The sequence below is a fragment of the Akebia trifoliata genome, chromosome 16 (assembly GCF_017979445.1).
Source record: "Akebia trifoliata isolate Shusen 1 chromosome 16, ASM1797944v1, whole genome shotgun sequence".
NCBI classification, from domain to species: Eukaryota; Viridiplantae; Streptophyta; class Magnoliopsida; order Ranunculales; family Lardizabalaceae; genus Akebia; species Akebia trifoliata.
The window spans coordinates 577,423-699,318 of NC_141390.1; the positions used below are offsets into that span (position 1 = coordinate 577,423).

General features: G+C 35.1%; 3 protein-coding genes and 1 pseudogene across 4 annotated transcripts; 3 read left to right on the forward strand and 1 right to left on the reverse strand.

Moving 5' to 3' along the window:
• The first annotated feature begins 6,193 nt into the window (after positions 1-6,193).
• On the forward strand, positions 6,194-7,952 carry LOC147382138 (mogroside I-E synthase-like; annotated as a pseudogene). The gene is made up of 2 exons (XR_015173577.1): positions 6,194-6,899; positions 7,166-7,952. The product of XR_015173577.1 is annotated as a mogroside I-E synthase-like (transcript).
• Positions 7,953-50,416: 42,464 nt separating this feature from the next.
• On the forward strand, positions 50,417-57,299 carry BT3 (BTB and TAZ domain protein 3). The gene is made up of 6 exons (XM_086428617.1): positions 50,417-50,578; positions 52,300-52,687; positions 53,458-53,588; positions 55,135-55,441; positions 56,211-56,524; positions 56,982-57,299. The coding sequence occupies exons 2-6, from the start codon at positions 52,340-52,342 to the stop codon at positions 57,109-57,111; spliced, it is 1,230 nt and encodes a 409-aa protein (XP_086284743.1). The 5' UTR covers positions 50,417-50,578; positions 52,300-52,339; the 3' UTR covers positions 57,112-57,299.
• Positions 57,300-65,470: 8,171 nt separating this feature from the next.
• Positions 65,471-97,827, forward strand: SYN4 (sister chromatid cohesion 1 protein 4). Its single transcript, XM_086428081.1, is given in 16 exon segments — positions 65,471-66,203; positions 81,334-81,595; positions 82,156-82,253; positions 82,374-82,423; positions 83,151-83,212; positions 88,779-88,974; positions 88,977-89,916; positions 90,223-90,600; positions 90,603-90,671; positions 91,278-91,416; positions 92,011-92,147; positions 93,179-94,212; positions 96,313-96,346; positions 96,680-96,791; positions 97,224-97,353; positions 97,471-97,827. Coding segments are annotated over 16 exon segments (3,864 nt in total). The 5' UTR covers positions 65,471-66,079; the 3' UTR covers positions 97,570-97,827.
• Positions 97,828-99,727: 1,900 nt separating this feature from the next.
• Positions 99,728-106,056, reverse strand: LOC147382141 (formin-like protein 1). The gene is given in 6 exon segments (XM_086427581.1): positions 99,728-100,799; positions 100,801-100,866; positions 102,334-102,578; positions 103,689-103,888; positions 103,983-104,809; positions 104,812-106,056. Coding segments are annotated over 6 exon segments (2,892 nt in total). The 5' UTR covers positions 105,634-106,056; the 3' UTR covers positions 99,728-100,067.
• Between the last annotated feature and the right edge of the window lie 15,840 nt (positions 106,057-121,896).

The following is a 121,896-nucleotide window of genomic DNA, read 5'->3' on the forward strand; positions in this document are numbered from 1 at the left end:
ATTTTCGTTATTTCTTGGCTCTAACGACCTACTAATGGAGGAACTGGATACTCTTGATCAGCGATGCCCTCTTTTTTCTCTTCTATTGATCATTCTTCCTCAAATCAAGTAAATTTTTCATCAACAATAGCATATTTTCTAATAAAATTATGTAATACCATATAGGCAATAATAATATTCGTTGTTTGTCCAAATTATATAAACGCATTAACTTTAATATTATCCATTTTTCCTTCAAAATCTTAAAGGTTCACTCGATCACATTCCAAAGTGAAGACTGTAAATGATTGAATAGTTGTTTTCGACCATTTGTCGTGATCTCCTATACTTTTGTATATGTTATCGAGCACCTTAATAAGGTGTAAGATAACCATCCATGAGTGGGTACCCAACATCTACTAGGTAATATTTACCTATTATAAATATATATATATAGGGTCGGGTTCTGTAGACCCCCATTACGACCCCCATTGCGACACACCATTTTGTCTTATATGGGCAAAAATGTTTGGAATAGGCTGATTTTTTGTGAGGATGATCTCTATGGTGAGGAGATCATCCTTGCCAAAAATCAGCTCATTATGAAACCTCTAGCCCCATGTTTACAAGTTGAAAAATTTTAGACCGTCCAATTTTTGTAAATCAATTTTGATGGGGTTAGAAGTTTTGGAATGGGATGATTTTTTGCCAGGATGATCTCCTCATCACAGAGATCATCCTCACAAAAAATCAGCCCATTCCAAACATTTTTGCCCATATAAGACAAATGGTAAGTCGTAATGGGGGTCGTAATAACGCCATCCATATATATATATATATATATATGGGAAATGTTCAACAACAAACATTTTGACAAACATTTTGGCAAAACATTTTTCAAAACATGGGTTAGAGGTTTTGGAATGGGCTGATTTTTGGTGATGATGATCTCTACGGTGAGGAGATCATCCTCACCAAAAATCAGCCCATTCCAAAACTTCTAGCCCCAGTTTCCAAGTTGAAAAATCGTGGATCGTCCATTTCTTGTAAATCATTTTTGATGGCGTTAGAAATTTTGTAATGGGCTGATTTTTGGTGATGATGATCTCCTCACCGTAGAGATCATCCTCACCAAAAATCAGCCTATTCCAAGACCTCTAACCCATGTTTTGCCAAAATGTTTGTCAAAATGTTTGTTGTTGAACATCTCCCTATATATATATATATATATATATAATTGACAAACTTTTACATACAGGCTTAGTGGAGGATATGAAAATTTTAAATTAAGAGTATTCATTGTATTAAGGAAGATACGTGAATCATTAGTCGATCATTACCAACCAACCACCAAATGAGTGAACAACATGTCAAACGAACATATTGTCATTATATTTTGTGTAAGGCCCTTATGTCCTCAATATCGCATTTGTTCTTCTATTGGTACAAGTACACTAACGTATGTCACATTTATCGCTCCAATATAATCCTACATATATTTCAATATTTTAATCTATAAATATTAATAAAAATAAATATTTTTAAAGTATATATATTACCATAAAATAATGCAAAAAACGATGATTGCTACAGATGTGCAGGAAAACTTATTGAGGTCGAAATGTACAATTAAGGACATTGACAAGTTTACAGTAACCAAAAGAATTATGTTAAAATACTTGCTAACCGTTTGAATTTAATAATCAAAATGATTTGTAATTATTCTTTGTCATTGATTATCATATTATTAATAAGAACATCGCTATTTGTTCTTGAATAGTAACGTATTATTCCATTTTTAGTAGACCACATTCGTCCAAAATGGTATACAGATTCAAAAAGATTTGTCTTTCTATTCTAAATGGTGTGTGGCACATCATAGGATTACCATTTACTTTAGCCTGCGCAAAGTCAATCCCTGTGTACTAACTATTACTATATGGCTACCTACCTAAGAAATTCTCATAATAAAATAAGAAATCTAGGACGACTTATATCGTGACTATATTTAAAATACATGACTCGAAAATATTAGTAATATCACTATTTGAATCGATGGTATTAGTCGTATCATCATCTAAATCGATAATATGTATGGTATCAACATCTGAATCCATATGACCATTATTTGAATCCAAATTAAATTGAATACAACCAACTTACAATACACAATATAAACAACACAACTAAATGATATCCACCACATACAACAAAACTCATCATCCATAATATTAATCACAATATCCATCCAACAAAAAATAAAATATCCATCCAACATAGTATATTGCACCATATTAGTACAAAAACTAAATAAAGTAACCAAAGAATATTGCACCCTATAAATGTATCATAAAACCAACATAAATATATATATATATATATATATATATATATATATATATATATATATATATATATATATATATATATATGTAATAATGAAAAATGCCTAAAAATCCTTTCCAACCAGAAAATCAGTCATCTCGTCTTTCAACCACCCAAGACGCATAGTTGTTGATCGTAACCCACAAAAATCTCTCTGAATTGCTTGCTCTTCATAAACATCTTCAATATAAAATGAAAGAAATCATTGTTGGGGGTTATATCTATTAGCTGGTCTAAGAAGTCGATGGACTCTTGAGTATAAGTTTTCTTAACTAATTCATAACATAACTCGACACAAACTTCACGTTGTTTGGATGTCCAATTTACTTTCGCACCTTGTGAATTCTTATCCTCCATCTAACAATGGTAAAAAAATGAATGACTTCCATTTGTGTTTACAAACCGAAGTAAATATACATCAACCAAAAAACCTATGAAAATTTTAGACATCAAAAGCTATATAAATACAAAACCCATGAAAATTTTATCCTCCAACTGACAACTATCAAAAAAATTACATCATTTCAGTTGATGGGTTTAGCACAATATTATATGTACCAGTAAATTTTTAACACAAATTTTAAGAAGTAGTTCCTAACATGTCTCTAATTTTGATTATGGAGGAATCCTTTTTATAATCCAAACTAAATGTAACATTGGAGTTTAGAATCTGGACCAAATGCCACAAGGAGGGAAGCTCAAATAATCTAATTTGAGTCACTTTTTGAAGTAAGACTATCAAATTTAGATTCACAAAGAAACATATCCACTAAGATCTTCATTTGTAGCTTTGTAAACCAGCAATAGAAAACAAATATTGGAATAACTTGGGTTTATAAAGATAAACATGGATAAAGATAGACATGAATGTTACAAACTACATCAAAATTCGAATTCGATTAGATTATTGAATACCCGATTATATTCGATTCTATTCAAGCTACATTAGGATTTCGATTTTTTTTTTTCCAATTCGAATTTGAAATCCAACAGATGTTACAAGCTACATAAAAATTCAAATTCGATTAGATTATCGAATACCCGATAATATTTGATTCTATTCAAGCTACATTAGGATTTTGATTTTTTTTCCAATTCGAATTTGAAATCCAGCAGATGTTACAAACTACATCAAAATTTAAATTCGATTAGATTATCAAATACCAAATAATATTCGATTTGATTCAAACTACATTAGGATTTCGATATTTTTTTTTCCAATTTGAAATCCAATAGATGTTAGAAACTACATCAAAATTCAAATTTGATTAGATTATCGAATACCTGCTAATATTCAATTTGATTCAAGCTACATTAGGATTTTGATTTTTTTTTTTCAATTCGAATTTAAAATCCAATAGATCTTACAAACTACATCAAACTTTGAATTCAATTAAATTATCGAATACCCGATAATTTTCGATTCGATTATGAGTTCTTTACAAACTTGAACACATCTTCCCTGTTCAAGGTGTATAAAAAATTTGTAAAACCTCAACCAAAACCCTTGATTTTGAAGATGAAAAATCAGTCATTTTTACAAATCGATGACTTCTTTGGCTCAAGTTGAAGAGGGAAAAAGAGAGGATAACTGAACGATTGACGTAGAAGAAGATGGTGTTAAGATCTGCTACTGTTGAAGGTGGGTTATTTGAGGGTTAGGGTTGTGTGACGTTTTGTCGAGAACAAGAGAGTAAAAATTGGATCTGAGGGTTAGGACTCTGTGGGGTTTTGTCGAGAAAAAGATCTAGAGGGTCGTGTTGTATGAGGTTCTATCAAGAAGAAGATCTAGAGGGTTGTATGAGGTTCTGTCGACAAGAACAACTGCGTGCTGTGTGAGGTTCTATCGAGAAGAAGAGTATGACTGTGTGAGGTTCTGTTGAGAAGAAGAGTAGTGTGAGGTTTTGTCGAGAGGAATAGCATGTTGTATGAGGTTCTGTCGAGAAAGAGAAGAAGAGTTGTGTTGTGTGAGGTTCTGTCGACAGAAAAGAACAAAGTAAAAATTACTTTGGGCGAATTTCAGTCATTTCGCAGAAACCGTTTTCTCGATGTTTGCTTCTCCCGCAAATGTGAATAATAAAAGCGACCTTCATCTGCTTTTCATATTTCCTTTTAAAAATGCAATTTTTTTATCAAACGGTGATTACCAATGAAAAAGAAGATTGAAAATGCAAACGCTAAAAAAAAGCACTTTTAAAAGCGTTATCAAACACCACCTAAGTTAGTAGGGGTTTCGCCTTTACTAAGGGTCCTTGGGATCACTTTAATTTGTGACATAAAAACATGATCCAATCCTTCAAGTTGGTAGAGGACACAAAACTCTATAAATATTTTTTAAAAATCCATTGAATTTTAATTTTAAATTGTAAAGTTAGGTGGAATTTTTTTTTTTTTTTTTTTCAAATCTGGTCTAAATCATGATCATAGATAACTAATGTGTTAGTTTTTATTTTTCAACTTGGCCTCTGTAGTATTGGAAGAGTATTATAGGGAATTTTAGGAATGAACGATTTACCACCCAGGTGCGTTGACACCCCTACTCCAAATTTAAAATTATTAATTTTCCTCATATTTTAACACGGAATCACTTTATCTATATGGAAGTTTCCTAGGATGATATATGAGTTAGACAAACTATTCTTGTTCAAATTTTATTGATTGTGTCTCAAGTTTTCTTAGTTGGACACTATTGACACCCCTACTCCAAATTTAAAAATAGGAAAAATGATTAGTAACATTAAAAGTAACATTGATTCTCACATTGCTGATGCAATAAATCATAGATACTTTTTATCAAGATACGAGTAAAAAGCATCTTTGACTATATGCATCTCCACATCAGCAATGTGAGAATCTATGTCAATTCCAAAATATTAATTTTCCTCATATTTTTACATGGAGTTACTCTATCTTTATGAAAGTTTCCTAGGATGACACATGAGTTAGTCTACAAACTATTCTTGTTCAAATCATATTGATTGTGGCTCAAGTTTTCTTAGTTGGACACTATTGACACCCCTACTTCAAATTTAAAAATAGGAAAAATGATGAAGTATCATTAAAATTAACATCTATCCTCACATTGCTGACCTATATATATATATATATATGCACGAAACCATAAATGCTTTTTATCGAGATACGATTAAAAAGCATCTATGACTATATATGCACCTCCACGTCAACAATGTGAGAATCCATGTCAATTTCAAAATATTAATTTTCCTCATATTTTTAAACGGAGTTACTTTATCTTTGTGGAAGTTTCCTAAGATGATACATGAGTCAGACAAACTGTTATTGTTCAAATCTTGTAGATTGTGGCTCAAGTTTTCTTAGTTAGACACTATTGACACTCCTACCCCAAATTTTAAAATAGGAAAAATGATAAATTTTCATTAAAATTGACATCGATTCTCACATTGCCGACATGTATATATGCACTAAACCATAAATGCTTTTCATCGAGATATTAGTGAAAAGCATCTATGACTATATATGCACCTCCACATCATCAATGTGAGAATCTATGTCAATTCCAAAATATTAATTTTCCTCATATTTTTACACGGAGTCGATTTATCTATTTCGAATTTTCCTAAGGTGATACATGGGTTGGTCAAACTTGTGGCCCAAGTTTGATTGACTGTGACTCTAGTTTTCATAATATGTCAGTGTCCAACGTCAATTTTGACCACAAAGTCTTCTTATTTTTCACTAAACTTTGTGACCTCTTTTTTGTGTTATATTGAATTGTGACTAGTTATCCATCCATTCATTCAATTCATCAAGATTTTTTTAATCTTAATATGTTTCCACCTTATCTATAAATACAACTCCATTCTGTACCCTACAAAGAAAGGGAGAAATAAAGAGGTGAGAAAGAAATGGAGAAAGAAGAAAAAAACTTTAGAGCCCATGTTGTAGTCTTCCCTTTTCCAGCCCAAGGCCACATAAACCCAATGCTCCAATTCTCAAAACGCTTAGCCTCCAAAGGACTCAAAGTCACACTAGCCACCACGTACTACATCACCAAGTCCGCCCAAACCAAAGCTGGTTCAGTCATAATTGAACCCTTTTCGGATGGCTGTGATGAGGGTGGTATAGAGCAAGCAGGGAGCATCGACGCCTATGCCGAGCACCTTCAAACGATAGGTTCAAGAAACTTGGCTACCCTCATTGAGAAACATAGCAGCTCTAAGTACCCAGTCAAGTGCCTTATATATGACTCCATTGTGCCGTGGGCTTTGGACATCGCCAAAAGGCTTGGCCTAATTGGAGCTTCATTTTGGAGTCAACCATGTGCCGTTAATGCCATTTACTACTATGTGCACCATAAGCTGATGAGTACACCTGTTCAAGGGCAAACCGTATCAATGCCTGGATTGCCACTACTTCAAACTCGCGATTTGCCTTCATTTGTTTATGACATGGGATCATACCCGTCTATGCTACCCTATATTTTGAAACACTTTTCGAACATCGACGAAGCTGATTGGTTCCTTATAAACTCATTTGAAAAATTAGAGGATGAGGTGGGTATTGTAATTCCTCTTAGTTTTGGAAATTATTAACATGGGTTCATTATCATTATCGTCATAGCCTTATCAAGAAGTTGTGGGGTCAGCTTAGTAAATCATGTTCTTTTATTCAATTATATCTAAATTCATGTCTTCTCTTAGTTCAAGACTGTTTATACCCACTCTCACTATCTCAACTCACATTCTTTCAACTCAACTTAGGTTATATTTATTTAGTTGTAGGTTATGTAACTGACAGTTATCTAATTGAATTCTTACAGGTTTTAAACTGTATGGTGAAGCAATGGCCGATGAAGACGATAATGGTTGGACCAACCGTGCCAAGTATGTACTTGGACAAGCGGGTGGAAGGTGACACAGATTATGGTCTAAATCTATTCAAGTCCGATTCTCACACCTCCATAAAATGGCTAGATACGAAGGAAACGGGGTCAGTCGTATATGTGTCATTTGGGAGCCTGGCTAATTTAGGAGAAGATCAAATGGAGGAACTGGCAAGGGGTCTCATTAGGAGCAAAAAATTCTTCTTGTGGGTAGTGAGAGCTTCAGAAGAGCACAAGCTTCCAAGCAATTTCATAGATGAAACATTGGAGAAAGGGTTGGTAGTGGCATGGTGTCCCCAGTTGGAGGTATTAGCCCACCAGCGGTGGGATGTTTTATAACTCATTGTGGATGGAACTCAACACTAGAGTCATTGAGCTTGGGTGTACCGATGGTGGGGATGCCGCAATGGACAGATCAACCCACTAATGCGAAGTTTATGGAAGATGTGTGGAAGGTGGGAGTAAGAGCTAGAGTGGATGAGAAGGGGATTGTTAGAAAAGAAGAAATAGAGATTTGTATAATGGAAGTTATGGAGAGAGATAGAGGGGTAGAGATAAAAAGGAATACCGAAAGGTGGAAGGAATTTGCTAGGGAGGCAGTGGATGAAGGTGGAAGCGCAGACAAGAATATTGAGGAATTTATAGCGAGCGTTGTAAGTAACTGCCCCTAGTGGTAACCTATGTAATGGCTTTAAGACATCTCCAGAAATGCTATTTACAATAAAGAGTATATTTTACAATAAAGAGTATTTTGAGTATGCCACTTGGGGGAGTCATATTATCATGACTCTTTTAAGGATAACACCATCATTGATTCAAAGATGATTCTGCATTGCAGTTTTAAATCAATAGAAATCAATAAATAAGATCTTGGAATCATGCTATAATCGAATTCTATAGAAATAAATAATTCAAACGTAAATTGTGTATATATATATTTAAAAGAATAATTAATGTATAGATAGGGAGCATGCCCTCTCATTTACAGAACCCAGAAGGCTGAGAGATCCATTAAATCAACAAATAAAGCTCTTCTAACAAATCTTCTTAAAATTATAAACTTCCAATATATTGGATTGGATTGCACAAGAAGCTAAATTGTGTACACCATCGTTAAATCCTTCATTTTTATTTAGTTTTTTGCATTTTTCAATCCTTCATTTTTATTATCTTGTCTCGCCTTCTCTCAATTACAAAAAGGTTGTGTATTGTTGATGGGGATGAATGAAATAATAACCTTCGTTTCTAAGGTGAGAAAGAGGACCCAAAATTTATTGTTAAGAAAGCCTTGAGAGGAGACCTTTTGGATCTTCCAAATATTTGTTACTTGTAATCAGATTCGCCCATTTATAATCAATACCAACTTTCTTATTTTGAAAAAAAAAAAAAAAGTGGGATTGGAATTACTATTATGAGAATCCCGATAATTTTTGAAACACCATACGTAGGAACATGATAGAAGGTAATTTTGAGCGTGCCAAATCTACAAAGAGAAGCTTTGAGGGTCCCATATTTTGACATGTGGACCCCATTTTTTAATAGACAAGTGGAGGTCAGGAGGTATTTTTCAAGGATTCAATAATTGCAGTCACTTGAAAGGATTCACTTAAAAGACATTATTTTTACGTATATATTATACATAATGATTTGAAGTTGTTGTAGTTGACTCTTAATAGAATTAAAATCATTCATTTTAAAGGTCAAGAATCTACCGATAACGAATTTCTTTTTTCGACATCTTTTCTCTAATGTTTTTTGTCCAATGATTCCCATAGTTCTTTTGTACTTACCATTGGACTGTACACGTTATCCAGTCCATTAAGAATATAATTCTTATAGAAATTCAGAATGTTTCTATGCTTCAATTGCAATTGTGTCTGATTCGTTCTCTTTGATCTTTGAGAACAAAAGGGTCCTTTAAGAGGAATTTCACCTAAGTTCTATAAAGAATGTCTCTTGGGTTGTAATCTCTTAGAGGAATTTCGCCAAGCTCTGTAGAGAATATCTCTTGGGTTGTAACGCCACTTGTGTATTTTAGAAACAAACTCATTGAGTTCAACTCAATAGATAAATTAAATTAACTTTCACGCGAGGCTTAAATTCGAAGATTTGTACCTCCCCTCTGTGCGTATTATATACGCACACACGCACTAAGGTTTTTCGAACCAATGGGTCCAAATTTCTTTTAAAACCCATGAGTCCTCATGTGCGTGTGGGCTTTTCCCATATCTCTCTCACTTGCTACACTATGTGAGAGATTCTATATAAAAGTTACACTCTTTAGATCTTTATATCCGATGTGGGACTATAATATTACACCCCAACTTAAAAATAAACCACTTAACTCTTACTTTAACACTCACTTTCACTTTTACTTTTACTTTCATTCAAACATTAGGATAAATCTCACATTTATCCAACAAACATAATCCCTGTGGATCAACCTCGAACTCCCAAGTATTTTATTACTTTGTTACAACACTACATTTGAGGATTTAAATCTACACTATTTCAATAGTAGCATACATCATAGAGAAACATGATTCATTTAGCCAACCCAAATTTGAGGGATAAGGCTTAGTTCTTTTTGTTATTGTTATTGTTATTTATATGTGGATAGCCTAGTCTCATTTACAAATTCTAAGTATTCATTTGGACCTTCTCATTATTTGCAATTACTATTAAATAAGATCTTGGAATCATCGGATAATCAAAATAAAAAAGACAAATAATTCAAACGTACATTGTATACGATTATTTTTTTTTTATTTTGTCTAATCAAGCAAGGGTATAAGATTAAAATATAAAATAATTACAGTAGAGATGGCAGCATACTTCCTCATTTAAATAATTCAGAAGGTCGAGAAATCTATTAAATCACCAACTAAAGCTCTGCTAATGATTTTCCATCATGGGCATTAAAGAATACCTGTGAGCTATGTTTTTTCACCAACATTGTTTAATATTTTTCAAATTTAGATGATGTCCTGGGGATCTTAATTTGGCAAGCCTCTGGTGCAGAAATGGGAGTTTTTGTTTTGAGACATTATTAGGGCTATCATGTTAGACATAATTCAATTTAAATGTTTGAAACAATAAGGGTTATTAGTAAAGCTTACTTCATTTCGGTTTATGTTATTTAATCTCTAATATTAGACTTTGTTATGGATGGTATGAATGCAAATCTTCTATGAGACCATTATTTATCAATGTAAATGGAGGTCTGTGAAGTGTTGGATCATATAAAGGACTTCAACTTGGGTAGGTCGCCCGAGCTCAACCTGATTGATAGGCGAGCCTAGGCCGAGTTATGTAGAACAAGAGTTGATCCTGGGCTAAAATAACTTAACCCGACCTTAATTTAGGTTGAGCTCAAGTTGGGGACTCAAACAACCAAACTCAACCTGAACCCAAGACTACACAATAATTTGTAGATATTTTTATATTAATTATATATTTTTAAATTATTTTAATCATAAAATTCTAGGTATGTTAAATAAATCATTAAAATTTGTGGGACCTCTACTAACTCCTCATGGTATATCTAGAAAAAATTTCAGGCCTTGAAAAAATCAGTGATTATTTATATTAATCAAATTTGACCATTGTAAATTTCAGACCTTCAAATTTGACCTGCAGCCACTGTAAATTTCGGTTTCCATCCTTTCTTTCAATAAAAAATTTAGTATAAATTATGATGTATATTATTTTCTAAGAATAATAATAAAAATGACCTTTCTGACCCAAATTTATTTTTCTTTTTTATATTTTTTTGATAACTAGGTATCGCTGTAGACAGCAAACTGAGATCGTATCTAGGCGTTGCCCAGTCCATAGACCATGGTCTTGTCCAAGGACTAGTCCCGGCACCTCCCACACATCACACACACCAAGTAAGTGAGGATGCGCCCTCGCAGGTGGCCCTTGAGGAATTAATGCTCATATTGGGTATTGAACTCACGACCTATAGGCATTAATCGCATATCAGTCCGAAATTGGCATTGAGCCAACCTCTCGGGGTTAAATAAATAAATTTACTAAAAAGTAGGAGGGGTGCAACACAAGGAGTACTTCCCAAGAGATCACCCATCCGAGTAATAGTTTCGCCCAAGCACTTTAATTGCAGAGTTCTGATGGAAATCTCTTTTATATTTTGTTTACTGGAAAAAAAAAAATTGGGTAAATCTATGTTTGTTGTGCTTAATGAGTACATATCAGTTAGTCCCAAATGTTTGAATGATTTCAATTTAAAATTTGTTTTCTAGGCAAACATGAAATTCTGGCTGAGAGAAAGAAGAAAATTCATTTTCTCATCCAAGATCCTAACCTATTAGACCTTTAAGAGGGCTAAATCAACCTTAAGAGGGAAAAATCAACATAAACCTTTAACATCTTGAACAAAATCAACCATGTAGGTAGCCAACCCACACAAAGAAGGGACATCTTATGGTTGTTGTTGGCACACTTGAATACATCACTTCCATTAATGATGATTTAATCAAAAGCATTGATTCAAAAAAAAAAAAGTTATAAAGAGTAAAACTACTTATTATCAATTTTTAATGAGTCCTGGTATTTTAAATCTTTGTCTTAGAAAAGAGATCGATATTAAAGATTGGACCAATTTGGATAACGAAGATAATTACACGAGTTAAAATACTAAGGAGCTGTTAGATTCAGCTTTCAAACCGAACTTTTGCACTTTTTGACGATTCAAAACGTATTTTTACATTGTGATTTGTGTTTATTACAACAACAAAAAAAAACGCTTTTAATTTCTGCATTTTAAAACACGGTTTGGTCAAGTGTGTCTTAAGAGCTTTCAAAATATGCGTTTGTGAGAGAAGCACACACACCGTAAAAATAGTTCATATAAATGAACAAAAATAACCTTCAACAATTTGAGAAATTACATTGGGTATCCCACGATCTAATATCCCCCTCTTCAATCTAACCCATTCCTCATCTCTTTTCATCGAAACCCTACTTTCGATCAATGGCAATGACCATTTTCATCTCCGATTAACTGTTGAACTACAAGTAACACATATCTCAACTATATTTGAAGAACTCTAACTGTATTTTCCAAATTCATGTGTATGAAACCAGCTGATATGTAGATTTGAAGAACCTAATATATATATATATATATATATATATATGGGAAATGTTCAGCACCCTAAGTTTTACCACACACTTTAACAAACGTTTTTTGTCCTACATGGGTTAGAAGTTTTGGAATGGGCTGATTTTTGGTGAGGATGATCTCTATGATTAGAAGATCATCTTCCCCAAAAATCAGCCCATTCCGAAATGTTTAGCCCCATGTTTACACGTTGAAAAATCGTGGACCGTCCATTTTTTGTAAACCATTTTTGATGGGGTTAGAAGTTTTGGAATGAGCTGATTTTTGGTGAGGATGATCTCCTCACCATAGAGATCATCCTCACCAAAAATCAGCCCATTCCAAAACTTCTAACCCATGTAAGACAAAACACGTTTGTTAAAGTGTGTGGTAAAACTTAGGGTGCTGAACGGGACCCTATATATATATATATGGGTCCCTATCCGTGGCCAACAGTTTGGCAAACATTTTGGCAAACACTTTTTCAAAACATGGGTTAGAGGTCTTGGAATGGGCTGATTTTTGGTGAGGATGATCTCTACGGTGAGGAGATCATCCTCACCAAAAATCAGCTCATTCCAAAACTTCTAGCCCCATTTTACAAGTTGAAAAATCGTGAACCGTCCATTTTTTGTAAACCATTTTTGATGAGGTTAGAAGTTTTGGAATGAGCTGATTTTTGGTGAGGATGATCTCCTCACCGTAGAGATCATCCTCACCAAAAATCAGCCCATTCCAAGACCTCTAACCCATGTTTTGAAAAATGTGTTTGCCAAAATGTTTGCCAAACTGTTGGCCATGGATCGCTACCCTATATATATATATATATATATATATATATATGGGAAATGTTCAACACCCTAAGCTTTACCCTACACTTTAACAAGCGTGTTTTGTCCTACATGGTTAGAAGTTTGGAATGGGCTGATTTTTGGTGAGGATGATCTCTATGATTAGAAGATCATCCTCACCAAAAATCAGCCCATTCCGAAATTTTTAGCCCCATGTTTACAAGTTGAAAAATCATGGACCGTCCATTTTTTGTAAATAATTTTTGATGGGGTTAGAAGTTTTGGAATGAGCTGATTTTTGGTCAGGATGATCTCCTCACCATAGAGATCATCCTCACCAAAAATCAGCCTATTCCAAAACTTCTAACCCATGTAGGACAAAACACGTTTGTTAAAGTGTAGGGTAAAGCTTAGGGTGGGGAATGGGACCCTCTCTCTCTCTCTCTCTCTCTCTCTCTCTATATATATATATATATATATGGGTCCCGTTCGGCACCCTAAGTTTTACCACACACTTTAACAAACGCATTTTGTCCTACATGGGTTAGAAGTTTCGGAATGAGCTGATTTTTGGTGAGGATGATCTCTATGGTGAGGAGATCATCCTCACCAAAAATCAGTTCATTCCAAAACTTCTTACCCCATCAAAAATGGTTTACAAAAAATGGACGGTCCACGATTTTTCAACGTGTAAACATGGGATTAAACATTTCGGAATGGGCTGATTTTTTGGGAGGATGATCTTCTAATCATAGAGATCATCCTCACCAAAAATCAGCCCATTCCAAAACTTCTAACCCATGTAAGACAAAAAACGTTTGTTAAAGTGTGTGGTAAAACTTAGGGTGCTGAACATTTCCCTATATATATATATGGGAAATGTTCAGCACCCTAAGTTTTACCACACACTTTAACAAACGTTTTTTGTCCTACATGGGTTAGAAGTTTTGGAATAAGTTGATTTTTGGTGAGGATGATCTCTATGATTAGAAGATCATCCTCCCCAAAAATCAGCCCATTCCGAAATGTTTAGCCCCATGTTTACACGTTGAAAAATCGTGGACCGTCCATTTTTTGTAAATCAATTTTGATGGGGTTAGAAGTTTTGGAATGAGCTGATTTTTGGTGAGGATGATCTCCTCACCATAGAGATCATCCTCACCAAAAATCAGCTCATTCCGAAACTTCTAACCCATGTAAGACAAAACGCGTTTGTTAAAGTGTGTGGTAAAACTAAGGGTGGCGAACGGGACCCTATATATATATATATATATATATTTATATATTCTTCAAAAGTGGATAAGAGATAGTCCCACATCACATGGGTATCATGACCTTGAGTTGTATATAAACTTGGGGCAATCCTCACCTTACAAGCCGGTTTTGTGAGGATGAGTTAGGCCCATGGGCTTCTACATGGTATCAGAGTAGGTAATCACAGGGATGTAGGAGACACGTTAAACGTGAGGAGGAGGGTATGAGATAGTCCCACATCACCTAGGTATCATGACCTTGCACTATATATAAACTTGGGGCAATCCTCACCTCACAAGTCCATTTTGTGAGGATGAGTTAGGCCCATGGGCTTCTATAGTGGATCTTAGATCATATTTCTCATTCAATTCTTACCAATTGACATTAGGTAATTCATTTTTATTTGATTTGTACTAATCTTGGTTCGATTGTAACACAAGTGATGGGTTTATTTGGTTTCTTGTGTATGAAATTCGATGATTTGTTGGTTTATTTTTGTTTGATTGATGAAAATATCTAAAGTCCGGTTATGTGCATGAAATATGGTGGATTTGCAAACAAAACTGAAATTTGGTGGTTATTTTAGTTTGATTGATGAAAAAATTTGAAATTTAGATTTTTCATGATTCATGTTTAGCATCAAAGTAGCTTTGATCTTTATTGATTTTTTGGTCCGAGTTCATATTTACCATCACTGTGATCAAATTGGGTGTTTAATTTGGCACTGAATTCATGTTTATAATTCCCATGTTGTATAGTTTTGGATTCAGCTTGGATTTCATGTTAAACATCATTGTGGTTTTGATTTCTGTTGGAATTGGTTTTGAGTCATGTTTATCATCATCCCTGTGATTTTATTTCTAGTAGATTTTGATGTGGGTTCATGTTTATCATCATTGTGGTTTCGATGTCGGTTAGATTTGATTATGAATTCATGTCTGATCATCACTATGATTTTGATTTATGTTTTTGGCTCTGAGACATGTTTATCATCACTGTACTTACTATTTTTGTTAGATTTTTTGCTATGGATTCATGTCTAATAATCACTGTGGCTTCGATTTGTGTTAGATTTGACTTGGAGTTCATGTTTGATCATCACTGACTCTAGTTTCATCATGGGAACTCAACAAGTTAAGAATTTTGTAAACGTTCCATGAAATTTTGTACTTTGATCGAAATTTACCAAAAGGGTTTATTATTTTTTAAACTATGTGGATGCCATGTAATACATGTTTGAACTTTGATTTTTATGTCTAATTTATATTTCTTTTTTGAATTGTTCTTGTTAATTAAATGGATTTCGATGGTGGGATTTTTTTAAGTAGGATAACTAAGGGGATATTTTTGTCGGACTAGCATCCAACCATATTTATGGTGGTGGGGTCAATGACAATGAGTTTTAAAGGTTCATATTTTGTTATTATTGTCAAATGGAGGATAACAATGAAAAGGGTCAGAAAGCCAATTGGACACCCATACAACATTTGGGTCTACATATGATACGAGTAAGTTAAGAAGGGAAGGATACTACATAAGTCCTCGATAAGGATACTACATAAGTGAGGGAGTTTTCAAATAAATAAAAAAAAGGAAGTGGTGTTGAATAGAATAGAGGTAAAATGAAAAATAAGTTGGTAGAATAAAGGACATTTGGGGGACATTGAAATAAGATTTACATAAATATTGACATTGCTTATGATCCTAACACTGACAAGTTAGATACATCTGAGCAGTGGTGAGATGAGTGGATAGAGGTATATAATTGTTAGATTTATTTTTTTAAAGATTTTGTGTCTTTTTATATATAATTTAGGGTTGATTATTATAGAAGTATTTGTCTTAATCCATGATTTGTATAGATTTTCCTATAAATTTTTCATTTCTAGTATAAATTGAAAACATTGAAGACGAGTTGGGAAGTCCAAATCTTGAAGAACTTGTTAAAGTTCTATTTATTAGAGCTAAAGCTAAAGAAGAATGAAGGACTGGTCTAAATCAACACAAGCTGAAAATCCAAAAAGGTAAGAATGTGTGTGAGTGTTCTTAGTACGTCAACTGAACCAAAACTCTTATACCTCCTCTTCTTTGAACACTCGGGTGACTGAGTCCTTTTGATAAGCTCTTGAGATTTTCTTTATCATTTTCTTCTCTTCTGGTCTATTTTAGTAATATTTTGAGTTAGAGAGAGTGGTTCTCTTTTTAACTTGAGTTTTTATAGAGATTTCTTGTTAAGAGATCTCGAAACAACTCGGATGAAAGTCTTAGGCATAGTGTCACGACGATGTGCTCGTTTTTCTTTGTAAGTAATCATAATCCGAAAATATTGAATAAAAAAACATCAACTCAAGTTACTGAACTTTCTGAGAGTAGAGTAGGGACCGAAGTTGTCGAATCACTATAAATTTGTGTCTCATTAGATGATTTGATTTTCTCTAAACTCTTACTTTGCATTTTATTCTTGAGAATCTGATTGTATGTGTGTGATATTTGCTTGAGATCAAAATTGATAGTTTAATATCAAAAAGTTTGATAAAAACCTATTCACCCCTCTATAGGGTGTTCATTATAGTTATTTTAATGATATTTTTTATGGCATCATTTGAAATATGCAATATTTCATTGGAAACCTTTGGAGTTTGCCAAGAAACCGGATCTCATCATTGGAGGCACACATGGTAATGGTGATGAAATTTTGATACTTGCATCTCGTAGCATGTCACCTAATAATACATCTATATCTCAAGAAGAGGAGGACCCAAACACCTTTGGACATGACTCCTAATGATGTTGACGAGATAAAGGATGATGCTACCCCTACTATTCCCACAAACACTTGACTTGTGTGTCTTAGAAGTGGAGTTACTCCAAAACCACAAACTCGTAGATAGTAAATGATTACTGATTTGTGATTTGGTCATACATCGGATAGACTCATTGATGTGGTTTAAACTAGACATCTACTATAAACAAGCTAGCTAAAACATCCAATATTCAAGATTTCATCAACCTCTTGGACTAACTCACTAATAGATCGAACCCCCAACAATGATCTCTATCACTCTGTGCTTAAGATGTTTATGAGGAGCAAAGAATTTATGGATGTCTTATGTGGGTTGTGAACAATAGTTATTTTTCGTGAATGGTTGGTAGGCGAGATAGTTAATTTTTTGGTTGAGCAGTAATGTTCTTTTTTATTTTTGTATGGACATGTCAGAAGAATTAATTTGTTTGTTTAGCACCTATAGGATGCAGCATATTGTGATTTCATTATGCATTTATGGGGTGCAGTATACTCAGGCTACATTGTACAACAATAGGGTGTAGTTTTGCTTTGATATTATTATATATATGTTTTCTATTTTCGATTTATAGACACCCCAATTTTTACAAACCTACCTCGAAAGTGAATTTTAAGCCAAAAATCGACTAAGGGTCCAAATACTCGACAATACCACATTTTTCTCTAATAAAATGGTTGAAAGCCTTTATTTGACCCATGGGTTCAAAAACAACTCATTTTTCATTACACCCACTTCTAAGCCCATCATACCTAAATCACTTCTAAAACCACAATCACTCTTTCAAATCCTACCGAAGCCTATCCCTAATCCTTAGCTAATTCCAATCCCTTAACTATTTCCTAACCTAAACCATAGTCAATTTCTAAACCTCAATCTAATTCTAAGCTTAATCCCAAACCTTTGTCAAAACTACATCCTACACCCCCTCACTTCAAGGCTCACCTCACTTCAAAGTGCCCTATAAAATTGGAATATACACATTTTGTTCATCTTCTCTTGTAGAAGATGAATGAATCATATATGGTATATATAGATTACAGATTTAACAAGATTTGAAGAAATCATCTAGACGTGGAAGATAAACAATATTAAATAATTAATCATAGATTTTTAACTAGAAATAATGATTTATGATAGGGAAAGAATAATTAAAAAGTGTGTTACTTCAACTAAAGAAGGATTTGTTGGAGTCTTCAACGTAATTGAGGATTTGTAGGAGAATGGAGGATTTGTAGGAAAATCTCAACATGTCTTCTAATCTCAATGTATCTAGAAGATATGAATCCTAACACCCCTCCTCAAGTTGGAGTGGAGTTGGTGATGTCGACCATACCTAACTTGTTAGTGAGTCGTTGACATGCCTTTGCACCAAGTGGCTTTGTAAATAAATCTGCAAGTTGATTATGAGAGCGAATGAAGCGAAGTTGAATGAAGTTTGCGATGATCTTCTCTCGAACGAAGTGGCACTCAATTTCGATATGCTTAGTTCATTTATGAAAAAATTGATATAGATGGCGGTTTGGTTGTCACAAAATACAAAAATAGGTGCTGGCTGAAAAATACTAAATTCCTACAGGTGGATTTAAGCCATTGTAATTCACACAAAACATTTGCCAATGCTCGATATCCAACTTCAGTAGAAGAGTGTGAAACAGTCGATTGTTTCTTAGTTTTCTAAGAGATACGACTGGAGCCTAGCATTGTAAAATATCTAATTGTGGATCTCCGTGTTGTTGGGAAGCTTGCCCAATCAGAATTAGGGAAACCTCAAAGAGATAGATCGCTTGAGGAGGACAAGAAAATTCCTTTACCAATGGATCCTTTTAGATAACAAAGGATGCAATTTGCAGCATCAAAATGATGAGTATGCAGTTGTTGCATAAATTGACTAAGAGTATTTATGGCATATTGGATGTTTCGCTATGTAATAGTGAGGTATAAGAAACGTCTTATGAATCTTCTATATGGTGTTGGGTCGAAAGAGATGCTCCTTAAAGATAAACTCCTCCAACGCTCGATGTACTCATCCTTCCTTTGTTTGACAGCAACAAGCTCTACCATACTTATCATTCTTCCAGTGCTATACAAGCGACCAAGAAATACTCTTCCAAGTTGATTCCAACTTTCTATTGAATTAGGTTCTAAATTAGTGTATCAATCGAATGCATTGTCGTGGAAGGAATGAACGAATTATTTCACCATGAAGTCGCCGAATGTATCGGCGTTGTTGCAAATTTTGATGAAGTGGGTAATATGTTACTTTAGATTAATATCCTGCCAGAAGATGCATTTGTTCAATGCGTTGAGTGTAGGGATTAGAGTAGACCAATGAGGACTATGGCATGCCCCTCATACCAAACATGAATGGTGTTAGTGATCATTGTTGTAGTTGTTGAACAAAAGCAAGGCAACATATCCCTGTGGTGGGTTTCTCGTAGCATTTCACGAGCGAGAATAGTCTCCTCATTACTCTTCTTCGCGCGGAGCCATGTATACTTCAAGAATGAATCTTGGAAGATGCGAGAGTCCAACACTCAATTCATTTTCCCTGTCTTTCTGCTCTAAACGACTGATAAGGGTTATAATTTGAATGTCTTTTTCTTTCATTGCCTTTACAACGTGTTGATGGTGTCCGCCATCTGGGCAGCTTGTTCCTCTATTGTTAGTGCTCCAGCTGTCATCACTACTCCGATAGAGGTGTGAGTTTGTGATAGAGAAGTGATTGATAAAGATCTAGACAATCCCTTTCTTGACTTCGAATTGGATCGAGAATCTGACAAGTTGTCTTCTACAACGTCCGCCCACGATGTCATTGTTCTAAGTACCATTTTTTTAGCATGTTTCTTAGAGTGGTGCTGGAGAGGCTTCACCAATTTTCATCATTATTTGCATTACATGATAATCGCGACTGATAACCTAAGCAGATTCAAGATTGGAAGAAAGGATTTTCTTACCTTTATCAACTACGGCAGATACGATAGCATTGTCGTTTCGAGATGCCATTTAAATGTTGGTTAATGTTTTTGTAGTTGACTGAAAGATGAGAGGATAAGATCATCCCACCGAGTGTGCAAGAAATTTGTCGACAATAAATTTTAATAAATCTACCTTGAGATTCGTGAAATAAGATCGCAAATAATTTTATTGATTTTTTATAAAAATGAGAGTACAAATCTCAATGTTTTCCTCTGATTAACAGTCAAATACAAAAAAATGACGTTTGTAACATTTTTTCTCTTTGGACTTCGCGCTTTATCTATTGAAAAAGTTGATTTGACAATGGCTTTGATTGTGCTAAATCTTTTGTAGAGGCTTCTATAGATTTTCTTCTCTTCAAGCTTTGCGTTTTATCGATTGAGAAGGATTTTTTAGTTTCTAGAACAGTGCTTGATACTTGATTTTCTCTTTAAATAGAGTTCGGATCTCTGAAAAACTTTTACTTTGTCTCTAAAGGGGGACTTGAGAGCTTTCTTTTCTAGATGAAGAGCTTATTTCTTTTGAGAGAAAGTGATCCAAATCCATTTCACATGAGCGAGGTCTTGTATTTAATTTAACTTTACAATTATGCCCTGACTTAAAAAGCTTTGATTGGTTCATCTAAAGTCTAAATTTGTCTAAATCCAATTTTAGGGATTCTATGGATTGTTGATGGGCCAAACTCATTTCTTTGGATGTAGGGCCTGATACTTATGTAGATCACTTGGATTTATTAGGTCATAGGCTTTATCTGAAATACTCAAAACCCAAATTATGAGAGGTTCATTCCCAATCAACCAATGGACTTAACTTAGATGTGTGGCTCATTTATAACTTTTAAGGTCTTTCTTGTGATTTGTGAAAGATGTAGGGACCTTATCAAAATTTTGACGCTTATAAGCGTAATCGTTGTTTCCTGTGATGATAATGTCATCAACATAAACAAGAGCAAACAATGAAATGGACCCCTCAATTCGAGTAAGTAAGCTATAGTCCGAGATGGATTGTTTGAAACCTTGTTAGATTAAGGTGGTCGAGAATTTGGAAAACCATTGTCGTGAGACTTGTTTTAGGCCATATTATGATTTGTTAAGTTTACAAACTCGAGTCTCCCCCTTATGAGAGAAGCTCCATGTAAACTTCTTCATCAAAAAAGCCTTGTAAAAAAAATATTATTAACATCCAGCTGGTGTAAGGCCCATCCCTTAACTGCGACAAGAAAGAAAAAGACTTCGAACAATGACAAGCATTGCAACTGGGGCAAAGTTATCATGATAGTTAATGCCTTCAACTTAATTGAAACCTTTAACCACCATAAGAGTTTTTTATCGTTCAATTGAGTCGTTGGAGTGGTATTTTATTGTAAATCCATTTGCAACCAATTTGATGTTTTCCATTAGGCAACAGAGTGAGGGTTCATGTGTTATTGACCTTAAGCGCGTTTATTTCTTTTTCCATGGCAACACGCCAAACCAAAAATTTCATAGTTTGGGGGAAAAGTGACAGTTCATTGTGAGTTTGAATTTAGTGACGCTTTATGGGGCATGGAAAGTTTAATAAAGCGTAAGTAATGGGAGATGAGAAACTTTATAGTAATAGAAGCAGATGAGCAAATGAAATCTTTTAAATGAGCTGAGAGACGTCAATCTCGATTAAGATAAGATATAGAAGGATTGTCATTGGAAGGTGACATAGTTGGATTTATGGAGGCATCTAGTATTGTAACCACTAGGTTAGCACCGTTGGGAATAGAGTCCATAGGCGTAACCTGAGTTGACACAGCATTAGAAAGTATGTCCATAAGTGGCAATGATGTTTTATGGTGTTGGATCTAATGTTGTTGATTGTGTGGGTTGATCCTCAATAAAATGAAAGAAGATTTATCATGTAGAGGCATGATGTAAACTTTGTCGTTGACCAAGGGCAAAGAAATATTATGATATGGAAACGAGATTTCATGGAAAATGACGTGAGATGTGTATATTTTTTTAATTTCAAAATCAAATACACAATAACCCTTTTGATCGTAAGGGTGTCCGATGAAAATGTCAGGTTTGGCCCGTTGATCGAATTTATTTTGTAAATTCATATTTTTGGCATAACAGAGACACCCAAAAACTCAAGGGATGAATTAAGATGTCGAATGCCATGAAGAATTTCATGTGGTGATTTGCAGCCCAAAATTGGTGTGGGCATTTTATTTATTAAATAAGTAACAGTGAGAATGCATTCACCCCAAAAAGTGAGGGGAATATGTGCTTGAAAGGTAAAGCACAAGCTACATTAAGAAGATGGCGATGTTTGCATTCAACAATGCCATTTTGTTGTGATGTGGCAACACAACTATGTTAATGGATAATTCCATTTTCAAGAAATCCTAATTGTATAGGTTTAGATAAAAAATTCAATTTCATTATCGGAACGAAAATGTTGGAGTTGGGGTAAGAATATATCACCATTCCCAGAATGAATATTATTGATTTTGGTATAAAATTGACGATATATTAAGTTAAAAATAAATAAATTAAAATTTTGGAAGTTTTGGTTTTAGCATTCATTGAGTAGATCCATGTACACCGCGAGATGTCTTCTAAAATAGAAAGAAAAAAAATATGATCCATTATAAAAGAGTAAAGAGTAAAGTCGCCAAATGTCGCAATGAATTAATTCAAAAGGCTTACTGCTAAAATTAGTAATTTTATTAAATAACAATTGTTACGTCCTTAATGTGCACACTCAAAAATGATTAAGGAAATGCAAGAATGTATTCCTTGTACATGTAAAATGTATGCAACTAAAGATCCATAGACATCAATGTGTAAAATAACAAAGTAGAGTGCACTTAAGGATTGTTGTAGCCAAGTTCTAAAACTAGGGAGTCCCTAGGTTGAACATAAGGATTGGGGTGGTGGATAAGATTAAGATTATTACAAATGAAAAATAAAAAAAGAATTGATGTATGTGATTCACGAAATAAAAGATGAAAAATAGTTGCAAGTGACTAACTAGTATGCAATATTGTTTATGCCACTAATGGTGGACAAGATTGATGTAAGATCAAGAAGAGAAGGGCTAAGGCATCAAGAGTAACCTATCCCTTCTCATTTGTTTATTAGTAAATGCAATCCAATGAAAGGCAATATAACTAATAAGTTGTTCTCCCACTTAAGATATAATAATAAATATTCTCAATTAATTCTAATAAAGATAAGGTTTATCTCTACCAAGGTATTTTGACATGAGAAATCAAACAACACAATAAAACTCATAAAAGATTAATAATACATATTTACTTCATTAATCCTAAAAATGGTCCAACAATGGAGTATATATGACATACACCATGAAAGATACAACATAAGACACAAAAGTGGTGAAGGATAAATCTCAACAATAATCCCCAAAATATATTACATGTGTGTACTCTCTAAGTCACAACATGAGAGAGGGAATGAACATCCTCTCTAACCCTAGCAAGTGTCTTAGTTTAGCATGGTAAAGCCAAGGCAAGACATAAAAAATAAATATAAAATAAAATAGAAGAAAAAGAGAAATCTCCCAAGCTCCTAGCTCCAAATGAATTTAAACCAAGTCAAAAAATGAAAAATGATAGAGGGTCAAAGGTTTAAGTATAGAAAATAAAGTGATGAGCCGGATGGTAAGGTAACTAATGGATAGGTGAAGAACAATATGGAAGAATATGATCTCCAAGTAGTCAAAAAGAATCTTGGTTCTTGGTAAATGTATGCATGGCATAATGATTGGAAAACCAATAAAAATGGGTGTGGAATCCAAAAAAGAGATAGCAAATGGGGGTGGCTGAGTTGTGTATGCATGCACAAGACAAGGATTGGCTCTGTCTTACCACTTTTGACTTGTGTAAACACCCTAATTTGCACAAACCCATTAGAAATTTTTGAAAATTTCAAGTTGATTTTGATTAAAAGTCAAAAACCATTCAATGGGCCCACGTTGCATAAATTTGCCACTTGGTACATTTCTTTATGCATACATGCATCATGTCATATAGTTTTGCATGCTCAAACCTTGTCCAACATAATTTCATACCCACTCCCATAATCCAATCCTAATCTTAATCTACATCCTCGCTTCATTAACCGATCCATCACCCATACCCTAATACCCAAAGTAATCCAAACCCATATCCATTTTAAACCCAATACCAAGTTTATTCTAAGTTCATTCCCTTACAACCTCTCAAAATATGACACATGTTGATCTTTCATTAGCCTCAATGCATAATACTCTAATCCAATTGAAGAGTCAACTCCCCCCTTATGAAAATCTAATAATACCCTTCTCAAAAAGTGTAATCAAACCAAAAAAATACTTTGATCTTTGGTAAAAATCCTTAAAATTGAGAGAGCTTTCAATCTATTCTTAAAAGATAGGAATCTTTAAGTACATACATAGAGCTTTCCCATTAATCCATTTCAAAAATATACATTCATCATTACTTTATGAGTTATTTACAAATAAACTAAGGTCTACTTTTCACCTACCATTTCACATTTACACGTGCCACTCTCCTACTCACCCTCCCAAAAGTGATTTTGTTCTTTCACCTCTATTTACCAAAATAGAGGTGAAAGAAATAACCTAAACTTTGTGTCAATTCTCTTTACCCTCATATAAATGAAAATTTCAAAAAGAAATAACCTAAATTTTATGTCTATTCTCTTTATTTTTAGGATGGGACCACTTTATCCCTAAAAGTTCTCTAAAAATTATATAAATATCCTCATTTTCTATGAATAATTCATGTTTTCAAGCCTCCATTTCTCAACCTAAAATTCTACCAAAATCCCTACTCACTCTCTCATCTTCCAACTTTCAACTCAACAGCTCTCACCTTTTACCCTCAATTAAATCACTCAACCTTCAAGTTCATCTCTCAAAGCTCAAGTTCATTCAAAACTATCAAGAGATAATGTGGGTTAGGATCTAGTTTCTTTTTAAGCTTGCATCTTCTTCTTCTATCCCCCTCTTTTTTCTTTTTAGAAATTTTTAGGATGTAATGGAGAACTCTCATTTATCCCGAGTAGATTAAACCTCAAACTTGGGCATATAATGTTTGAGGCGGTTTGATCGAAAGATTGGAGGTTGAAACCCATTTTTAACTCATTTTCTCTCATGCATCATGATGTATATTAAGCACATACACCACACATGCTTGGCTATGATGAAGAAATGTGTAACTCTCTCAATAAGGTTAAAATACTAAGTTTCTAGTCAAGTATGTATGCATCAAGGTTATGGATCTAAGAGAATTCCATCTATGGAATTTCTTTAAAATCCTAAACTAACATTTCAACTCATATAAAATGTCATGACTCCATGGGATGTCCACTTCCATAGAATACTCCTCATGTCAACATTTACATTAAACCCTCTTCCAAAGAGGTACATATCCTCCATGTGCACACACCAACTTCATGCATTTTGTTGTTTTGTTAACTTTTCAAAATGGCCAAGTTTAAAAGGTAATCACCTTAGGTAGAGAGAATGGGATGTCTAACACCTTCCCCATTCTCTAATTGAATCCCCTTACCTAGATCTAAAGTAGATCATACTTTTTTTTATAAATGAGAGTCTCTAAAATGTTATGAAAAATGACATTTCTAAAAAATTGTTTCGGGTGCCCAATCATATCCATTTTTAAAAAAGAATGGTGGCGACTATAAACAACGTAGCATTGAGGTTCAAAGATAAACATTCTCATGTCTGCAACTTGCTTTTGACTTCATTTTGAATGTCCCAAGGTGGTGAGATATTAACTTGTGATAGCTCCAAGATCAATGGTGTAGATGCATTCTTTTTGTATTGATAAAAATGGTGTATTCGAGAAAGATCTAATGGTTTTTTATAATTTTTGAAGAAGAATGAGCTCAACATCTAAACGAGGTCTTTAAGTAGGTTTGAGTGGCCCATCTAGTACTATGACCCATTTCCAATTAGATGGTGACAAAGTGTAGACACCCCATGTTTGCACTCGCCTGATTAATCAACTCGTCAACCCGATCGCAACGGTTCCCAATGATGGATGTCTATTCCAATGCTTTATTTTGTTACCAGATATGTTTCACAAATCCGGATGAGGTATCTCAAACTTACAAAACTTAAAAACTATGCTACGCTAGGAAAATACGATCCCAAAAACATAGAAATCATCATCTTGCAGATAAAAAGAAGCTTCACGATAAAAATCACTAAAAATGACCAAATTACCAAAATACCCCTAATATCAAAACCACCCTAGAGCCTACGTTACGATTAGGAAAACTCATTCAAACACATAAAATAACAAATCGAAATCAAATAAATCATTCCACCAATTTTCACAAAATTTGACAAAATTACGAAAATGCCCCTCATAAAGTTCACGACCATTTCATACAAAAAACTTCATAAATGAAAAAAACCAACATTCTCATCGAATTCCTTACGAATAACCGATTTCAAAACATCCTGGAACATTGAAAAACGATTTAAAACGTAAAAAATTCTCTTTGAGGGCAAAACGATAATTTTACAATTTTAATAATTAAAATTTTTGAAATTAATAAATAAATCATTAAATAATGTAAAGTGAAACATTAATAAAATTAATTTAAAAATTTTAACCAAAAAATCGACTAATCAGGCTTTCAAGCAAAACTGTTGATGGTTGCCAAGATATTTATTCAAGAACCCCTCTATCTGGGGCCCAAAGAATTAAAGACATAATAAAAGGGGGTTCTCCAAAAATTAAATTCAATCAAGTAAGACTAAAGTCAAGATATTAAAATCCAACCAAGAAAGACTAAAGTCAAAGTATTAAAGTCAATCTTATAAGACTAAAGTCAAAACCCTAAATCAAAACCCTAATCTAAACTAATTAAGTCAATCTCATATGACTAAAGTCAAAACCTTAAATCAAAACCCTAATCCAAACTAATCAAGTCAATCTCATAAGACTTAAGTCAAAACCCTAAATTAAAATCCTAAAGACTAAGTAAATCTTAGAATACCAAAGTCAAAACCCTAATTAAAACTCTAAAAGAAACCCTAATCAAACCCAATGCTTCTAAAAAAATTTTATAAATAGGAGCCTCCACACCCTATTTTCGTATCAAAGAAAAAATCCTAAAAAAAATAGGTGAAGAAGCCTCCACAACCTCTCCAAAATCATAATTTTGGAGTCCCAACTCCTTACCTAACACTCTTACTTCGATTTTAGCCTGAAAAACACCTAGAAACCTTTTAAAAACACCCCAAAATCCACAACAAATTCAAAGTACCCAGATCCAAGAAGGAGATACCTTACCTCGGAGATCAGAAATCAGATCCGGAGACAGAACGAAGTAAGGAGTACGGTACAAGGAACTGTTTCACCAGATTTGAGGGAATAACACCTTTGCAGATCGAAGGTAAGATTTTCGTTATTTTTTATCTAGGTTTTTGTCATTAGCGATGTAGTTTTATTTGGGATAAGTAGAGACCGGCATTGGCCAAGCGGGGTTGGTGCCTAACACCTTCCAAACCCGTAATATGATCCCCGGATTCAATTTTTCTGTAGTAGATTAGTTTTTTTATCCGTTTTAGAGTCAGTTTGGTTCCTAGACCATAATAACTAGGTGGCGACTCCCAAACTTCAAGGGTCAAAAGCGGATCCGCGCACCCCCGGATCGAGGGCGCTTTCAGTGGCGACTCCACTGGGGACATTGAGGATCAGACTTGAAAAACCCCCGAGTATGAGAACATTGCCAATGACCTAGTTTCTTATTTGCTTTTATTTAATGTTTAGTTAGTTTTTTTTTGTTTGTTATTCATTTTTTTATATATTTGTGGGTCTAATTTCGATTCAATTTTGGGTATGTTAATCTGGCATATTGTTATTTTTATATAGTTCAATCGAGAGTCATTTAGGGTGACTTTAAATAATATCAAATTCCCAAAAGACAATTTTGGTGAGGATGAAATAATGATCATTGAGGATGGAATAATGAAGTGAAAATGATTTTTTTTTAAAAATCATTCTTCCTTTTAAGGTATGTTGATCCATTTTTTTTTTTATTACAAAAGTTTTTTTTTTTTTTAAGAAAAGGGAAGCATGTTGATTGATAACGTTTTGTTAAAAAAAAAGTGAATTTTCTTTTGTTGGTTTTGTTTTTATTAGTTGTTTCTCGTTTATTAATTTGGTTTTTTTTATATATATACATGCTGCCCATGGACAGCACATAAAAATAAGTAGAAAATTTTTTTTGTTTTTGACGTTCTGTCAACAACATTAACTTGTTGATTGTGTGGGGTACCGTGAGTAGCATTATTTTTCTTCTGTTTCACACCATCTTAAGCAGCAATGTTGAGGGATGAGTGGTGTTTTATGAATCAAATCTGTACATTTATTATTGCCACACCATCTTCTCCAATGGTTTAAGACTCAAGTTCATCGTCTTCATCAGGCTGAAAATCCAACACAACCCGATCAGCCTCAATCCATAAAGCTGATCGATTCAAGATTTTAGGGCAACAAAAAAAATCAGATCTTGATGATGGAAAAGTTTTCTTTTAAAAATTCCTATCGATTATAAACAAAATCTGCGTTTTTTTTTGTTTCAAACTCGGACCAAGAAATACTCTACTTCATTTCTAATTGAATCTGATTTGGGAGACCTCGTGGTCATTAAATCAAATGTGGAGGAAGCCGTGGCCAGTAGAGTTTGTGGATACTTGTTCCACTTCGATCTTGAGCTTTAACAAACCGTTAATGGCAGCGGTTTAATGAATTTAATTCGGATTTGAAATCACAGGAGATCAGTGATAAATAAAGGATTTTAAATCGACCAAATTGATCTTAGCTGATCGGATTGAGAAGTTAGATCATTCTCTGTTTTTCTTAAAAGAGAAAAAATGATGAACATGGCTGAATCGATTGAGAAGATGGTGTGAGGGTTAGACAGAATTTCGATTTTACTAAGGACACCCTCTTTTATTGAAAACGATGATTAATTGTTATGGCTAACCAAATTGTCTCTTGATTTATTTCTTGTTTTAATAGTTTTTTTTTTAAATGTGTTTCTTTTAAGTTTGTGTATAAAAATAAAAAAAATCTATTTGTTTTTTAAAATGCCTCATTTTTTTTATTCTTTTTGTCTCTCTCAATTTGTTTAAAAATCATCATAACTTCTCATCCCGACGATTGTTATGTCGTTCTTAATCCAATATCCTCAAAAATATTAATTTGATTAGGGTCACCCCAAAATGACCCTTGATTAGACTAAAAAAATTACAAAAATGGCGCCTATTGCAATGATCGGATCTAGTTGATTATCATATGTCATATTCATTGATTAATTTTCCATGATTGATGTATGAAGGTGATGTGCATGTTTAAATTTTAAATAGGACCATATGAACATGTTTCTGATCGATGTATGCTTGTACCTGTTTGGTTTAATACGTTTGCTCGTACAGTTTAATTGAGCCCTTGGGCCTATATGTTTGAAAAAGGCCCCGGGCACACCCCACCCTGTGTTGCACACCCACATACACGTTTACTGTTTTGAGCACTTACACGTCCCATATAGCCAACGTGGCACTAGTGTGTGGCCCGGTCTCTTCGGAGATGCGACGTCATTCATGAAAATCACAACTTCAGTCACGTAGCTTAGGGTATATCAAACTGGGGTATTAATACCATCTGATCAAGTGATTCTGTGAGGTATATTGATGCACCCAGGCTGGAGCGACCTGAGCCTTTGACCTATTGTGAGCCACACAGTCACATGTCCCGATTGCCAACATAGTACTAGTACGTGGTCAGTCCCCTCGTGGGATGCCAAACCATTTATGAAAGCTACAACTCTTGACTCGTACCCGTAAGTATAAAAGATAATCCAAGTATATCAATTGCACTTTTTGGTCAAAATCGGTGCCTAAGCGAGATCTTGCCCCGTTGTACCCTACTGTACGAGGGGGACAGACTACGTCTATTCTAGACGAGAGGTATTTAAGTAGGCCCTTGCTCAGCATTGTGCGCCACCTCTCAACTAGAAATCAAACTGGCTGTTTTTAGCTTCAGAGAAGTTAGTTGAGATTTTAGATTATCACCTATACGATATATCAAACCAAGTCACCACGTATCGAGAGGTATATAGGTGTGCTTGGGCAAGGGTGGCCAGATAAAAATGCATTGTACGTAGTAAGTTTAGAGTCTAGAAACCTTCCCTGTAGGTCACGACTCGAACTTATCGTGGGTGTTCCCGGGTTGTTCATTGAATGGAACCATATGAGATTTTGTGATTGATATGAATGATGATATCAGAGTGTATGATTGTCCTCAAGATCAAAAATGTTGTTTTGAAAATTAAAATGGGTGCACCGACCCAATAAAGAATCCATTCTTTTACAATAATGACCCAGTTCATCCTGATCCAACAATCATGGTGGGTCAGGCCATTTAAATTGAAATAGAAATCAAATTTGCAAGGAAAAATAGTTTATAAAAAGAAAATATTTTCCAGAGAAGGATGTTTTCCAAAAGAAGCATTCTTTAGAAAAAATGTCTTCCAAGAAAAAACGTTTTCCAGAAAATATTTTTCCATAAAAACAAGATTTTCCAAAAGAAAATAAAAAATTGATCTTTTACATGACTTTGGAAGAGTACTAAAATACCCTTTTGTGTCAAACTAGGATGCTAGTCGTAGGCGATAATTCAATCGATCAATTAGTCAAAACAACCGTCATAGGAATGCACCCTGTAGAGAAGATCAATTTTGAGAGATTCATGTTGAGGAGTACTCTCTACTTCCACGAGTTTGAGATAGACTGGAACATCTTACGTGCTATGGCTAAGCGATGGAACCCCGATCTTCATATATTCCATATGGGGTATATGCATTTGTGCCCTACTCATGAGGATTTTTGTGGCATCATGGGGATATCCACTTCAGGACCTCTAGTTAGGCCCTCATTGAAGATCGGATATTCTGGTGACCTCGCACAGGACTGAACATTTCTAAGGAAAAAGCTAAGGCCTTAGTCCATAACAGAAGATTGGACTTAATACCTTTACTGGGCCCGTATCGCTCCCGCAGTCACCCTATCAATGTAAAACCTGAAGCCTAGCAAACCACTAGAGATTATCGATTGGGCCTAGGAATCCTAGCCCAATACATACTGACCTCCAATAGTGATGGCCAAACTATCCCTGAATCTTTCATAGATATAGCCTCTCAACTCTCAAGGAAAGCCAACCCAATACCTCTCATCCTAGCTGAAACTTTCTCAGGTTTAGATGCCATAAAAAATGGTGAGCAGGAAAGCTTCAAAAGAAGCCCCTACTTACTCTATATGTGGCTTTGTGATCATCTCAAAATTGTAGATGTTCCATCAAACCTCGAATATGGGCCAGAACACTTTTCCAAAAGAAACATGTTAATGCGTCACAACTCAGTCAAAGCTTGGAGCAAATGATTAGATTCTCGCCTTGCCCGTCATATCAGTTTTAGGTACCCTTGGTGGATGTCTGATCCCCCTGTTCTGGGAACCAAAGGATCCTACTATGTCCGTCTGATCGGTTTAGAAGAAACAACTTTTTACCATCCTAATCTGATCCCAGAACAGTACGACGTACCTATAGAGTTATCTTTACCTCAGCACAACGCTTTCTTTCCCCCCGAGCCTTTAACTGAAAAGTTAGTACACCTCATTGAGAAAGCTTGGAACAAGCGCACCTTAGGGTATTCAGACGGACCAGCAGAACTCAAAGAACCAGTTGTTAGAGCCAAAAGGGTCAAGCCTGACAGCAATCCTGATGACCGTCAAGACAAAACCAAGCGTCCATGTAAAAATAGATCAAGTCAAATTTGTTAAAAGATGTATTTAATAAGAACATTTATTTGTCAATCATTTTCAATAAAGCTATTTTTCTTTCAAATAAATATTGATTTCTACTTTGAATGTTCATTATGTGAATGGATTAATTAATGGATTGGTGCACAAACCTCAATGAAATAATTCCTTAAAATGTTATCAAGAGGGTAATACTGAAATTGACTAAATTTACCTTTGATGGGGTCATGAAGGATTATCATTGCGCCCAAACTCAAGCGTCCACCTCCTAGTTGGAGTCGTAAGTCCAGTCGGTTAGAACGAGCTACAGTACCAAGTCAACAAGTAGAGATGGCTTCAGAGTCTGAACTTACAGAGATCCGTAAGATCTTGGCAGCCTTTGCCAATGATATCAACAGTATAAAAGGAAAAATGGAAGTGTTAGAACAGACCTCGGAATCAACGAGCAATCCCCTAAATGATCCAAAAGGAAAGAGGTAGAAGAGAGACGTCCACGTAAAGTCTTCGAACTCGACGGAGATGAAGAATATGTTGATGAAAATCCAATGTTGACTAACAAAATGTCTCAATTAGAGTCGGTTATAAAAAGTATAAAAGACATCGATGAAATTACAGTAGGTATTGAAGCTCTGAACCGCATCCCTAGAATTCATTTGCCTGAGAAGTTTGTGATGCCGGAAATGGACCAGTTTAGTGGTATAGGGTGTGCAAAAAACACATCTTAAGGTGTATGTTACTAACATGCGCACTATGGGACTCAGCGACGAACATATGACGTTGTTGTTTCAGATAACTTTATCAGGATCAGCACTACGCTGGCTAATGTCTCAAGATCCAGTTACTGTAGGCACCTGGGAGATCATGTCAAAAGCCTTCTGGCATCAGTATAAGTACAATACCGAGATTGAGACTTCAAGAAGAGATTTGGAGGCAATAAGCAGAAAAATGGGGAAACATTTACTGACTTCATCGGTCGTTGAGGGCCAAGGCTGTACAAATGTGGGATAGACCTTCAGAGAAAGAACAAGTGGCTATCATCCTAAAATATCTCTCGCAAGGGTGTGCCCGACATCTAGTCTCCCAATACCTTCCTACATTCAAGTCTTTATTGCAAGCTGGTAGCCAATTGGAAGATGCATTCGCTTCCGGAATTCTTTCCAATCTTCTAACAACAATTTCAAAAAGCATTTCACCAATTCCAAGTCTAGCGCTGATCACGCCTATGTAGCCAATACGTCTACTACATCCGTCCAAACTACTATCCTGCCTAGTAACCAAGTTAACCCTAATCAACCTTGACCACGTAGGAAATTCACCAATCTTGGTATGTCGTTGAGCATTATCTTTCAAAAACTATTAAGTAAAGGGCTCATTGCGCCTCTCCGACCTTGACCTTTACCAAATCCACTCCCTACTTCTCACAATCCCAACCTATTTTGTGAGTTTCACCAAAATTCCGGTCATCTTACTGATCGTTGCGTCGCTCTTCGTCATACAGTTCAAGACCTCATTGACGCCAAAAAAGTTACTGTCCCTATCCCCGAGCAGCCAAATGTTGCTACCAACCCTCTACCCATTTACCAACCTCCTCAGACTTTGAACATGGTATCAAATACTCAACTTTCTTTTGACCCAATCCTTCTTATCCAATCAGTCGATCATAAATCTCTTACCCCTCTTTTACCAAAATGACGGTCCCGAATGAGGTTTTCACTACCAAATGCAGTCTTGGCCAAAAGAGAAGAAGTAAGTCTGAAGAATGTAAAGAAGCTGAAGAAGAAAACTCAGTCCAACCGCTCGGAAATAGTTTCTCGAGTTCTCAGTCTGTAATCAAGCCCGTTGGGGATAATTGTCTTTAGTTGTTTATGAGTCTTGAGTCTAGTTCTTTTTATCAATTCAGTAATCAAGTCTGTCTTTTTATTTCTTATGTTGTTCTAGTCAAGTTAGTTCTGCAACGGTGTCAGTCGCCCTATCTAAATTTAATTGAATAAAGACAATTTTTGAATACTTTAGCGCATTAACGAATTAACTACTAATCTGGCTTCAAGGATAGATTTATTTCTTAAACAAGAAGATAAGGTTTAGGCTCAACTTTTAATTGACCTCGGAACATAAAATAATTCCTAAAGAGATTCAAATAGAAATCATCATATCTCTAGAGGAACACGAAGGGATAATGAACTTACTCAGAAATTTCAAAAGACTTGTTCACGTGGTCTGATGAGGATATGTTAGGTGCAAGCTTGGGTGTTGTTCGACATGGAATAGATACTTGCTCGATGAACTGAAAACACCAACGAGATCAAAGAAGATGTTACAAAACGTTTCAATGTTGTCCTCACTGCAGCTATCATAAGTCAATACAGGATACCTTTGGGATTGATATCTGATAACGGGTCACACTTCAAAGTCAAGGATTACTTTGTGTTCAAAGTTCAAGATCCGACATCATCTCCCTATCGTCCTCAGATTAATAGAGTGGTTGAAGCAAATAGCTAATAAAAATCTCAAGACAATCATCGTGAAAATGTGTCAATCAAACATCACACAGGGATTGGCCAGAGAAGTTACCATTCGCGTTATGGACATATTACACTTCAATACAGTCTTCCACTGGAGTCATTCCCTATTCTCTAGTGTATGATATTGAAGCAGTCTCACCAGTTGAAATGGAGATCCCGTATATCAAAGACTTGATGGAAAATCAATTGTTAAAAACAAACTGAGTCCGACCTTAGTACAAAGAATTGAACCTGACTGAAGAAAATAACCTAAAAGATTTGTACCATGTGCAGGCTTATCAAAGAAGATTCGTCAGTACGTTTGACAAAAAGATCAAGGCCCGTCACTTACAAGTCGGAGATTTGGTACTCAAAGAGAATCAGACACTTATTTTTGACCCTAGAGGGAAGTTCAAACCTAACTGGGGAAATCTGTTCATCATAAAAAAATATTACCTGGAAAAGCTGTCAGACTTCAAGACCATGATGAAATCGAACTATCAGAGTCAACCAACTTTGACCAGATCAAGCGGTACTACATTTAAGGAGCTCATCTTTGGTCGAATCAATTTTTCTACTACCCAGTTCAATATCTCATTACTCAGCCCTTTACAACCTTTTTCAAAAAATATATATACATTTTTTCTTTCTCAGCCCGATCACCTAACCCAGGGGAGGGAAAAATTCGAACTACGTCTTGGTCTGATCCCAAAATTCTGGAGTATGTAGGTAACCTGAGAAGTTACTTCAGGCCCGACCACATCAAAATAAAAAAATAGATTCTTTGACAAAAAAAATCTAAAAAGAAAAATAAATATTGTCAGAGTGGGGAAGAAAATTCAAGGAAAAAGAAAATAATTTAAAAGAAAATGCCACACATAGAAGTCCTCCTAAGTACTGTGCGAAAAAGTTAAGGAATGTAGTAAAGCTGATCAGACAGTAACTCCAGAAGTTTAGAATGAAAAAAAAAAGTAAAAAGTCTGCTAAGTTGAAAATCCAAAAATGACGGCTTAGGCAAAAATTAAAACAAGCTCGCAAGGTTGAAAATCTGAAAGGACGACCTTGACAACAATCAGAGCAAAGAAAAGAGAAAAAATTGTAAGTTCGCTAGATCAAAACCTAAAAAGGTGATCTAGGCAAAAGTTAGAGCATGCTCGCTAAATTGAAAACCTGAAAAGGCAATCTAGGCAAAACTTAGAGCAACGAAAAAATAAAAGAAAATCTCCGTTGAGTTGAGAATCTGAAAAGGCAGTCCGAACCGAAACATCAGAAGTCCGAATGATCAAGTTTCAATACCCAGTTTGAATCAAATATAGACTCAGTGGATACAAGTATCTCGTCTATGATTGATCTGAAGAGTTTCATTTCCCTAAGCGAACCGACGGGGAGAAAGAACAAATTATATGATGAATTTCAGAAAGAAATATTTTGTTCCAATTTCTTTGAGCCTGACTCAAAATCTTCAATATAAAAAGTCAAACCTTTATTGCGCTTGCGGTAATCAAGGATTTCAAATTTTCATAACAAGGGCACTTCCTTTTCTAAAGAGTACAATTTCCCCCTTATACTAGAGCATTCGTTTTCAAATTATGTTCAATTATCCCCAGTGCAATATTCCCTTTCAAACTAGGGGCATTTTGGTTCTAAAACCTAGTCAATTCCAACCCCAAAGGATAAGGTAAACTCTGAATTAAAAGGTTACCATCTTGATAGCAATTTGTTGAAAACCCCAGAGGTTCAAAAGTAAGTTAAAATGTTGACCGGACCTTCATAAAATCCAACTCTTTATTTTTTTTCAAAAGAAATAATCAAATGCGGTGTTAATTCCCCGTTCGTTTTCAAAAAAAAAAAAAAATTTAGTTCATTACTCTTTCACCCTGCATAGGTAGAGTAGGACTCTCAGAAAATTAGTTCAATACTCTTTCACCCCGATCAGGTAGAGTAGGACTCCCAGAAAATTAGTTCATTACTCTTTCACTCCGAGTAGGTAGAGTAGAACTCCCAAAAAATTAGTTCATTACTCTTTCACTTCGAGTAGGTAGAGTAGAAATTTCCAAAAAATTAGTTCATTACTCTTTCACTCTGAGTAGGTAGAGTAGAACTTCCCAAAAAAAATTAGTTTATTACTCTTTCACCCTGGGCAGGTAGAGTAGGACTCTAAAAAAGATTAGTTCATTACTCTTTCACTCCGAGTAGGTAGAGTAGAACTTCCAAAAAAAAAAAATAGTTCATTACTCTTTCACCCTGGGCAGGTAGAGTAGGACTCTCAAAAAGATTAGTTCATTACTCTTTCATTCCAAGTAGGTAGAGTAGAATTTCCAAAAAAAAAATTAGTTCATTACTCTTTCACCCTGGGCAGGTAGAGTAGGATTCTCAAAAAGATTAGTTCATTACTCTTTCACTCCGAGTAGGTAGAGTAGAACTTCCAAAAATATATATATATATATATATATATATATATATATAGTTTATTACTCTTTCACCCTGGGCAGGTAGAGTAGGACTCTAAAAAAGATTAGTTCATTACTCTTTCATTCCGAGTAGGTAGAGTAAAACTCCCAAAAATTAGTTTATTACTCTTTCACCCCGAGTAGGTATTGTAGAATTTCCCAAAAAATTAGTTCATTACTCTTTCACTCCGAGTAGGTAGAGTAGAACTTCCCAAAAAAAATTAGTTCATTACTCTTTCACCCTGGGCAGGTAGAGTAGGACTCTCAAAAAGATTAGTTCATTACTCTTTCACTCCGAGTAGGTAGAGTAGAACTTCCCAAAAAAAAAGTTAGTTCATTACTCTTTCACCCTGGGCAGGTAAAGTAGGATTCTCAAAAAGATTAGTTCATTACTCTTTCACTCCGAGTAGGTAGAGTAGAACTTCCAAAAAAAAATTAGTTCATTACTCTTTCACCCTGGGCAGGTAGAGTATGACTTTCAAAAAGATTAGTTCATTACTCTTTCACTCTGAGTAGGTAGAGTAGAACTTCCCAATATATATATATATATAGTTCATTACTCTTTCACCCTGGACAGGTAGAGTAGGACTCTCAAAAAGATTAGTTCATTACTCTTTCACTCCGAGTAGGTAGAGTAGAACTCCCAAAAAAATAGTTCATTACTCTTTCACCTCAAGTAGGTAGAGTAGAACTTCCCAAAAAATTAGTTCATTACTCTTTCACTCCGAGTAGGTAGAGTAGAACTTCCCAAAATAAATTAGTTCATTACTCTTTCACCCTTGGCAGGTAGAGTAGGACTCTCAAAAATATAGTTCATTACTCTTTCACTCCGGGTAGGTAGAGTAGAACTTCCTAAAAAAAATTAATGCATTACTCTTTCACTCCAAGTAGGTAGAGTAAGACTCTCAAAAAAATATAAATTCATTACTCTTTCACCTAGAGTAGGTAGAGTAGGACATTCAACTTTCTCCAACTTTTGCTCAGATTTGTTCAAATATCATTCAAATTTTCTCGAGTTTTATTTTACTCAGTTTCACACAATGCACACATTTGCACATTTGTTTCATTAGTCAAGGAGAATTTTCTAAAATTCAAGGATCTGACACTGTCAGTGAGAGCTCTAGCTCAAGGACCTAACAATTTTTTAGTTCGAAGAAAGTTTTACCCTCAAGGATCCGAACACCCCGACGAATTGCTAAATTAGGCTGCAAAATGAACTGTTACTAGCTTTGGCATTCGGATATCGCACTATCTACCAAAATAGATTTACTATCTAGTTTGCTTCAACCCTCTGCCAAAGAGGGGCATCTGTAGACACCTCATTTTTGCACTCGCCTGATTAATCAACTCGTCAACCCGATCGCAACGGTTCCCAATGATGGATGTCTATTCCAATGCTTTATTTTGTTACCAGATATGTTTTGGAAATCTGGATGAGGTATCTCGAACTGAAAAAACTTAGAAACCAAGCTACGCTAAGAAAATACGATCCCAGAAACATAGAAATCATCATCTTGTAGACAAAAAGAAGCTTCACGATAAAAATCACTAAAAATGACCAAATTACCAAAATACCCCTAACATCAAAACCACCCAGAGCCTACGTTACGATTAGGAAAACTCATTCAAACACATAAAATAACAAATCGAAACCAAATAAATCATTATTTCAAATTTTCACAAAATTCGATAAAATTACGAAAATGCCCCTCATAAAGTACACGACCATTTCATATAAAAAAACTTCATAAATGATAAAAAACCAACATTCCCATCAAATTTCTTACGAAAAACAGATTCCAAAACATCCTGGAACATTGAAAAACGACTTAAAATGTAAAAAATCCTCTTGAGGGTAAAACGATAATTTTACAATTTTAATAATTAAAATTTTCAAAATTAATAAATAAACCATTAAATAATGTAAAGTGAAATATTAAGAAAATTAATTTAAAAATTTTAACCAAAAAATCGACCAATTAGGCTTTCAGGCAAAACTGCTGATGGTTGCCAAGATATTTATTCAAGGACCCCTCTATCTAGAGGCCCAAAGAATTAAAGACATAATAAAAGGGGGTTCTCCAAAAATTAAAGTCAATCAAGTAAGACTAAAGTCAAGATATTAAAAGCCAACCAAGAAAGACTAAAGTCAAAGTATTAAAGTCAATCTTATAAGACTAAAGTCAAAACCCTAAATCAAAACCCTAATCTAAACTAATTAAGTCAATCTCATAAGACTAAAGTCAAAACCTTAAATCAAAACCCTAATCCAAACTAATCAAGTCAATCTCATAAGACTTAAGTCAAAACCCTAAAGACTAAGTCAATCTTATAAGACCAAAGTCAAAATCCTAATTAAAACTCTAAAAGAAACCCTAATCAAACCCTAATGCTTCTAAAAAAACTTTATAAATAGGAGCCTCCACACCCTATTTTCGTATCAAAGAAAAAATCCTAGAAAAAGTAGGTGAAGAAGCCTCCACAACCTCTCCAAAACCCTAATTTTGGAGTCCCAACTCCTTACCTAACACCCCTACTTTGATTTTAGCCTGAAAAACACCTAAAAACCTTTTAAAAACATCCCAAAATCTACAACAGATTCAAAGCACCCAGATCCAAGAAAGAGACACCTTACCTCGGAGATCAGAAATCAAATCCGGAGACATAACGAAATAAGGAGTACAATACAAAGAGCAGTTTCACCAGATCTGAGGGAATAGCACATTTGCAGATCGAAGGTAAGATTTTCGTTATTTTTTATCTAGATTGTTATCATTAGCGATGTAGTTTTATTTTGGATAAGTAGAGACCGGCATTGGCCGGGCGGGGTTGGTGCCTAACACCTTCCAACCCCGTAATATGATCCCCGGATTCAATTTTTCTGTAGTAGATTAATTTTTTTATCCATTTTAGAGTCAGTTTGATTCCTAGACCATAATAACTAGGTGGCGACTCCCAAACCTCAAGGGTCAAAAGCGGATCCGCGCACCCCGCACATCAAGGGCACTTTTACAAAGTACTAAAAAGCCTCGATAAACCTACTTAAATAAACGTTAAGATATGAACCCCTATGCAAGGTTCAATAATGTGTATGAAATTCAGTTCATCCTAAAGAAATTTGAGGTGGGTGAATTATGTGGGAACGGATTGATTTCTTGTCTAAGAGATAAATTGTTTGAGTTGATAGATTTTGGGGTTATTAGATTGAGAGAAACGGTCATGAAGATCGATCCAAATATCCCATGTCGTGTTATAATAAAGAATGCTTATACAAATTTCAAAATAAACTAAGTTAAGGATCCAACTGCTAACTAAGTCGTTGTAGTGTTTCCACGAAAAGATTTCTTCGTCAGATTTTAGCTTTTGAATCGAACCATCGACGAATCCAAATTTATTTTTGGCACGTAAGGCCATAGTTATGGCATGATCCCATGGCCCATAATTATCACCGGTAAGGGGAGGGGAAACAAGGATCATGGTAGGGCATAAAGCTCAGAATCTTATTCTCACAAAGTGGACACATGTCACCACCACAATCAACTACCCAAATCTATTCCAACTAACCTTATCATCACCCACAAAAGCTACTCGATCCCACACCACATGTCATAACCTAATCCAATCATTCTCATCTAAAATCTCATTACAAGTTACCCCACATGCTACATCACTCCTTATTCCCTTAATTAACTCACCTAACCCACACGTTCATACTTTTTTGCTACATGTCACTACTATACTCACCCTACCAAAGTCAAACCACCTAACTCTTACATTAATCATTCTCTCATAATCTAAGCCAACATTAAAGTCACTTATGTTTAAGGGTATAAAATCATCATTTATTTGAATTGTCTATTTTTTTTAATTCTCTAAAGATTACCACCTTTTGGTAGAAAGAGAGAGGTACTTAACACCTTCCCCAATCTCTAATTGAATCCCTTACCTAATTTTTAGGTAGATCGAATTTTTTATCTATATGAAAATCACTACTTTGCCTAAAAAATCAAAATTTTAAATTATTTTCCAAGTGGTCATTCACACTATTTTCCAAAGAAAAATGGGGGAGACTCCAATCCACCCAATGTCAATCTTTCAAACTCAAAAATTGCATAGTTACAAGATTAATATTATTATATATGTTTTCTATGTGTGGTAAATGATGATATATAGTTGTTGTCAACAATAAATTTGACAAATCTACCTCGAGATTTATGAAAAAAGATCACAAATGATTTTATTGATTTTGAAAATGAAGACATAGATCTCAGTGTTTTCCTTTTATTAACAATCAAGTACAAAAATAAAGATGATGTATGTAGTTTTGTTCTCCCAGGGCTTCACGCATGATCTGTTGAAAAGATTGTTTTGACGGTGATTTTGTTTATACTTGATCATATGTAGAGGCTTTTGTAGATTTTTCTTCTTTTTGAATTTCTCGATTTGTCGACTAAGAATGATTTCTTGACTTCTGAATTATGGATTTTAAGTTTGATCTTCTGTAAAGATTTATGTAGATTTTTTTCTCTCTGGGTTTCGAGCTTTATTGATTGAAAATGATTTCTTAACTTCTGAATAAGGGATTTGGAACTTGATCTTACGTAGAGGTTTATGTAGATTTTCTTCTCTCCGGGGTTCACGCTTTATCGACTGAAAATGATTTCTTGACTTTTGAAGAATGACTTTTGGGCTTGATCTTCTCTTTAATCAGAATATAAGTATTTTAAAAAAGTTTTACTTTGTCTCTAAAGGTGGGCTTGAGAGCTTCTTCTTCTCTAGAAAGAGAGTTTCTATCTTCTAAGAAATAGTGATCATTCCCCCCTCCAAATGAGGGAGGCTTTAGTATTTATGGACTTAAATATAATTTAACTTTTCAATTGTACCTTATCTTAAATGACTTTGATTGGTTCGTCTTAAAGCTAAGTTTGTCCAAATATAATTTTAAGGATTATATGGATAATTGGTGGGCCAAACCCATTTACTTAAGGTCGTTGCCCAATATTTAATATGGATCACTTGGATTTGTTGGATTATAAGCTTTATTGCGAAAACTCAAACCCAAATCATATGCAACTCATCCCAATTAATAGGCCCTAATTTATACTTGTAGGCCTAATTTTGATTTAAGGGGCTTTCGTTAATCTAGAAAATAATTAGGACCCGTTTAAATTTTGACACCTACAATTGTGTACTATGATGAGTGTTAGTTGTTAGTTTGCATTTAATTTAATATGAATTCAAATACAGGTTATATGGATTCAGATTGTGATACCATCGATAGTATCGATTTAGTCGAGGAAACAAATATCATCGATCTAACTATGATAAACTTGATCACTATATCGGGAATGATGATGGATTATTTTTATTGTGATAATTTCTTATGTAGGGAGTCGCATAATCATCCACTCATGAGTCAATTTGGCAAAGTTTTGCAAAAATCTAAAAATGTACTAGGCCTGAACAAAATATTATGGCATTTTGAGACCAAGAGAGGGCAATCAAGTACATACAAAATTCTGCAGCAATTAATGGAAGGAATACCAAGAAGCCAAACCTCTATTTTTTTTTTTTTTTAATTTCTATTTATAGTTTTTTGCATAGAGATAAAATAAAAGAAAAAAACTATTTTTCCCAAAATTGCTCTAAGTAAAAAATTTTCAAGTACAAAAATGTATTTTAAAAAATAATTATAAAAATAGAAGATTTTATCATATATATATATGGATTAGGATCCATATACACATAAAGCTACTCATAAAGCTACAACGTGTTTTGTCTTATATGGGCAAAAATGTTTGGAATGGGCTGATTTTTTGTGAGGATGATCTCTATGGTGAGGAGATCATCCTTGCCAAAAATCAGCCTATTATGAAACTTCTAGCCCCATGTTTATAAGTTGAAAAAATTTTGACCGTCCAATTTTTGTAAATCAGTTTTGATGGGGTTAGAAGTTTTGGAATGGGGTGATTTTTTGCAAGGATGATCCCCTCACCATAGAGATCATCCTCACAAAAAAATCAGCCTATTCCGAATCTTTTTAATCATATAAGACAAAAATGTTGTAGCTTTATGAGTAGCTTTATGTGTCTTCGGAACCCGACCCTATATATATATATATGGGAGCGGTTCAACAGCCCTAAAGTTTATCAAACATTTTTCAAAACATAGGTTGGAAGCTTTGGAATGAGCTGATTTTTTTTTTTTAGGATGATCTCTACGGTCAAGAAATCTTCCTCTCTAGAAATCAGCTCATTTTGAAATTTCTAACCCTAGTTTACAAATTGAAGAATCGTGGACCGTCAAATTTTTATAAATCATTTTTGATGGGGTTAGAAGTTTTGAAATAGGCTGATTTTTTATGAGGATGATCTCCTCATCATAGAGATCATCCTTACAAAAAATCAATTCATTCCAAAACTTCTAACCTATGTTTTGAAAAATCTTTGGCACAATGTTTGGCAAACTTTAGGGTTGCCGAACCGCTCCCTATATATATATATATATATGGGAGCGGTTCGGCAGCCCTAAAGTTTGTCAAATTTGGTATCAAACATTTTTTGTAAATCACTTTTGATGGGGTTAGAAATTTTGGAATAGGCTGATTTTTTTGTGAGGATGATCTCTACGATGAAGAGATCATCCTCACAAAAAATCAATACATTTTGAAACTTCTAACCCTAATTTACAAGTTGAAGAATCGTGGACCGTCCAATTTTTGTAAATCACTTTTGATGGGGTTAGAAGTTTTGGAATAGGCTGATTTTTGGTGAGGATGATCTCCTCATCATAGGATCATCCTCACAAAAAATCATCTCATTCCAAAGCTTCTAACCCATATTTTGAAAAATGTTTGACACCAAACTTGGCAAACTTTAGGGCTACTGAACCGTCCCCTATATATATAATACTTAAAGCTCGAAACTACTTGTGTTGGGCGGTTGGAGATTTTTCCTTGTCTTTATTTGAAAATTTGTTATTATTTTAAGTAAGCTGTCTTTGCATTTTGGCCTTTGGAGGTATGGTAGGGTCCATCAAATTTGTCTTGGGCTTGCCTCTCAAATAAAATTGGCCAAAGAAGTGTTCTTTTGGGAGGAAAGAAACCATTTTAAATCCATCGTACATCAGAATCAATCCACCCATGAGTCATTCCTTTTATCAATCCACTCATGAGTCATGCTTTTTATTACCAAGTCCCACCACTAATTTAATATAAAGTTTGAAAGTTGTTTCCACCAAACAATTATCCTAGTTTTCAAATATTGGACAATACTTGTCCAACATAGTCAGAAAATCAAAAATTAATTTAGGATGTGTTTGATTGCACAAAAAAAAAAAAAAAAAGATGAAAAATCATTTTTTTATATATATATTTATAGAAAAAATCATTTTTCATGTGCTTAATTGATTTTTGTGATGGAAAATAATTTTCCATCCTTGTCAAAAAATCTAGTAAAGTGTAGATTTCATTTTTTCACTTATATCCATGAAAAAATAAAATTTCTCCTATTTTTCATTCCCAAATAAAAATCTTGACCTCATTTTTTTCTTCTTCACCACCACCAGTATCACGTTCACTCTCTCGATCATTGTCATCAACCACGTCTCTCTCTCTCTCTCTCTCTCTCTCTCTCTCTCTTCTTCTTCTTCTTCTTCTTCTTCTACCTTAAATTTTCTCCCATGGTTTTACATAGATGAAATCAAATAATAGGTTTTGATTTTCAACCCTACCCATTTTCCACCACAATTTGTCTGGACTCCTACTTCTATCATTCTTGACAACAAAAATTAATAATTAATATCCAAACAAACCCTAATAATTTTTTGATTTTAAAGATAAAATTTTTATATAAAATATCCAACATTGAATGTCGGCTTTATCAACCACTGGTTGGTGGCATGGATTGTTATTATTTAATGTATTATGTATGTTAAGTATTTGCAAAAGTTAGATAGAAAAGATAGTTCCTAATCCGAAAAAGAGAACATTCTGCTTGCGATTATATAAAATCTCGCACATATCTACTTTAATTATTCATGTGCGTGTGCATAACGCACTTATGAGACATACATTTCGCCAATCATGATGATTATTTGAACAATCAAATTAAGTCTATTAAAATCATTAATTTTAAAAGAAAATTACTTAATTGACCCCGTAATTATGATTTTTTCCCAAATGTACCCCAACTTTTGGGTGGTAGCTTAACAACTAATTGGTAAGATCTTTTTTTTCTTAATGCCCCTTCACCCCTATACAACATCAAATTCGAATCGTCGAGATCAACTATTTAAATCGTTGATCTCAATGATTTATGTTCAAAGTTGTTAATCTTGACGATGGCATCAAAGGTCAATCTCAATTATTTGAATTGTCAATCTCGATATTTTAAATTTAAAAAAAAAAAAAAAAAATCCTCTATTAAGATTCAGTAATAATTTTTTCGTTCTTTGGTAGTTGACTGGTCAAGTCACCATCACATTGGATTGCCAATGGATTGGGTTTGGACCAGATTGAACATCGAACTGATCAATCACCTACGGATCGGGTCCTTCCCGAGTCTCAAATCCGATCCAAATCTTCAAGTGGACCCCTCACCTCTTGATGAGTACTTGTAGTCCCATGTGTCATTACTTAGATCATCTAAATTCCGCTCTCCCAACAGCGGTCACCGTCCAACCAAAGTTTGACAGTCCATTGTTTTTTTCTGCTTTTTTACATTATTACAGCCGCCCCACTTTCGTTCTCACAATCGTCTCTTTTTCCTACGCAATCTTGACCACGTGTCAACTATTCATTGGATTATATTTTATATTTCTTTGTGTCGGTTTGTCTGGAGTATGTACACCCATGATACCTATCTAAACCACCTTTACTTTCGAGCCATCAACAATAACTCTCAGTTGTGTATCCCGAGAAAAAAGGATTTATCTTTCTATGTCCATGCCATGTCATCCGAGTATTCGAGTATTGACCGAGTGATGACTTTCTAATTCGAAAATCATTATTCAATATTGAAATAGGGGAAGTTAATCTAAGTCTACCTAGGAAAGAAAATTGATTTTAAAACTTTCATTTTTGGAGGAACTTTGGTTTTTTTGTTAAACACTTTCCCTACTAACATAGTGAGATTATTAGTTAATCTAGATTTGGTCATCTTGCTCAAATGAATTACCACATCCCCAATCAAACATTAAAACCCTCCAAATTTCATCAAAAAAAAAAAAAAATTTAATTTCTTTTGAGCTTGATCCAAGGTTTTGAAAATGAACTCTTACTGAACTTTCATACACTCCTAAACTTAAAACTAATATTCAATGGCGAAAAATAATTATTTTTAGAAAAAAAAATTTAATATTCATAGAATTTGTTCCCCTACAACTGTGAAACATAGATCATGTAGTGGATGCCACAAGATGAGTCCAAGGACCCTTACGGAGGGTGAAATCATTAACAACTTAATAAGGGTAGTTGGACTCTTGTTTTTATTGTGAAAAAGTATAATATAGACGATATAGAAAGATGGTTTTATCATCTGGGGAGAAATAACTATAGAAATGTTATGGAAACATTTTACATGTTGGGCTATTGATAGTGGAAAATGACACTTTTCTATGGTTGGTGACTCGTGTGCCTACTTCTAAGTGGACACTAGAGGGGGGGTGGTGGCGGTGGAGGGGCCTTATGCCAACAAAGGGACATCACTCAATCTGATCAAAGGAAGTCAAGTAAAGGTTTAGTGGGACAAGAGAATTTCGTTACATGGTAAGTACAAGACATTTGAAGTAGCACAATCCATGGTTAACAGTTTATTTATCATGCTAGCAAGATAATATAATAAGAAAAAAATGTTGAAGTAACTTCCTATGACGTTGCGTTAGACGCTGAGTTAATGTGGAGTAGGGATGTCAATGAGTACCCATTTAATCAGAACCCGAATCGAAAATCCCAATTCTATTTCCCTTTTTATTAGAACCGATTATAGCTCAATCTAAAATGGAACATGAACCATTAGGTTCTATCCGATGGGTACCCAAAACCAATTTATTTTGTTATTTCTTTTTATACTATAGATAATTTAAGGTATTCTTTTATTTCACAATCAATGCATGTTCTATAAAATTCTTCAATTTTTATCGATTGGAATTTAAAATGAACACTCTTCTAAAAATTTTATTTTTTTGAAAAAATCATTAACTTATGTCATTGGTAAAACAAATTATAACTAAGTTAATAATTTTGTAGATAATATGTTAATTTTTTTTAAAAGAAAAAAGTTTCATGATGACTTGAATAATTTTTTCTCTTATTCAATTCTTGAGAATCGGAATCAATGGATACCTATGTTTCTTGGGAGTTATGATTCCATTTATTTTAGAATCAAGCCTCAAATTAACAAGAATCAAAATCGAAATAAATTTAATAATTATGATTCTAAGTTTCGTAGGAATTTAATCGAAACAGACCCATTGAGACACCTAAAATGGATGTGTGCTCATAATCATAGATACTTTTCCTCGAGAACATAGCTCTAAGAACACCTCTATGCCAGCGTAGTATCCAACATAGAGTCTTACATAGTCACTATAGCATTCCTCGAAAAGAAGAGAGGAAAACTTCAAATGTCATAAGGTGTGTACAGGATTGGTAGGCCACCATATCCATAATTGACTTGCAAGGTTTGACTCATGTTAGGGGAAGTCATTTACATCATCCGTGGAACGTGACCTTACCAATAAATAAGGAAGGACCATTGAATCAATTCCAAGGCACATGTTAAGATGCATTAAATACACCTATAAAACTAATTTTATTACTTAAAATACCAAAAAAATATTCCTATCAAAATTAACCTCAAATACTTATTTACAAGATGTTTTAAGTGCATTTGCCCTTAAGACACACGTTAACAAAAGACTAATGATAAAATGACAATCTAAAGTGTACGTGGTCTGTACACAAATGATGTGGCAAGTGCACAGAATCGTAGATATTTTTTCTTGTGTATCTCGAAAAAAAAAAATCTACGATTCTGTACACATGCCACATCATTTGTGTACAGACTGCATATGTTTTAGCGCGTCATTTTATCGTAACTCTTAATAAAACCCCTCATTTATTAATCTCCCAACTAAAACACCTCCCCTAATCAATACAACATTGGTCTTAATTTGTACCTCAACATCTAGGTGGAAGTCAAAGTTTCCCTTCACGAATTTCTTATGCCACGAAAGTTAAGTTCTTATCTGCAATCACATCAACCGCATTCTAGAATAATATTGACCCATTGAAGACATGTGATGTGAGAATTAAATCCACAAGAATGACTAAATCACAGACCTTGTGACACACATTATGAGACAAAGACTAAAAATTGCTTTACTATTTTCTTTTCTCACTTTTTCTTATAGATCATAAATCATTTACTGTTTTCCATACAAATTATTTATTACTTTCCAAACACAATTTTTTACTACTTTTCTTTTACTTCTAACCCTCTTATTTGCAGCTTTCAAGTGTAACTCTAATATATTGCACCATAAGGCCACTAATGATTTTATAGCCCTTTATGTTAATCATTCGTTGTACTCTTCGGTACTACGGCATGTGAGGGTCCATACTAAAACATAGGGCAACTCTAGTTTTTAAAACATAGTAATATGCATTCCCCAAGCTTTACTAAGTTGGGAAAACTATTTAATGGTCCCTTGCGCAAGGTTTTCTTTCTAATTAGTCATTGACTAAATTAAATAGTCCATTTAGCAAATTCCTCTTTTCTAATCAATCTCTGAACCCCATTATAGACATTTCTCATATTGAAATGTTAAAATTACCTTAACTATTCAAACGTATAATTTTCGTCCAAAAATATTGAATTTTCGGCATACTAATCAAGTTTTGGAGATTCCATTTTGATGAACAGGATTTGAGAAAGAAGAAGAAATTATTTTCAAAGATTTTTTTCAAACTTGAAGATGTATATAAAAAAATTAAGATTTTTCAATTCTTTTGCTTTGTGTTTTTGTTAAAAATCAATCAAAAATGGTTGTTTTGGTTTGAAATCATCTACATAGGTCATCATATCAAGTTTCAAGTTGATCTTTCCATGTATTTTAGTTGAAAAAACTTGAAAAAATAAAAATGAGTGGGTTTTTCAGTGTCGAGGTCAACAATTTGAATTTTTGAGTTCAATATTTTTATTATTGAACTCACCATTTTTTATTTCGAGCTCAACAATAATTATTATTGAGTTCGACAATTATTTAAAAAAAAATATCATATCTTCAAATCACTTTTTTATTGTGCAAAGCGACATAATCCATGATTTATTCCATGCCATGCTCACAAGAAAATAAAATAAGAAAGAAAATCTCTAATGTTAACATTGACAGGAAGAAATGTTTTGCTCACAAAAAAATTAATATGTGCAAAAACGCCAATCTAGGATGTTGCAAAATCCTAAATGACCAATTGCAATGAAACTTAACAAAGGTAGTTTTGTAAATTGGGAATGCCCTCAATACACATGGATTTGTGTGATTGGTCGATTAAGGATTTGAAGAAATCTCATATTGACTTTTCTACGAGTAAAAAAATTTTCATTGATAGAGGTAGGTCCAAGAAGGCCTAACATGACATTGAGTAAAGGGGAGGCACTTAGGGTGGCTTCGTGGTGTTAGCAACCTATCCTACTGAAAAGTTAATCTAAGCTAAAATTCAATCTAGGATTTCACCAAATCCCATATGACCAATTGCAAGAAACCTAACAATGGTAGTTTTTTAAATTGGAAATACCCTCAATACACATGGTTTCGTGTGATTGATCGATCCAGACTTCTACAAAAATTTTGGATTAACTTTTCTACAAGCAAAGGATATTTCTAGCTAGTCATTGATCCATCAACAAATTTTAACGATGCTATCTCCAGTCAATCTTCCATTATCTTTCGATGTCCTGATGACCAAACAACCATGTCATTGAGTCATCTTCCATTAACTTTCGATGTCACGACGACCAAACAACCATGTCATTCATTTAAGTAGAAGTTGGATTTGTCTTTGAGGAATCTCTAAGGCAAATAAGCTAAGCTGTTATCCACAACAGCCATACCCTAAAAACATTAGCACTTGTTCTAGTGCCCTCTCTATTCCGGCGCAATTGTGATGTTAGGGTTAGGGTTAGGGTTAAGCGAAGTTGACGGACAGTCCAAGTTTGGACCACTTTTTGGAGGCACCCAAATCTGATAGGTACAAGTCATCCATCAAGTTGAGTCGACCAAATATGTTAGCCACGTGGCATTTTGATTTTATACAATTTTATAATATCATTTGGTAATCAGAATCTCGAGGAAAGCAAATTCAGAGAAAATCTCACGATATAAATATACTTACCGCTAAAATCTCCTCTCGTTCTCATTCTCATACTCCCCACTCTCCAATATATAAACTGTTTCGTGTCCATTTCCCACCTGTTTTGCGCACTCGTCTCTCTCTCTCTCTCTTTCTAAATCTCCTCTGAAAGAGAGTTTGCGATCCGACTAAGATTTTTCGGAGAAGATGAAGATTTGAGAAGCAGAGGATTCGTTCGACGCGTAAGCTTGTTTTCCTTATTGGATTTCGATCTAGAATTCAATTAGTTCTCATTTGATTTTTCTGAAATTTGTTGAGAGATTATCAGCTTCAGAGGGTTTTTTTTTTTTTTTTGCTATCTTGTCAAGTTTTTTAATCTTTCTTGAGTTTGATATGTGGAGTAATCGATTAGTTTTATCGAGCGAATCGTATTGAAATTCTTGGTGAGGATTAAGAAAAATCTTTGTTTTTTTAGTATATGAACTGTTCGAGTGATTTTGATACCTTTTTTCTCAATTTTTTTAACAAATTGCTGTACTTATTGTTTTCTTTCACGATTTTTGGCCACAGAGAAGTTTTCTTGTTTGAAGATTTGAGCAAAATCTCTTACTGAAATTGTAGTAGTTTTTTTTTGCTGGTTTTTTGACTAACATCTCAGTAAAACGTTTGGTTTTACTATTTAATCATCTTAGAGGTATTAGATCTAATATTCAAGCTTTTAATTTTGTCAACTTTTAATTAAGATTTCTGGTTTTGTAAGTTTTCTAGGATTTTTATAAGTTTGATGTTAAGTGCATGAATCTAATCAGCTTTCAATGATGAAATCGGTCTGATTTACGTTAAAACCCTGTATTTGTACTTATTGTTCTCAGTAGAATGAAAGTAGGAATAGTTCTTTGAGTGTGTTTGAGTTTTTCTTTAGCTTAAAAGTTGGAATATTCAAAGGTGAAACCGTAGATCAGGTATTCATCGGTCCTCTTCAGAGTTCCAAATTTTTTACTTTATTTTTATTTTTATTGGAGTCTGTGTAGGAAGGAGAGAGCTTCAGTATTTTAGATTCAAAATTGTTTACTCCGTCTTTTAAGGCATTTTATTTCTTAAATCTCCACTTTTTCACAAAATTTGTACTTTTTGGAGTGATTCCCATTGTAAACCCCACCATCTTATTTTAAAGATGTAAACTTTATGTTTACAAAATGTGCCTTCCTTCAAACTTCAGATTCATGTGGTGGGGTTTTCTTTAGATCATAAATTTTGGGGATTTAGACTTCTTCGTTGACAAGTTAAGATTCCGTAAAAATCATTCTGGTGGACATTAAATAAAGTTTTCTTCTAGTATGGCAAGGGATCACAAAGTTTCTTTTCCAATCCAAACACCAAGTCCTTTCAACTGTGGGCAAAGCATTTTTTTTATTTTTATTTTATTTTGATGCTTTTCCTGTTTGAAACCATCAAGCTTTCCAATCTCCCCTTGTCTTGTTTTAAATTTAAATTCCGCATGTGAACATGTATTGTAGCTCACATGGAAAATTTTGCCATCTTTTGAGATAATCTGGAGATATCGACTCTGCAATCTATACATCTTTTATCTTTGTTACTAAGCTAGGGCTCTAAGGGACCCCACCCCTTCAATTAGAAACAGAAAAATATGCTACAAACGAGCATAATTACATAGAAATGAAACTAAGCTCTCTTGGAATGAGAAGAGAATCAAGAACTATAAAATTCTGATGCACAACGCCTTCTTTAGCCTTGGAATTCGCTGTCTTATTTAGTTTCTCTCCTGAAGAATTGATATCTGCACATTTCCATGAAGTCTCCATCTCGCCATTAATGCTCTTATCTGAGCAATCTACATATCTTGATGTTTCTTTAATTCATGAAAGTTGATGGTTTCCTATTAATATATACAAATTTGTTTACTTTTGTCTCTGATTGATTTCTATTGTATTTAAATTTTCAGGCGAAACTGAACTATAATCTGTAATAAACAGTGATAGTTAATGGCAATACCATACCTTGATTCTTCGTGGGTATCCTCAACTGGTGAATCCTTCAAGAACTGTTTCAACCTACGGATAGGAGAAGGCAGCCCAGTTGATGTTTTACCTGTCGTGGAAGTTTCCACATCTTCTCTCGGCCACAATGATAAAATCCCCAAACCACCTCCACTCCCAGTCCCGGGTGCAAACTGTTCTGGCTCTAATTTTCCCAAAAAGCTCTTGGGTTCTAGTTATGTACCAAAGGAAACGAAAGAGACATGGGATAAACTTTTTAAGGAAGGATACGAAGCTAATGTCCATATTATGACGGAGGACCTGACCTTTATTCCAGCTCATTCAAGTGTTCTTGTGAGTAAATTTGCATTATCTCAATTTAGATCATGGACAAATTTTTCAGTATCATTAAAATTTTATTTAGGTTCAATTAGAGAGGACTCATGCTTTTAATTTTTGGATGGTATTAGTTTGTCAAAGTTGTGATGGATTTCAAGAAATATCAGACTGGAAGGAACTAATGCATTCAGGTGGCCTAAATTTCTGATATAAGCGTTAGGTTTTTCTTGTTGAAGAAAAGACATTGTAACCTTTTAAATTTGATCGAATCAGAGTTATATACTTCGATAGAAGTGATTTAATCTAAGATCAGTTTTTTTTTTCTTTTAAAAAAATTCCCCTTGTTAACTACTCAAAATCGACATGTACCCCTATACCCCAAAAAAATTAGACTTCCCTCCCTTGATTATTGCCTTTGAAAATCCAACTAAATCAAAGCCTAGAGTGGCAACTCGAGATTTTCTGAATTTAGGGAGGCATGCCAGATTTGCCCAATTATCAAATTAATGAAGGAGGTCTGACATGATTACCATATTATAGAGAATTGGTTGGGTTAATTGTCATGTTTGGCTGCCTTAAAAACTGTTAGAGTTTGGACTTTGAATTTTGTGTCCATGTTAAACCAGATTCTGAGTCGATCTCTATCAGCATTTTTTAGCATTTTCTTATAATGTTCTGACTTCTGACCATCCTTGGTAAAATGGATTACTCTAGAAGTGATCAAATAACAATGAAACAGGAATTCTGAGAAAGAAAGCATTCACTTATTACTATTTTTTGTGCAGGGTATTGCATCACCTGTGCTGAAGAATTTGTTGAAGCAGGCAAAAGTTAAAGATGGTATTCGATATATTAGAATCTCTTGTGTGCCTTCCAAAGCTGTCAGTACATTTATCCGCTTCCTCTACTCTTCCTGGTATGCCTGACATCCTTCTTGTATTTTCATCCCCTGCCCCCCTTGAAGAAAAAAACTTCTTCAATCAAATGAGGATGATCTCGATGCCAATAAGAAACTTTATGAATATCTTTTTTCATTATTTTTCTATGAAAGAAGTCTTTCAGATTTACTTTTACTATTATTATTGTAATTGATAATGATTCTTCATCAATGAGTTTGGTTTTCAGTATGACTGTGCCAACTTGGTAAGTTGGTAAAAGTTTGTGAGCGGTAATACCACATACCTGGGATCAAAATCTCACCTTCACCTTTATCCCCTCCCAAAAAAAAAAAAGGTTTAGTTTCCGGTGTAGATATGCTTCAAAGAAGGCTACAGCCATGCTGAACATTTAGTTCTTCCTGACCAGTCAATTGATGTGGGTTTTTGTCTCTTCCTTCTTCTTGTACCTTCTTCCTTTTTCTTTTTTCATTTTTCCCTCAAGAATTTATGTACGGTTCGGAGTAACCCAGTAACATTAATTTAATTAGTTGTGTGGAAGAGTTTCAAAGGTTACCAAACACATTAGAGTGAGGTTTGTTTAATTGTGTGGGAGGGAGTTTTATTACTTACTACTTCGTGTTTATTTAGTTGTAAAGAAGAGTTTAAAAAAGGTTGTGATACTTGTTATATATTATGATAGGAAAACACAAAAGAGATTGGTTAATGATCACTCTTTGTGCAGCGAGTTTTACAAGTGATTATTGGAGCCAAATTTTTCCACACCTATCAGAAAAGAGGAGAGTTTATTTTTGTGGATATAAAAACATGAAGAGGTTGGTTATTGATCACTCCTTGTGCAGAGAGTTCTACAAATGATTATTGGAGCCAAATTTTCCCACACCTATCAGAAAAGAGGAGAGTTTATTTTTGTGGATAGAAAAACATGAAAGAGGTTGGTTATTGATCACTCTTTCTGTGTAGAGAGTTTTACAAACGGTTGTCAGAGCCAATTTTCCCCACACCTATCATAAAGGAGGAGAGTTTATTTTTATGATGTGAGGAGTCCATCAGTTTTTGAAAGAGATTCCAAAAGACAAATTTTCCCATTTATAAGTAAGATCATAAGTCGTCATCATCATCGTCAAAGCCTTATCCTAAAAATTTGGGTACAGTTGAATGGATCTTGTTCCTCCATTCAATTCTGTCTAAGCCGTTATTGCAAGCATGGTTTAAAGTTTCGTACCTCCTTGAAACGTTTCAGCCAAAACTGGAACAAAACATTGACCCCAAAAAATTGAATGTTTCAGAGTGTCTCCGAATGTCTAGATCGTTGAGACAATTTTTTCACCTAATTGAGACGTTGCATGAGTAGAGATTTTAAATCTTGATTGCAAGTGTATTCATATTTGCTTACTTATTAAATAAAAAGTGTTTTCATATAGTAGCCAAAATTCCTAACTCTGATATCATATAAAATCAGCCTCTGATATATTATAGAATTGGTGATATCTATATTTTATACTATAACAATTAAAATTATGGATCTTAAGTTCTTAAAGTAGTACTTTTGATTTCCTTCCACAGCTATGAGGAGGAGGATATGAAGAAGTATGCCCTACACTTGCTATTTTTATCTCACTCCTTCTCAGTGCTGTCTCTCAAAAGAGTTTGCATAACCATATTGGAGAAGGCTTGGCTGACCATAGAAAACGTAATTGATGTGCTTCAGTTAGCAAGGCAGTGCGATGCATCACGCCTCTATCTTGTATGTGTCCGTATGGTTGTGAAGGACTTTAAGACAATTTCTAAAACTGAAGGATGGAAAGTAATGCGAAGAGTTGACCCAGCACTTGAGCAAGAATTGCTGGAATCAGTTGTGGAGTCCGATTCTGTAAGTTTGATAACTTTAATAACTTATAGTTATTCAGAATGACTAAAGATGTGTAGTGCATAACTTTTCTTAACAATATAAGATGCAGAATACTTATGTGGTATGCATGTAAAACCATGCATATATTGGGCTTCCAAATCCCTGCACACATGCGCATTTTGCTCTTCACTCTAACCAATGAACAATTACCCAAAAGTCAATACTTTAGTCCAGTTTTCTCATCCAATATATATAAGGACGATGTTCAGCAGCCAATGATAGGGAGCCAAAATTTTTCTTATATGGGTTAGAAGTTTCGGAATGGGCTGATTTTTTGTGAGATGGTCTCCTCACCTTAGAGATCATCCTCACAAAAATCAGCCTATTCTGAAACTTCTAACCCCAGTTTAAAGTTGAAGAATCGTGAACCATCAATTTTCACCGTTGATTTGTAAACCTATTTTGATGGAGTTAGAAGTTTAGGAATGGGGTGATTTTTTATGAGGATGATCTCTATGGTGAGGAGACCATCCTCAAAAAAATCAGCCCATTCCAAAACTTCTAACTCATATAGGACAAATGTTGGCTGCCAAACGGGACCTTATATATAATTCGTTATCTAGACTAGTAGACACTGCCCACCTAAACCTAGTATGTACTCTGTGATTTACCTTTGTTCGTCTCAGTTTCTGTTGTAATTTGATGTCAGGAGGATTCAAAGTTTTCACTTGTATTTCAGTTCAAATGTAGGATCTGGGCTTGCTCTTATGTTTGCTCCTTATATATGCAGAGAAAGGAAGAAAAACTGAAGAAAATAGAAGAGAAGAAGATGTACGTGCAACTGCACGAGGCAATGGAAGCCCTCTTGCACATTTGCAGAGACGGGTGTCGGACAATTGGACCCCGAGACAAGGTGCTGAAGGGTAGCCAAATAGTGTGTGGCTTCCCAGCCTGCAAGGGACTCGAGACTCTGGTCCGTCACTTCTCCACTTGCAAGATCCGAGTCCCTGGTGGATGCATCCACTGCAAGCGAATGTGGCAACTTCTCGAACTGCATTCTCGAATGTGCAACGAACCTGATTCTTGCAAGGTTCCTCTCTGTAGGTAAGTTTTAAAAAAATTAAATGACAGTTGAACACAAGATGCTGATCAAGTGGATCTTACTTTTCGAGAACTACTATTGGCACCCCAACTTTTACTTATTACACTTCAATTTGTTAAATTATTTATCACATCCCAATTAAATATTAAAACACACTCTTCAAACATTACAAAAGGTTTGATTCAAATTATAATCTCAACATTATAACACACTCATCTAAATAATTTCAGTAGTTGTTTACAATTATGATTAGGCTCATATAAAATCCAAAAACCTGAAAAATAGAAATCTAGAATATAAAAAAATGTGAGAGCTTCTATTGGCACTCCAATTTTCACTTTATTTTTAATTGGCGTGTAATAAGTAAAAGTTGGGACTTTGAGAAGTTGTTGAGGTGTGACCTGAAATTCAGTAGTGATGGTGGTAGTGGTTTTAATGCTTTCTTATTGTTTTCTTCAGGCATTTCAAGGAAAAAATGCAGAGTCAGACGAGGAAGGACGAAGCAAAGTGGAAGCTGTTGGTCTCCAAGGTGATAGCAGCCAAGAACGTTGTGGGGGCTTTCTCTGCCCTTCAATCTACTAAATTTTAAGTTTGTAACCTTCTCACCAACAAAGACTTTTTTTTTTTTATGTCTTTGTGTCCGTGTAATGGTGTTGTCTTTATAGATCCAAAATTAATAGACAAAGCTCTAACAGAGATTTTGCTTGTACATTGAGCATTATCATGTATATTGTCAACAATATAACAGAAAGCAAAGAAAAATTTTCATTTTTTTTTTTAATTTTCTTTTCTTTAAAGGTTAAAGTGTGATACACCATCTTATGTTTCATTCTTCTAAAAAATATATGTTCGACGAATTTGTCTTCAGAATACAATTGAGTTCAATTAACAAGCATTAGGGTAATTTGTACCTGACGAAACTAAAAAAAGACAAATATAGAATTGCATGTTATGTTTGATTCTGATTATCAAAGTGATCCTCCCATAATTAAAGCTAAAGACCTTTTTTTTTTTTTATGTGAAATATGTTTCTTGTGTCTGTCTATAGTCTAAGGTTTTGTTTTTGTGCATCTTTTTACTAATATGTCTTTTTTAACAAATTTTTTTTAGTATTTATCCGAATTGAACCTCTACCACCGAACAATTACAAAATCCGAACTTTATCACTGTGCCTATTACCACATTAATTAGTTATATTCAAATTTACAAAGATATCTTTTTGTTATATTTTATTCAAAATCATCTTCACTAATATTTTTAATTGCAAAAAGGCCTTTTATAACTAGTTATATTCAAATTTACAAAGATATCTTTTTGTTATATTTTATTCAAAATCATCTTCACTAATATTTTTAATTGCAAAAAGGACTTTTATAACGTATTTAATGATAAAATATGGTGTAAAACTAGTTTATCCATTTAAAAAAAATTTAAATAATTTGAAATAATTTAATCACGTATCTATCTTAAATTTTGGGGAAAATTATTGAAAGGACCCTGATTGAAGGATTTATTTTTATATATTCCCTAAGTTCTATGCGGTAGCTTGGCAGGACATTTAGAAAAGTTTTTTATTTTTTAATGGTCTCTCATTATTGGCAAACTCACCTCTTTTTTAATTTATTGTCAAGTTCACCACTTTTTGAACTCGATGTTTTTTTGTTTAGTGCCGAGTTAAAACTCACTTAATTTCAATTTTCAAGTTTTTTTTAATTAAAAAACATGGAAATATTGACTAAAAACTTAAGATTTAATCCCAAAAGAATCATTTTTGATCAATTTTCATCTAAAAATTAATATAAAAAAGTGAAAAAAAAACCACCGAAAATGATTTTTTCTTTCTTCTTAAATCCTTTCCAACGGAATAGAGTATTTGATACTTAATTGAGATGCCAAAAATCCTATGGTTTTGGATGAAAACGATGAGTTTGAACGGTTTAAACATTCAATTGTGAGAAATGTGGACGGTTAATAAAAGAAAAAATTACTAAATAGACTACTAAGAAATCGAAGGAATTCTTTAGATATGATGCAAAATGGATTTTGCCCTATTATCGATCAGAGATTTCTATATGAAAAATACAAATCGGAGTTTCAAGAAGGAGAAGGAGCCCTCGACCCGCAACAGATAGAGAAGGATTTATTCAATGACATAATATGGGCCCAAAACTTAGGAACTATTTAGAGTAAAAAAAAATCTCTTTTCCAAAGTCCTTTATTCCCTAAATTTTGTAATACATGTGTGTTTGCAACGTATGATTCAATAAAAGGAAATAATATACTTCTAGAGTTTGAAATCAGTTTCCAAAATATGTGAAAGAGTGAGATTCTGAAAATTAGTTTTCATAATTTAAATATACTAATTTAAAATTAGTTCTAAAAATCCAAACCAAAGGTCCTCAAAGTGCTAATTTTCCAATAAAAAATTAATTTTACTGAGATCAAGATTTTTTCAAAAACTAATTATTCCATAATTTTTCATCCAGTCAAACGCACTCACCATCCAAACTATCCTGACCAGTTGACTCAGACAACCATTGGATAAAAACAAATTAGAACTCAACTCACTTTATGTTAGATACCAAAAATGTTTCAAACTCAAATTCCCAATCATTAAAAAGGTAAATTAATCCAAGTCAAAAATAACACTCAGAAGTAATACTATGAATGGATCAGTCAGACCCAAGATCCGATCCAATAACTCTGGATCTTCGATCTTGATCAAGGATTTGAGTCCCGGTAAAGATCGATTTAATAACCGATCAAATTATTATTTTATTAAATACTTTATTTAAATTTATGAAATTTATTTATAATTTACTCGAAGGTGTGCACATGTATTAAAATGAATTATTTATAATTTAAAATATTGATTAAAGAACGTGCCAGTAGTAGATTGTAAGGGCAGTAATAGATTGTAAATTTTTTTTTTCATTTTTTATTAAAATAACCTTGATTATATTAAATTTAAATATAACATAAGGGTATTTTTGACCATTTAAATTTTGACATGAAACCACTTTTAACTCAGTTTCTCTTATTATAATAGTATAAAGAGATATCAAAACGGATTTGTTCCAATTTAGGCCCGATCCAATTGTAATCAAATTCCAATAAGGAACGATCCGATTCTTATTGGATCCGAACCCGATCCCATTTTTTTATTTTTATTTTTTCTATTAAAGAACGAACACAAGTCTTAACCATAGCCACTTTTAAATGATGGTGAGAGAGATTCCATGAAACACCTTCTGATTCGGATTTCGGATCCAAAATTTCAATTTTATTTCCTCTCTATTTCTCGTACTATTTCTCATCTCGTAAAATTGATTACACACTTCCGTATTTATTAAGGAAACCTGTGTCAGGCGTTTATTTTCTGGGAGGTCCGTCCAGAAGGGCCTACCTGTTTTGCCACATCACTTAAAAATTAAAATGGAGAGTTTATATTACCACAACAATTTTAAGTTATCACACACTAATTCATAAAATTATGCATCAATAAAGTATAAATACATGATTTAATAGAAGAAAACTCATCAAAAGATTGAAATGATTTGGGTGATGACCAATGTGAATGATCCATCATGAAGATTTGTATAATATTTTGAATATATTGATTGAGTCAACTAGGTTTATTTGTCATATAAATTTTGGTTTAAGTATGTTTGATTACACATGAAAAATGGGTGGTGGGAAATGCTTTATATATATACTTGTTTAATTACTATTTTTCACGGAAAGTAAATTTTCACTTTAATCTAAAATCTTACACTTTTGTGGATTTCCTCTTATTCTTCGTCTTTTTCCCCTGTTATTTTCTCAAAATATAATTAAACAAAGAAAATCAAAATTTCCATGATTCCATTTTTCAAAGTAATTAAAAATTCATGGAATCTGATTTTTCATATTAGGGGCGGTGCCATAATTTTCTTGTAGTGGGAGAAAATTATAGTTAGTAGTACAGTAGAAGAGTTTGAAAATGAATGATTTTAGAGAAAAATTCAGAGGTTTTTTGCTATAAGTTGAAGAAAATAATATTTAAGTCATTTCCAATTAGTCTATAAGGGAATGCCTAATCAAGCCCCCACCCCCAATTTCATGCAAACAGGCCCTTAAGGATTCGAATATTTGTTATTTATATAGAAGAAAAGTTTTTTTAGTGAGAATCTACAATTGCACCTCATAATAAAGGAATATGGTTAATCAGATATAAATACAAATTAATAAATATTTTTAAACTGATTTAAACGGTTTGACTCGTAGAAGACAATATGACCTGGACAAGACAACACAGTATCAGTAAAGAATGAAACAAGACGAGAATCCATGTTTTCAAATCATAACTTGTCTGATCCTCAAGGATTTTTTTTTTATGAGCAACCAATTTTACAAATAGATTGGTCGAGGAGACCAACAAAGAACAAAACAAGGATAAAACACAAAAACCACAAACAATAAAGACAACAACAAGAAACACCTAGGACAAAATAATTATGCACACCTAGGGGTGTCAACGAGTACCATTTAACCAAAATCGAATACCTCAGCTCTGGATCCCTTTTTATTGGAGCCAATTAGAGCCGGGTCTAAAATGGAACTGAATCGATAGGAACCAGAACCGTTATGTTATACCCAATGGGTACCCGTGGGTACCCGGAACTAATTTATTTTTTCATTTCTTTCATTACTATAGCTGATTTAAGGTATTTTTATTTTAAAAATAAATGCATGTTATACAAAATTCTTCAATTTTTCATATAAAATTTCGATTGAAACTTAAAATGAGTTATTATTCTAAAAAATTATTACTTTTAACAAAGATAAATTTTTATTTTTGAAAAAAATAATTAATTTATATGTTAAGTAACAAATTATAACTAAGTCAACAATTTTGTTGATAATATGTTAATTTTTTGAAATAATATTTTATTATAATGATTTGAAATACTTTTTTTCTCATTCGATTCTTGAAAATCGGAACCGATGGGTACCCATGATTTTTGGCAGTTCCGGTTCCAATTCCATTTATTTTGGAATCGAACCGAGAACCGACAAAAATTGAAACTAAACTAATATAATGGTTATAGTTTTAAGTTCCTTAGGAACCGAACCATTGACACCCCTATGCACACCCAATACCATCTGCCCACGTAGATGTCAAAAAAAGACACCCTAAACTCCGTGAACACCTTGCACCAAAAAATAAACAAGAAAATATGGAAAGAGACACAACATCCACAACAACTTCTCTTCCTTGAAACACTATCCATTGCGCCCCTTCCAATTTCTACAACAAACTGCAAACGGTGCTAGCCTCTAAAGTACTCTTTTGACATCCATGAAGGAAGATCCCTATTCATCCCAAGCCAGGAAAAGAAATTGAATTATCCTATGAAAGTATTTGCCACACCAAACAAACCCGTAAAGAATCCCCAAATCTGATGAGAAAAGTCACAATGTAATAGCAAGTGGTCCGTCTTCTCATTTTACACATAAAAAAATACGCAGTAGGTCCGTTGAAGCCTTTATGAAAAACTTAGTCGATGCTCAAGTTTCTCCTCAATGATGCACACCAAATAAAGAAAAAAACCTTGGAAGGTACTCTTTGTCGGAGCTGAATGCACCAAAGAGTCATAGAAAAAATATATCGAGAAGGTCCCCGACTCTATTCTTGCCTAAAACTAGCATTTTACCACTTCATCTCTTGCCACAATCTCATGTAAATAGCCTAATAAACTTGCCACCCTTTCCAGTTCCCAATCATTGATGTTTCTTCTAAACCCAATATCCCACCTCCCTCCTTATCACTCTCAACTTTAAATGATCATTTGGTAAGATTGAAGAGTGGATAGAAATGGTACTAGAGTGATCATTTACAATATTTTTTTTCATAGTATGTTAGTTGTCACATGTATTTGGGGAAATTACATATTAAACTATTACTTAGAGTTCAGTTTCAGTTTATAGTGCTTAAATATGCTTGGATACTCAAATTACCAATATAGTAGCCTTCTTGTTCTTTATTTTACTATGAAATGAGAAAAACAAAAATGAGGATCAAGATAAGAAAAATAGGCTCAATTTCAACTTTTTATGTTTGTAAGATCCATTGAGCACACATTGAACTTCTCTTTTTGTTAATTATTTTTAGGAAAATACCACCATTGCACCGACATTCGGGATTATTCTCACCCCTCTCTTGGTATGACAACAATCTCTCTCTCTCTCTCTCTCTCTCTCTCTCTCTCTTATTTCATGTGAAAACACCCTCTTTTCTCTCTTAAAGGGGAATTATTGACATCTATACACGATCTAATGTACATAATCTATATGTTTACTAAACATCCAATAAAAATTCAATCACCCTTGCCCAAACAAAGCCAAAACAATGTTGCAGAATGGGAAAAACTTTGAAGAGGCCAACCTACTTCAAAAGTTTGGAGGAATTCTCCAATTTCAATAATATGTTAGATGGTCCATCCATGTTTCGTTAACTATTTGGGATAACTTTATAATTTCAAACCAGTGACACGTCCATTAACCCAGTCTTCGTTTATAGACCAATGAAAAGGACTTTAAAATCCTTGATTTTTTTCTTCCCAAATCGATTCATCTTCAACATCTTGGATAAATGATGTTGATGACAATGCTAAAAGTGGTGACAATGATAATGAGATTGAGATTGTGACGATCATAAAAATGATAACGACAATAAGGGCATTGATGCCATTTTCTATCTATAATAAAACATGATGGTTGTGCCACCCTTTTTGTCTCAATCTTTATCTATCATATAAACAAGGAGTTAAGATTAAATCTCATAATGAATCTTGACGACAACTTTAAACTTTAGTACATTTCTCTATCCCCCTTTCTAAGAATATTATAACTTTATTGTCTTTTTTCTTCTACCCCCTTGAAAGGATATCCCTTTAGCTTTATATATTGTCTTTTCTCTTCTCCTATTTTTTTATATAATATTCTTAGGATTTAATTATTTTTCCTTTGTTATTCCCTTAACTCAAAAGAAGATACTCACGTAGAGACCAACTCTAGTTAGTTTATATGAGGGATTTTTCCACAATCACCTTGAGATTCACGACGCCACTTGATCAAACCTACAAGAACTTGTCTAACACTGGTGTGGTACCTATCAAAGACACTCTGATGCCTAAGTCAGATTCACAATTATAAATTAAAATCATTTAATTCTAAATAAATATATTTACCTCATATTTATATTTGTAGAGTTTAATATCATGAGATAATTCATATTAATGTTATGGTGTATCTCATCACATTATTGAAGATCTAGGTTTGCGTCAATTAGGTATACTAGAATATTGGATTGATTGAAGGTCTACTTAAGTTGAACTATTTTCTCCTCTGCTAAACATATGAGCATGTGGCTTACCTATCATTGAAGACGCATTTGGCAACAAAAATTCTTCAACGATCACTTAGACTTTCATTGACAATGAAAATTGGACAGGCAAAGGCATTTCTTATCTTGCAAGACAAAGAATCAAATCAAGGATTCATATTTTGTCAAACTCACCTCAATTTTCAATCGCCATGAGTTTGAGGGAAGGTGTTAAGAGTATTATGATATGGTGCATTGTAATAAGGTGTATTGTGATACACCATATCATATCATATCATAAAGAATAAGATTAAACGAGATAAGATTAGGAAAGATTACATTCTAAATTCAGATCGATTGGCTTTTATCCTTCAATATTTTATCTTTATTTAAATCCAATTAGGATTATGCAATTTTCATCAAAAAAGAAAGAAATAAATTAATTTCCAATCTTTTTATGGTATCAAAGATTAGTCTCTCTTGAGAGATCAATCTTACTAGTCCATTTTCTATCGTCAGCGGTGGCAACATTGCAGTAGTGGCAACACCGCTTGCTTGCCACTGTTGACAGACAGTCACTCATTAGTTACTTATGCCTATTAGATATTTTTATCAAACAATTTATATGCATCACTATATTCACTTCTTCTCCAACATCTCTATATGAGAAAAATAAAAAGATCATCGTTGTCAATCATATATGATCATGATCAACAATCAGATCCATCTCCATTAATAAAGATAAATTATTGTATGTTATATAATGTGCATGAGATGGTTCATATCAATGTTATATTGTATCTTATCACATATATTGAAGATCTTGATTTGTATCAATTAGGGTCAATTAGGTATATTAGAATATTGGATTGATTGATTATCTTTCTATATTGGTGAATATTTCAAGCTATACAGACCAAATGGATAAACGTAATCATTATCCAAGAATTGTCAATAAATTTCTTCTAGAGAGTTTCCCATTAACTTTAAATATCTTTCTAATCTTATATACGTTTCTAATTCAACTTTTTCCTAATATGATAATATCATGTTCAATCCCTGAATCTTCTTCGTGTTTTTAGGGATTAAATTTTAATTGGCAAGTTTCCCATGATTTTCAATCATGCTTCATAAGGAAAGTAATGTCTTCCTATTTGGGTCTACCAATCTGGAATCACAACCTTAGTCTAAGGTCCTCCGTCCATTGTCTCTCCTTCTCAACTTCCCCCAGACTTCGCTTCCCACTGCTTTACCATGTGTGTCCTGACAATGCTTCTCGGGATTGTTTTGATTCCTTCTTTGGTAGATAATATGTAAATCTCTAAGATAATTTTTACGAAACTCAACCAAATCGTATCATCCTCTCCAATCCCTAAAAAATACAAGGAGATTGTTCAAATATTTAAAAAGTAAGATTCCTCCAAAAATTTGAAGCAAATAGTGCGCTTCAAAGTTCAAAGACGGTCTCGATGGAGTGACTTTCCTCTCATAACAGAAGTCCAACTAAAGAAATCCTCGTGTCGTAGTTTCATTGGACAAAGCTGTTGAAGAATGTGATGGCTTGTTGGACCACAAAACAGCTTGCGAGATCTCACATCTTCATCTCGCGAAAATAAAGAAATCGAAAATCTAAAATTTTCCCGATTTTCGAGCATTTCTATATCACAACGAAAGAGCAAAGCTTCCAGTTTCAATCTCTTTGTTATCATCCTTCGACTTCGACTTCAACTTCGACTCGCTCTCTGTTCCCGATCTCGACTCGGTACGATCTCTTAAAACCCCTAGTTTCATTTTTGACTCGTTTTCGACCTCTAGTAGTTCTAGGGCTTTTGAATCATGGAGATTTCAAAGGAAATTTTTGGATTTCTACTTCGCGAAATCTTCGGGAAATTCGTCAACGGCTTGGATTGAGTAGAAGATATTTGAGGATTTGACTTCAGGAGTTCGATTCTCTTACTTGGTTTGTTGAAATTGAACTTGTTTTTAGGTTTTTGTGAAAAATTTGGGGGATTGAGGGTGTTTCAAGAGGTTGGGATCTGTAGGGTTTGGTGTAAGAATTTTAAATTTGGGAAATTTTCAAGCTTGAGGTCTACTTTTTGGTGAAAGAAGAACAAGTTGTAGTAAAAAAGTTGAATTTTTGTGGTTTGGGGCTTTTTTATGGCATTTAGGGTTTCTGTGAGCTGCGAAGAAGATGTTTTATTCGCAGTTTATCTTGGCCAAGAAAGGGCCGCTTGGGACAATATGGATTGCTGCACATTTGGAGAGAAAGCTGAGGAAGAATCAAGTTGCTGACACTGATATTGGTGTCTCTGTAGGTCAGTTTCTTGTTTGATTATTTTACTGTTTTATATAAAATTTTAGGTTTCCATCAAGATCATTTTTTTATTTGAAATTCAAATCTACATATTTTTCGCTCTTACTTCAACTTTTTTAATTAGATTTTTATAGAGAATTACTCAATGGAATTAGTTGAAATTGATGTCTATGGGGTATTTTTTCTGGTCAAGTTGACACCTTGAGACACACAACACTTCAAATCCCTTCAAATTTCGTTTAAGTGTACCAGCCTGATAACCTCTAAAGAAACTTCGATGTCCAAGTTATATTTAGGGTTAATCTTTAGCTGAAATTATATAATTAAAAGTTACATAACAAACAAAATTATCGGAATACAGAACTTCACTTGTGGGGTGCTATTTAACAACATAAATGAACGGTAGAGACCAAAAATCAGCCCATTCCGAAACTTCTAACCCCATCAAAATTGGTTCACAAAAAAAATGGATTACTTATGGTTGTTGAACTTGTTTTGATGGGGTTAGAAGTTTCGTAATGGGCTGATTTTTGGTGAGGATGATCTCCTCGTCATAGGGATCATCCTGACCAAAAATCAGCTCATTCCAAAACTTTTAAGTCATATAAGACAAAAAAAAAATTGGCTATGGTGTGGGTTGCCCTTATAAATTCATGGGGTGCTTTTATAATTACCTCTAAAAGCAAGTTATTAAAACGCTGGACAGTCCAGCGTTTTAACTATTCCAAGGGCATTTTTGGTTAAGTAATGAATTTTAACACATTAAAACGCTAGACGGTCCAGTGACTTAAGTCGTTTTTGGTAATTTTTGAAAAAATATATTCTTTTTTGTATATATTAAAATTTTAACCCTCCTATAGTAATCTTCGACAGAACTTTTCTGCCAGCTCCAAATGGAAATTTTGGGGAAAGAAGGGAGATTGGAGGTGGATAAGGACTTATAGAAAGATTTTGCAGAAAATATTTTATCTTTACTAGCTTCTTAGCAACGATTGTCCTCCACCATAGAGTTGCTCTATATTTGAGAAACACGCTCGATAAGGTTGGCTACCTTTTTTTTATAAGTAAAAGAAAAATATATTAATGCTGCTAGTTGAGATGACCAACGAATAGACAATGCATAAAATGACAGAAAATAAAAGCCACCCAAAACAACAAGATCTTAATCCCCTGCACCCTATCCCTATTAAACAGAAAGTCCTCAAAGAAGAATCCCTTAAATTCCTCGAAAGTCTTGCACCAATAAAATAACTGTCCCAAAACCAACAATAAAATCTGGCTGACTTGTTGTTCCTTTCCATAAAAAATCCTACTATTACGCTCATTCCAAATTCCCCAAGAAATAGCAAACAGAGTTAGAGACTACAACACTTTCTTGGATCTGCAAAATGAAGATCCCAACTGACCCCAAGACTCAGAAATCTCTAACAGATGGAGGCAAGCATCCCTCCACACCAAACAAATGAAGGAATCAAGTCCAAATCTCCCTTGCCACCCCACAATGAATAGTGAGGTGATTTTCCAATTCTTCATCCTACTTACACATCCAACAAAAATTAGCTCCTCAAAATCCTCTCCGCCAATTATCCATTGTAAGAATCTTCCGCTATCCTCAACCCATTCAAAGAAAGAAATTTCATTGGCACCCTAGGGCTCCACACGGCCACAAAAGGAAACGTAGAAATAACCCTTATTGTGATTGATCCATTTTTGCTAGTCCCCCATAGTCTCACATTCTCCCTATCTCTTTCTCTCTCTTGGAACATTCTCTAAACATGCCAACAAGTTAGTCACCTCTTGAATCTCCAGATTGTTAAAGCTTTTTTAAAACTAAAATCCCAAGATATTTGATCTCCAGAATGAGTCATGAAGTTCTTTGCTAGTGCCTTTTTTTTTGGGATAAGGGAAAAAGGTTTGGGAATTGAGACCTAAAAGTCAAAACTCTGCACCACCGGTTGTCCCTTTCCAGAGCCTACACCCATGAGCCTATGTTACAAAGCTACTTTCCCATCCGACTCGGTCCCCGCCATACTTTTTCTTGATGACCTCCTTCCATAGGCTTTAATCTCAGCCCCAAATCTCCATAACTAGATGCCTAAAAGAGCATGATTCTAAAATTTTAATTTTGAGCCCTCCCTTCTTCTTGGGAAGGCGAATCTAATTTCACCTTACCGGGTGGAATTTTCTATTTCCTTCTTTATGATTACATAAAAAATCTCGAATCAACTTCTTTTACCTCATTTCAATCGATTCGGGAATGGAGAATTGGGATAAGAAGTAAAGTGAAATGTTTGACATGTGTTTTTAATTAGGATCGATTTCCCTCCCTTTGAAAGGTACCTTGATTTTCAAGGGCCTATACATCTTCCAATTTGTTTGATGACTAGATCCTAGATGATCCTACTTTTGAAGGCAACACCGAAATGAAAACCTAAATAACAAGATAGAAAGGACTTCACTTTGCATCTAAGAGAGCAAGTTAGCAAGGAGATATTATCAGGAGAGGCTACTCCAAAATTTTGCTATTTCTAAGGTTCCCTGAAACTGTCTCAAAACAAACCAACAAACACCTCATGAAGCTTATGGATCCACAAAATCATTAAGAAAAAACGATTATATCATCCACGAACTGAAGATGAGAATTCATGGGGGCGCCCTCTGCATTTGCCTTGAAACCCAATATTGCTCCAATAATGGCTCTTCTAAACATTCGGTTTAAATCTTTAGTTATGATTAAAAACAAGAGATGGGATAATGGGTCATTTTCCCTTAACCCTCTCAAGTTTCTAAAGAAACCTATTGGGCTTTTGGTGACCAAAATGGAAAAGGATGTCGAGGATATGTATTTCATGATCCATCCAATCCATTTCTTCCCGAATTCCATGCTCCCATTCATTTACTTTAAGCAATGCCAACTAACGTGGTGATTAGTTTTTTTTTTTTCATATCTATTTTGAGAACCATGCTCGGAGTCCCTTTCTTTGATCTAGAGTCAATAAATTCATAGTAATTAAGATTTCGTTCAGGATTTGATGCCCTCTCACGAATGCTCGGTGTTCTAGCCCAATAATGCTATTCGTAACTTCCTTGAGTTTATTTGCTTATGCCCTGGACTTTTATACAATGATCTCACCAAGCTAATTGGCCTTAGATCTCTGATATCTTCAACATTCTATATCTTGGGAATCAGAGCTAAAAAGTTATTGTTGGGCCAATAATCTAAGACACCATTCTTTTGAAAGTCATTGATGACTAACATGATCTCCTCACCCACGATGTCTTAGAAAGGTCTTAAAGAAAGCCATTGAGAAGCCACCAAGCCTCCCTTTCATTTGCACAATGATTTGATAAAATCTCATCATCCTCGAAAGTTCGTTCTAAGTCAAATCTGATGGGATTCAAAAATATGATCAAAATCATATTAGTTATTGTTAGTTTCATTCAAAAGGCATGTTCATGAGACTTACACTCTAGGCCTTGAGGCTTACGCCACATTCTTTAGGCCATTGTAGTGCCTCTCCTTATGCTTCCATATTTAAAAATACTATTATGATCTGGAAGTCGATCCAAGGCAAGTGTTCAAATCTCTTATGACATAGGTGAGGTGCTCAACAGACCTTTATAATATTAGCAAAAACTTTCTTGGCTTCGACTTGACGCTAAAATGATTTTTTGGTGTTGCGAGTGTGGCCATATCTCAATGTATAAGTGCTGAGATGGAGTCACTTCATATCTTACGTAGAATGGAACGCATTGCTATGAATTCTATTCTAAATCAATGGAGTAGTCATTAGTACGAGACACCTCGGTATCTATTCTATCTTTAGCCATTCAAAGGTCATTTTATTTAGTTTGAATAGCTGAAAGGGATCTGTATCCGAAAGTATAATAGATGATCATGTGTAAAACGGATTGCATTAAGAAACATGTCTAACATAATGATATGAAAATGCCCCTTGAAAAAAATCATGGCGGGGGTGTCGAGGAAACGTCCAACACTCTTTAAATTTGAGAATATGTGGTTAGAGCAACAAGATTTTGGGGAGTTGGTCCACACTTGGTGGAATGAGCTATCGTTTGAAGGCAGACCAGGGAAAGTGTTGAGGCTGAAGCTGAAGGCTATCAAAGGAAAGTTAAAAATCTGGAATAAGGAGATCTTTGGTTCTGTGAACGCAATGAAAAGTGTTGTTGGAATTACAAGAGCTTGAGGAAAAGGAGGAGCGTGGTTGCTTGGGTGAAGAGGAGGGGTTGTGCCGTGTGAATTTTAAAATTGAGTATCAAAGGATGGCTGCTAGAGAGGAAACTTGTTGGAAACAAAAGTCGAGAATTCGTTGGTTGAAGGACGGGGATAGAAACACTTCTTTTTTTCACTGTATTGCTAATTTTAACAGTCGGGTTAATTTTATTTTGAAGCTTAAAGTCAATGGTTCGTGGAAGGTGGGTGAGGAGGTTTGTGAGGGGGTGGTGCAGTTCTATGATAACCTTTACTCGGAGGAGCATGTGAGTAGGCCCACATTAGATTCCCTTCATTTCTACAGCATTTCCCGGGACCATCAAAGGTGGCTTGAGAGACCGTTCGGGGTAGAGGAAGTGGTCAATGGGCTGGCTAGTGATAGGGTCCTGGGGTCTGATGGTTTCTCTCTAGGCTTTTTTAAAACCTGTTGGGGAACAGTGAGATGATGTGATGGTAACTATGGAGGATTTTTATAGCGAAGGTTATTTAGACTTGGGCTCTAACTGCACTTTTATTGCTTTGATCCCTAAAGTATTGGGTATGGAAGATATTACAGATCTTAGACCAATTAGTTTGGTTCGTTCAGTTTATAAAATTATCTCGAAGGTTTTGACTGTGAGGCTGAAGTCCATGCTTAGTAATATTATTAATTGCTTGGTAATGGAAAGAAATCGTTTTTGGGAAACAGGAGTAGGAGTGGACTGTAACATCATGAAGATTAAGGTAGAGCGGAAGGTTTTCGAGCTGAAGGAGGTGTGGATCCAACGTAGAAGAGGTATTGAGATTAAGGAAAAGGGCAGAAGATCGGAATCTACTATTCAGCTGCTAGAGGAGGAAGCTATATGGGTCTTTGAGCAACTTGAAGTAGCGAGAACTTCAGCGAAGTTTGATAAGGTGAAATATTCGAAGAACGGCATAATTTTTCTGATTCAAGGGGATCATAACCCTTTTGGTAGATTCCTGAAACTCCAACAGTTCTCGGACAAATTTCGATCCCGTGGGATCGTGTTCCCAGCAGGCTCAAGGGGTGATGGATGGGGAGACGTTAGCAATGCGGTTAAAGCTCGTTTAACCCCGGATGAGAAGTTGAAGAGTCAGGTGGATGAGAGTGGGCCAGCCAATCCATGGACGAAGGGTGTTAACCATTTCATGGACTCTAAGACAGAGTCTACAATAGTGTCAGGAGAGGAGAAGAGCTATGGATATGAGATTAAGTAACGTACAACAATGCTTTTATGTTTGGGAAGTGGAGATGGGCCTTTATTTGCAGTTCGAGTTCTCTAGAGGCGGATTGGGAGGAGTTCTTTTCTGCAATGAAACAATCCCTCCCTAAGGCTGAGAAACTAAAACTGTTAGAGTGGGAACCACTTACTCGATTATTTATGGTGGGTAACAAGACATAATTTCAAAAGGTGAACTTAAGGAGAATAATTTCAGTTGGCAACGAGTCCTTCATTCTACGACCGTGGTTCGCGGATTGCAATGCAATTAAAACAGACTGGATCAAGAAGGGGACTTGGGTGGGCATTAGAGGTCTACTGTTCCACCTTTGGACTTCCGATGCCTTTCGAAAAATAGGCACTCAGTTAGGTGGACTGCTAGAGGTGGATCGAAATACTCTTCACTACGCGAGGTTAGATAAAGCGAAGCTTAAAGTCCGAGGATGTCCGTGGAAGATGCCACGAGGATTGAATTGTGGATGGATGGGTTCAAGTATAGGATAGGCGTGGAGGTGGCAGGAGATGAAGTTCAGCGATTGGAAAACTTAGAGGGGGTGGGGAAAGGAGTTGATATTAAGGCTAGAACCTTAATGGACTCAGGCATACAGGTAGTCAATGAGGAAGTTCAGCAGGAAGAACATGTGCGCAGTGTGGGGAAAAAGATATCTGGGATTATCAAAAATGTTCGGGCAATATCAAATCCCATGAGAGTTTGCGTGCGAAAGAAGTGTTTTTTCAAATTTCGTCAATGTCTAGGGACATGTGTCGCCCGAAGTAGTAACCTGCAGCCACATCGTCTGACGGTGTATTTACTACGAAAGGCAGCTCGTAACCTAGCCTATACCAGGTGGTTGCGTAACTATGGATTAGTGGAACGTAAGAAGCCCAATGTTGTTGATATTGGGCCGAAGCATGTGAGGCCCCATGTTGTCATTGCTGGGCTCTCTCCTGACGATGAAGGTTATTCGACTTTTAGTGGGATGGGCTGGGCTGTGTAGGCCCATCTGTAGACAAATCGGTAACGACAGCAGGCCCAGTGGGGAAGACGTTGGGCAAGTTATCCAGGGATCTGATTCGTAGAGGCCCAATTACAAAGAAAAGTGGACTTAAGCTGCAGCAGGCCCGTCGACGTTCTTTTCAACAACATCAATCCATCAAGTTCTTTAAACGCAACAAGAAGAGAGTGTCAATGAAGGTAACTCAGTCGATATTGTCTCAGCACCCAGATTTGAAGGAGAGAAATCCCATCGAGGCCTTGGTACAGGAGGAGTGGAGTGGTTTTAATGTAGATGAAATTCTGTCTACAGCTGGCGAGGCACATGGTGAGGCTGAGATAGAGATCAGAGAGAGAGGAAAGAGTCTAAGCGATGAAGGGGACTTAGAAGCGGGGAAATATACGGAGAGATGCTTCGAACCTGCTCAAAGGGACATTCAAGATGAAGCTTTTAGCGATTTCTTCAGCCGGGAAGAGGTTTATGATGAGCCTTCTTCTCCGTATGGTAAGTCCAAGCACGATGGAAGGGATGTTGTAGAGATGGTTGGGGATGGGCAGTCCAAATCGTGGACGCAGCCTGAGAATGGGATTAGTAGTTATTCAACAGTGGTTATGGGCCCATGTTCGACTGTTATCAGAGAGAATGGTAGAATAGGAAATAATAAGATGATCGGTACAGGTCTGGGAGCTACAGAAATGGGACAATCCAGTTTGATTGGTGGAATTTCTTATTCTACAATGGATTCTGTCGAGGCAACGAAGACACCAATAGCTGCAAGACAGAAGAATAGAAGAGAGGCGCATTTGGACCACCATCTAGTTGCTGTGACTAGAATTTGGGGGAGACTGCGAACTGATCTTCGACAACACTCAGTTAGCTCGATCGTTGATGAAACCCCAAGCAGTAGGCGGGATGAGCACAAAAACATGGGTAATTAATGGTTAAAGTATTTACTGGCCCATTCTCCTGTCCTCAGGTATTTCAATTATGTCTTGGCGAGTTTCCCCGATTTAGAGGCCAAATTTTTTTCTCGTTTACGTCATTGATTCTGTCTATAGATCTTCCTTTGTCTGTTCCATGTGGTGTTTTCTCTGAGTACAGGTCTTGGTATTCTTCAGCCTATTTTCACTCCCTTCAATCCGTTGAGTACGTCCAAGAGAAGGAAGGTGGACAAGAGAACAGGAAAGATGACAGTCAGTTAGCTCGGGCTTCATTACTCTCTACTCAGATATCAAGTAAGGGGGCAGTTGCCAATCAGACAAAGGTGTATAGTGACGGCAATTGGGCTGAAAGAGACATGGGTCAGCCGACAATAGAGACTCGTGAGGCAGGGGTAGTTAGGACAGAATTGGAGACAGTGGAATGGCTAGTGAGTGAAGCATTGAATATGGCAGAAGACTTTGGCTTAGTGCCAGAGGTAGAGGATAGGGAGTCTTCCCTAATTTTGAGAGTGGCTGTAGGGGATATGCGAGATAGATCTACTCTAGACGAGGACTGCAAACGCATCAATCAAACGTATGGAATTGAGGATGGGAATGGGGAAATGGATTACGAGTACCCTCAAGAAATCCGAAGTTATAGGGATGGCGACAATAATGAGTTGGTGGTAGTTGCTCCCTTGGAGATGACAAGGAGTTTAATCAGAATAAGAGTGGAAAAGGAGGTGGTTAGGATGGAGAAGAGATAGGAGTCTTGGTCAGTAGTGGGTCTTGATAGGTTCCCAATGTCGTTCAAAGTATTGTCTTGGAATGTTACGGGGTTAGGTGACAGGGGTAAGAGAGCAGCAGTGAAAGCTTTTATCAAAAGCAAAAATCCGCTTATGGTCACGCTTCAAGAATCGAAATTAGCTAACTGTGACGATAAGATCATTAAGAAAATTTGGGGGAGAAACATTGACTGGATAGCCCTTCCCGCTATAGGTTCAGCTGGAGGTATTCTGATGATGTGGGATAGAGCACGGGTTCAAGTGACGGACAATTTAGTCGGGGCTTTTTCGGTTTCTATTTTATGCAGGAAACGAGATGAAAATTTTCAATGGGTGTTTTCAGGGATCTATGGCCCAACCATTAATAAGGAGAGAACACAATTTTGGGAGGAACTTGAAGATGTAGCGGGTTACTGGGAGCATCCTTGGGCTCTAGGTGGGGATTTTAATGTTACTAGATTTACTCATGAGAAGAATAGGGGCTCGAACATTACTAAAGGGATGAGAAAGTTCAATGAATTTATAGGAAGACATTGCTTGATGGACTTCCCTCTCCTAGGGAGGCGGTTCACCTGGTCTAACAATCAAGGTAACTCTAGGTTGTCCAGATTAGACAGGTTTTTGGTTGATATTGAGTGGGAAGATAATTTTCAAAATGTGATTCAATCAGCCAGTCCTAGCCCTGTCTCAAATCATACTCCTATCTTGTTGGAAGCAGGTCTACCTAGATAACATCCTCTTCCCTTTAGATTTGAGAACATGTGGCTGGTTCAACCCAATTTCTTAGATCTCATTCAGAATTGGTGGAATGAGTGCCCTACCTTAGGTAATCCCGGTTCTGCGTTCAAGAAGAAGCTCAAATTCCTGAAAGACAAGTTGAAGATATGGAACAAAGAAGTTTTGGGGAGTATTGAAAAGAAAAAAAAGGAGATCCTGATAGACATTGAAATTTTGGACAAGAAGGAGGAAGAAAGGGAGTTGAGTCTAGAGGATAGAAGGAAGAGAGTGGAAATGAAGTTGAAATTCCAAAGAGTGGCTCTTATGGAGGAGATTAGTTGGAAACAAAAATCTAGGGTCAAATGGTTGAAAGAAGGGGATAATAATACAAATTTTTTTCACAAAGTGGCTAATTTCCATCGAAGAAGTAACCAGCTTGACAAACTTAACATCAGTAACGTTATGAGGGTAGGAGAGGAGGAAGTTAGGGATGGGGTGGTGGATTTTTATAAGGATTTGTACAAGGAAAAGGAACCCTTAAGACCGCGGCCGGATAATTTAGAATTCAAGTCCCTAAAGGAAGAAGAGAGGGAGTGGTTGGAAAGGAAATAGGGGAGGAAGAGGTTAAATCGGTTCTTTGTTCGATGAGTGGGAATAAGTCGCCGGGCCCGGATGGCTTTAACATGGAATTTTTCAAATATTGTTGGGAGGTCGTTTCAAAGGATTTTATGGAGGTCATTAAGGAATTGCAAGATAAGATGTGTTTGGAGTATAGCCTTAATAGTACTTTCGTAGCATTGATTCCTAAGAAAGTTGGGACAAAAAGGATAGAAGATTTTAGACCAATAAGTCTAGTTAGCTCGGTGTACAAGATTATTTCCAAAGTGCTAGCAACTCGATTGAAAAAAGTTCTTCCTAGTCTTATTGGGGCCGAACAAGGGGCTTTCATTAGAGGTAGGCAAATCTTAGATGGAATCTTATGACCATGTGAGTTGGGACTTCTTAGAATACATGATGGGAAGGATGGGTTTTGGAGAGGTGGATCAGATGGATAATGAAATGTGTAACTATGGTGTCTTACTCGATTCTCGTCAATGGGAGTCCGGCGGGATTTTTTAGGGGTCGAGAGGGTTGAGGCAAGGGGACCCATTATCTCCGTTCTTGTTTCTTATTGTTACTGAAACCTTGGGTAGATTGTTCACAAGAGCGGTTGATATAGGTAAGCTTTCGGGGTTTAGAGTGAAAGATGGACCATTAATTTCTCACCTTCAATTTGCGGATGATACACTTGTATTTTTGGAGCATTCGAGGGATCAGGTGAGAGCGCTTCGTGTGTTATTATGTTGCTTTGAGGCTATCTCAGGATTACATATTAATTTGCAGAAGAGTAAGCTTTTCGGGGTAGGAGAGGTGACCGATATTCATTTGATGGCAACCACGCTGGGATGTGGGCACGATACCCTTCCCACGTCATATTTGGGATTACCGTTGGGAGCACCATATAATAGTATTAAAATTTGGGATGGTGTGATCGAGAGGCTAGAGAAAAGGTTAAGCAGGTGGAAGGCCAATTATTTGTCGAAAGGAGGGAAGGTTACGCTGATTAAGAGCACTTTAACGAGTATTCCGGTTTATGTCCTATCGTTGTTCACGATACCGAGATCTGTCGAAATTAGAATGGAAAGGCTTATGAAGGATTTTTTGTGGAATGATAGGACGGGCAAGAGAAAGTATCATTTGGTCAGATGGAAAGTGGTTTGCACGCCTAAGAAGAATGGGGGTCTGGGCATAAGGGGGCTTAGATTAGCAAACAGAGCTCTGTTAGGAAAATGGCTTGTGGAGATTTGGCGAAGAGAGGAGTAGCTTGTGGAGGAAGGTTATTAGGGCCAAGTACGGGGAAAAGAGGTTAGGATGGTATGGCGGCGAGGCTAAAGATCCTTATGGGTGCAATGTCTGGAAAGGGGTTCTTAAAGGGATGGAGGATTTTAAAAGAGGGATTAGATTCAAAGTGGGTTTGAGAGATAGGATTAGATTTTGGGAGGATAGTTGGTGTGGCACATTGCCTCTGGCAGTCCAATTCCCGTCTTTATACACTTGTTCAATCAACAAGAACCGCTTTATCTAGCAGTGTTTGGTTGGCAATGAGTCTGTCCTACTTGGGATCTGGGGTTTAGAAGAAATTTTAATGATTGGGAGCTAACTGAGGTGACATCTTTCCTTGATCTCATGAATACAGTTCATCTCAACGACAACGAACAAGATAAGTGGGAATGGACAAGGGCTAAGGATTCGAGATTCTCTGTCAGGTCTTTCTATAAGTGGCTTTCCTCTAATGTAGAGAGTTCCTTGGTGGGATCAATCTTTTGGTCCAGGTTAGTTCCCTCTAAAGTATCTTTTTTTGTGTGGTTAGCTTCTCTCAGTAGGATTCTCACGTTGGATAATTTGATTGTGTGGGGTTGGATCATTCCCAATTGTTGTCCCCTTTACATGAGTGATGGGGAATTTGTTGATCATTTATTAATCCATTGTTATTTTTCTTATAACATTTGGTCGACTTTTCTCGGTCTTTTTCATTTTAACTGGGCCCCCCCTCGTAAGTTCTCCTCGTTGTTAGTAGAATGGACCAGTAACGCTTTCCATACCAGAAAAAAGATCCTTTGGCCGATGCTTCCTTCGGCTCTCACTTGGGGGATTTTGAACGAGAGAAACAACAGAGTGTTCAATAACAAGAGTAGCAACTTTTATGCAGGTTTCTTGGAGATCTTGGGTTTGCTATACCTTTGGTCAAAGCAGAACATAGAGTTCGCAGGAACTACATTTGATGATTTTGTATTTAGATGGCACTCTTTGTGTAACGACTAGTGTGTTTTTTTTTTGTTACTTTTCTTTGAGGCTCTCTCCCTCTCTGTTTCTTGTCTTCCTTTCTGATCAATATATTATACTTTTCAAAAAAAAAAATATTATTGGTCCGGCTCAAGGAGCGTTTGTAGCAGGAAGACAAATTCTGGAAGTGGTTCTTATAGCTAATGAATGTATTGACTCGCGTAGAAAAGATAAAGTCCCGGGGTTAGTCTGCAAAGTGGATCTTGAGAAAGCCTATGATCATGTGAACTGGAATCTGGTAAAGTATTTGCTGAAGAGAATGGGGTTTGGTGAAAAGTGGGTTTGATGTTCATGAAATGCATTTCCACTCTTACCTTCTCAATTTTGGTTAGTGGATCCCCAATGGGCTACTTCAGAAGTTCTAGGGGTCTTCGTCAAGGAGATCCGTTGTCGCCCCCTTTTTGTTTGTAATAGTTATGGAATCGTTGGGTGTGATGCTATCTAAGGCGGTAGTAGAGGGGGAGCTTACTGACTTTTTCACTACGGTGGGAGGGCATGCGATTTCTCACCTCCAATTTGCGGATGACACTTTGATTTTTTTGGATCACTCGTCGAGACAATTGAGTTTTCTAAGTGGTATGCTAGGATGCTTCGAGGCAATTTTTGGAATTTCGGTCAATCTTTGTAAGAGTAAGTTGTTTGGAGTAGGAGAGGTGGAAGGGGTGGAGGTGGCGGTGGCTTTGTTAGAAGTACAGATGGTAGTTTTTCCATCCACATATTTGGGACTTCCCTAGGGCGGCATGGGTTATAAGAGTAAGGAGATTTGGGAGTCGGTGATTGAAAGGATGAGGAAGAAACTAAGCTTTTAGAAAGCAAAGCTTTTATCCAAAGGAGGGAAGATCACTCTCATTAAAAGTGCTTTGACCAGCATTCCCATTTACACCTTTTCACTTTTCTCCCTACCTAGGAATGTGGAAGTGGAATTGGATTGAATATGCCGGGACTTTTTGTGGCATGGAAAAAAGGGTTCAAGAAAACATCATTGAGTGAGTTGGAGAAAGTTATGCTTGCCTAAAAATAATGGGGGCCTGGATTTTCGCAACTTTGGTTACATGAATTTGGCTTTGTTGGGGAAGTAGCTTTGGAGATTTGGGGAGGATTGAGAGAGTCGTTGGAGGAAAGTAATTGTGGATAAATATGGGGTGAACGTGAATGGGTGGGAGAGCGGTCTGGCTAAAAGTGTGTTGGGGGTGTGGAAAGGTATTCTCAGAAGACTTCCGTATCTCAAGAAATGAGTGCAATGTAAGGTGGGGAGGGGGAATAAGGTGAGATTTTGGGAGGACTGGTGGTGTGAGAATGGTCCTCTTAAGGATTTTTTCCCGAATCTTTTTGCCTTGTCGCTGAAGAAGAATCAAGTTATCTCGTGCTTCAGAGGTATTGAGAATGGGGTGACTAATTGGGATTTTGGGTTTAGAAGATCTTTGAATGATTGAGAGGTGGATAATCTTGGGAGATTGGAGAATAGTTGCATGGAGAGCTCTTCGGAAGATCAGAGAGTATGAGGAGGTACTAGGGATGGGAAGTTTACGGTTAAGTTTTTATATGATGGTATTGCTCCTAGTATAACATCGTCCTTTCCTCACTTTTTTGTCTGGGGTGGTGAGATTCCTCCGAAGATTTCGACTTTTCTTTATATGACGGCCTTAGGGAGACTCGCAACTATGGATCAGTTAATTACGAAGGGTTTTATTTCGCCAAATCAGTGTTGTATGTGTAAGTCTCAGGCGGAGACAATGGATTACTTACTTATATACTGTTGGGTGGCTTATCACATTTGGGCGCATTTTTTATTTTGTTTGGTATCGTGGGCTATTTTCCCAGGTCAGTCAAGTCGGCTTTGGAGTCCTGGTTGACGTGGGGAGGATTTTTTTTGTCTTCTAAACGGATTCTGTGGTTCTTGGTTCCTTTCGCAATTTGTTGGGGTATTTGGAATCATTGCAACCGCTGCATCTTTGAAGAAAAAGAATTTACGCTGGAGGGTTTAATTCTTTCTATTTTAGAGCTCATGTTTTCTTGGAGCAAACTATATAAGGTGCTTAAGGGGGTCTTCTTTGAAGATTTTGTTGTGAGATGGGATAGGGTTTGTTCTTTGTCATGAAAGTTGTGTTGCTTTTGCCTTGTTGTTTTATCTTTTTGCCTTGTTTCTTTTCTTTGTGTTGGGTTGGTCTTCTCGACCCCCTTGTTTTTCCTTCTCTTAATAAAATTATCTTTATCGATAAAATAAAAAATAAAAAAAAACCCAATGAATTAGCAATCCAATGTACGGTAATATATACATTGGAAAGTTCAATTGTATTTTTCTATTAAATTGTTTTTTGAATAGTTTGTGCATAGCACATGCATAATTTGTAAACATTATGTCTAAAGATGAAAATTTTGGCCGTATAATGTTTTCTCAAAGTACAAAAAAATGACGTCCACCATTCATATAGTCTTGCAAGCAATGATCTCATTCCTCTCATACCATAGCTTAAGGATTTAAAATGCTAAGTAAAGAGAACATAAGAGAAATAAAGGAAAAAAAATTCCTTTTTTTTTTAATACCGTCTCCCACTTATTGAAAAAGTGATTAAATCGTTACTTTTCCTTCACCGATTTAATCATGACTTTTTCAATGAGTCATGACTTTTATGAAGTTCGCAATTGAATTACGAACTTCATGATTAAATTAGGAACTTTACGATTAAATCGGGAAGAACGAAAGAGGATCTTGATGCACTAGTAAGAGGACGTAACATTGATGAAGCACTTCACAATCTAATAATATAAACAGACTGATCATTCACCCCACCATTAGAGGGCACATGCCTCTAGTAAGGTGTGCACCTGAGATGACAGGGCATCACACTTGCTGGTTTCATCTTCTCAAAGTCTAATTTGATCTTATTATTTTCCATTTATAAATCTTTACTGTCACATTTCATTGTACAGCTCCTATTCTCATGTTTCCTTGTATCGATGGATTACATGGTCTAGGAATGTATACACTTCTCCTATTTCTCAAAATTGAGATATTTTTGACGTTGGTCCTTACTTTTTTGGAGTGTCAGTTCTTAACTTTGCTTTAGTGGAATTTTTTTTGGAGTATCAGTCCTCTCCTTATAGTATAAGGCCATCAATTGAGAAAGAAAAATAATATTGCTATTAATGATTGATCAGCTAGAAAAACAAGATATGCCCTTGAATTACTGAAAACCATAATATTTTATGCTTGATTTACTGAACAAGGGCAACGATACTCTCTTAAAAAGTAAGGCTGAAATGGTATTTCTCATGGTTGCATTTCGAACTTCGGATCTATTTCTTTTAATTGTTCTGTCCTTGATGTTCATGGTCTGCTTATCTTGTCTGATTTTTGTTGAATTTATTTGTCACAGACTCAATTCTATTCCCTGATGTCCCAATCGCACTTCGGTTATCTAGCCATCTTCTGCTTGGGGTGGTCAGGATATATTCTCGAAAGGTGAATTATCTTTTTCATGATTGCAGTGAGGCTTTGCTGAAGGTAAAGCAAGCTTTTCGTTCCACTGCAGTTGATCTGCCACCAGAAGAATCTACTGCACCATATCATTCCATTACCTTGCCGGAGACTTTCGATCTTGATGATTTTGAGCTGCCAGATAGCGAAATTTTTTTGGGGTTGGTTCTGAAATACTTTACATTTTACGATAAATCATAAGTTCAAGCATCCTATGTGGTAATAACCGCAGGTAACCCACAAACTGTAAAGGTGAAGCATATCCACCATTGAATGGGTCCCATTTGGAAAATCCTGAATATCCCTTGTCTATAAAATGAACCTGATTGGATGGGCATGATCATGTGACCTTATCAATGATCAGGTTGGCTACGTGGTAATAGCCACATGTAACCAACAATCTGTAAAGGTGAAGTATATCCACCGATGAATGGGTCCCATCTGGAAAATCCCAAATATCCCTCGTCTATAAAATCAACCTGATTGGATGGTCATGATCATGTGGTCTTATCAATGATCAGGTTGGCTTTTGAAACGGGAAATGTCATAGGTGGCACCCTTTGAATTTTGGATCTCAACTTCTTTTTGTAGATGGTAATTACTATCTATGACTCCAATGTTTCTCTTTAGTTTAATTATCAGGAGCTGAATTTCTGTCAGAGTGAGCAGAGTTCCTATTGGTTTATAGTTATGATCATCTAACTGACCATATATCATGCAGTAACTATGTTGATCACCACGTCAGTACAAGGGAGCAGATTACTCTTCAAGATACCATGGATGGTGTGGTTTATTCTACATCACAGTTTGGTTTGGATGGTAAGTATTTAGTGTCAGGAGCATGGCAATATGATATTTTTCATCATAGATTAGTGTTCATAGTTTACATTATTACTAGATTTAAATGCATTTGCTGCTGTGTTTATTGGTTTTCTCCAGAGCGGTTTGGAGATGGGGATACTTCTCAAATTGCGTTAGACCTTGATGAGGTAATTATATTCCCATGGTCTGTAATGATGGTAGTGACTTTTGTTCTCCTGGATTTCAGGTCCTTGACTTCATTGTCAGATATCTTGTTCCCATGATATTTTTATTATGGAAAATCTAGAGAAAGTGTGAACTTTCTAGGGCATGTTTGATTGAGCATGGAAAATGGGTGGGAAATCCATTTTCCATGGAAAATCACATTTTCATGCGTTCAATTGGTTTGTCCACGGAAAATGGATTTCCACCCTCATCCAAAAAACCAGTTCATTCTGAAAGTGATTTACAAATTAACGGTAAAATTTGATGGTCCACGATTCTTCAACTTGTAAACTGGGGTTAGAAGTTTTAGAATGGGGTGATTTTTTGTGAGGATGATCTCCTCACCGTAGAGTTCGTCCTAAAAAAAAAAAAATCAGCCCATTCTGAAACTTGTAGCCTATATAGGACAAAACATGCTGGCTATGTTTTTGGCTACGTGATTGACTTTTGAACCTGACCCTTCATTGAAAGTTTCACCAATGAATAGTGCTACAGTGGAAATTTTCTAGTAAAGAAATGTTGGCGCTTACCGAAGTTGGTACTTGAGGAATGGAAAATATTTTGGGCTCTTATGGAAATTTATTACCTTGCTTTCAGAGGCCCACTTCTAATTAATTTATAAAATGGAACGTTTGTCGTGATTAGTTTTCTTTATGGAAATCCACTAACAATGGCTTCTTTTCTTGACAGGACTTGTTTTTAGATAAGGTTACTACACCTGGACACACGATGGTTCTGTTGGATTCAAATGAGTAAGCTCTCTGGTCCTTTGCAAGGAATGTCTGAAGTTCTTTTCAATTATCTTAAATTTTTTGTATACTTGATTTTTTTTTTCAATTTGCTTGGATGCTAAATGAGAGATAAACTTGAACATTATCCTGGTTTCATGTATTTCAGACCCGTTGCTGACCATATGCCACAGTGTAATTACTATTTTTAAATTCTCTGGGAAGGATCTTATTTCAAACTCCTTTAATATATTTTGGTAAAACAATTCCTTTTATCACAAATCTTTGTTCCTTCAAAAGCCTTAAAATCTCATCTGAGTTGGAATTTGGGTCACCCATTAAATGAGAAAGAACAACACTAGCATCCATTCAACTCTATGAAATTTGGACAGTACAACATCTCAAATTGGAAGGGCAGAGGTTCATCCTCTCGTCATTCTAATTTCTAAATCAATAGGGTTTGGGTCGAATACTAGTATGGGGATTGTCACTTGAACAATGGTATGGAAAGGCTCCTTCCACAAGCTAGAGACTAGGAATCTATCCATTTTTGCAAAAAATAAAAATAAATAATTGGGGATGTGACTATTTTTCTAAGTGAATGTTCACCCCACAAGAAGATCTAGTGAGGTTTAATTCACAATTTCACCAACCTCTTTCATGCTTTTAGAAAATCTAGCACTTTTTTTTTCTTCGTTAAAACCCTTTCTTAGTCACCAATGCAGATCTCAGTACCCAACCATGCCATTCAGTTCATTCTAGCATTCGACTCTTACCTTTACTCATGAAGGACCTTATGCCCTGACAATATCCCAGAAAATCTTCTCCATCGCAATTGACAAAGAGATGAAAAATGCCCAGTTAAAATATTATTCACGTTTATTACTTTTTTATCCCACATTACCACAATGTCAACCGTAGATCCAATAACTGAGATATCCCACCATCCTATTTCTATGATATCCCTAAGTTTTGAAACTATGCCTGTGTGCTTTTTTATTTTAGTTTGGTCTTGCAGGAGTACCAAGTCAACCCCTCCCCCCCACCCACACGAAAAAAAAAAACAAAACAAAAACTCATTATTTTGCAATTTCACCAAGCTCTTTCATATTCTTAGAAACTCTAGCACACCTTCTTTCAAAAGAAAACCTTGATACATTAACATCACTTCTTAGGCACCATGGTAGATCTCAGTTCCCGAGGATGCCATTCAGTTCATTATAGACTTTGACTATTTCCTTTAATATTGAAGGACCATACAAACCTGGCAACACCTAAGAAAACTCTTCCCTTTTCACACTTAACAAGGAGACTAAAAACTCTAAATTATGACATTAGACACATTAACAACGTTTTGTTCCCAGGTCATTAGCAGCCCATAGATCCAATGGCCGAAAGATCGCTCCTTCCTGTTTCTCTAATATGCAAAAGTTCTAGAATTATGCCCATGACAAAAAAAATTTCTTCCAGTTTGTCTCTTGTAGGATGTCATGGAACTAGCCCTTTGTTACCTAGTGACCATGCAGCCCTCAAGCTAATCTCCACAATCTAGCTCAATCAACTGTGACAATCCGAGACATTCCAAAGCAATCCTAGAACATTCATTATTTTGGGATTAATCTTCCATTCCAATCTCGTCTGAGACATTCTGACTTGGTATGAAACTTTAAACCAAGTTGAGATGTATCACTTTTTCCTAATGACATATTTCGTCTCGTTCAATAAATCTTATCCTATTCTCTTATTGAGATAGTGGATGAGACGCAGATTTTAAACCTTGGTTCTTGACGTTTAGCAGAAAATATTGAATTTTCAAACTCCACAGACCTTCACAGATAACAATCGAAGTATTAGACCAGTTTTTTTAGTCAGCTTTAGTCTATTGTGGTTATTCCATTGGTGGTTCTATGAAATTAGCACATTAACTAGACATTGTGAATGCCTTCTTCTCATAAACTATTATTATTATTATTATTAGAGGGCTGCTATTGGCACTCCAACTGTTACTTATTACACCCCGATTAAAAATAAAGAAAAGATGTTAGGCTATGTTTGGTAAATCTTCTTGAAAGCACTTCTACGACTTTTAAGTTGAAAATGTAAAAAAAGTTATAAAAACATGTTTTGTTAAAACATTAAAAAAGTAGTTTAAATAAGTAGATTATTAAAATTAAACACTTAAAATAGAAGTCATATTAGAGTGACATCTACGTTTTTACCTATGCGGGAAGTAAATTTCCCACTGCATCACTGTTTAAAACGTGGGTTCGAAACCCATGAAGTGAAAAAAATACAATTTATAAGAGTCATGTCATCTGTTATTAAGATGAGTCCGACTAACCTTACCAACTTAGTAGGATTTGAAATCATACTAAGGGTTGTTGAACTCACCTTCTGGCATCCAAACATGATCTGATGCTATAGACTTGTAGAGGAGGCAAATTTTATGAACTTTGAAAAAAAAAATTAAAAAATTTGTTATTTTTCACTGTTGAATTTTAAATTTAAATTTGGGAGCTCCGTGGAAGTTTAGTAGCCATCCATTTCCAAAGCTTTGGATAAAGCCTCCCAAAAAATTGTTTTTTATATATATATAGGGTTGTGGTGTTGGATTGCCAATGTGCTAATCCATTTGAACTCAAGGACCCATAGTAAGACTTAAACTCTCTCTCTCTATCTCCACAACTCTCTATGTTACTATGTAAATTGATGTTGGAATGTATCAAATACTACAAATCTTTAGTTCAATACCCCAGAGCAAAAAGATTGGTTGGAAAGACCTATTGCGGAAGAAGAGGTGAGATCAATTATTCTCTCCATGAGTGGGGACAAGTCCCTTGGGCTTGACAGGTTTACCATGGCTTTTTTCAAACATTGTTGGGACATTGTATCTAAGGATATTATGGAGGCGGTTAAGGAGTTGCAAGAGAATAATTGTTTGGACTATGGCTTGAATAACACTTTTGTGGCTTTGATCCCCAAAAGAGTGGGGGCGGATGATTTGGGGGAATTTAGGCCATTAGTTTGATTAGTTCTGTGTATAAATCATTTCTAAGATGCTAGCCTCGAGATTGAAAGAGGTTTTGAAGAGCCTTATTAATCTTAAACAAGGCGTTTTTGTTAGGTGGAGTCAAAGTCTAGATGGGGTGTTGATTGTTAATGAATGTTTTGACTTGAGGATTAAGGATAAGGAGGGTTAGTCGGCATAATTGACTTGCAAAAAACTTATGATCAAGTGAGTTGGGAATTGTTAGAGTATATGATGGTAGGATGGGTTTTGGTAAGAGTTGGATTATGAAATGTATTACTTCGGCATCCTTTTCCATCCTAATCAATGGTGGTCTATCAGGTTTCTTTAGGGGTTCGAGGGTTTTGAAACTGAGAGATCCTCCATCACCGTTCCTTTTTCTTATAGTGGTAGAGGCTTTGGGGTGACTCTTCAAAAGAGTTGTGGAGATTGGGAAGCTTTCAGGGTTCAGAGTGAATAATGAAGGCCTCCTAATTTCACATCTTCAATTTGTTGATGATACTTAGGTATTCTTGGATCATTCTAGAGAGCAAGTGAGACTTTTGCGTGTTTTGTTAAGCTGTTTTGAGGCAATCTCGGGTTTATATGCCAATTTGCAGAAAAATAAGCTTTATGTGGTGGGGAATGTTCTTAATCTTCCAAGGTTAGCAGTAATTTTAGGGTGCTCTAGTGATAATCTCCCATCCTATTTGGGTCTTCCTTTAGTAGTTTCGTATAGCAGCACGAGTATTTGGGATGGTGTAGTCGATAGAATGGAAAAAAAGTTTTGAGTATGTGGAAAGCTAGATATTTGTCCAAGGGTAGTAAGTTGAAGTTGATTAAAAGCCCATTATCTAGTATCCATATTTACTACATGTCCCTTTTTACGATGCCCAAATCCGTGGAGGTCCACATCGAAAGACTCATGAAGAATTTCTTATGGAATGAAAAGAATGGTGATGGGAAATACCACTTGGTGAACTGAAAATAGATATGCAGTCATAAAAAAAATGGTGGTTTGGGGATTAGAGGTTAAGGTTAACTAATAAGGCTCTTTGGGTAAATGGTTACGGAGGTTTGGTAAAGAAAGTGGGAGTTTGTGGAGGAGAGTTGTTAGTGCAAAATATGGGGAAAAGAGGTTTTGGTTGGAATAGAGGGGAGGCTAATGGCACTTATGGTTGTAGTGTGTGGAAAGGGATCCTTAAGGTAGTTGAGTAATTCGAGAGTGACATTAGTTATAGAGCAAAATACCGATAAAAAATAATAATTATAGAGTGGGTTTAGGGGATAGGGTGAGGTTTTGGGAGGATAGGTGGTGCTTTAATTCGACTGTTTCAACTCAATACCCATCCTTGTATGCTTGTTCTTTGAAAAGAAACTACTCGATAACGAATTGTTTGATTCGTAACGGAGTCACCAATTCTTAGGATTTGGGTTTCAGAAAGAACTTTAATGATTAGGAGCTAACTGAGGTAACATCCCTTCTAAATCTCTTAAACGAAGTTCAATTCAAGGAGAACGATCATGATATGAGGGAATGGGTTAAGGCTATGGATAAGAGATTCACAGTTCGGTTTTTCTACAAAGCCTTTCTTCCAAGGTTAGATATTTCTTATCTAGAATCTCTCATTTGATTAGCTCTTGTTCCTTTCAAGGTGTCTTTCTTTGTTTTGCTTGCCTCCTTATGGAGGATTCTCACCTTGGATAACCTTATCGCACGTGGGTGGATCACTCCGAACTTTTGCTCCCTGTGTATGACAGACGGGGAATCCGTAGATCATACTTTAGTCCATTGTTCTTTCTCTCGCAATATTTGGGCTTTTTTTCTATCCTTGCTTCAGATGAATTAGGTTTTTCCTAAAACTTTGTTCTTGTTGGTTGAAGGGTGGGCTTATAATAGCTTATCTCTTAGTAAAAGACACCTATGGGCCATTCTTCCTTCGGCCATTGCGCATGCGGTTTTTATGGAGATTTTAGGATTTATGTGTTTGTGGGCAAGTTAAACAAGATGTTTGTTGGGGACTTTGTGTTTAGATGGGATAGTCTTTGTAATTAGTTGGTTGGCATTCGATTTTTTTTGTTTTCTTTTTCTTTTTTGCTTTCTATTTGGGGGCTATCTCAGCCTACCTTGGTCTCCCTTTTTGATATTTATAAATTCTTTGTACTTATAAAAAAAGGTACTTTTATCATTAGTACTACCAAATGGATTTATGTTGTTGAGAAGCACTATTACAAAAGTTACATAAGTGTGTTTACATAAGTAATTGAAAAGTTACAGACGTAATACCAAACACAGCCTAAATCATTGAGAATAAGTAAAAGTTGGGATGCCAATAGAAGCTCTCTCATTTTTCTTTTCTTGCTACATTTCTATTTTTTGGGTTTAAGATTTTATATGAAGCCTAATCGTAGTTATAAATAACTACAGAAATTGGTCGAACTCGTGTTATAATGTTTTGTAGTGTTGTGATGATAATTTGAGCCAAACCTTTGTAATGTTTGAATGGTGTGTTTTAATCTTTAATTGCAGCTCTCTTATTTATTTACTTTATGTTTTTATGTTTTTTTCATGCCCGTTTCCAGTATTGGTCCTCAGGCATCTGCTCACCCCATGACACCTTTCACTGACACGATGGATATTGATGAGGATGAAAATAAATCTGGTGGGGATGGCACGGCCATAGGTTCCTATGTTATGCCAACTGATGCTACGAAGAGCAGATTGATTCAAATCCCCAAGATCACAATATGGCTGATAACTCCACTACTCTTAATCACAACCAAATTCAAGCATCAGATATAAATGATAAAGGTTTTCTCTTTGGACACATTGAAGGTTCATCCGCAGATCAATCCACAGATTTGGTTGGGTGCCCTCAGGGCCCATCTACTCCTGGATTGGTGGAAGAGGTTGTCCCTGCCAACGATCGTGTTCAAGAGGTTTCAGCTTTAACTCTTGTGAAGGAAAATTGTGATTCGTCAAAATTGGTGGCTGAAGAGAGCCTTAGAGATTCAAATAATGCCGGGGATTCTTCTTTTTTCAATAATAACAACAGATCTGAAACTGATGATCCTTTCATGGCCAATGCGGAAAACGGATCACTTTTGGGTGTCGAGGCCATGGCCCCTATTTCATCGGATGTTACCTGCTTGGTGTCTTCACCGACTTCAGTTCTAGCTGATGAGCAAACAAAACCCACTTCTCTAGCATCAGAGTTCTCAGATAGAACTCTAGGTGTGACGGAAACCATGGCGAGGGTAGAAACTTCACAAAATGGAGTTACAAGTAATGAAAAATCTAGTCCCCCATTTGTTGACCAAACACAATCAGAAGGTGTAGCACACCAAGGGATTTCATTGGATAAAGATACTCCATTTCATGGTGCTGAAGAAAGTGTTTCTCTGAATTCTAAATTAAACGCCGACTGTAAGCACTTATCTGAAGCTATATCGGAGAGGGATTGCATTTTACATAAGGAGTCTTCCGAACCACATGAGTTCGAGAAAGCCGAAGCTAAGACTTGTTTGGAATCAGAGGATACAGAGATTCAGAATCTTGCTGACCATAATGAGAACAATGGTTCTCAAAGCCTTGTTCTTCGGCCATGCAATTCCCTTCTGAACTTACCCGATGTATCATCTCTGGGAGATGAGAATTTAGCAGGAAATGCCCCCGACTTATCACCCAGAGGAGACCAATCATGCATATCAGAGAATTTAGGTAGGGAGGAGGCTCTCCATTCTTTGGTGCAAGTTTTGTTTGACAAGCTCTAAGAGCCCGCCCGTTTGGATACACATAAAACGTAACTTTTTAACTTTTGAAAGTTAAAAAGTTCGATTAGATTTATTTTAGAAAACTACTTTTAAAAAGTAAAAAATCAGAACTTTTTAAAAAGCGAAAGGAAACTAGTTTCCTACTTTATTCCAAAGCTACTTTCTACTATCCAAACGGGCCTAAATATTCAATTCTGGCAATTAGTAGAGTACATGTGTATGTTTCTCGCTTTAATATTTTCTTATTTTACAGGTCAAGAGTGTGACCCGAGCAATGATAGGGTAACAGCCCTGGAGGCGGACCAGATATTGGTATCTGTTCCATCTGGTTGTGTTCAAGGAGATCTTAGCAAGTCAGACGATTGCTTGGATACTATTATTTCTAAAAATACTCTGTCAGAGAATTTAAAATGTCAAGAAAGTTCTGATTTGCCAGCACCTGAAGTGTTGCTTTCAGCCCCAGTGGTAGCTTCTGATGTACCGAGTGATTTATTAGTGGAGTCTACTCCAGAAAAAGAAGTTTCTGCAGAGCATGAACAAAGTGGCGATGGCTTGAAAACTTTTTCCGGAAAAAAACATCATTTGATGGAAAGTACACCAATTCTACCGGATGGGAATTCAACTAAACTTTCTGTGGTGTCCAGACAAAAAGAACTCTGGATTCTATTCCTGCTGACAATGATTTATTGTCATCTATCCTAGGTATTGAAGTGGTTATTAGCTTTCAAAAAGCTTGCATTTTTCTCTCTCTGTCTAAATGTTTTAAGTGAACTCGTTGATCTTGTGCTCTCTTTTCAGCTTTGAAAAATGGTATTTACTATGTATCATGGTTTCAAAACTCGGTTTAACATCTCGTCTCGTTCATGGATGAGATCGAGTTGTCATTGACGACATAAACTATTGAACTCGGTTTAGTATTATTTATTAATATATGTATATATGAAAATAATTATAATTTTTTTTTATATAAAATTATTAGTTCTTGTTTAATCATAAAATCATTTTATTTAGTTAATAAATATTTAAATTTAAAAAAAAAAATTAATTATTTTAATTAAAATATACGAAATCCCAGTTGACAGAGTCAAGTTCTACTGACTCAGCTGAGATTTTCAAAATATCGTCCAAGTCATCTTGTTTGTCTCACGAGATTTTGCACATGTGAGATGCCTTGTCTATCCGTCTCGTTCATGGACGATATCAAGATGACTTTGGTGAGTCATCTTGGTCTCGGACGAGATTGAAAACCATGTTGTTTAGTATTTCTCTATTGTTCTGATGAGTTAATTATGTATTTTGTTGCTTCAGTTGGTAGATCTTCAGCTTTGAAAGTGAGGCCTACACCACCACCTGAAACAGCACCTTTGAAACGGCGTCGGTTGGCTCCCCGGGCCAGTGTGCCTAAGAGGAAGGTGCATCTGGATGATGCCATGGTCCTGCACGGCGAGTATGTTTCCATTTCCCGTGTTTATACTAGTGCATTCTTTAATGTGTTCACCCCCAACTATTTTTTGTTCTGGTTTTCAGTTCCAATGCTTTTTCAATTATTTATGCTTTTATTGAGTAAGAAATGTTTTAGGTCCATTAAGGATACAAAACTTGTTTTCTCTGTCATGTATACCACACCCTATCATTAATTTATTTAGACTGTTCAATTGTTGAGTCATGCCTTGGATTGAAGACAGAAAAAGTCATACAAATCAGAGAATCAAAGAGTTGCCTCTGACCAATTTACCTTCACAAGATTTCTCTGTCCTTTGCTCTTTTCTCAAAACCATATCTCAAATAACTTGGGTTAGCTTAAAGGAAGCTTAAGATATTGAATCATTATGATTGTCGGTTGTGCCCATCCAAGAGGTGGGCAACCAATAAAATTGGTTGGGATTAATGAATCTGTGAGTGATGTCAAGGGATTTAGTTATTCATTATATTTATGATAGCTTCCATATTTTTTTTTTATTGAACTGCTCAGATGGCTTTTGAGTAGTATTTTTTTTTTTTCAATATTAGTAATACTTTCTTTGTAATCCTGTCTCCTTAGTACTATACGCCAACAGTTGATAAGTACTGAAGATATACGTCGCATACGAAAGAAAGCTCCTTGTACTCGTCCTGAAATTTGGACAATTGAGAAACAATTGTTAGAAGAAGAAATCTTCAGCGAAGCTTTACTTACCAGTGAGTTTACGGTGCACATTTCTCTGTATATAATGTTGTGCCTTTCCATTCATAATCAGATCGTATTTTGAGTTAACCATGATATTGGACCTGATTCTATATTAAGTTGGTGAAATTGTCGCCTTTGGTTTTTCTGACATTTCAAAGAGTAAGTCTAACATCTGTACATGTGGTAATCACTGTTTGATGGGTCCCACCTACTGGATCTTTTTTCTTTTGAAAAACACTTTCCTTACTAACATAGTAAGATTTTACACCTTTTCTAAGTGTCATTTTGCTCAAATGGATTACAAAATTATCAATCCAGCACTACAGCCCTCTAGATTTCGTGGAAAAACTCAGATTTAATTTAATTTTATTTTATTTTTGTTTGTTCCAAGGTTTTCAAAATGGACGGCTACCGAACTTCCACCTAACTCTTAAATCTAAAATTCAAATTCAACAGTGAAAATAACCTTTTTTCGATTTTTTTTTTTCAAAGTTCATAGGATTTTGTCCTCTACAATCCTGAAGCATCGGATCATGCTTTTGGATGCCCCCAAGAACTCTTTGTAAGGGTGAAATCCTTACTTTGTAAGGCTAGTTGGTCTCTTTTCTTTTCTTTTTTAGTTTATTTTTTATAGGTAAGTAAGTGAAACCCACCTATTAGATCTCCTACCTCTAAAAACTGATTTGATCAGATGAATGCAACTATCCCATTTTTTTTTAACTTTCTCTCGACTGTTCACCATTTTTTCCTCTCTCCAAAACAATCTGGTAATTTGGGTGGTATGATAATCTAATTATATTTATTTTTAGCATAAGATTTTTCCCAAGTGGATCACATTGCCCCCACCTATGTGGCTATTCCGCTGGCAACCCAAATTGGACCATTGCATTTTCTCTTGGAAGGCTGAAAGGTCTTTTTTCTTCCCCCCCACCCCCCTCTTTTTTTTGTATTTGTGTTTTTTTAGTTGCATTCCCACCTGCATGCCTTCAATCAGTTTGTGACTTTGCAAGAAATATGATTTAGTATTGTTTAATTTTCTCAGGTACATCCGAAGATATGATTGGTTTGCATAACCACACATATGATCTTACGGAGACCAGGGTTTCTGAAATTGATGCAAACAATACTCTTTCAGAAGTACCAAAAATGTTGGAGGTTTCAAGAAGCACAAATCTTACCATAGAAACAAGTATGGGAGCTACTTTTGAGCGTATTGTAGATGGAAATGATGGTGAGGCACATGAACCTACTAAAACCCTTGAACAGACTGAGAACCAATCATGTGAAACCCAAGAGCAAACAGAATCTATAACTGGCAATCCTCCCCTTGAATTACCTATAGATGGCCAATTGGGGGAAGAATCTGCCATGGAAATAGACAACCGGGACAATGGAGTTGCAGATATAGCAGACCATTCTGTTGCCCCTATTGGAGAGGAGCATAATGTATTAGCTAGTTCTATGATTGATGTTACAGAAATGACTTTGAGAAATGATGAGAATTTGGATCGTCAGTCAGATACAACCATTAATGTTGAAGGTGATGCTATTACTATTGCAGAAGGGGAGGAGGAAGGTTTGATTCTTGTTAAAGGTGTTTCTAAGGCAAGTGGTGGTTCAGTTGATGTGGTGCCACAAGAAGGGTTGTCCTCTCCTATGATTGTTCCTATTATGGATAACTGTTCAGTTGAGAATGGAGCTGATCTGCCATTGGATGCGACTATTCCCATGGAAAATGTTGACCCTTCATTCACAAGCACGTCTCTAGGAAGTCATGAGCCAACTGACTTGACTGTTCTAACAGATGACCATGCCAAAGAAGGAATCAGAAGCGAAGTGGGGGTTGTGATTGGGGATGGCATTGTGGCTGACAAAATGGAGGTTGATGAGGGAGATTCCTCCTCTAAGCTTATCTTTTGTGAAGAGCCTCTAAGGGACCATTCATGTCCATTAGAACATAATGCAGAAAATGTTCACTTCGATAGAGAAAATCCTGACTGTCAGGAAGCCAACCTGGAAAAGACTATGGATGTAGAAAATACTGCTTTGGACATAGCTTCTGTGAAGGATTCTGGTGTAAGTCCTCATTTCACTTATGAACTTTCTCATGATACTATTACGCTGTTAACGTGCATTGTTACACGCCTCCCCTTCCCCCCAAAAAAAACAAGAAATAATAATAATGATGTTAATAATAATAAAAATAACAAATAAAGGACAATTCATTTATTTATATTCCATCCCATATTTTATCTCTCTATGGAGAACTGCTCTATATTTCTGTTTGATATCTATATGTATCTGCCACTCATGGAAAGGTTTACAACTTATATCTGACCCTTGTAACAGACATTTAGATGAAAGTCTCTCTTTAATTGTTAAAAATGGGATAATTATTAGAGCAAAGATGGAGCCCAAACAGAAAATGCACCGTACTTATAGGTGATAGGGAAGGACATCAGAAAGTAGAGTTGGTACCCATTATCATCAATAAGTACCGATTAAACCAACCCATGATCCTCAAGCCATATTCTGCAAAATTCAATGATCGAAGATCAGTAATACATAATCACTTTGACATTCAATAGGACATCCTTTGTGTCCTCTTCCTTCTTATTGAAATCAATTACGCAAGAATATTTCTACTTCCAAATAGATCAATGAGTACCTCAAGGAATAAGGTTCCATTGCCTGTGATGCATCTCTTTGGGATAGCAAGGTTGTTACTTATCAGTGATTGATAATGAGGGTCTTGTCTTGCTCGCTTTCCAAGCGAAGATGGCCGCTTTTGAGGGGATGGTTGTTTTCCAAATGAGCTTTGCAGGGAATGCTGACACTTTTTTTTTTTTTTTTTTTTCAGATCTCATAGTTCCTAGACCTCCCAAAAATGTACCATTGGATGAAGGAATTGAAATTCTTTCAAATAATCTCATTATTTTACTTGCTTCTCAATCAATAATATTTCTTCCAGATCACCAATCACTTGAAATATTCAATCGTTCAGTCATGATGTTTGGAAACACTTCTTCAGCATTTGTGGCATTCAATGGACCACTACTGATTCTGTTTATTCCCTATTCCAGAGTTGGTATTGCCTGACTTTTGTTTCTAGAAGTAGAATTCCATGAAGAATGATTCCATCTGTGTGTTGTTGGGGGCCTCTAGAAAGAGAGAAACCGAGTTTTTTTTTTTTTTTTTGAAGGAAAGAAAAGTGTGGTTCATGAAGTTTAGTGTTAAAAGCATTGTTATTCCTGTTGTGCAATGTCCAAAAGGAATTCCGGGGATTGATCTATACGGATTTTATATTTAGATGGGAGCTTGTGTTTCAGAGTTGTTTTTCTCATGTAGTCTCTTCTTGTTCTTTGGTTGATATGATTATATCTTAGGTTGGTATTCCTTTGTACTCTATTTTGGATTCTAATACTTAATTATCCAAAAAAATAAAAATAATAAACATTGATCTTCATGTATTGGCTAATTGGAGCACCCGTGAAATTTGATAAAGCTAAAACGAAGAAAGACTAGTCTCAATGAGCGATCCCCACACCATAATTCTTTCAAAATTTAATCGAGTACCCGATCCCACCTTGAAACAGATGCCATTTTCTATGAAGATGTTCAGCAACTTATTTCCAAACTCCTAGGACTTAGATGCATATGACTAGATCGGATACCAATCACTAGTCTCTACACCACATTTGCAAGTGAGCACTCTTTTCCATATATTTCCCCATTTCTCCCCATACCTTCATAGCCACATCAGGAGAGGTCTATTGGTCTTTATGAAATGAGAGATCCCTAACCCATAACATGCTGAAACCATGATGCAATTATCTGATGTTATGCAAAAACATTATTGTATTTGTTTATAGTCCCAACTGTTGTAATTAGTTCATAACTTTGTAGAAGTATAATCTAAAGAAAATCATGCAGATTAGTAGACTTGCCATGGAACTTCTTAATGTTACGTAATCAAAACCAAGCATAAACTAAATGCATTTCAGAGACATAATTTTGTTTGTTCAGTATGTATGTCTGACTTGGTTGCGTACCATAGCATTGTTTCCTTTTTATAAAGATGGTTGTCCTTGTTATAGTTTAGAAAATTGTCAGGCACACATGCTAAATAATTTTTTTTCTTTTTTCTTATAATACACTTTCTATTTTGTGGAGCAGGACTTCGGAAACACAGTAGACGGCAACGATACAGGTATGCTGTTTCCCCTTTTATGATTATGGAAATGTCTGATCTTATAAAAAAATAGTCTGGTCTTACCCGCCTTGTGACTGGGCCTTCAAAATGGTCTATCAGACAGCAACTCTCTCATGGAGTTACCTTTTTAGTTACAACTGGAGGGGGAAAAAACTGATGAAGAATAAAATGACTCTTTGGGAGTGATGGGCTTCCCTAAATATGTGAATTTAGAGTATATTGGTTGTGTGGCTGTGTTCTTTAGTAGTTTATTTTCATAAGAATATTTCTATATTTTGTAAATATAATATTATTCCAAGAAGTACTTGCTTACTTGGAATGGTTTTCCAGAGTTTCTGAATTTTGATGAGGAGGAAGCAATTGACGAAGAGGACGATAACGGTATGCCAAGTGCCGAAGAAGCCCGCATTCTTGACAACAGTGGATGGTCTTCTCGCTCTAGGTGGGTTCCTCTCTTTAATGTTCCTTTATTGAGAAAGTGGCATTACTCAGAGCCGGTAAAAGTTGTTTTCTGTACCCAATTGTTGCTCATGGATCACAACCCAGTAGGTTGGTCCCACCTGGTAGTGTTGGATTTACATTAGGGGCACTTGCTCCCACAAAAAATTTCATAAAAATCTGCCGCTATTTCCCCCACAAATTTTTTGAAGATTGGTGTCTTTGTTGCCCCTCCCCCTCCCCGAGACAAAATACTGGCTCGGCCCCTGCCACCTAGGGTCTTTGGTGTCTTCTGAACTTAGGAGTACACCTTATGGGGATCTCTCTAAATAGTAACATTTTAATTTGTCAAATTCATTCTCTTCCACTATCCATGAAATACCTTTAAAATTTCCATAGTTTGCTGATTTTTTTGTTTTTGTTTTTTTCCTTGCAGAGCTGTTGCAAGGTATCTCCAGACTTTGTTTGACAATGAATCTGAACATGGAAGAAAAGCTCTTCCTATGGACAACCTCTTATCTGGAAAAACTCGAAAAGAAGCATCGAGAATGTTTTTCGAGACATTGGTATGTCTTCCTAATCTTAACTTCTCTGATACTAGTGTTCTAAAGCACTTCTCTACTATGTCTAATATCTATTTCGGTACTCGCTTTGTCTTTAACCTGTTATCCTATTTATGTTAGGTTCTTAAAACAAGGGACTACATACATGTAGAACAAGAGAAATCCTTTGACAGCATCAACATCAAACCTAGAGCAAAGCTTATGAAATCAGACTTCTGATCCCTTGCAAAGAGAGCCGAGCCTTATACAAACAATTACAAATTACCCTTGTAATTTTATTAGGCTGATATCAACTCCGCCCGTCGTCCTTCTGTTCACTTGATTTTTTTTTTACCATCTAAATTATGTTTTTTTTTTTGTGCTCACCATGTCAATTATGTAGCCAATAGATTAACACACAGCGAAGTTGAGGTAGCATCTGTGTTGTAATACTGATTGTACCTCTATATGTATATATTTGTAATGTATTTGTTGTCATGATGCAAATGATTTTATAACCTTTTTTATTTTTACAAGGTAGGGGTATTTTGGGATTCATAAAGCTAAATGAATTGGTCATTTGCATGGGATGTGTTTTATATATATATATATATATATATATATATATATATATATATACAGAGTGAGTTTATGATCAAAGAATCACAAATGACACCATAAATAAGATTGTAGAATTTGCAGTTACCACTGCTGACTCCGATGGCACCCTTGAAAATTTGTGTTTTATACTAATTAATGTTGGGTATGCAGTTTTCTCCACTTGTTACCCGATTAAGTGTGTTTTAATCTTCAATTGGGAGTGAGAAATAATTGAAGAAATTGTGGTGTGATAAGTAAAAGTTGGGGTGCCAATAGCAGCTTTTTAGTTTTCAATGACAAAGAATTTATCTCTGGATAATACAAAGTAAAGGGTTTTTTATATTATTATTTGTTAAAGTAATTGAAAAAATAAATCTGTAAGTAAAATTATTACCTCACTTCTTGATAGAAGTGGAGTTTTCAAAGAAAATGAAAAAAAAAAGCCTCTGATTAGTAATTTCATGGGCATGGTTTTAAAATTCATTCAAGATCGAGATGAATCGTCCGAGTTAACTAAGTATTGGAGCTGAACAAGATCAAGTCATAAGTCACTTTTTTGATCTAGATTTAATACCTCACGATTAATTTTTTTAAGTTTTTGAACAAGATGTTTCAGATGTATCGGTAAACTCATCTGAGATGATTCGATATTGAGTCTTGACAAGACGAGATGCGAAACTGAGTTTTAAAATCATGTTTAGTCCTCTTGTTTTCTTTAGGAGATATACAATAATTTGTGAGATTTCGGTAGGAAGGTGAGGATGGATTCTCAATGCTAGCTCACAGTTATTCCCTTGGACTCTCAAGGGAAGCGTAGAGCTCTCTTCTTGCCCAATGATCATAGACTTGCTTTAAGCTCTCTTGAAAAGAAGATATTTTTTGAACTAAAATTACTTTATATTATCTAAAAATAAAAGCCAAACATAGGGTTGAGAAAAGAAGATAGTCATATAGGTATATATTTTTTTTTCATATTAAGTGGTACAATTTGTTTGTTGTCCTCCCCACTAATCCCCTCTGTATTTAATAAAATTTTCACCCAAACAATAATGCACTTGTTAGAAAGTGATGGGATCTTCAGGTACGGAGTGTGGTGTTGGATGAGGAGAAGACAAAAGGGCAAGAAATTGGACAAAAAATAATTTTAATTGTTTGTAAGGTCTCTTTAAGAATTAGGTGCATCATAATGATTTTTTGTCCAAATCAGTCATAGATATGTGGTTATGAGGCCATTTGGTAATCATTCTCATCATAGTTTATGAGTTGGGTGATCCATTATTTGCTCCATAATTGATTACTGAGGGATTTTAATGGCAATTGGTAATTAATTATTTTAACAATAAAATAAAATAAACATAGATTATTGTAGAAAAATATAGTCTACATAAACAAAAATATCTTAAAATTTAGGGTATTTTAGAAACATCCCCCTGTAAAATTGGTATTATTAGATTTACCCCCTTATTGGTAAGTCTAGGTTTTTTTTTTTGTTTTTTCATAATGATTTAACAGTAAGATTTTGATATTTTCCAAATTTTGATTTAGTAATTTTAAGTATTTAGATTTATCTTTAATTGTTTGGAAAAAAAATACTTCAATCACAAATGCTTTTAGCATAACCAATTGTGAAAAATAGAATAAGTTCAACCATACTGAGTACCAAACAGATCCTTAGTTTCAAAAGTAAAATTGCCTAACAATGCTTTTACATTTCTATATATATTTCATAGTCTTAACAACTCAATAAGAATGTATTAGTATTAGTTTACTGCATATTTCCATAATCAACAAAAGAATATTCAATTAACACAGAAGAAAATAAATTATAATCACAGCTAGAGAAACAAACAGTATTACTGAACAACATTCTTTAAATTCAGTTTTCAACAGATTTACAAAACGGGTCCGACCAATCCCCCCCCAACCCCACCTTGTTCGTCCCCGAGATAATCTACTCTTCCGTATTTTATATTTATATTATAGGATGAAACAACTCCAAAATCTTTTACATGGATATATATAATAAGCACAAATGCCAAATCCCACCATGCACGTCGATGATCCCCAAGAGACGAAGGCGTTCAGCCCCAAGTTTTGACAAAAAAAGGAACCAAGTTTTTACGTTATATAAATGAATACTATGATGAGGACGAGCTCTCATCTTCAGATGAACTATACTGCGGCTTTGCATGAAATATAGGAAAAACAGGTGGTTGTGTTGGATTTATGGGCACAGGAAATTGACGAGCTGAACTAACGATCGTCCTCTCGTTAATCTTCCCAACTTCTTTACAAACACGATCAAGAACCGAAAGAAAGTCTCTAACCACCATGAAGATTCTGAATGGGTGAGCTTCTTCTCTAGTTGAATTCCCATGGAAATATTCGGTAATCTCCTTTACTAGAGAAAGAGCGACGGTTTCTTGGGCTTGAATTTTTATAATATCCTCCTCGGCCTTCTTCAAGAAATTATTCATCGAATCGGAGAATCTCTTACTGCTTTCCTTTGAACCCATTGTTTCGTTTAATCTCAAAACCTCCCCAACATTCCCGATTCCTCTAGCAAGCTTTGAAACATCATTGCTAAGTATATCAGATTCCATTGCAGCGGCTTTCTTCACGTTCGTGAGGTCCCCACTTAGACTGGCAACAACGGGTAAACCAAGCTTTCTAAATTCTATGTCGTTTTGGAAATTGGATTGATTGGAAACTGAAATACGAGATCCTTCCGCTCTTATAATTTCTTGCACGACGAAATGCAATAATGTGGTCTTCCCATCAGTACCCTTGACATCGACTAGCTTGAGGAGTGTGTCGAGCTTGAAGGCGTGAGCGTCACCACGATTGGTCCCAACGTTCATGCGGTTACCAGGTCTTGAGCACGGCTTCGAGAAGTTTTATAAACATCCTATTGTTTCTCAGTTCCTCACACGCTGCCTGAAAAAAGGAAGAACAGTGAGAGGAGTGGCCCCCAAATGAATACTCACAAATAATGAACTATAATATATTTAGGATATGAGAGGTAAATCCTTAAAAAAGAACTCCTATCTTCAAACATGGCAGTCTACCATGTTTAAGAGCCAAAGAGAAAAAAAAAAAAAAAAAAATTGAACACACAGAACACAAGGATTTCTGTGGTTCAGCAAATAGCCTACGTCCACAGAGGAGAAGGAGATCAATCCAATATCAACAATAAAGATTACAAGCTCTCAACCTCTACAACTCTCTTGGCCACCAGAGACCTCATATCGCAAAAAACAATAAAACTCTCACACAAAACCCTAGGTCGAAAATACATATGGTCCTACTCCAGTTCAGAAAAGGTTCCCTTTGATTTTGCCTCTTGAAGCCCAAGCCAAAACAAAAATACTAGATATATTCGCAAAAATATCTTATTTAGATAGCTAGTAACTAAGCAATGTTTTTGTTTTTATCTAGAATAATAAATTATCCAATAATTTACAGAGGCATCGGCATTTCAAGTCGTTCTACTATGTCCAATAGGCCATTCATACCTTAATTACAGAGAACCCTATCCTTGATTTATGAGAAAATGATCCATTTGGAATATTGAAGTTACAAATAAGGCCAATATTAGTCAGGTAGACAACAAGGAACACAAGTAGCCATGGAGGACATGCAAGGGAATGAGATTTACCATTTGGTGGTCCCAGATGGGAACTCATTGCATGATGAGTTAAAGTTCAGTGGATCAGAAAGAGAGGAACCACAAATGGTGAAACTTCAATGATGAGGGGTAAAACTTTCTGTTAAGAGGAACAAAAATAATGAGGGGTAAAACTTAAAATCGGTGAAAATAGTGAGGAAGGTTAGAGATAGTTGAGTAAATCTTTCGATTATTTGAAGGTGATGTGTGCCTTCATGTGTGTGTTGTTCAATTTTGGTATGCAAAACATGTGCCAGAATACTCAGAAATAACACCCCTCCCTCACATACAAATTATAAGTAGAGGAACAAAAATAATGAGTGGTTAAACTTTAAATCAGAGAAAATAGTGAAGAAGGATAGGGATAGTAGAGAGTAAATCTTTCGATTATTTGGGTGATGCGTCCCTTCTTGTGTATGTTTTCGATTTGCTTGGTATGCAAAACATGTGTCAGAGTACTCTCCCTCATACACAAATTACAAGTATGGTGTTAGAGGAACAAAAATAAGTTTAAATCAGTGAAAATAGTGAGAAAGTAAAGGGACAATTGAGTTATTTGGAGGTGGTGCGTGCCTTCATGTGTTTGTTGTTCAAGTTTTGTCGTGGCATGCAAAACATGTGTCAGAGTACTCAGAAATAACACCCCTAGCTCACACACAATTACAAGTATCGCAGCTTTCAGAAGCAAAAAATCCAATTAAATGAACAATAAAAAATAATGGAAGAATACAGATTACCTCTAGAGTTGCGAATGACTTTTTGAGGTACTCAACCTCTGAATCGAAATTGGCTATGTAAAGCATTGCATCCACTCTCTTAAATGCGAAAGGAATATCAAGTAAAGCCTTGAGAAATCTCTCAGCGGGACCAAGCTTAAAAGGTGAATCATCTTTGTAGTCTTTCAGTTTGCGTTCTTCCTCTTTGGTTGGGGCCATCTTCAATAAACTTTCAAGAAGCTCAGTTCCCAATGTATCTGAATTACCTGTTTGCAAGTACTAAAGTTTTCAATACAAATTTAAGGGTAAAAATCCATACAAAACATAGTAAATTGGGAAATGCCGGCATCCTAAAGCGATAGATGCTAGAAATGTCCCCAATTCTGTCCAATAAAATTGTCACTATGTGGCCATGTTTACCATTTTAACATAAAAATAAAGGCAGCTTGGACCTTGGATCCTTTCTAAAATTGGCCATGTCTATCATTTTAACCAGAACTTTTACATGGATACTGGACATCTTCAGTCATATTGTGTCTTCGGATGCAATTTTACTAAAAATTTGAAGAACTATTCTTCCCCTTAAATTTCAAAGGATTGACCAAATAGATGAAAAAGGTACAATTTAATCCACCAATCTAAGAAATAAGCATCAAGCTCATGTACCGACAAGAGAAGTTGAATGCACTTGAATTAATTTATGATCGAACGACACATATCGTCCTTAAGACATTATGTCAATGAACCTTCCTTAATAGCCAGAATATTCTTTTGAAGTAGCCACATTGCCACTAGCATAACTTCATCAAGACCAACTCTAAGACAACTTGTACTATAGTAGTTCCATTCTACCGATTCAAAGCCGAAAAGCTCTAGAATGTTGATCATGAACTCATCAAGACCAACTCTAAGACAACTTGTACTATTAGTAATTCCATTCTACTGATTCAAAGCCGAAAAGCTCTAGAATGTTGATCATGAACTCAATGCATCTTTACTACTATAATGAGAGAACACCGAGTAGAAGTCGTTCGACACCAACATTTGGATCTCACAAATGCCCCCATCTTTACATTAAACTTATACAATTAGTGTCATTTTGGTCAAAAACCAAGAAAATTGCAACCCACTGCCCTATAATCGCGTTGGTTAATTTTCAAAATTACAAAAATATCATTTTTATTACGTAGTCTTCAAAAGCACATGCTACCATTTAGTACAGATATAAGAAAGAATACAATACCATTCAAACACCAAAAATTATAACTTTAATGCGCAAGGCAAACTTTTCATGGCTCATTTACATGGAGAATTCAAAAAACAAAACTCAGGCCAGCATTTAGTAGAAAACAGAAAGCAAGTAATCAAGCTGTTACCTTCCAAAAGCGCTTCACAGACTTCCTCGATAGTCACATTGAGAGCCCTCAACAAAATTGCGATATTCTGCGATTTCTTCGGATCGAGAACCCTATTCTCTTGGTTTGGTGGTGGAAGAACAGGGCGCCAAGTAGTTTCTTTTGGTGTCATACTTGTGCCATTCACAACGAATAATGTCTCGATCATCTCCTCGTTCAATCTGCAATCAACCAAATTCGACATTCTTATACAAGAGACCACATAATTCAATCCAAAATAGGAAGAAATCAATTAAAGGGGATGGAAAATCCTACTGGAAAGAGCTCGATTTCAGTTGATCCCACACCATTGCTCTATCAGAGCTTGCTCTGACCTTATCCCAATGTAAAGGCTTCAACTTTGGTTTCGGGGTCTCCTCAAGATTCTGTGAAAATTCAGCTGGAGAAACCTCATTCGAAGAATTATTGAACGCTACAGGTCTCGATGGAGTAATTAGAACCGATGGCCTAGAAATGGTAAGCTCCTGGACCTGCATAAAAGGATTTGGATTTTCCCAGAATTTGGGGAGTGGAGGGGGAGGAGGAGGGGGCCTTGTTGGTGGTGGTGGGAAGGAAATTGTATTCCTAGAAACACCAATATTTCTTGCAAAAGAATCCTGATTTTGGCCAGAAACATTTGAAAGTCTTGATGGTGAATGTGGGTTTTTTTCCAAATCTCTTTCAGGGGGTGAAGAAGGTGGAGATGGTGAAGTGGGTTTTCTCTTCGGAGGCGATGGGGTCATTGGACGAGGTAGGGGTGGCGGTGGTGGAGGCAGCTTGACAACAGAATCTGGAAATTTCTTAGATTTTAAGCTTCTAGGACTCAAGCTAGTTGGAGAAGCTGAATTCGAAGTTGGGCACGAAGAATTACTCGAATTCGAACTCCTACTCTCAAACTTCTTCGCTCCCAAAGCCGAATTAGAAGTTGGGGACGACCGATCACTCGAATTTGAGCTCCTTTTCTCGAAACTCTTCACCCCCACATTGAAATTCGAGGTTGGGGACGAAGGATCACTCGAATTCGAGCTCCTACTCTCGAAATTCTCCATACCCACGGCTGCAGACACTCTTCGAGAGCTAGATCCAGTACCAGTAAGACTCTCTTCCTCCCACCCGACGAACCTCTAGGAGAGTAAAACTCCTCTTCTTCATCTTCTCCTTCAGAACCCACTCCAGCATTTCGATAATTCTGCCTAGAACTACTTCGGGCGAGTGGCGGAAGCGGGTGGAGCTCCGGAGAACCCAATTTTACATACGACGATGTACTCGAAGCAGCGCCAACACTTCCAGAATCGACTCCATCACAATCGATTCCACGAGAATTAACCAATGTACCCAAATAGAGAAATTCAGAACTTGGGCCTGTTGTTGCGCCGCCGTGACTTCGTACCTTGAGATGCCCATCAGAGGGTGCAGTGTTGGCTGGGAACAATCTATGACTATCTGATCTAGAGGTCTTGTTAATGGGAAATTTTCGACGATTTCTGTAATAAAGGAGAAGGATTATAGAGGCAATGAAGGAGATAGAGAAGAGAGCGAGGATTACAGCGGTGGCAACGAGTTTAGGAGAAATGGGTTTGTGGTGAGGAGTGTGAGGGAAGATGAGAGAAGAGATGTTGGCAGGGAATGTGTTGGTGGAAGAAGCAGAAGAGGAAGGAGTGGGAGGAGGGGGAGAAGGGTAAGATGGGAAAAAAGGTTGTTTGTTAGGGGTGGAAGAGGAAAATGGGAATTTGGGTATTGGTGGAGATGTTTGTTGTTGAGGTTGAGATTGGGGAGAGGAAGATGGAGGTTGGGTTGGAGGGTTGGAAGAAGGAAGAGGGATGAAGGGTTGATGGAGGATCCGACGGTGGGAAATGGGGGTGTAGGATAAGTGGTGGGGTGTGTAGGATAAGATCAGAAGGAAGATGAGGATGAAGAAGGTGGGCATTGTGTGAGTTTCAAGTAACTCTCTCAGATTTGTGTGTTAGAGAGAGAGAGAGAGAGAGTTGGATGGGTGCTTTGAAGGGACTATTTTGGCTGATAGAGAGAGAAAGAGAGGTTGAGATGTTTGATGGGCATTTTTGTTGTGTGACTGTGTGTGTGTGTGTGTAAGAGAGAGAGAGAGAGATGGAGATTTTGTTCTTTAATGGGTAGTCTGGAGGAGATGAGGTGAAGTTACAGGGGAAGATTGAGAGAGAGAGAGAGAGAGATTTGGTGATGCTTTGAAGGGACTATTTTGGCTGATAGAGAGAGAAGGAAAGGTTAAAATCTTTGAGTTTGATGGGCATTTTGGTGTGTGTGCAAGAGAGAGAAAAAAAAAAAGCTCTGTTCTTTGATGGATCTCTCTTGAGGAGGAAGAGAGAGAGAGAGAGAGACAGGAACAACCAAAATTACTAGTGATGGGTTGGATATTGAAGAGAGAAAGAGAAGAAAGAAACAACTCACGCTGACAACAGTAAGTAATGTATTGCTGAGTGGGAAAAGGAGAGAAAAAGAGGTACTTTCCAACTTAACAGTGGAAAAGGGTTATTTAAACATTCCTCCCTCAACCTTTTGCTGAATATTTGACAGATCCCTGTGTTTTCAAAATTGATGATTTTAAGATTATAAAATGGTCTAAATACCCTCATCTTTTTTAGTTCAAAATTCTTTTTGATTTTTTCCCCAATATATTCAATCTCAAACATAAATTACTTTTCATCATTTTGGTGTGCTACCCAAAATTCATCGATTATTACGTCTCCAAAAGTTCTATCTTGCTTATGAGATTGAAACAAATAAAATATCTTCAAATTGAAAATTAGAGTTAAAATTATACCTTATAAATCGAAGATGAGTGATTTTAAGGAGTAAAAATATGATATTTGATTATAGGTTGTCAAATGTGATATTCTAAGCGTTCTCTGTTAATCTCTTAAAGAAGACTAAGGTCATGAGTATATCAAATTGTTTTAATCGTTAACTCCCATAAAATAAAAAAAGAAAAAAATCTATCGTGCTCTTGAGATTTGAAAATTGAAAGAGGTGGAATATGGCAAGAATAATAATTTTACACCAATGATTGCATATAATGGATTTCTAGATAAAAATAAAAAATTTATTCCTAAAGGTTGAAGATGAGTGGATTTAAATTATTTTATTAATTTATCAAATTATACAAAAGTCAAGGGTATGTCATTAATTTGAAAGAAGAGGAGGTAAGGCTAAATATCTACAAATATCACAAAGGAGTAAAGTTTAAACCACCCACTTTTTTTTGTGTAATCAAATCTCACAACACAAGAAGAAAACTTGAGGGACTCACAAATCCTTCAAGGCTGATCTTTCCAAATATGAGCATTGTTGATCAAAAACCAGTATGAGAAGCAATAGAGGAAAATGGCTTAAAGGCATGAATCATGTTAATTTTGTTCAATGGGTCAGAAAATTATTCTATGTATATTTGGCATGACCCACATGGGGGACAGGTACTTCTTACCAAACTCTTATTTCATTTATTTTGAGAACTTATAATGCCACACCAACCTTTTTTTTACAGCATCTTCTAATTTTAAAACCATTTGAAATCAGACATCAAACACATTTTTAATTTAAGAAGAAAATACAAGTTTTTTAGGGAACAATTTATATTTCTTAGAGATTTATTCGTAAAAAGAGTCGTTAGGATTATTTTTCCATTTCAATCACTCATTTGATGGTCAACCTAAAACATTTTTTGAGATCAGTCCTTACTTTTTATTACTAAAACTTTCTTGAAGTTTTGAAAACTCCAAAGGAACTTTACTTTATCAAGTTTGTTATTCAACAAATCTTAAAGTTGGACCCACATCCTTTAAAAAGATTAAATATCTATAATATTCTTAATCATTTAAATCAAATACATATTATATTGTCTCTCTTCTCAACATCTATTCTTCACTAAAATCATGAATCAGACTCAAAAATATTATATATATATATTTTAATATGAGTATTATCATGAATAGAAAGTTGTGGTGTTGCATTGTTGCCAATGTGGCCATATGGGCCCAATGATGATGATTTTGAGAGCGATAATAATTGTTAAGAGGACGAGAGATAGAATAAAAGTATTTTATTTAAAGAATGAGAGTAACATAGGTATGTAATCTTTTAAAAGAATGTGATTCTCACTCTAGGGTTTGTTGAGTAACAAACTTGATAAACTAAGATTCACTTAGAGTTGTTAGAACTTCAAGTGAGTTTTTGTATATAAAAAAATGCAATCGTGAGATTAGTCTAATAAATCTCTCTATTTTTATTAGAACCAATTAATGAAATTATGTGTAGCACATCAATTGATGTTATGACACGTCATAATTTGAATTTTTATTATTTATTTATTTTCTTTCTATGTCTTTTATCTTTCTTTTTGCTCTCTTTCATGCCCTCTTTACCCTTCATCTTTCCTTACCCCCTTTAATTAACTCTCTTTTCTCTACCGGTCACTTTCTACTTCTCTCCTACATTTTGCTTATTTATACCTTTGCTCTCCAAATCTCCCATGATAAATCTCTGTCATATGTCTTACTTTCTCTTCTTTCGAAAAAGGAGTGAAGGAGGAGAGGCTTAAAAGAAGATTAGGTAATTGAAATATCCTTCAAGTCCTGTAATTTACTGTGTTATCTTAGAGAAAGTATATGCTTTTCATTTTATTTGAAAAGAAGAAGGCATAATTGAATTATTATTCATGTTTGCAATATTTGCAGTGAATTTGAATATAACTGTTGTAGTATGTGACTCATATTGAGTAGAACATGTATATAGAGAAAGCATGCAGATGGTGGAGTGGAGAGAAGGGGGAGTGTTGTGTTCCAAGTGGAACGACGACATTTGTTTTGGGATTGTTGGAGACAATTAATAGGTTGCGGGGTACGAGGGCAACACCCTCGCGGTACGGTACAAGGGTATTATTGAAATTTTCTAATACCTATTGTACGACTAGGATTTACTATAAATTTATATGATGTAACCCTAATTTGACATATAGTGAAAATTCAGCTCTTCGCTCTTGTGGATGTAGGCATACTGCCAAACTACATTAAATCTGTGTGTTTTTATTTCTTTCTTATTTTTCTCTTTTTCGTATTATTCATCATAATTACCACGCGTAGCACAACAATAACTTATCACACAAGTCCTTTATTATATGAAAGCGTTTTCAAACCTTGTTTAAGACCATGACCTTATTTTTTAGTTGATCCAATTAATTAAATTATTTTTAGTACACCAAACAATATTATGACACATCATAATTTGAATTTTTTTTTTTCATTCTATGTCTTTTCTCTACCTTTTATGCTATCTTTTCCTATCCCCTTTAATTAACTCTCCATTCTCTCTCTTTTTGGTCTAAATATCACATTTTCTATTTCTCTCCCACCTCTTTTACTTTTTTTTCTCTATCTTTGTGATCTAAATCTCTCAAGATAAATCTCTCCTTCTACTATCTCCTCTCTCTCCCCCTTTTTGTAGAGAAAAAATTGGTGAAGGAGGAGAAGATTAGGTAATAGGAAAGTCCTTTTAAGGCACATAGTTCACTATGTTTTGTTAAAAAAGTAGATACCTCTCAATTTATTTGAAAAGAGGAATATGTTATTGAAAAAAAAAAAAAATTATATCGTGCTCTTGCAATATTTGCACTAACATTGGAGAGAACCTATCACACAAGTTCTTTACTATAAAATGCCTCTTAAAATTTGGATTACATTAAAAGAATGACTAAATTTATAAATGGCTAAATTACACTTTAAGCCCTTATAATTTGACAATATTTCATTTTGACCCCTTAACATTTTGATAATTGCACTCACCTTCGCTTTCATTGACAGGGTTAAAATTTAGATGTTATTTTACTATTTTACCCTCTTATTTATGTTATTTTTATTAGAAAAAATAAATTTTAAAACAATAATTAAAATGCCCCGCTTAGGCATTCATTGAACTTATTTTTTCCCTTACATATTTTTATTTATAAAAAATAATAACATTTTGAAAAGGGCAAAATGGTCTTACAAAAGGAATTTAACTATTAAATTGTCGGCAATTTCACGGAAGTGGGAAAGTGTAATTATCAAACATTAGGGCCTCAAAATGGAATTAAGACAAACTACATGGCGTCAATGTGTAATTTACCCTTTATCAATAGGAAAGAAAGATAGACTTGTTTTGAGATTAAAGTTTTAAAAATAGAAAATTTTCTTACAGACCTAGCAGAGGGATATTTTTTTCTAATTAGCCTTTGAGTTTTGGGTGGTTGCTTGAAAGTCCATTTTATTAAACTTTTTATTTCTTAATGGTCCCTCAATCTCATTTTAGCTTATAATGTTTTTGAAATGCCCAAATTCATCTTTTTCACATACTTGGGTTGTCCAATGATAATTCCAATAATTTTCAACGATTTTTTTTTTATCGTGAATGATAAATGAAAATGATCTATTTCTAATTGTGAACGTTTAGATGTGTTTTTTAATTTATTCCAACGATTTATAACAAAAAATGAAAAACGAAGCTGGGATTAAAAAGAAAATTATGTTGTGTTGAGCTCACCAATTTTTGTTTATCGTCGAATTCAACAATTTTATTGTCGAGCTCACCAATTTTTATTTATCATCGAGTTCAATATTTTTATTGTTGAACTCACCAATTTTTATTGTTGAGTTCGACAATTTTTTTTTTTTTAAACGTCGAACTCTACAATAAAAATGTTAACTTGAAAATAAGAAGTAGTGAGCTTGACGCTGGTAAAACTTATCATTTTTATTTTTTGAGTCTTTTCTACTAAAATACATGGAAAGATAAAAACATAATAATTTGTTTAGATAATTTCAAATCAAAAGAATCATCCTTAATTGATTTTCATAAAAAAATAAAACACAAAATTAAAAAAAATGTTAACTTTTTACATACATCTTCAAAATACTTGAAAATGACTTCTACTTTCTTCTCATATCTTTTCCATTGGAATGGAATCTATGAAACTTAAATAGAATGTTGGAAATCCAATTTTTTTGGAAGAAAATGGTGAGTTCAAATGATTAGGACAATTTCAACATTTCAATCGTAAAAGATATGTTTAAGATTGATTAGAAATAAAAGTTTTGATACATGGACTATTAAAAGAAGTCCTAGAACTTAAGGACTAATTAGAAAGAAATCCCTTCATAGTCCTTTAAGTAATTTTTCCATTTAAAAATTGTACCAATAATTAAACATAAATTTTTTCAATTTGTTTGGAATGCAATCACAATTTGGTTTAGTTTGATTGGACCAACTTAAAATTTACTTTAAAAAAATCGAAATCTATATGCTCTTCTCCTAAATTATCACCGCTTATTATAAGAAAAAAAATTCTCACAAAAACCTTCATTAACCTAATCGATTTTAAGAAACTTGATTGGACCATGGTTTTAAAACTTGGTTTCGTGTCTCGTCTTGTCCATACCTAATACCAAGTCATCTCAGACGAGTTTTTCGATACATTATAGATGTCTCATTCAAAATTTTCAAAAAATGAAACGTGGGATATTAAATCCCATTCTAAAAATTGACCTGTGCATTCGTCTTATTCATGCCTGATATCGAGATGAATCAGACGATACGTCTGAGTCTCCGGACGAGTTTTGAAGCCATGGATTGTACCATTGGTTTGGTTTAGATTCTAAAACACTACTTAGATGTAGAGAAAATACTCCTAGGGATTTCCACAAAAAAGTATCACTAGAATATTTTCGATGATTATGCCAAGTGGACCCAATTATCAAAAATTAAATAATTTATTTAGAATAATAGTACCGTCATACACGTCAGCAAAGTATGTATCCAACGTTGCAGATTCCTAACATAGTGAAATTTTCAAACACTCAATCTTGGAAAGAGATCAGGAGTCTGGACTGTAGCTCTAGACAAATTATCCTCTTTATTAAGATATAATAAAAAAACCTTTCCTTACTACGATAGTGATGAAAATCTCGAAGTATCTTTTACGAATCTCTATGTATGTTTAATGTAGGATGAGTCTTAGTAAATATTTTTTCCTCACTATGTTAGTAAGGCTAGTCCAACTCTTAAAATAAAGAGAAATATATACGTAGCGAGTCTGACATAAAGGACAGAGGGGCTGTATCACACCGAGTTCCACTTTGAAGCGGAGCAGTCCGCATCAAATTTGGTAATAACCTGATTCGTACTATGACACGTGTCTTTTAGTATTTAATTCACATACCTACTTATAAATATTTGGGATACCTCCTCTTAATACGCCACGTGTAATCCTAGAAAGAGGGTTTCTTCAAAATTTTGATTTTTGCCATATCACACCACTACTATGATGCGAAGCCCCTCACCTTTTTGTAAATATTAGAGATACCCCTTTGTTTTCAAATTGATGTCAAAATCTTGACCTGAGTCTTTTACAGGAGACTAACTTAAATGGTCTAAATGCCCTCACTTCAACTTTTAGCCTAAAAATCAATTGATTTTTTCTCTCATAAAATCTGTCATCTTCTAGTTGTAAATATAAAAGGTAAAAAAATTCTTTATTTTTCTTCCAAAATTCTATTATCTTCTACTTCTTAAAAAATTCTATATTGTTCTTTATGAATGAAGATTGAAAATAAGAGTGAACAACTTTATATTAAAAATCCGTTATCTTCTAACTATTAATCTCGATAAGAAATTATTTTTAACATATTAAATCTTGTTTTCAGTGTCTTGTATACATTTTTTTTTTAAACTAAAAAATTCATTATTCTACTTTTTCAAAAATCATATCTAGTTCTTAAAGTTTGAAAGTTGAAAAAGATAAAATATTAAGGTAAAAATCAAGGTTGAAGATGAATTATTTTGAGAGAAAATCTACTATTAGAGGGTTGAAGATGAGGGCCTTTAAGTCATTTACATGTATTTTTTAGAAGACTTAGGTCAAGGGGCTTGTCATGAATTTACAAGGGAGGTATCTCTAATATTGATTGCAGGTGCCACCTAGCTTAGTTGGAATCAAAAATATTTTAAGAGAATTTTCTTGATGGTTATGACTTTAATTCCATTGATTTAGAATTAAATTCGAGAAAAATTAATGATTTTGGTTTTGGTTCTAATTTCTATGGGAATCAAACCAACCCATTGACATCTTGGGTGATTCATGTGGTATACTTTTGTCTAAACAATGTATACACTTATATTTATCAAATGTTTGATACATACTCCATTAAAACAAAGGGTTCAACTTGGTCTGGTTCAAATCGAGAATTGAATCAGACAAATTGTTAGGATTGGTTTGGTTTGGTTCAGTTCAGTTTAGAATAAGTTGCAGCTTGATTCTAAATTAAGAAAATGTAGATCGATCACTTTGATTCGATTCTCAATTCAAGACTTGCATAGAATCAAACCAAATCGAGAATCATACCCTTTTAAAATATAAATAAATATATAAATTAATTATGGATTGAATCATGAAAGAAAATTGAGGATATTTCTTTATTTTTTATTATAATATATGTTGCTTCCAAGCAAGTTTATAGGATATTTGCAATCCATAGAATCCAATTGAACCAAAATCGATCTTAATTCTGTTTGATTTGATTCGATTCTATGGACAATTCAATTCGATTCTGATTCTTGTTCAATGGAATCAAACAAAATAGATTCGATTTCGATTTTGCTCCAAACTGAATCAAGTTGCACCCCCTAATTAAAATGTTACATGGAGCACTCTTTTTAAAAGGAATTAGTGGATGCTTTTAAGCATTTATATGACTTTATGTACAAATGTGATAAAGACCACCGCTACTTCCAATTGAGATGATTTTGTACTGTAGTTGGACTGATTGATGTACAAAATCATCTGATGTACTAAGTGGGCCCAAGATATGCTACGTGGCATTTTTGAGACGTTTTGATCAAAATTTTGACTTTTAGGGTTAAAAAGTCTTCTTTCATAGTAAACTCAGTATGTGAAAATGAGCCTCTTATAATATTTTCCCAAAACACCCTTATTTAAGGGGGAAAAAAATAGGACATAGTATAAAGTAGTATATGGGTATTTTAGTAAATTTAGGCTCTGGTAAAATCAACGGTCATATCCAGCTGGAGATTGAGATACAAAAAGACAAAAAAAAGTGTCGGTGAAACAAATGCTTCCTGTTTGTTAATGCCTTTAGGAAGCACTTTCAAGGCTACTTTTAGAAAAGCGAGCGCATAATAGCATTTACAGTGTGTTTTAGATTTACTTTTAAGGCGCTTTTTAGAAAAAATGAGCGCATAATAGCAATTTTACTGTCGGTGTGGGGAAAAGATTTGATTTCCTTCTTCTTTTTTTTACTGGCTTTACGCCTTTTCCTTTCAGATTAAATTCTCTCTGTCAGTAAAATAGCTGGCACGATGACCAATGACTGACACGTGTCGTTTTCTTGATCAGTCAGACCTGCTCGTGATGACCTTATGAGTTGTACTGTCTCATGTGCCATGCACGTGACCTGCTCATTCTTTTAATTTCTTTTGGGTGATTTAGATAAACCCTTCTGTGTTTTGATCGATATTAGAGAAAACCCCTATGTTTAAAAATGATGATATACCCCCTTGACCTAGGTTTTGTATGAAAACTAACATGAAATGACACAATTGCCCTTTTCTTCAACCTCTAGGAAATCTGTCAATTTTTAGGGTAAAGTACTACTTTTTTTTTTTTTCAAAATTCTTTTCAATCCATTATATTCAATATTTTGTAGAAAACCCTTGATCTTTCTACCAAAAATTCCATTTTCTACTTTTTTTTAAATCATTGGTCTTGAGACTTGAAGGTTGAAGGAGATAAAATCTTAAGATGAAAGATAAGTTCACCCCAAAATCTAGTATCGTTAAGCTGTTAATTTCTTGGTTAAATTATTTCTAATCTACTCAACTTTATTCTCAATATCATATATAAATCATTGGTGTTTTAAAAAAAAAAACTTAAAAAACCATTCTTCTACTTTTTCGAAAGTTTTACTTTACTCTTGAGGTTTGAAGGTTGAAGAAACTAATACTGTAAGATTGAATATGTCGGTTGAAAAAAATGTTGCCAATGATTAGTTACGATAGAAAATTAAGAGGCTTTTTGATGACTGATTTTAATAGAAAATCAAGAGATTTTTTTTTTTTTTTGGTTTGAGAAGGAAGATGAGCGTATTTAGATAATTCAAATGAACATCAGAGAAAAATAAACGCACGCCAAAGGACATGCCATTAGTTTGAAAACACAAGAGTATCTCTAAATTAATCACCTTTTTTTTTTTCCATATTTTGTTAGGAACAACTGAAAAATAGAATAACCAAGACCCATACAACTTTGCAAAATTAGTTCCTTGATGCTGTCTAACTTAATCAAAATTTTGTGTTTTTTCTCTTAGTCATTTTTATCCAAGTTAAGGAATCCTTATCATTTTTCAAATACAATGCAACAATTTTAGTGATCTATTTTTTCCTTTGAGAGGAAAAAAAGCCAGTTTTAATTTTAAATTATTTATTTATTTTCTTTGGGAGTTGAAGGTACAATATTCTCTAAATACCTCATTTTGTCATAAATTAGTGGGAATGCTAGAAATTTTCTAATAATAATTTTTTATTTTATCAAGTTTCCAATTAACTTGATAAAAATCATTAAAAAATTATCAAATTATCAAAATACCCCTAACCTCAAAACAACCCTAGAGCCTACGTTACGCTTAGGAAAATCCATTCGAACACATAAAATGACAAATCGGAACCAAATAAATCATTTCACCAATTTTAACAGAATTTGACAAAATTACGAAAATGCCCCTCATAAAGTTCACAATCATTTCACATAAAAATTTTCATAAATGACACAAACCAACATTCTCATTGAATTCCTTACGAAAAATCGATTCTAAAACATCCTAGAACATTAAAAACCGACTTAAAACGTGAAAAGTCATTTCCGGGGGTAAAACGGTAATTTCACAATTTTCATAATTAAAAAATTCGAAATTAATAAATAAAACATTAAATAATTAAAGTGAAACATTAATGAAATTAATTTAAAATTTTGAACCTAAAAAATCGATTAATCGGACTCTCAGGCAAAATTGTTGAGGGTTCGTGGGATATTTCTTTAAGGACCCCTCCATTTGGGGGTCCAAAGAATTAAAGTAATAATGGAAGGGGGTTCTCCAAAAATTAAAAGTAAATCAAGCAAGACTAAAGTCAAGGTATTAAAGTCAATCAAGTGAGACTAAAGTCAAAATTAAAGTCAATTAAGCAAGACTGAAGTCAAAATATTAAAAGTCAATCAATTAAGACTAAAGTCAAAACATTAAAAGTCAATCAAATAAGACCAAAAGTCATAATAGAATTCTAATTAAATAATAACTCTATCTAATAGAGTTCTAACTTAAAAACAATTCTACCTAAAACAATTCTAATTAAAACACAATTCTACCTAAAACAATTCTAATTAAAACACAATTCTACCTAAGACAATTTTAATTAAAACACAACTCTAATTGAAAGATCTCTAATTAAACACTAACTCTATCCAAATCAACCCTAAAAAACATCTATAAATAGAGGTGCTCACACTCTATTTTCGTATAAAATCATAAACCTTAAGAGAAGTAGGTCTAGAAGCTCCCCTAGCCCCCCATAAACCCTAGTTTTGGAGCCCCAACTCCTTAACTAACATCCCTCCTTCAATTTTAGTCTAGAAAACACCCAAAAGCCTTCTAAAAACACTCCCAAATCCGCAATAAACTTGAAGAGTTCAGATTCAAAAACAAGGAGATACCTTGCCTCGGAAATCCGAAGTCAAATCCGGAAACAGAACGAAGCAAGGGAGCACGGTACAATGAGCTCTTTTTGTCAGATCTGAGGGAACCAAATCCTTGCCATCGGAAAGGTAAATTTTTATTTTTATTTATTTTTTATCTAGGTTTTAGCAATGTAATTTACTTGGGAATTTAGTAGAGACCGGCTTTGGCCGGGCGGGGTTGGTGCCTAACACCTTCCAACCCCGTAACTTGATCCCCGAATTCAGATTTTTTATGGTAGATTAGTTCCTTTTATCCATGTTAGAGTCAGTTTGGTTCCTAGACCACAATAACTAGGTGGCGACTCCCAAACCTCAAGGGTCAAAAGCGGATCCGCGCACCCCGCGGATCGAGGGCGCTTTCAGTGGCGACTCTGCTGGGGACTATTGAGGATCAAACTTGAAAAACCCCAAGTATGGGAGCATTGTCAAGATGACCTAGTTTTTTTTATTATTTAGTTGGATTTATTTTATTTATTTTTTCTGTTTATTTATTTTTTTTGTCTTGATTGTAGATGATTTTGGGTATTGCATTTTTTTTTTCAATTAAGGATCACTTTTTGATGACCCATAAATAATGAAAGATTCAAATTGATGGAATGATGAAGGTTGGACAGAAATATTAAAACGTTTTTAGAGAATATTCTAGTGAGAATTAAGTCTGAGAGCCTATTAATAAAACATAGATCTCGTCGAGTAGATTAATTTAGAATCTGAGTTCACTCAATTTCGTTATCGGAAGCCTTAGATATCATCGATGCAAGTTCAATCTGTAAATTTGGAATTATTTCTGAATGAAAGTTGGGACAGCAACGTTAAAATTTTTTTACAGAACATTCTAGTGAGAATTAAGTCTGGGAACCTCTTAATAAAACGTATATCTCATCAAGTAGATTAATTTAGAACTTGAGTTCACTCAATTTCGTTATCAGAAGCCTTAGATATCATCGATGCAAGTTCAATCTGTAAATCTGGAATTATTTCTGAATGAAAGTTGGGACAGCAATGTTAAAACTTTTTTACAGAACATTCTAGTGAGAATTAAATCTGGGAACCTATTAATAAAACGTAAATCTCATCGAGTAGATTAATTTAGAACTTGAGTTCACTCAATTTCGTTATCGGAAGCCTTAGATATCATCGATGCAAGTTCAATCTGTAAATCTGAAATTTTTTCTGAATGAAAGTTGGGACAGCAACGTTAAAACGTTTTTACAGAACATTCTGGTGAGAACTAAGTCTGAACACCTTTAATAAAATGTAGATCTCATCGAGTAGATTAATTTAGAACTTGAGTTCACTCAATTTCGCTATCGGGAGCCTTAGATATCATCGATGCAAGTTCAGATTGTATTTTCCTAATTTACAGAAAATCTGAATTTATCTAATGTTGGCACAATTAATGTTCTTGAGAGTGAGCTCATCTCAACCATTGTCATTCTATCATCAATGTAACACCTATTGGAATCTCGATTTATTTTGGATCACCCAAAAGTGATCATTGATTGGACCTTAAAAATTATAAAAATTATGCCTATTGCAATGTTTGTTTGATCATTATCATATGCCATATTTATTGATTAATTTACCATGATCTTGCTTGAAATACATGATTGATGTTGATCAAGATTAAATGTTTATGTGATTGGAATTGTGTTCATGTTAAATATCCATATAATTCAATGATTGGTTTGATTAGGCCATGGGCCCATTTGTTTGAAAAGGCCCCGGGCACACCCCACCCTATTTTGCACACACCACATGCACGTTTACCGTTTTACTCACTTATACGTCCCATTTAGCCAACGTGGCACTAGTGCGTGGCCCGGTCTCTTCGGAGATGCGACGTCATTCATGAAACCCACAACTCCAGTCACGTACCTTAGGGTATATCAAACTGGGGGCATCAATACCATCTGATCAGGTGATTCTGAGAAGTATGTTGATGCACCCAGGCTGGGGCGACCTGAGCCTTTGACCTATTGTAAGCCACACAGTCACATGTCCCGATTGCCAACGTAGTACTAGTACGTGATCGATCCCCTCGTGGGATGCCAAACCATTTATGAAAACTACAACTCTTGACTCATACCCATAGGTATAAAATATAATCTAAGTATATCAATTGCACTTCTTGGTCAAAACCGGTGCCTAAGCAAGTTCTTGCCCCGCTGTACCCTACTGTACGAGAGGGATAGACTACGTCTATTCTAGACGAGAGGTATTTAAGTGGGCCCTTGCTCAGCATTGTGCGCCACCTCTCAACTGGAGATCAAACTGGCTGTTTTTGGCTTCAGAGAAGTGAATTGAGGTTTTAGATTATCACCTATACGGTATATCAAACCAAATCACCACGTATCGAAAGGTATATAGGTGTGTTTGGGCAAGGGTGGCTAGATAAAATTGCATTGCACGTAGTAAACCTAGAGTCTAGAAGCATTCCTATAGGTCACGACCCGAATTGACTATGGGTGTTCCTGGGTTGCTTTATTCAATCCAACCAACAGGTAGGTGGGCAGACCGATCCAGAATAATCAAACAAAACCCACAATATCGGTCCGACCCAATCGGTGAAATGTACCGATTAATTTGAACCACTTAAACCAGTTGACCCAATGGACAAATGGATCAAACTGATCGATACCAAATCAGTTGGACTAATTGGTTTCACTTTTAAAGATCCAGACCACTTTATCTAGAAAGATTCGATCTTAAGATCAAATTAATTTATCTGATCAAAGGTTCAATCCCAATCAGGGGTAGACCCGCATCTAACCTTTCTCACTTTCTTGGTCACTATAGACTTATGGTGCATTTAGATTCGATTTTCCGCCAGAGGCTAATTTATATCAAAATTTTAATCATGTGGTTAAGAGTGAAACCTTCAGAATCAATGATTAATCTTAGGTGCCCCTAAATGTTCTAAATCCTCATCTGTGTCATTTTGGATCCGTCAAAAGAGTTATCTAGTCAAAGTACCAGTGTTAAGTCCAAGTAGTCCATCCACCCAGAAGGACCTTCTCTCTTTGTAGATAATTGTCCCTGAGTTTTCTTTGAGTTTCAATCCAGTTTTTGTCAGTCTTTAAATCCAGTAGTCGAGTTTGTCAATCAATGTTTTTCAATTCCAATAAAATATAGAAGCTTCTGATTATCATACGTGTAATAATGATTTGAGCATAATATCTAACATGAGAAATGACTTAAAGCTCACTAACCAAATTTGATAAATATTGGAATTAAATAGTACACTCAAGAAGTGCAAATTGGTGATACATTATCCTCAAGAGAACATGAGAGAATAGTAAACTTATTTGAGAAATTCAACAATATTTCTTGCATGATCTCATAAGGATATATGGATGAATTACACAAAAACATAGATCAAGTCAAGAGTGATTTCAAAGTCAAAGATTATCGGTCAAAGATGATATAGCTGAAAGCATCAACAAAGATGCTAAGACTTACAAGTGGATCTACCATGTTTCTCACTTAAAAGAAAGAAGAGTTCTCATTCGCAAAAGAATATAAGATTTTTTTTGAAGTTTGGAAAATGTTGAACAAGTCAACGTCAAATACAAAGAAGTCAATCACACTCAACTTTGTAAAAGAAGACTAAAGATTTCTCTTTATCAGAAAAAGACTGAAGATTATTCATTCTCAGAAGAAGATTGAAGACTCATTTCAAAAGAAGACCTTACTCGATAGAGCAATCAAGACATTGAGTTTCTAAAACCTTGACCAAATTGACTAGTATTTCACAAAAGGAGGCCTTCATTGGTCGAACCATTTTCCTGTCTTACCAAGAAAAAGACAACCTTCTTTAGCCCCTCGCAGCCTTGAAAAATAAAATCAATAGCCTCTTCTTTCTAAACCACGCCAACCAACCTTGGGAGGGAATCTAGTTATGAACTACGTTTTGACCTGATCCCAAAAAGAAAAAAAGAGATATTTGGGGTACGTAGGCAACCTGAGAAGTTACTTCAGGCCCGGTCATTAAAAGAAAAATGTATTCTCTTAAGGAAAGTGTCATCCAAAAGAAAAATCCCCTATTGAAATGTTCAAAAGAAAAGAATGCCAAACTAGGGGCATTAAAAAAAAATTAAAAGAATTGATAAAAAAAAATGTCAAACTAGGGGCATTTAGAAAAAATCAAAATAATTAACAGAAAAGAGAGAATATCAAACTAGGGGCATTTTGGGAAGTTGAGCCTTATATCTTTTCTTTCTAAATCATATCCTAAGCCCACCTATTAAGTCCTCCTGAATGCTAATTGACTCAGTTAAGGTCTAGGGAACCAAGAAGTTGTCAAGTTGGTTATTCAAAATCATCAAGAAAAAAGAGAAGCCCGCTAAGTCGAAAACCCGAAAAGGCGACTTAGGCAAAATTTAGGGTATAATCATAAAAAAAAGAAGGCCTGCTAGGTTGAAAACCTGAAAAGGCGACCTAGGCAAAAATCAAGGCATCATCTGAAAAAGAAAAACAAAGTCCGCTAGATTGAAAACCTGAAGAGGCGATCTAGGCAAAAATTAGGGCATCACCAATGGAAGGAAATGTCCCATCAAGAAGAAAAATTCAGAAGGAAGCTGTTGTGCAGAAGCTAGAAAATGCAGAACCATTCAAGCCACAATATTCATTTTTCAACCAAGAGCTCACATCCGACGAAGACAATGTTGAAGTCAAAAAAATCAGAAGTCATTTTGAACATTGTAGGATCTTCAACAGTATGTTTACTTGTTCAAGTGTTCCCTACTGGAAGATGTAGAATCATCAACCACTTTGAAGAGAAAGATCTCCTATTCTAATATTTATCAAGATTTTTAAGTCCAGCTCAAGTATTTCTCAAAAATAATGATCAATTCTTTATTGCACATATAATAATCTTAAGAATCTTAAATTTAAGAGAATGTTAGTTCTTCTATCTGTCATACATCAGAGTTCATATTTTTCAAGCGTAATCCATTCTATCAGTCTCGTAGTCAAGTTCCAATTAAAGCCAACCTTGAAACTAGGGGCATTTTTGAAAGTCATTTAATTCCAAAGTTTTGTTCTTAATCACATGATAAAAATGAAAATCTTATTTAAAAGTCCGATGAAGTCAATGATAATTATGAATCCAAATACATGATAAGCTAATAAAGGCCTGATCTTTCAAACTTTGAGCTCGATTTTGAATCATAGAATCAATTAATAGGATTGTTTAAGTTCCTATAAACTAATCCCGAGAAACGTGACTTAGTAAGTTCGAGTCTGAGAAATGAGACTCCAATTTTTTGAATCGTAGAATGAATAGGCTTTTTGAAGTGCCTACAAACCTAAGTTCGAGTCCGAGAAACGAGACTCTAACTTTTTGAATCATAGAATGAATAGGCTTTTTGAAGTGCCTACAAA

Excerpts from the sequence above, each read along its gene's own strand:
- BT3 (XM_086428617.1), top strand. The coding sequence starts at position 52,340 with ATGGCAATACCATACCTTGATTCTTCGTGGGTATCCTCAACTGGTGAA. Across the intron at positions 55,442-56,210 it reads CAGTTGTGGAGTCCGATTCT|AGAAAGGAAGAAAAACTGAA; the intron begins GTAAGTTTGATA and ends TTATATATGCAG. Across the intron at positions 56,525-56,981 it reads TGCAAGGTTCCTCTCTGTAG|GCATTTCAAGGAAAAAATGC; the intron begins GTAAGTTTTAAA and ends TGTTTTCTTCAG.